This window comes from Cupressus sempervirens, chromosome 3 (genome assembly GCF_028749045.1).
Source record: "Cupressus sempervirens isolate cs-2001-9-10 chromosome 3, ASM2874904v1, whole genome shotgun sequence".
Lineage (NCBI taxonomy): Eukaryota > Viridiplantae > Streptophyta > Pinopsida > Cupressales > Cupressaceae > Cupressus > Cupressus sempervirens.
The window spans coordinates 46567403-46711581 of NC_143120.1; the positions used below are offsets into that span (position 1 = coordinate 46567403).

Sequence of the window (144179 nt, forward strand, 5' to 3'; positions counted from 1 at the left end):
TGTGCAATAGGCTAGGTGGCAACACTAGTCGATAAGCAACAGGACCAATCCTCTCGAGGATCTCAAAAGGTCCGACAAAACATGGCACTAACTTAGAGCCTTTCCCATGATGGATGGGGCTCTTCCTTGGATGCACTCTCAAAAACACCCTGTCACCAACAGAAAAGTGACGATCCAACCTATGGGCATCTACATACTTCTTCTGACTGTCCTAAGCAGTAACCAAATGCTCCCTAATGCGAACAATCTGCTGCTCCATATCTTGAAGCATCTTTGGACCCAAAAGAACTCGATCCTCTAAACGATCTCAACTCAAAGGGGTATGACGTGGTCTACTGTAGAAGACCTGAAAAGGTGACATGCCAAGAGAACTATGATACCCATTGTTGTATGCAAACTCAACAAGATACAAATAGTCCTCCCACTTCACCTGCCTATCCATAACATACATGCAAAGCATTGTTGGAAATATTTAAGATAAGATAGGTTACTGAGAGGGGAGGGGTAAATCGATAACCTTAAAACTTTAGAACATTTCAACACTTTAACCATATATACTATTCACCATTCATTCATCTAATCTACTGCATAAATGAGAGATCAAACATTCATAACACATGTACACAGTGATTTGGTGACCCAGAAACTTTCCAAATTGAAAGTAAAATTGGGGTGGGGATGATACCCACAAAACTTCGTTACTGTAGTATGAAGTTGGCCTGTTAAGGCTTACATTGACCACTTCTAGTGATCTACCCTGTTAGGAGCACAAAGGACTGTTAGGTCCACCTTGTTAGAGGATTTACAAACATACACTGAAGTATGCACTCTGTTAGGATATTTATACAAAAGACTGTTAAGTCTACCCTGTTAAAGGATTTACAAAACTGATTCGCCTATTAGGATGAAATAGTGGATCTACTTACAAACTTGATTTTCTAATTATATCCTTGAAGTATATATCACCTCTTGTGACTGATGAATCATTACTGCTCCTTGTAGACCTTGCTGAATATTTTGCTCTTCTACTGATTCACATTTACACTTCTCAAAACATTACATGTCTCTTTTTATACTCTCCTCCATATTTCATACATCTTGCAAATGATATAATACATTACATATATACCATTCCAATAATTACAATTGCAAGGTTGGCTAAAACACAAGTGAACAAAATATTACTGAGTCAGCCAAACAATAAATAACTTAGGTTCACTGAACTGACTCGGTGACCTTTTGATACTCAACGTCCACTGCATTACTCGACATTGTCATGCACTCGGTAGAAGTAAAGGCTCGGTCCATACTAATCACCTGACGTAGTTCTGAACTCGATAACCATTGGAGACTCGGTGGATATAGTATCACTTGGTAAAAATTGAATCCTTCGTTTACCTTGCTTTCACTCAGTAAACATTATACTTTCATTACTCGGTAAACACTGCGCCTCCATCACTCGATGAACACTGTGCTTCTATCACTCGATCGACACCGTGCTTCTATCACTTAGTAAACACTGTGCTTCCATCACTCGATAAAAACTGTGAAGCTTGGTGAACACTATAAACTCGGTAGACACTGTTGGATTGCACATTCACTCGGTAGCTATACTCAACTCGGTTAACACTAGAATGCTCAATGTGAATTACGAAGCTCGATGTAAACTGCTTAAGTGATGAATGTATAAGATAACCACTGAATGCTCGGTCTACATTGTAGACTGAATGATGAGCTCGGTAGCTATACTGATACAGATAAGTGTTGTCACTAATGGCAATAATAACTTAATGCCAACAAAGAATATCCTCTAGAACTTGATTCACTCTCTCAGTCTGACCATTGGTCTCTGGGTGATAAGCTGAACTAAAATTGAGTTGCGCACCCAAAGCATGCTGGAGAGATGTCCATAGTGCAAAAGTAAACACTAGATCTCTATCCAAAATGATTCAACGAGGAATCCCATGCAAACAAACAATATCTACTAAGAAAACATGCGCTACTGAGGAAGCTGTGTAGGATGCTCTCATGGGTGAAAAATGTGCTACCTTGGACAACTTGTCCACTGTCACCATGATACAATAATGTCTCTGCAATGACATATGCAACCATGTGATAAAATCAATAGATATCATATCCCACTTCCACTTTGGAATGGTATGTGGCTGCAAAAGACCCACCGCATGCTAATGTTATGCCTTCACTCTTTGGCACTCAAGGCATCTAGCAACAAAATCACCAACATCGCGCCTCATCCCTACCCAAAAGTACAACTGTTTGAGATCGACATACATCTTCTTAACACTGGGATGTGTAGAATATAGTGCACGATGTGCTTCAGACAAAACCAAGGTACAAAGATCACCTGACACGAGTACATAGATACACCCCAGGTGTCACAGTAGTCCATCAGACTCTAGAAAATAACCATAAAATCTCCTCTTAGGGGTAAGTCTAGACTCAATCTCCGCCCTCACCTCCTGATACCAAGTGTCACTGGGAAAAGCCTCCAAGATACGGCCTCGCAAATCCACTCCCAATGACAACACTAATACCTCATGTTGCCTTTTGCTCAAAGCATTTGTGACGACATTCTCCTTCCCTTTAATGTAATGAACATCAAAGTCATACTCGCACAAGAACTCCATCCAACAAGTCAACAACCACCTTAGAACCCATGGCTAACTCTACCTGCCACCTATCAACCTGACGCATTGCCACTAGCCCACATCATTGAACAAGAGATGGTGAAATAAAAGAATCTGAAGCACCAGAGTCAAACAAAATTGAAGCCGAAATGCCATGCAACATACCTGTAGCCTCGACTACTGTACCTTGATGCTCAGCTTGACGATTGTCAACCATCACAAATACTCTGTGGTTTTGACCTGCATCTCCTACAATAGGCTCAGATCTCGCCGCGCCCTTACCAGGTCCTGTGGATGGTTTGATCGAACAATGATAAGATTTATGGCTAGGTTGACCACAAGAATAACAATTCCCAGTAAAGTTGGGGCCTTTCCCACGACCACCCTGAGTAGTGCTAGGATATGGTGCACTACCTCTACTAGAATTCTGCTAACTATTCTGAGGAGGACGATCCTGCTGAGATTTTTGTCCTCGGTTCTAATTATCTTCTTTCTTTCCTGAGGTACCAGAAGATTGACCACCTTTGGTCCAATAACCCTTCTATCGATTACAACAAGAACCACCCTGAGAGGGTGTTGACTGAGTCTGTCTCTTCCCTTAGGACTAAGAATACTATGCATCATGCCCTGAATTCTTTGCACCTTGGTTCTGAGAACCAGATCTACTACTGAAACCTCTATCCAGATTCTCCTCAGCAATATGTTTTCATTGTGTTGGGTTAACGACATGTGGTAACATGACTTTCTGTGAACATTGAAACATGTTAAGGTGAACAAGTTTAGGACAAGTTGTGGTTAAGTGGGGTGCACAAATGGGTGTAATAAGATAGGGTTTTGATTATTGCTAGGGACATAGCATTTTAATTAAAATAACCTCTTCACCACTTTTTCTACCTAGTGCAAAGCTTCACATTATAAAGTGAACATTCATTGACACAAAAGTAATTATAAATTGGATATTTTATGCATATTTTTTTGGGTTTAAAGATGACGGTCATTAGGGGGTGTGATTGGATGGTTCCAGGTGAACCTTTTAAAATATAACTTTTAGACCTTCTCGCACTCTACAAGTTCTATAGAGATCTTTGTACATGCAAAAACTTTGAAAGGTTAGCTTTACGATCTTCACTCACCTATGATGGTTCACCAAAAAAAAATTATAAATTCAATGTACGGATTAGGAGTTCTAGGTGTGTGAAGTTACCTTGAACAACTATTGGGTATCTTCCCCTAGTAGTCCCAATAATGTTGCACAAATTGGTCAATCATTAACCAAAGAAGGTAAAAAAATATTGACTATTAGTACATGTGTAATCGACTATGGGAGGTTATCTATATAATCTACTCTAGCTCAATCAATAGACCTCTTAATTGAAGAGAATTTAATCGTGAAAGAAAATACACCATATGAACAATTAATAAAAAAGAGAAAATAGAGATAAACACAATACAATAATTATCGTGTTTCACCACAACTTCTGGCTACTTCCACACTAAGAAGAGTATTTTATTTATAAAATAAATTGATTATAAATGATGTAGGAGCAACATTTATAAAGACTCTAATTACATATAATGTAATGAAGAGTCTAAAAAACCAAGAGAAAAATAATTAGAGGCAAAGAAAATTTGATTGTTGGCCATCACACTTTAACAATATCCAACTTGAAGATCAACTGATGTTGCAACTGATCACCCAATACCCTACTTAATAGTTGCTTCACCTCTTTTATACAAGCTCGCGAGAATTCCTAGAACACTTGAACTTCTCTTTGGCTACAATATTTGTTAAGATATTTGTTGGATTGACCTTCCTAACAATCTTAATAATTTTCAATTTGTCGCATGATGAACAAAGTGAATATGTACGTCAATATGCTCAGAGCAACACTGAGATAAATAATTACGAGCCATTAAAATGGCATTGCGACTATCACAAAACAAACTATAGTTGCTTTACTAAAACTTTAAATTACTAAGCAATTGTGGAAGCCAAATGATTTCCCTTGCACCTTTGGAAAGAGCCAAATACTTAGCCTCAACTAAAGAAAGAGTAATAGAATGTTGCAACCTTGAAGCTCAATTAATAGCAACCCCAACAAACATGAAGGTATAACTAGTGGTAGACCTTCATTTATCTAAATATTTGACAAGATCATAATTAGTGAAGGCTTACAACTGAACATTAATACCTCCAAAACATAACACATAGTCTGAAGTGCCTTTTAGATATCTTAGTATCCAATTAACTGCTTCCTGATGAGCCTTTTTGGGATTTCTCATTATTTCTTCTCACAACTCCCAATGCATGAGCAATGTCAGGGTGAGTAGAAACCCTAGCATACATAATGCCACCAACAATGGATTTATAGGGAATTTTGTCCATAAATTCCTATTCTTCTTGTGTTTTTGGACACAACTCAATACCTAAATGAAAATGACTAGCAAGAGAAATAGAAACAACCTTTGCATCAACAATGCCAAACCTTTAAACAACTTTGTCAATATATGTTTTTTGTGACAATATAATTTATTCGAACGTTGCTTCTATCTTTAGTGATTGTTGTGCCAAGAATCTTCTTGGTTGACCCTAAGTTTTTTATTACAAACTTTCTTGCCAATTTCTCCTTTAATTCATGAATAATTCTTTTATTTGTGCTAGCTATCAACATGTCATTAACATAAAGGAGAAGAATGACAAACTCATTATTAGGAAGTTTCTTGAAGTAAACACATAGATTTTATTCACACCTTGTAAATTTTTGTTCATCCATGAAGTGATCAAATTTTAAGTACCATTGTCTTTGGGCTTGCTTGAGCCCATACAAGCTCCAATTTAGTTTGCAATAAAGATTCTATTGTCCCTTCTTGATGAATCCTTGAGGCTCCTCCATATAGAACTCCTCTTCAACATCTCCATGTAGGAATGCGGTCTTGACATCAAGCTACTCCAATTCAAGGTCCCATACAACTGTTAATCCCAAAATTGTTTGGATAGTTATCATCTTAACAACCGGTGAGAAGATTTCATTAAAGTTAATCCCCTTTTCTTGATCAAACCCCTTTACCATTAACCTGGGCTTGTTAGAGTTTAAAACCTCCTTCCTCTTCTTTCAACTGGTATGCCACTTGTTCTTGAGTGGTCTTTGATTTGATGGAAGAGTGGCCAAATCACAAGTTTGATTCTTGATTAATATTCCATTTCCTCATGCACTACCATTTGCTATTGATCATTGCTTGCATCTTTGAGTGCAACTTTATAGGTTGTGGGTTCTGAGAACTTTGAAACTAAAATTGATGGTTCTACTTCTTTAGCAAAGAGAAGCTCATGATGAGATAATTTTAATGGCATTTGTCTCTGTCTAGAAGACCTTCTTAGTTTGTTGTTTGTTAGCAAAGTTTATTTTACCAATTTCTTTATCATTTTTATACGGAAGACTCACTTCTATACGAATATCTCATGTATACAGTGATGACACATGATCTCTATTTAATAAATAATCATTATTATGTAAGTGACTTTCTTGGGAGAAATCAATTTATTTGTTAAATTAGTTTGGTGTTGCTTCATAAAAAAATTCAGGACTACCATGTGAATTGGGCATGAAAAAATTGGAACATTCTCTTTATACAAAGATATCGTGCCTAGATTGGGGTCAGTTAAACACATTTATAGTTTTGGTCTTCAACATTTTTGTCAAACCAACACGATTAGCCTTGAGGAGAGACCACAACCTAAGGTATACTAGTTTCATAATTGCCTATAGATTTATGAACCACACAAGTTCCAACATATAAGTAATAGTGGCCAATGATATCTTTTGAATGGTCCACGGAAGGGGATGGAATGAGCTCATTCGTTCTCTGTAGATTATTGCTCTTAGCATTTTCCTAGTCTTCAGTTGGATCTGTCAGACAGGGGATGAACCTGCGTGTGTAGATCCCATGGAATTTTCGCCTGACAAGGAAGACCCTTTGTGGATTTTGATTGTGTGGGTAATGAAGACAAGGTAGGTGGGAGTGTATATATGCTATCCTGTGTTGGAGATGAATCATTTTCACAACCACTATAGGCGCTTCTGTGGACTATGTGGTCCAAATCTTGACTGCTATCGTACTTGATGCTTTGTCAAGCACCTCTGCGTTGAGCATCATTAGTAGCAGGAGTAGATTCAGTTAATTTGTAAACACCAAAAATAGGGTCTTCTAGTCTTGAATTACTAAAAGTTGGAGTGACTCACCAAGCATTGGACTAAGTGAAATCTATCTCATCCAAATTAACTTAAATTATTCTATATGTTTGTGGTTATCGTCTAATTCGTTTTGAATTCTTCCTTTACCATGATTACCTGGGCTGGAGATTGAATCTTATGCCTCGATATGCCATGTATCCTATGTGGATGAGGAAGAAATAGGGGCACGGCCTAATACTATAGTAGGTGAAGCATGGTGCACTAGTTAATCACTACTACGATTTCTATGTGAATTTATATTTTCAAAATTTGAAATAGCACATATTATTTTACCGGTTTTTGAGATGGAAATACTTGTTCATTAAATACAACATTCCTATGTGAATAATCTTCTTATCAATTAGGCTCCAAAGTCCCAAATCGATCTTCTCAGTACCCAAGGAAAATGCACTTCAACAATTTTGAATCCATCTTGCTTCTCTTCTCCTTAGGAACATGAACAAAGGTCTAGCAGCCAAAGACCTGAAGATGTGAATATGGAACTCTTTTTCCTTTCCATTCCTCTTTTGAAATTCTAAAATCCAATGATGATGAAGGATTTTGATTAATTAGACATAGCGTTGTGTTACATGCTTCAACCCATAATTCCTTGCTTAGGCCAACATTTGAAAGTATGCATCGAGCTTTGTCAAGAATGGTTCCTTTGAGCCTTTCCACTACCCCATTTTCTTAAGGTGTGAAGCGAACAACTTTCACCCTTTGAATACCATTATCTGCATAATAGTTATCAAACTCCAACGAGAAAAAATCATCTCCATTATCCATTTTCAAGCATTTAATTTTATGGCCTCTTTAGTTTTCAGTTCAAGAGCTTTGAAAACTTTGAATTTATAAAATAGTTCAGATTTCTTAGCCATTGTATATATCCAAGTTTTCGTAGTACAATCATCAATGAAAGTAACAAAATAACTTGCACCTCCTAAATAAGTTACCTCGGTAGAACTAAAGATATCTGAGTGCACTAGTTACAATGGTCTAGTTTTCACGTCATGCCCATCTTTCAAGAACTTGACTCGCCTTTGCTTGCAATGGAGACAATGATTGCAAAATCCAAAGTTTTCTAATTGAAGATCTGATAGTTGATCTCTTTTGAGCATAACCTCAAGCCTTTTCTTACTCATGTGGCCTAGCCTTTGATGCCAAAGTGGCACATTACTGCCACATCGCTGCTTTTGACAATAATCATAGAACCTTTAGTGACTTTCCACGAATCTAGATAAAAAAATATATGATATCCCTGTGCAAAAAGTTGACTAACATTAATCAGATTTCACCTCAACTTGGGAACACGACGAACATATTTTAGCAACCATTGGCCTCCTCCTTTCAATTGAAACATAATATTGTAAGCAATAAAGCTAGTGTTCAAAGGAATATAAAGAATAACCAAAGCATTCAAAACAAGAGAGTTAAACCACATATACAATTAGGCAAAAGATAACTAAAATACCAAATAATACAAGAACATGCAAACCTCTTAAGCCAAGCAATCTTCCCTTTGATGTGTAGATGTGTCTGAAAGATGGAATGTATGCTCAAATGATGGATGCTCAAGATTCAATGAAGTGGAGAGATTTCTACACAATGATGTTGCTTCTCAATGGATTTGGATACAAATTGGGATGTTAACAATAGTCAAATGGTGGATGGCTTGTGAAGGGTAGAGGGCTCTATTTATAGGGTTTTGTCAAGGGTTAGGGTGAGGTTCAAGAGTTACCATGGTTATAAGAGGGTAGGTTTAAGATGAATATTAAATTCATTTGGGAGAATGTGAAGGGGATAAGGGTGTAAGAAATATGTAACAAATGTAAGGGAATAAGTAAGGGGTGTAAGGGAATATGTAAGAGGTGTAAGATAACATGTAAGAGGTGTAAGAGAATAAGTAAGAGATATTTTGATATTTTATTTTTTGAGTGAGAGGGTAAGGTAAGATGTAGGTTTAATTTTGGATTAGGATTTCTTGATCCTCATGCTTAGTGTTGTACAAATGATTAGGGTGAGCTTAGGCTTCGATTAAAGAGGGATTAAGAGGCAAGTGAAAATGTTAAACAAATGCAAGTGGGTCATTTAATTAAATGAGTTTTATTATTTAATTAAATAAACTTAGCATGGGTGAATGAGTTGGGTTGAGTTAGAACCCAAGAGTTAGGATTGGGTTAAGGGTTAGTTTAGGATTGAGGACTTTATTAAAAGGGTTATTTAATAAAAATGGAGATTTAGAATTAAATAAAATAAGTATAGTGCAATTATTTAATTTAATAGAAGAAGTAGGGTTTAATAATAAATTAGACTATTGGTTGTCCTTTATTTATCAATTGGAGTATAGTTGAATAATCTAATTAACTAGGGGGTACCATAATTAATCAAATATAAAATACTTAATTAATATTACTTTAGAAGATGACTAAATGAGATTACTTAATGATGTAACTAGATTTAGGTGTCTACAAATATCACCTTTACCAACTATTGAACAAGACTTATTGTCTCCAAGAAATACTTATCCAAATTGCACTTTGTGATAATTTGCGAAACAATATGTGTAAGAGGTGGCACAAAAAAAGGCTTTTGAATCCAACACCCAAGAAGCAGACGTGCTTTTAGTTGTTGAAAGAATTAAAATACTTTCATCCTTTTCATAGGTTGTATTAGCTTCACTATTTCTCACCTTTTCTTGTGCCTTCTTATAAGATCAACAATTTTCTCTTTGAGATTCGAGGCTTACCACAAAACCAATACTCTCCATTTCTACCTCTTGACCTTGATTAGTTGATTTAGTTCTCCTTCAATTATGATTGTTACTTCTACGATGACTTCTTCCCCTAGCCTCGGTGCTGATCGTGGTAAGAGCATCACCAAAAGAAGTCTCTTGATTTCTTCTTCCATATCTTCCCTCAAAAGAGTGGAAGCTACATTATTAAAAATCAATTTGCTTTTGGCTGGAATTGAAGTGCTAACCAATGTTACAACTCCATCCCATCTGCTAGGAAGTGAACATAATATGATAACAACTTTGTTCTCATCGTCTTGTGTCATGCCCATCAAATTTGCTTGGGTGATAAGAGGATTGAATTCGTTGAGGTGATTGGAAATAATCCCCCCTTCCTTCATCTTGAGTTTATATAACTTTTTCACGATGAAGACTTTGTTTCGAGCTGATGCCATTGCATACATGCCTGCAAGCTTATCCCATACCTCATTTATGGTCTTCTCATGTATGACATTAAAGAGAACGTTATTTGCTAGCACAATAAAATATGACACTTTTTCCTTCTTGTCTAAAGTTTCCCAATATTCATCTTTCATAGACTCTAGTTTCTATGCATTTCCTTCCAATGCGAGAGAAAAATCTTATTTGATTCACAACAACTCCATTTGCACTTTTCAAAGGCTGAAATTTTGCCTTGCAAATTTCTCTACTCTCACATTCTCCATTGCTGTAGAAATTCAACACTGATTTCCAACCAACACAACCTGCCCTTTGATACCATTTGAAGAGGATTTAATTATGAAAGTAAATGCAATTGAAGGACAATTTAATAAACAAGAGAAAATCGTTATAAATGTAACAAAAGATTTACGTGGTTCACCACAACTTGTAGCTATGTCCACACTGAATAGAGTATTGCATTAATAAAATAAATTGTTTACAAATGATGAAGGAGCAACATATATGAAGACTCCAATTACATAATATAACAAAGAATTAAAAATCAAGAAGCACATCATAAGAAAAACAAATAGGATACTTCAAGACTAATGAGTAGTGAGTTCCTTCCCCTACTAGATATCTTCCCATATTTCTAATCCCAAATTGTATAACCTCACATAAATTTTAACAAATTTCTTGTCCAAATTTATGGGAAAGTACTGTCTATTGTATGTACCTGCCCCCCAAAAAGCTGAGTAGACAACTCCTTGTCTCGAGGCGGTCAAATATCGGTATAAGATCAGGTATTGATTCACTGGAGAGAGACTGTCAGGTGCATTCAGACTTTCAAGTACGGATTTTATTGATCGCACATTTCAAACGGCGGAATCCCTGGTGTGTTCTCGTACTGACGTTCGTATAATGACGTTCGCACAGTGACGTTAATTTAATCAATAATCAACAATAACAAAATATTCATGGCCATTATAGTCACAGATGTTTGAACAGCCCATGACTACCGGACAACTTATATGCACGCCATCCAATATTAAATAGTCTAAGCAAGTTATATTTTCATTATAATAATGCAATCTGGTGGCAACGGCGCCATTTGAACAAAAGCATCACACATGTTTGAAAATGTTGCCAAGCATAAACATGTGAGATATGTTTTTTCATGGAAAAGTGCTTTTGTAGAGTAGATATTAGAGCCTGTAATCTCCTCGGGCTCCTCGCTGCCGAACAACTACTTAATTCATGTCCTTCCTGAAGAAAAGCCTTGTGTCGGTGCACTTTTCGTTTTGACCAGTTTCAATATTTGAGGAGAGAAAAGGAAAGGAGAATAATGGCGAGGGGGAGTGTTCAGTTCAAGAAGATAGAAAACCCTGTAAATCGGCTGGTGACATTCTCTAAGCGCAAGTCAGGACTGTTGAAGAAAGCCGCCGAACTCTCGCTTCTCTGCGATGCCGAAGTCGCTCTCATCATTTTCTCGCCCAACGGAAATCTCTTCGACTTTGCGAGCACCAGGTAAGGATTTTTTCTTTTTCTCACAACTGCTTCGTCTTTTTTGTTTGTTTGTTTTGTTTCTGCCGTTCATCCTTTGAGAGTTTTTCAGAGAAAGATTTGCATCCATTTGTGGTAACAGTTAACCCTAACAAAGTTTGCAGTATGCAAATATATAGATACAGTATAGCTCAAATATGGAAAGAAGACGACAACTAATAAATGAAAGAAATAAGTTAAATGTTTTTTTATCATTTTAGAGAAAATTTCGCATCCATTTGTGATAACAGTTAACCCTAGCAAAGTTTTTAGTATGCTCAAGTATAATCTTTTACACGACAGAAGAAAACAAGTAGATACCAAAGAGAAGAAAGATTAAATGTTAGAGAAGAAAACTTGAATCTATTTGTGATAAAATGAGATAACTCTACCAAAGTTTGTACACTCATTCATAGCATTAGAACAAAACCTGGTGCAAGTAGGGGAGACTACCTGGTAGCTAACTAGGTTAATTTCTGATACTTAGAACTCCTAATCTTTATGGCGAAATTTGCAGATTTTTTTGGTGGACTTTAGCAGGCGAGTGAAGAGCTTAAAGCTAACCTTTCAGCTTTTCCACATTTTATGAAACTCTATGTTCACAAATGGACTATTAACAACCAAAAAAGCTAAAAATAATGTCAACTATTAGTACATGTGTGATGAACTAGCTATCAGTACATGTACTATCATTTTTTAGAACTTTTTACGAACGTTGCCCCTACCTCTTAAGACTTCCGAACAAGCAGATTTAGAAATTGGTCTATTTTGAAATGTTCGGTTTGAATAGTTATGTTCACCCGTTAATAGAAGCTCACCCAAAAAAAAGTACTTTTTGCACAAATGAACCAATCAGCAACCAAGAAAGTTAAAAAATATCAACTATTAGTACTATTAGAACATGCACCATCATTTTTTAGAACTTTTAATGAAAGATAATTAAAAAATAGATAACAGTAAAAGTAACTGTCATTCAAACATGGCTAACAAGTAGCTCGACTCCCCCTACCTCTTAAGACTTCAGAACGAGCAGATCTAGAAATTGGGAAGAAAAAGCACAAGTTTTTTTTTCAATGACAGAATTTTTTAACAGAGACGAAGTACCGTTAAATTAAAGGAGTTTGTAATTGTACACAACCGTCCAAACGGCAGTCTGATTTAAAGTTGGAAGTTTATTGAAAAAGGGAAAAATGTCGGAGCTCAATAATGATTGAAATATTGAAACAGCAGTGCAAAGCAACTCATTTTATTGACTACCCTCTTTTATAACTAAAGCAAAGTTGTACTTTATTTTAGTGTAATAGCGTGCAAGAGGTACTGTGAGGAGACAAGTTGATCTAAGTTGGAAGGAAGGACATGATTAATTGTGGTTGTAGCAAAAACGTCTGCGACATGGTGAATGGTGTAACGCAAACTTAGAGTGACTGTGTAACGTACACAAACTTAATTCACTTCATCGATAAGTGAAACCCGCAACTTATCTCGTTAGTTGAATACCATTTCCAAATGGGCGAATCTAGGCCAGATTAGTTCTAAGCATTGATTAATCAAGCTGAAGAGGATTAAGAGTTATTTTTTAAGTGCTTCAAGTTAGGATCGTTTTAATGGTGTTTCAATTATTATTATTCTTTATCTAGCCTTTCATTTCTTAATATGAAAGAAATAAAACTGTGAAATTTAAAAAATCATTAGTAAATATATTATATAATCTTATTTATGCTTGTTTTGAGAAGCTTATTATTAGTGGTTGGAATTTTTAAGAAGGTTATAGTGTGTATTTATTAGAACATCTTTAAATAGATCTTGGCATATACTTAAAACATGACTACATTTTTAATCCTTATTATTAAAACAAATATAATGTTAAGATTTTAAAGATATACAAAAATAATTGTTGAAGTCAATGTTAAGAATTTAAATATATACAAAATTTACTATAATAATTGTCTAGACATTAGGCTAGTATTTGTATAAACTTATAAGATCTTAGAAATTATGTTATTAACTCTAAAATCGATATTGCAGATTCCTTAAATTTAGTCGATCTTCTTTTCATGGATCTATTTGTGTTGATTGATGGAGTAATACCCCATGGATATTGAACAAGATAGATATTTGTGTTGAACAATTATTTTTATTGTCATGTTTTCTACCTGAGTTAATATTTAAGAATTGGTGATTCATTAAACATGACGTACACGAAGAAGACAACACAAGTGTAAAGGATTTAACTGTGTGAAATAAGTCAACCTAGTAGAAATATTAGAGAGCTTCATAGAAATTTCTTGTTAGGTGTTTGGCTACATTAGGACAATCAAGTGTCAACTATAAAAATTGCATATGTAAGTTTGATTGTCTATAGAAATGGTGTAAGGGAAAAATTCTAAATTAAGAAAAAACTCAAGATTTATGTTCCTTAGTGTATATAGGGTGACATGTCTATATGTTTTTAGAGGTGAGGTAATCTCTCAATTGTTCAAAGTAGATAAAAAATTAAATGGAGACATGATCTATATTTAAACAAGGAGTCCCAAGGAAGAATCTTTGAACAAGGAGACTCATCGAAGAAGATAATCCTTTAATAACAAAAATGTAATGATTAATTAGTCAAATGATTTCACTCTAGAGTTAGAAGAAAAAATGACTATAAAAACATTCAATGTGAAATTGAGAGATAAAGATGTTGAACTGCATCTAAGGGATGTGAGAAAGGCAAAATTATAAGGTACGTTATTCCAGATGAATCTTTATTTTATAAACTATGAAAATAAACTTCTATGAATGTATAAGATAAATGTTGTGTATTGAAATGTATTCTATTAGAATATATTTTTTAAGTGAGTATGTTAGTGATACATTTTATTGTAATGGATGAACAAAAAAATTGAGGTTGTGTATGTAAGTTTTCTAGTACAATATGTGTGCAAAGTAGTGAAAATGGTTGTGAATGCTATACATGATGAAGTTGTATAGTCATCATCATACAAATGAAGCTCTTGGATTTTTTCTTTTAAAATTAGATGAAGGATTTCATTTTAAATCTAGTACCTAGATGATTTGAGTTATATATAGATAGTGTTGGTTTATTCATCAAGGTGTTCTTAGATGATTGTCATCTTGGTTATTGTTGGATAGTATGAACTTATCTACCACGATGTTTTCTTTTCCACTTTCCTTGGGCCTGTTTGATTTTGAGTATCAAGATCCTAGTGTATCTTTGCACGCGTGTGTAAGCATATGTTCTAGTTAGGTCCATTGATTATAAGTCCTACAATAAAGTAACTTGCCTATTATTGTAAATGGATTAATTGACTAAAATATTTTATTGTTGGCTAGTGGTAAGAATTTATAATAGTCATTTACTTCACTAATTTCTTTTGAAAAATGAATACATATCATTCTAAGGGAGTTTGGATGGAAAGTAGGCTTGGTACCTAAGTTAAATGCTAGTGAAATCTTGCCTCCATTGTACATATAGGACCTCTAGATGTTTTCTTGCACTTTAATAGATCATTTGGGTTATAGCGAGTATGGTGGACTACTTAAATAAATCCTTGGAGTGGCCTTGTTATTGTATGTCTATATGGATTAAGCATACCTAAGATGTAAGAAAAAACTTCTTTTGTAGGAATGGAGCATGACTACATGTTCTTGGATGAAAGATTGTTGATACTTAGTTTCTTCTTTAGGGACGGGGAGAGTTATTAACAAATCACTTTAAATTGAGTTTGTTAATTTTAGAGAGTTATTAGCTTGTAAAAGTTGAAATATGTGTTTAACCCTTTATCAGAAACTCATGATATACCTTAGAATAATTGAAAATGTCAATCCTTTAAACATAATTAAGTTTCTATAATCTTTTGGTTAAAGTGTTATTATTTTTCATTCACTCAATTTACTTTAAAAAAAAATTCATTACTTTATAGAAACATACTAAATAGAGGAAAAGTTTATTAAATGTATTAATTTAAAATTTATATGTTTGTTGTTTGGATTTGAAGACTAATTAAATGCTCTAGTTTATGGCTAGCTAATAAAAGAATAAGGATTTGGAAAGACCAATTTGTTTGCAAGTAAGTTGTATTAGCATACACAACCTTGTATAATTGCTAGAATAGTAAATCAAGTTCTTAATACGATTGATATCTATTTTTAGTAAGCTATGCAAGCATTACAAATAAATCCTTTTAGAAAATTATTTAACATTTTCAAAGATAAATCTTGATAATTCCAAAATTAAATCATTAATGTTGTGGCACTTCATAGGTCTTAGTTTCTTTTCTTTGACTTTCATAGTCTTCTTAAATCAAGGCGTAATGTCTATTCTCTAGACAAATCTTGATGATGGCTAAAAAAATTTAATTGGAAGAAAATTATTGTAGTGTAATAAATTGCTTGGACCTTTACAATTTAAAATTCACTTTGGATGCACCTTAGTGGTCATACCTAATCTACCTAATTAATCTTTTATTGTGTGCATTTTTGGAATTACTTTTAGAATCTTGGTGCAATCTTCTACTCATGATCTTTGTTCCGGCTCAAATTGTCACGGTCTAGGGTAATTAGTGAACTATCTAAGAAGACCCCATATATTAAATTATGAATGTTACTTTGCAAGTAGTAGGAACTTGTACTTTGATTTCCACCTTTCTAAAAGTTAAACTTTAAAAGGTGCAAGTTGCATATAAAAGCCTCAAACTCTAATTTGGCCTATAAGTAAAAATTGATAAGTATCAATACGAGCATTGAATAATCAAGCATAATTGATTGCAGATCTATAATTAATAATTCAAGAATTCAATTCAATAAGTTTAATTTGATAATCATAATCATTGATTATGTGTTCATCCATGACGACGACATGCATTCACATTATTCAAGAAACATCAAGCCTTATTTAGGACTTCAATCCAGAGATTCGTATAGATACTAAAAATTGATAAGTATCAATACCAGCATTGAATAATCAAGCATAATTGATTGTACATCTATAATTAATAATTCAAGAATTCAAGTCAATATCTTTGATTTGATGATCATGATCAATTATTATGTGTTCATCCATGACGATGACATGCATTCACATTATTCAAGAAACATCAAGCCTTATTTAGGACTTCAATCTAGAGATTCATATCTAAGGCAATACTTGTCAATTCAAGAATTTTTGTTAAGGTTTTAGCCTCTACAGTTTTTGAGGCTAAGTTCTCCCTTTGTTAATTTGTATTGTAGTTGAGGTAGGAACACCAACATGGGGTTTCACTTAGAAAAACCATATACATCATAGCCATTTTAACATAATTTCACGTGTGTACATTTGACAAAAGAGAGGGCTATAGGTGTGCATAATAAACTATGATAAATATAGAGCTAGACTGGATTTATATTCATACATTTTGATAACAAGGTTGAATTGGAGAGAAAGAGAGAGTGTGTGTGTGTGTTAAACTCTACGAGTGCAAGAGGGTTAAAGATGAGTAAGAAGAAGAGAAATAAGACTAATGCTCCACCACTTCAGAAGAATTTTTCAAGAATGATGAAGGATTCTATGACTTTCTTTTATTTTTATTTTATATTTTTAATTAGTTTCATATTTATATTTAATTATTTATAATTTCATAGGCATGGAAACTAGTGTTTTTTCATTTTTCAATCATAGTTCATTTATTATATTGTCATCAAGACTCAACATTGGATTTTAAAAAAAAATGATATTTATTGGTATGGTTGTATAGGAAATCATATTTATATTTCTGAACTTAAGTTTTCTCATTAATATCTTATTAATTATTTTTGGTTATTCGCTCAATTCTTTTTTTTTAACATTTATCAAATTAGGATGGAGTTTTAGTGTATACTCTACTTTTGTGCTACTTGCAACTGGAGTAAGAAAAAGAAGTCTTCTTTGCTAGAATTATGCTGCCTAGAATGTTGAAACTAAATTACTATAAAATTATGAACTTATAAATTTTTGAGTATATATTAGACTATAACAATGAGTACATATGAAATAAATGACGATGAGGTAGAGATTCAAACTAAGGATGGGTGTGGTGACCACAATGGTGCAACCCAAACCTCTCGTTATGTGGCAAGAGAAACTAGAAGTATGAATTATCACTCCATGAAATTGGAAACTTATCTTAGGGTCCCTTTGGTCCTAATTCTCTTTTGAAGTAATTTGCAATAAAAATCCAGAGTAAGCTTAGGACAACTAGAAGAAGAATGATGTGAAAGTGTCACTATTTGTGGCTTCATTTTTAGGACAATATTAGTAAAGTGAGTTAATGCCCACCTCCATAATTAATATCCAAGGATAAAGGTGCTCAAATATGATGAGAGTATTTGGGGAGACTGGCAAACTTGAGAACTAGGGTTTAGGTCTGTATGAATGTACTTCAGTTATTATGACAATGGAGTTACGCCTATATTTTCTTTATCGCATAGGTTGATGGATTGGATGTCATATCTAGCTGTACATAGTTCAACTTTTGTACTTTACAAAGGCAAGTCACATATTTTCTAGCCTCATCAACTATTAGGCTTCATGTAGTAGAGGCTATGTGCAATGCAAGTCGAAAAGTGATGCTCCTATTCCTATACGTGATTAGTCAATATGTAGATGATTCTATTAAAAAAAAATTCTTTGTCTGTGGTGTTCTATTTTATGTGACTCAATCTCCTTATCATAATAAGTAATAGTAATGCTAGTAAGGGTAGTACTGATGCAATGCCATCCCAACTTTGAAATATTATTTGTATAAAATTTCTATTTCCAATTAAAATTAAGTGAGATTGCAGTTAAAATCAGAAAATGAATGTTATGAAAAGCCATTGGAAGTTGAAAAGACATCAAATGTAACTGCCCAAATCAATTACAAAATGGGCTAGAGTGAGTAAATAAAAATAGAGTTCAAATGATGGAATAAAAATGGGAAATCATAAGGTTCTCTGGCTCTCTCTAGCCAACACCTTCTCTAGGGTGGAATGTAAGAACCAATTTTAATTTTAATTTTTCTCTATGTTTTGCTATGTATTGTTTGGATTCTTGCTCGTGACTAGTTTTCCATTGTTCCATTTAATAGTTTTGGGTTTTTTTTATTAAGTCTAAGTTTTGAAAATGGTTATGGGGCACCATGACTTAGGTTAATTATGATATTAATTCTTGTTTGGTCTGGGCCAAATTCTTAAAAATCATATATTAAGGAGAAAATTAAATTTGAAAAAAAAAGTCAACTTTGATTATTTAAACTTTTAGTTTTGGATTGAAGCTTAGTAGGTGATGTTTAAACCATCAATTAGAGTCAAACTCATGCATGTTTAAATATTATATCATTTTGGAGGAAACTATAGTATCAGATGAATTAAGTTGTGCAGAATGTTGACTTTTCTATCTTGAATCCAAAATATGAATCGGTTGAATAACCAATATCAGTTTTTAGTGAGTAGCATCAGTTACTAAACTTGTTTTACCCAATGTTATATAATTTTCTAATTCTTCAACCAAAACTGTACCTTTATAATATGCTGACTTCATACAAATAATATGTTGTCATAAATGAGAACTCCAAAACTCCAAACTATCTATAGCCAAATTGCCAACAATCAGATTGTTATCAGGATTCATATTTTGGTCAAATTAAACAATAACTCATATATTGGAACATAGTACCGGTTCTACTGGCTGTGATTGGAGAAAACACCGATTTGAATTAATTTTTTGGATTTCGGTTTTGGGTTGAATGAAATAATTTTAATTTTTTTTAATTCAATCTTTCACTAGTCACTCGGTGTTCTGATTAGATGTTTGGCCAGATTGTACAAGGGTCACTACTACTATCGGGTTCAAATCTTGTCATTAACTTGTTTATTCTGAATTGCTGCAAGAATGGGTTTCGACCCATGGAATTTGGTTGAGTAGAGTAGATAGTGAAGGTTGAAATTGAAGTATTGCAGATTGGTTTTGTTTTCGCTTTGCTTTCATCAAGTACCATAATATGTATTATTAGGGGAGACATAATTGAGGAATGTAATTTTGGGTAAGAATTATTTCAAAGTGGTCAAAGCATGTTTAGATATTTATTTAATAATTTTTTTTTCTTATAAATAGACATTACAAAAAGCATAAGCAAATCAATAAGTGCTTAAGTGTAAAAATTGATGGTACTAGATTATTATAATAACCTAACACTAAACCTATAATGTGATAATTCTAACATTCTCTCTCTAGTAAATTAATTTGAACAAGAGTGGAAGTTGTAAGGGTTTTAAATCTAACCTTCTAGAGACATTGATGAAGTGTCGCTCAAGAAACACCAAACTTATTGTATCAATGGATCTCCTGTCCGTAAAATCCCAAGCTATCTTCACAATGTGAATGTTTCCACCTTCCATACACAATGAGACACATTTCCTCAAAATTTCCACATCTCCTCCTAGTGTGTCTAATGCCTCCTCCAGTACTACGCATAAGACACCTTCCTTCAAAGGTCCACATCTCTCTGAGTGTGTCTAACACCTCCTTAAGTGATGTGGAAATAATCATCATTGATATGTCTGCACATGAGATGACTTTCCTCTGAAAGTACACATATCCTCTAGATTTGTCTAACGCCTCAAGTGCTCGACAAATCATATTGAAATCCCGCTCCCCTCACTCCTTCAATCGACAATCATGTTTTCCAAGCCCCTCTCCTCTTCAAGGACACAAATAAATCATGCCCCCTCTTCTCTGTAGGGACGAATATACCAAGCCTTGACTTTCAGGGACACAAATAGATTGTTTCTAATGCAATGAATGATTTATGAGAGCCAAGCTATCTCGCGATGATGTCGCCCTCCTACCTTTGCTTCCTCTAACCTCTCGTGTTGTTATGTTACTCTTTATCTATTTAATGACTCATATAACTCCTTCAAAACGTTAGCCCATATGACAAAGATGGCATAAAAAGCAGAAGTAAAGTTTGGCATATGTGCAAAGATGACTTAAAAAATAATTGATCCATCTACAAAAATAATACTATTGTTCATAATTGTGAATCTAAATCGATAAACATAAATACCCTTACAATTATTGTAGAGAAAGATTTATATCTCGAGCGCCATGATACACGATTATGTTAACCTCAACTCTTAAATCATAATCCTCCGTACAATATTCTCTCAAACATTACACATCAAAATTCATTTCAACTAATGAACACCTTTCCTTATCCTAATTTTAGCACCAATCGTTCAAAAAAAGGATAAAAACATAACTGAATAACCAAGCTTTTTATTCTAAACAAATTTACCTTGATGAAAAATCTTCTCTCCAAAAACTTGCAAGATTACCCAAGTTTTACATCTCATGACATAACAATGTAGGCTGCAACACTCTCTTTGTATCGATATTTTTTATGAGAAGTTTTGTTAAATAGTTGTAATCAACACCAAACTAAAAGATGGAAATTAACAAAAGCGTTCTGAATTTAAAATTGGATGAAATAATTTCAATACTTAATGAAGTAATTCGTTTTTTTTAGTTAAACTAAATGTAAAAAATATTACACAATATTCCTTCTGTGCACAACAATATTTGTGTATTATCTATCAGCAAAAACATCAAATAGAATATTCTTCCATTCATAGTCGTCCATGGTAGATTTCTATGTCAAACACTTTTAACATATCTTTTCGGCCTGTCACTCCCTCCTGAATTCAGTGGTGCTGGTGTCTCAAATATCTTTCAACAACATTCAACTGCAATAGTTGTTTCACCAGACCGCCATGCTCATCTATTAAACAATGTCTATCATATAAAACCTTTTCAACACAATGATATTGTACCAATGATGGAGCTGTTGCAGTTGCATTCCATGAAATTTTTTCAAAAACAAGGAAAATAATTTGACTGCCTCCTTTTTTCCAAACTCACATTGGCTCCACCTTTTCATATGCATTGTTCATAGGCAATACACATATAGAGAATTAATAAGGCTTTGAAACCAAATGAATTGGTCAATGCATTTTTCGATTTTTATTCAATCAAACGAAATCATTTATAAATAGGCATTACAAAAACCATAAGCAATTCAATAACTGCATAACCTTAGAAACTGATGGGGGTAGATTACTATAATAAACTAACACTAAAACCCTATAATTTAATAAATTCAGCACTATGTTAATACAAATGTGTTAATGAGGAAGGAATGTGGGTGGCATGTGGATGTAGTATAGTCATGTATGCCTAATTTTTTTTAAGTTAGTTGATTGTTTAGTCAATGGTAATGATGCCAATTTTTAATTATAGGTTCTCAAGAGTGTTATTGGGAGGTTGGTTGATAAAATATAGTCCAACTAGTTGTGAATTTGACCCATTCAAAGTTACAAGGAAATTGCTTGAGGCATCTTATAGCCATATATGGTATGATCCTTGTACGCATGTCACAAATAATATAATAAAGGGCACAAAAATAATTGTTTTCATTGAAGCTGTGGCTTATATTGCTAGGAATATGTATATGTTTATTTGCAACCACTACACTTTATATGCACTCATCAACACCTTTTCGAAGACAAAATTATTTGAACTTTTTGAGACTACATTGAGTAGGGGATGACGATAAAGGATGTAATAAAAAGTGATAATTTTTAGGGTGATACACCATATATATTTTTCATTGTCAACCCATATTTTTAAGTAATTAGATGCAAGAATGACAATATATCAAGCCTCCTAGAGGTGTGTGAGTTTGTCCATTTTGTTCTAGACCAAATCTATGCTTCTTTATGAGACGCTCCCACATTAGCATTCTATAATAGTCATGTTTAGTTAATCATCCATTGGAGGTGGGAGAATATTGAGATTCCTATGTACATGGTCTCTTATGTATTGATCCTCATATGTTACACATGAAGGCCTCATAAAGCTACACATACATAGGATGATGAGATGAACAAAGGGCTCATGAGAACCGTCAAATTGATGTATGATCATGTAGAGGTTTGAAATATTCACATATTAAGAGGAAAAAATGTGTCATTCTTAATGGATATTCTAAGGTGGGCAAGATGGATAGGGTAATTATGATATAGAACCTAAACCAATTGTGTGGTAGAATTTTCAAGGGCCAATTTCTTTGACTACCACTCTGTTCATTTGATTTCTATCTTAGGTTTCTAGTCTTGTATCATTGAAAAGAATGTCTACTTATATTTCATTTACTCTCTTAATAGGAGGGAGAGAGATGGTGAGAATGTGATAGGGAGAGAGGGAAAGAGAAGCAGATAGGAAGAGAGTGAGAGAGACAAGGGTCTAGAGAAAAAGAGAGAATATGATAATGAGAGGGAGAGAGAAGGGGATAGGAAGAGGAGGAGACAAGTGTAACTGACAAACCCAATTATCCCTAATTCAACATTAAGAAAAAGCTTCATGACAAGTGTAATATATTTTCACATTATTGGTAAAGGTTTTGATATAAACCCCCTCTTACGTGCTCTTATGCATTACATAATTTTTCATTTATAACTTCCCCCATGATAAGCTTACCCATACCACAAGATGTTGATACTTGGCCAAACAATGCTACCCTAAAGTGGACTACCTGTGTCCTCATTTGAGACAAAAATACACAATGATATAAGTGTACTGAGCCTTCCAATTGAACAACTCTTTGCAAGTCTTGACAAAATTACCATAATATAAAATAGTAATTTCCTACAAAATATGCTAAAATAAACATTAGAAATGTGGGGTTAGCTATGATACTATAGTTGTTTCTTTTATCTCCTTGACTTGTTTGTCAAAGTCTTTTTTTCTATTTTTGTTGCAAGTGGCCTAATTATTCTCTTTCATACCCTTGAGAATATCTTCCTCTATTTTTTTCTTTGATTTTTCTTATTTCTATTTACTCATTTGAACTTGTAGAATCCTTACAACTCCCTTTCTTATTTCTATTTACTCATTTGATCTTGTAGAATCCTTACAACTCCCTCTAAGTGAGTTGCAATGTATGTGGTAAAATCTAATTGGAATTATGATTCCTCTTACTGTCATCATATCTAACCTTCTTTCAAAGTGATGTTTTATGCATCAACTCTATTGGATCTCAGATTTGTGGGTTTTGTAAACCATTAAGATACATGCAAATCCCAACCTAGGAGGCACCAATTTGAAATTATAGGATAAAATTGGCACCAATTTGAAATTATAGGATAAAATTATCAATCGAGAATGGAATTGAGCCGATGCAATAAGGGAAGGTAGTCTCTTTTCTATCCTTTGAGCTATAGTAAGCCGAGGTGGTTATTCCTTTAGGTACAAAAAATACAATAAACGAAAGGTAATTCCAATTAGTTACAAGTATGACCAAATAAACTTAGCATGGATGCAAGCTGAAAATAACCAAAATTGTCAAATATCCTTACAAGTTTATATTAGAAACTTTTTGTAATATTTAAGAAAATATGGAAATAAAATATACTATTTAATTGCTCCATGGAATAATTTTAGACTATTAGGTTCCCTCCAACATATTTATAAGTGTGAAAATAATGAATGTCCATGGAGTGATACATGAATTTTACACCTTACTAAATTATGATCTTCCAAGAAAAATAAGGTTGTTATATAGTTTCAAAGAAAGCTATTTTAAAACTCTATGAGGGTAATTGCACTATGTTCTTGATAAAAAAAGTGGCCACATGCAAAAAAAACTCAATTTTTTACATAACTCGTGTAGGTTATTTGAATTTCAAAAAATATAAAAAGTTCCTCAGAACTCGCATGGGTTATGAAGAAGTTTAAAAATAATTGTTCCAAATCCTATTTGTTCATAATGTGTGTAAAATTGTAGCACTAACTCATAACAAGAAGGAGAAAGAGAGAGAGGGATAGAGGGAGAGACAAGGTGATAGTGAGAGAGAGAGAGAGAAAAGGAGATAAGGAGAGAGTGATATATGGAGAGACAAGGTGTACAATCTTAAAATTGGATGCACTTCAATTAATGACCTTTTAGCTCCTCTTTAAAGTATTTTTTCCCTACACAATTACACTTGGAACATACACGTTTTTTTTTTCTTTCTCTTTATCCTAGGTGAAATCATAATAGGACCTAATACATCCTCCTTTGTTTCCATTTTTCTCTCATGGGCTGAGGTAGGATCTAATTTCTATGCATCCTCCTCTTTCTAGGCCTCATTTTCCAAATCCAATCTTGGTTTATCAATCCTTGATGCACATTACACCTAGACCCTTAGCAGTCTTGAAAGCCTGGGTTATAAACCCAAGACAGTGACCTCGTGGGGAATAGGTCGACTTGTTTCAGAACACCTTGTGGTCAGGTAGGTTAGGTGCTGGTCCTATTTCAAATTTTAAATAATTCTCACTCATAATAGACGGCTTCCGCGGGGGTAATTTTGGAGATTCACTATAAAAAGACATCAAATGGCTCATTTGCGCATGATGGAAGCAAGATACAAGCTCACGTGGACACCTCAATCTAACATAGAGCAATTTCAATGTGGAAGATAAGGGTTGGATTAATTCTTTCATTGCAAAGTGAGATCTTCATCAATATTTCTTCAAATCAAGTATTCAATCATTACATGACATCATGGAGATTCAAGATGGTCATGAAGATGATTAAAGTATTGTAGCCTTGGGGGCTTGGTATTCTTTCTATGCATTTTTCAGATTTGATCTTTGCTGCTTCATATTTTGCAAATATTTATATTTACAAGCACATTTATATGCTAGGGTTTTGCCCATAGAGTATATTCTTAGTATTTTCTAGCTCTTTTACACTGTAGATCTACAATCAAGGATTCATGAGCACTACATACACGCATAGTTCATTCTTTTTAATAGCTATTCGTGGAGGTAGAAATCACCAAAATAGGGGGTTGACTAAGGCAAACCCCTTCGTAGTCATCCACATGCACCAATTATGTAATAGACTTGTAGGTTATGGGTTTTGTGACCACAAATTTTGAAACTACTCCCCGAGATATTATCGAAGAAGTTGGGTCGAGCATGCCCATCTTGTTGTAAAGTGTTCAAACACTTTACCACCAGGTCGACGTCTTCCTGGAAGCCTAAGAAACACATCATGTTTTTGGGTTTTCTATTGTGATTGTAGATTCACAATTGGATGTTCAGTCACAATCTCAGATCCACGATTTTCAGAGCGAAAAGCTATATTCCATTGCATGTTTCAAGGTAAGTACTTTACCACTTCTTTCATCTTTTAGAGTTGACCTATTTAAATATCTTAATTGGGCTGATTAAATATATTTGGTACCTAGACCTATCTTACATTTCTCACTAAATTAATTAGTTCAATATTGTATTTATATCGAATATCTTAAATCGAATTACATTCAATGAAAGAGGCCTTGCTTGTATACATTCTTGATATAGCTTGGGTTTAGTATTGACATCCCTTTATCATAGTTAAGTTTTTCTAATCAAATATAGGGTATATTGAGAGTTAAGCGTAGAAGTTCCTCTTTCTCTTGTATTGAATGGCTTAGAGAGAAAGTGTTAAACTTATCATATCTAGTTTGCACTTTCAGACTCATTAATGCTATTTTCCTCTTGAACATTTTGGTGAACCCAATGTGAACTGTCCTTGTTTGATCTTGGAAGTTAGTTCTTTCTTTTACATGCATTATATTTATGAATCAATACAACAATATATCCTCCACTATTTTATAATAGCATGCCTTGACGGGGCACATTATTGCTGATTATTACTTTGATTTAAATGCAATTCAAATCAAACATAGTTATCCAAGCTGAGATGTCGTCTCCCCGACAATTCTGCATGTCTACTTTTTGATTGGAAGGAGACGACGCATGCATGATGGGATTGGGCATTTCTACTGTCTTTACCGCACATCCGCGATCAAGAAGGACAAGTAAGACAAGTAGCAGGGTATGTTACCCCACATTATATAGGGAATCTGGAACAAGAACTCCACTCCATAGAAAGCTACCGGTGCCCACCCCCCCCCCCCCCCCCCCCCCCCAATATAGAATTGAGGAAGATTAGTTTAGGGCCGCTAGCATAGAATAATGTGTAGTTAGATTTCATAAACATAAAAGTACGAAAAAATCTTGCTTTGTTAGAATTGCGGTTCATTTTTGCTTCAAGAAAAATACCAAAAAAAAGTCGCATTTCATTTTATTATGAGTAGATTGTTTCACATTCAAGATGTATGATTCTTTCATGAGTACATTGATGATGCATTTGTTAGTAAACCTCATGGGGTGTCTAGAAGTGAAGTGTTGGATGTAAAGAATGAGATCTTAATTGAATCTAGTCCTCCATCATCTTCCTCTATGCCTTTCCAAGCCAACCTTTATGATAGGTTTTTTGTATATCTTTCTTTGTGTGAGATTGTTTATAATGTTAAGACTGTCAAACCGGTTCTATTTTCTAAACCTCTTATAACTCTCAAAAGATGTTCTCAACAACTACTCCTTACTCTTAAGGGTTGTCCTTAAAACATCGAGCCTCTTATAGTTTTTAAAGGAAATCACAATTACACTACAATTATGGTTACCTATCAAACACAAAATAGTCCTCAACCTACTATCCTCGTTGTTCCTACTTCATCACCCCTCTCTCAACTGATACTTCCCCCAGTAGCTCATTTGCTCAACTCCATAAGAAATGAGTATGATCTTGTTGAGTAGTTACGTGCTACTCTTGCCAAGATCTCCTTGTGGTAACTTCTTCAAACTTCTCTCACATATCATGAAGCTCTGCAAAAGGCTCCATCTACCCTTCCTATTCTACCACCTAATCAAGACAACATCAATTCCTCTTTGTAGTGTATGCATGTTGTATCCACTCCATAAATTGTTTTCATGCAAGAAGATTTGCCTTCTACAGAAGTGCAAAACCAATATGATGCTCTTATAGTTGTTCTTATTAATGGAAATCTCATTTGAATGACTTTGATTGATAATGGATTGGGTTTGAATGTATGTAGTTTAGACATGCTGAAGGATATTAAGGTTGATATGTCCACTACTAAACATGATAACATTCATATTCATGGCTTTGATAATATTGCTAAAAAGACTTTGGGAATCATAACTTGATGCATCAACTTCTAGGAGTCATAACTTTTGACTTGGATATAAGTTTTAGCTGAAATTTTATAGGCAGGTGCGTGAGGAGTTATTTGGATTGCCAATGAGTTCAGCTCGATAGGTGGCCATTTTGACATTTTTTCGAGAGCCTGAAATTTTGTCTTGACCTTTGAAATTGAGTTTTTGTATTTTTTTTCCAGTTTTTTAGAAAGTTGTTTTTTTAATAAATCTAAAATCATACTCTTGATTTCGTAGATTAGTTGGCAATTCATCTTTCCTTAGTTGGGGGCTTTTGTTGGGAAAAATCAAGATTCGTAGGGTGGATTTTGGAAATTACAAAAAATGGAAAATTCTGTTTTTCCAAAAATTTGCCAAATATGGTAATTTTCAGAATTGTAATAAGTAGGGGTTTTCTTTTATTGTAAGGTAGAATAGAGTTGGAGAAGTTGAATGAAGAATTTGGTGTTTTGAAAATCTATGTTGTGTTATTATTTTCTGAGTATTATTTTGAAAGGGGTTTGGGCTACATCATTTGGTATTAGAGCGGGAAGATGGTTGGGAGAGGAAGAGGAAGAGGAAGAGGAGGTGTCATTCCAACACAAAGATTTATGTTGGATATGCAGAGCTAGATTGAACGACTGAATGAGAGAATGGATAATTAAGGAATACTAGTAGCACAAGGAGAGGACGAATTAGATGAATAGGGAAATCGACGAGGTGTTAATAAAAATGAAGAAAATGAAGAACCCTTGGAAGAGCCAAGCTATGAAGATAGAGTGATTCGGGCTTTAGAAGGAAAAATGAAGGGACCGAGATTGAAGTCTTAGGCTATGCTGGTAGTCTTAAGCCAGAAGATTTGATAGACTGGCGAAATGAGATGGGTAAATTTTTTGAATGGAAGCCTATGACAGAGGGAAAGAAGATGAAGTTTGCTTGCACAAAATTAAAGGGACATGCAATGATATGGTGGGATCACCTCCAGAAGGAACCAACCAAAAAAAACAAAAGGAAAAGATCAAAATGTGGGGCAAGATGGAGAAAAAGCTTTGGGAAAAGTTTTTACCATTAAACTACTCACAAACCTTGTTTCGTAAGTTCCAGAATTTGAAGCAAAATCTATCTTCTGTACAAGAGTACACAAATGAATTCTATAAGTTATCCATGAGAATAGAGCATCAAGAAGATGATGAGCAGGTGGTTGCTAGATATATGAATGGCCTTAAATTCTCTATCCAAGATGAACTGAGCATGCATCGTGTTAACAGTACGGAGGAAGCCTACCAATTAGCTCTAAAGGTTGAAGAAAAGAAGAATGAACAATACAATCAGAGGAATAGAGGAGGAAGAAGGGGTCCCACGACACTGTTTCAAGGAGGTTCACGACCGAGGAGAATCCTCCAAAGGATTCGAAAGAAATACAAACTCTAGACAAGATCCCGCAAAATAGGAAAGAGGAAGGGGACTTTAGCGAGGATGAGTTTATGGTAGCGGAAGAGGATGGGAAACCCAACGGAGGTCCTTTACCTGTTTCAAATGTGGAGAAGGACATGGAGCCTTTGGATGCTCAAATTCTAACATGCCAGAAATAAATCAAGGAAGACTACCTAGAGTGAACCTGGCTTAGCCAGAAGAGGAGGAGCAAGAATTATCACCAGATGTGGGAGAAACCCTCATGATGAGGAGATCAATGATCATCCCAGAAAAAGATGAAGTTCCTGCAAAGAACTCTAAGGATTTGTGGCTCTGAACTAACATTTTCAGAACTAGATGCACTTCCGGTGGAAAGGTATGTCAAGTTATTGTTGATGGGGGTAGTTGTGAGAATATGGTATCTAGAGAAATGGTGGAGAAATTAAATTTACAATGCGAGAGACACCCTCACCCTTATAGTATTGCATGGTTTAAGAAAGGAAATGAAGTAACAATTGATAAAAGATGTTTAGTTAGATTTACCATAGGAAAATTTTATAAGGATGAGATATGGTGTGATGTTATTCCTATGGATGCTTGACATATGTTGTTGGGAAGACCATGATAGTATGATAGGAAGGTCATGCATGATTGGGAGAAAAATACTTACAGATTTTGGAAGGATTGCTCTAAAGTGGTTTTTTTGCCTCTTAAGGATGAAAAGAAGAATGAAACCATGTTGTTTGCAAGAGAAGTTGTCAAAGAAATGAAAGTAACTGGTGGTTGTTATGCACTAGTACTAAAAAGAGGAGAAGAACAAGAAAACGTGGTGCCACCCGAGGCAATGAAGGTACTGGAGGAGTTTGCTGATGTTGCTCCTGAGGAACTACCTGATGGTCTCCCACCCAAAAGAGATATTCAACATCATCTCAATCTTATTCCTGGAGCAACTTTGCCTAATCAAGTAGCCTATCGGTTAAATCCAACACAACATGCAAAGTTAAATAAACAAGTGACAAAACTAATGAAAAAGGGTCTGGTTAGGGAAAGCATGATTCTGTGTGCAGCACCTGCATTGTTGACTCCAAAGAAGGATGACACATGGAGGATGTGCACTGATAGCAGGGAAATCAATAAGATTACCATTAAGTACTAGTTTCTTATTCCTCAGATAGAGGACATGATTGATGAATTAGTGGGGATGAAGTACTTCAGCAAGATTGATCTTTGAAGTGGCTACCACTAGATCCGCATTCAAGAGGGAGATGAATGGAAGACAACATTTAAGACAAGAGATGGTTTGTACGAATGGATGGTTATGCCTTTTGGGTTTTCGAATGCACCTAGCACATTTATGTGGTTGATGAATACTGTGCTGTGACCTTACATTGAAAGTTTGTTGTAGTTTACTTTGATGATATTCAGATCTATAGTAGAAGCAAGGAAGAACACTACAACATTTGAGGATCATCTTGAGTGTCTTAAGGAAGGAGAAGCTCTTTGCGAACCTTGAAGAAGTGTAGGTTCATGCAAACTAGTTTGACCTTTTTAGGCTTTGTCATTTCTCAAGTTGGTGTTCAAATGGATCCAGAAAAGGTAAGAGCAATCCTAGAATGGCCCAATCCTTCCAGTATAACACGAGTACGAAGTTTTCATGGGTTGACAACTTTCTATTGAGAGTTTATCTGAAATTTTAGTAGTATTGTAGCACCCATAATAGATTGTACCAGAGGAAGGGAGTTCACGTGGACACTAGATGCTGAAGAAAGTTTTTAATTCTTGAAAAAAAGGTAACTGAAGCTCCTATATTGACAATTCCAAATTTTGACAAATTTTTCGAAGTAGAGTGTGATGCTTCACATGTTGGGATAGGTGTTGTTCTTAGCCAAGCAGGTAATCCCGTGGCCTTATTGAGCAAGAAATTGAATGAAGTAAGAAATAACTATTCTACCTATGATCTTGAGTTTTATGCAAAATTTGTTCAAGCATTAAGACATTGGAGGCACTATCTGGTCTCACATGAGTTTATGCTATTTATTGATCATATTGCTCTGAAATATCTCAACACACAAAAGAAGTTGAATACTCGACATGCCAAGTGGGTATCTTTCGTACAAGGATATAATTTTGTCTTCAAGCATAAATTTGGAAAACAAAATTAGGTTGTTGATGCCTTGAGTAGGCGTGCTACACTATTAATCACAATGAAAACTGAGGTCACTGGTTTTGATGCTATTAAGACCTTGTATGAAACTAATGATTATTTTTGAGAAATTGTAGAACAACTAAAGGCTTCATCTTCTGGTAAGTTGGATCATGTGAAAGGTGACTATTTTATGCAGGATGGTTACCTCTTTAAGGGTAAACAACTATGTATACCAGGCGGATCCATGTGGAAAAACATTATCGGGGAATTTCATAGTGGTGGATTGGCTGGACACTTTGGAAAGGACAAAACAATAAACTTGGTTGAAGATAAGTATTATTATCCCAAGATAACGAGAGACATCACTAAATACGTGGCAAGGTGTAGAATCTGTCAAGTAGCTAAAGAACATTCATAGAATACGGGATTATACATGCCTTTACCAATACCCCACCGAACCATGGACTAACATGAGTATGGATTTTGTATTGGGTCTCCCACACACTCAACGATGTAATGATTCTACTTTTGTGGTTGTTAATCGATTTTAAAAAATGGTCTACTTTATTGCTTTTAAAAAGACCAATGGGGCAACTAGAGTAGCAAAACTATTCTTCTCAGAAGTTGTTCGTGTACATGGCTGTCCAAAGACCATTACCTTTGATAGTGACACTAAGTTCTTGAGCCATTTTTGGAGGACTCTCTGGAGGAAATTAGGAACGCAATTATAGTTTAGTAGTGCTTATCATCCTCAAACAGATGGATAAACAAAGGTCGTCAATCGAAGTTTGGGAAATCTGTTGCGTTTTGCATTGTGGGTGAGAGGCCTAAATAGTGGGACTGGGCATTGCCCAAGGCAAAAATTTGCCTATAATAGTTCTGTTAACAAATCCTCAAGAAAATCTCCATTTCAAATTGTCTATGGTCGAAATCCTCAAGGTGTTCTAGATCTTGTGTCACTTCCCTTGGGAGACATAATTAGTGATGATGTAGTTGCCTTTGCTGAACACCTTCACCAGGTCCAACAAGGTATCAGACAAAAGTTAGAAGGATAGTAATGTGAATTACAAGATTGTCGCGGATGCTATTCGGAGACAACAAATATTTGATGTTGGTGACTTGGTGATAATTTACTTGAGGTGTGAACAATTTCCTACAGGCACCTAGCATAAATTGAAACATAAAAAGATTGGGCCTTGCAAAATCATCAAAATGATTTATGATAATGCTTATGAGGTCAACTTACCAACAAATCTTGACATTTCCCTTATTTTTAATGTTTTTGATTTATACACATTCCATGGAGATGTTCCCAATGCAAACGAGGGCCAGGGAGTGGATTGGCAACATCACCTCCCCAATAAGAAGAAGGAAAAGATTGCCAAAATTCTTGACAAGCAGACTACCTCCACAAGGCATGGTCATCATAGTAGATACCTCATACAGTTGAACGAGTTGCTTGAAACAGAGAGTACATGGTTATCTGAGTGGGTAGTAATGCAGTTGGATCCAATAAAATTGCAGCAATTCACAGACAGTCACTTGCAGGGGCTGTGTTTCTTTCAAGAAGGGGAGAATGATGCATCGACTTCTGGGAGTCATAACTTTTGACTCGGATATGGGTTTTGGCTGTAATTTTACAAGCAGTCGCATGAGGAGTTATTCGGATTACTGATGAGCTCAGCTTGAGAGGTGGCCATTTCAACATTTTTCCGAGAGCCTGAATTTTTGTCTTGACCTCAGAAATTGAGTTTTTGTTTTTTTTTTTCTAGTTTTTTAGAATTTTTTTTTAATAAATCTGAAATCACACTCTTGATTTTGTAGATTAGTTGGAAATTCATCTTGTCTTAGTTGGGGGTTTTTCTTGAGAAAAATTGGCATTCGTAGGATGGATTTTGGAAATTACCAAAAATGGAAAATTCTATTTTTTCCAAAAATCTGCCAAGTATGGTAATTTTCAGAATTGTAATTAGTAGGCGTTTTCTTTCATTGTAAGGGAGAATAGAGTTGGAGAAGTTTAATGAAGAATCTGGTGTTTTAAAATTTTGTATTGTGTTATTATTTTGAAAGGGGTTTGGGCTACATCATAGCTCTACTTATTAGAGTAGGTCTAGTTATCCTAAATACTTTGATTCATGTGATGCATAGACCTCTCAATTACAAAATCCTCTTTGCAAGACCTTGGTTGCATAACATGCATGCTATTCAGGTTCACTTGAACCCATTTCCCTTGTGGAGGCTTGATCCATGGTCAAGTACCCAATTAAGATTGTAGTGCTCATTTGAGCCTCCTTATTATCAATACTAGCCATGATTTTATTAACGATTTACCATGCAAGAGTAGTCTTTGAGAGGTGCACGGGTTATACTAGTAGTTTGTAATACTATTAGGGATATTGTTGTACAATAAAACATTTTTAATGGTATTGTTGTATTCTTAATATCAAAAGTTTGACGATAACAAGTTTTAATACAATAAAATATCTTCAATGATATCATTGTATTTTTGATATAAGAAGTTTAGCTATAATATTTTTTTAACAAAGTATAACATCAACTAGAATATTTTCATTTTTACTATTCTATATTGAGAAAATCATTACATTTTATTTGAAGTATGAATGATTTAGGTCAAAAAATACAGTTGAATGACGATATTTCAAGTATGATTTTTTAAATAAAATTGTTAGCAATAGTTTGGATTTTGAGTATCCAGTTTGAATTTTTGGGTATTAAGTGATATTATTTAATAACATCATAGAATATTATGAAGTTAAGAAGAAAAAAATGATGGCAAAGTATATGGCCAAAAATTTAAAACATATAAAAAATAGTACTTATAAAAGATAGAGAAAAATAACAGAATTTTGAATCAAATAAATAAAATGTCTAGACAGAGATATAGTTTTAACCCTAATATAAAAATGTAGGATAAGTTTCAATTCATTACACATCTTAGAGTGCTCTTAAAAAACATTGTCATGTCTTAATAAATCAAAAAAAATTTAAAATTTCTTATTTTATGGAATAAAGTTCCCATCACCATATCAGAACACCATCTCTTCTGAAATGTCCCTCTCCAAAACTAATGTGCTGCAAGACCATTAGATTTTATACACCAAACTCATTCTTGGATCACCGAATTCTTTTCATTCCATATCCTTGAGCATATAATCTAAAATCTTTCTTTTTCTTGTAATGTTGAGTGAAAAGTTCACTATAACCCAACAACAACCTCCCTCCATGCTTCATTCTAAAGTCAAGTTCATTTTTCAAAATGTGATGTACACTCTTCGTGCGGCTGAAAACCTAATAGTTGTTTAAGCATCGAGTTTGCTAAGGCTTAGTGAAGATACACAAGAGACTTTAAAACTGAAAATAGAACTCAATAAAGTAAGGAACCTCTGTTGGGTGATGCGACGCGCTCCCCTGCCCACAGGTGGTTAATTATGTGGTGTTCCATGTTCACTAACAGTCATGGCTTTTGGTGCAACGGTAAATGGGCCCTACAATTGGTATCAGAGCCTAGTTTTGGCCTGGTCATGGGTTCAAATCTCCCCGGTGCCTTCTCGACCCGCGTAAGCACCTGGTATGCGCGTCGAGGGGGAGATTGTTGGGTGATGTGACGCGCTCCCCTGCCCATAGTGGTTAATTATGTGGTGTTCCATGTTCACTAACAGTCATGGCTTTTGGTGCAACGGTAAATGGGCCCTACAACCTCCTTCTTCTATTCTATTTGAAGATGATTGGGGTATTTTAGATTTTACCCCTACCTTTATTGGAGAATACCAAATTTCTGACCTTTCTTTTATGAAACCGTGAGAAGAAACTAAAACAAAAAAAAGTTGTTTCCACTCCTCTTTCAAGAGAGTTGAGTAGTAACTTTGTATTGCTTCATTGAATGAAACTATTGAAACAATTAAACCTATAACATGACATAGTGACCTATGAAATTCCTTTAACTCTTTTTGATATGGCTTCTCGTTATGGTCCTGTTTATCATTTGCACACCAAACATGGTTTTAATGGTCAAGTTTGTAGAAACTTTGAATTGGGAATACATGTTCTCTTAACAAATGATTGTTGTGAACATACTTATGGTTTAGGATTCAATCCTTACAAGAAACCTTCTTTCTTTCCGAATGTTAACCGCAATTGTAGTGGTCCTCTAAATTGACAAACCCACATCTTCTTAGCTTCGGTTAGAAACCATCCTTAGATATCTTCTCCTTGATGATGCTATAATAGACTTTTGAGGGGTATACAAGGATTTCCCTCCCTTTTATCATAATAAAAGAAGACCATATTGTTTGAACGCTAATGGATATTTTGGGGAAGAGAGCAATTCTAAATAATTTCTTGGTCCTCTCCCATGTATAAATGATACTCAGAGAAAGTAGTCTCATAATCACTCATACTGGGATGTTCAAGTTGATTATATTGACCCCAAAATGATCATCAAGATTGGAAAGTGTCTAGACGAGGATAAACACAATCAAATCACCGATCTTCTTCTTGAGTTCTAAGATATTTTTTCATTGATATAGTCAAACATGTTTGGCATTGATCCTAATATTGTAACTCATACCACAGTTCTTGCACTGAATGCTAAGCAAGTTAAGGAAAATATTCATGACGAGTAAAATGAATCATAGCATCTCTCTTCTTGTCAAGGTTGAGTTTATGAGTTAAGGAAAAGATTCATGACGAGTAAAATGAATCATAGCATCTTAATATTATCTATTTAAAAAAAAAAAATTTAGTAGTTTAGAAACTATAATTTGAGTACACTATAAATTTTCTTTCTTTGCACGACTCCTAGTTTTGTGTGCATGACCCACTAATTTCTCTTTGAACATCAGGCTTGATTTTAAAAAAGAAGTTGCCACTTGTACGCCCTTTTGCACACCATCTTGATGCACTTACCCATTATGTGAATATTTGAAGTACTAAGCAATAGTATGATATAAAATTGACATGTTTCTATTCCTATGGGTAAGAAAGTCAAAATATATAAGGTTGAAGGCTTAAATACATACTAATAATTGAAACATAGACATCCTTAAATAATCCATAAATACAGATATATTTATTATGAAATATACAAATATTCCTTAAGTCTCACAAGACTTCTTATAAGTATTAACATGATCAACTGATCTAATTGACTACTTAGGTCAACAAATGTGATAAGAATACAATGACAAATTTTAAATTAATAGAGGAGTCATCCATAGAAAGACTAAAAATATTTCTATATTTTAATCCAACCTTTCTTCAATATCTTCCAGAATACAAGTCCACTTGAATTGTAATTTTTTAAGATAATATAAATGTATACCATAGATTGCATTTAAAATACTTATATCAAACTTGCCAAATAATATATAACCGATGACCATCTTGTAGCACAGGAGACCGGGTCTAGAATACTTTCGTTGGTCAAATTAGCTAAATTGATATTTTGTTTTTGTTTACCATACAACATGCATTGAATATTTAACATGTATAGGCCTAGACAAGTTTAAACATTAACACTAAATGAGAAGAAACACTGGTACACGTTTCTCTTTTTTGCTAAGGACTTAATGCATCTTTTCTATTGATCCTCTTCAATTGTATCTTTTCCCAGCCATACTTAATGCGCAAACAAAAACAAAATTCTCCAAGCATTTTGAAATCTAAGGCTCTTATACTAGTTTGGTTGAGTAAAATGTAAACTAAACACGGAGATTGTTGTTCTAATGCGACCTATTACAAATAAAACCAGACAACATAACATATGGAGACCAAAAGAAAACAAGAATATTCATAAAAGTAAAGAGAATGTGTTTTCTACTTAAAATATAATTTAATAAACCTTTTGTATTCTTATTAAAAAATGTTCATAGAGTTTACTCCTAGTGTGAATTCTTTCTCTTTCTAGAGCTGCTGAGTATGCTTGCTTACTTCGTGGAGCTGTTGTGCATTTGGCAATCCCTCGCTGCTATTACTAATCTTTTGCTCATACTCTTCGCTGCTACAGTTGTCAAATCTCTACTTCTACTAATCAATTAGTTTTCTTTCATTTTGTTTTTCTCTTTGTATTTCAAGAGCTCTTTTAGTCTAACCATATTCTAACCATATACTTCTCTCTGCCATTGTTTTCGTCTTCCCATTTAAAAGTTACACAGCACAAATTTTGATCCTTTGTTCATATTTCTGAGAAACAAAACAAAAGAACTTTGTCGACGGTTGCATGAAGAGTGTGAGTTGTACAAAAGTCTAATTCGGATTATAAATTCCAACGGTACAAAAGTTCAAAACCTTGCATTATGCAGCGGCACAAGTTGAGAAATAGCTGAATGGGCATGGATTCAAATAGGGTTAATTAAACAGAAACGCGTGCCAGTGTTTCTTCTCATTTACTAGCTTATCTAGAAATAAGTAGAACTACTTCATAAACGTAGAATGTTCATTCAGAAATAAACTATATTTTTTACTTGGTGATAAAAATGTTAACTACTTTCAGAAGTTGGTTCAATTTGTGGATCAGGACAAAACTCTTGAGTGCTCTTTGTTTCTTCTGTTGTTCTGTGCTCTTTGGTATTTAATAAATTTTTTATCCTTCTTTTAGTTATAATAACATTCTGTGCATATATTCTTCAATTCTTATGTTCTTATTTTGAAATGATTAAGAAGACTTCGTACATTTCATTGGTATCTATATGTTTTTTTAAAGAGGATGTTGTATATTCATTGGTATCAATATGTTTTTTAAAGAGGATGTTGTATATTCATTGGTATCAATATGTTTTTTTTTGGTATGACATCAACTATGAAAGGAAGAAACTCCTTTAATAAATATATCTCTTGTTCTAGTAGTTTTTGAACCAATAAAATACAATAATTATAACTAGTTATGTACTATACAATTATGGTAAATACTTCCAAATTTTTTTTAATATACATCACATAATTTATGATTTTTACCTATGGTATATTTAAATTTAAATTATATTATCAGATAGACTTTAATGAATAATTTAGCAGTAATCTGTTTTGAGTTTTAATATATTGTTTAATAGAATTTGTTTTTCAATAAAGCATGGACAGAATAATAGGAAAGTATCAAAGTTTTTCTTCATCAATGGGACATCAAATACAATTACCTGAAAATATAGAGGTACAGTTCCTAACTTTTTAAGCAAAATTAATGTATTTAAAAGTAATACATTTTAACTTGTGGAGTATGTAGTGGTTGCATTTTTTTTTCACATTCATTGTATGTGCATATATGAGATTGATATTATTAATATCAAGTATTCACATTGAATTTGAATTGTAGTTTCTCTTTTGTAAATATCATATAAATATTATTAAATCACAATCTTGGCATTGCAAAGCAAGGACCAAGAAAAATTATGTCTTGATGAAAATAGTTTTATTACTGTTTATATATTGGTAAGTGATTTAAGATGACGTGCACAAGAGGTATACGTGACCACTTTTTTCTTCAAATATGGTAAATCTGAATATCAAAGACTAGGAGTTTCACAAAGAATGAGAATTGTAGTACTATGAATCTAGTTTCTGAACTACTATTTTTTTAAAAAAATGGATAAGATTAAGAGGGTCAAACCAGCTGCCCACCAAAACTTGTTAAAATATGACATAATTGTTGCAGTGCGCTTCACAAAAGATAGATTAATTATTTTGTAGAACTCTTTTGGTAAGACAATAGTTAAGAGTGATACCTAGAGGTTGTTTATTTTTGTAATTTCCTATTTAGGAATTTTATTATTATTTTTTGAAGTGACTGCATCCTGAAAATCTAGTACTTGTTTGTGAAGTGAGCATAACTTGTATCAAAATAAAAAACTATGTAAACTTCATTTTTCTAAAAGTGCATAGAGTCTAGTGTAAACTACTAAATTTTTTGAAAAATGGATAAGATTAAAAGGGTCAAACCTATCATCCACCAAAACTTGTACAGAAAAACATGACATAATTGTTTAAGTGCACTTTACAAAAGATAGTTAGATTTATTATTTTGTAGAACTCTTTGGTAAGACGATAGTTAAAAATGATATCTAGAGGTTGTTTATTTTTGTAATTTTCTGTTTAGGATATTTTATTATTATTTTTTGAAGTGATTGCATTTTGGAAATTTGGTACTTGTTTGTGCAGTGAGCATAACTTGTATCAAAATAAAAAAATATGCAAACTTCATTTTTTTAAGTGCATATAATCTAGTGTAATTAATAATATGTAATTTATTTTAAATTTTGTCAAGTATATCAAAATTTATTAAGAAAATGGTAGACATATGTCCATGAGGACTCCCAAGGCACGAGTAAATAAAATTAAAATTTTCTATGCTACTGTTGTCCAAAAGTAGAAAATTTTATAGGGTTAGAAAGTTGAGACGACCTGTGAAATTATGGTGCTAGTTTTAGAGATACCGACTTGATCATTTATAAACCTAATGATGATGAAGTAGATAAATCATGTTAGATGAAAAAATGTGTTAAAATATTAAAATGGACGGAAAATAGACTTGCAATTATTTTTCAATCCTTTTACCAATCCAAAATGTGTACAGGTATTGCCGTGTATTATAACTTGTTCAAAATTTGAAAAGCAAAAGTTATAGTTTCAAATTATTCATGACATGTACATGTTATGTATAGAAGTAAAGGCATAATTTTGAGTTTTACATAACCCATTCGGTAACTCATTTGGGTTACGAAGACATAAAACACATGCTCCTAAATTGAGTATACACTATAGATATGTATAGATTTATGTATATAATGTGTCTATGTACATATATATGCATAGCTATAGTTCTATTTACATATATTTATACATATACTAGGTACTCTTCTCACTTATACTACTGATCCATGTAGTACATACAAAGTAGGTTCTAAAGCACTTGGTTTGCTCTCTAGGTCTACCTATTAGTCTCAGGGTGATAAGTGGTGCTAAAATTCAGACATGCATCCAAAGAAGAATTTAGAGTGGTCTAAAACCTGGATGTAATTTGTATGCCTATGTCAAAGATGATAGTCTCAGTTACACCGCAAAGTTTGAATATTTCATTAATGAACTTCTTGGCTTAGGCCAATAATCCCTCCTCCATACTCTTAGGAGTAAAATGAGGCACTTTGGTTAATTTATCGACTACAATTAAGATAACATCATGCTTGTACCTAGTCATGTGTAATCCTTGGATGAAGTTAATGGTAACAACTTTCTATTTTTGTTGTGGAACCTCATGAGGGTAAAGTAGGCCTGCAAGGTAGATGTCCAAACATTGAGCTACATATGTTATCGTATCCTCCTTAAGTCTTGGCCAAAATTATAGCAGTCTTAAATCAACCATCATCTTATATACCCTAGGATGTGTTGTATATGGAATGCAATACATCTCGTCCAGAACCACCTTCCTCGAATTTTCTCAGTAGGAAACATAATGTTGGTCTTGGTACCTCAGAGTGTTGTCCTCATCAAAGGTATATCCCTCAAGATGAGGATTAAATGGATCATTATGTAAGGCTAATCAACTCTTGTAATTTTAACTTCAAGTCATACATCTCGGTTGTGGTCATGCAGTTGGGAAGCTTGGATTGAGGTTCAATATCTTACATCAAATCAATAGAAAAGTCAAACTCCCTCTTTGGAGGTAACTAAAGTAATTAATCTAGAAAAACATCCTGTAATTATTGTAAGATATGGCAATCCTTCAAGCAAGGAGAGGTGTCATACATATCTTTGGCATGTGCTATGCTGAAATAACAACCAACACCCTCAAACAACGGGCAACAACAAAAAAGCAGCCAATAGACAGAAACAAGAAACAACACCAAAACCCAAACGACAAACTATGCGCCTAAACACAAAAAAGCCAAAAACCAAAGGAAAGACAAGCCAAATGAGCATCATGTTGGCTCCAATGCCATCTCCTCCTTTTCCTTAATCTTCTTGGTAGCCACTTTAGCATCCTCTTTAATCTATTCATCAGTCTTGGCCTTCAACTTCCTAGTAGTAGATCTAGTTCTCTTCTTACCTGATGTCTCTTCCATGCTCTTAGCCTTGTCCAAGTCCACAACCATAATCTTGTCCACCTGCATATCCACATTTCCAATAATTTTGATTATATTTTCCACCGAGGCTTCCAACAATTTTCTGTAATTGTTGACCAGAGTGGAAGTGTTTCTTTCCAAATTCTCAATTTTGTCCCCTAGTCCTTGTATGTTTTACTCCATATTATTACCAACATTACCAATTCCTGGCTCCCAATTAAACTTGTTCTCAATCTCCATTTTTGAATTTAGAGCTTTGTAATTGATATTGAGTTTTTTGATGGAGTTGAAAATCCATTGTTCCATTCTGAAAGTGTACATTAAAAATGTTTTTTTCCTGTTTGGAGCACTCCCAACGAAGGCTGGATGTCAATACCTTTTAGGTCTTCCCCCAGTAATTTGACATGGACCTTTTCCACACTCATAGTATTGGCTATAGTGAACTACCTCTCTCTTTTTTCCTCAATCTTCTCCTCTGACTCTTCAGGGGCTGCATTGAGAAGGGAATTCTTAGTCTCAATGTACACATCATGAGTCACATTATCCTCAAAATATTTATACCATGGGGCCTCTTTATCATAATCATCCTCTTCTTCCCTTGTCTCCACATTTTTAATTTCCTCCTCCTCTTCATCAGTTTCCATATTTTTGCCTCCTCTCTCCTTTTCTGGGAAGCCAACCTTCATTTCCTTGGAATGAATAGAAATAGGGGAAGGATAGGTCCTAGGTGGCCGAAATAGTTTTTCCATCGACCCACCAGAGAAATCACTCTTTGTTTCCTTCGTGTTCAGGCTTTGAGCATTATCATTGTTGGCTTCTTTTGAATCCGACTCCATTTCCTTATAGTTCACACTCTTTTTATTTCTTTTAGTAGACCCCCTTTTCACATATCCCAACTCATCCATCAACCTCTTTCCTTTACCTTCATTGTTGACTGTGGTTTTAGGGCATCATTCTTTTTTAACGGGTAAAGGTGAAGGGAGAATTTCCTTTACATGATCCATCATAAAATCGGAACTTAACCGCATCAACCCTTCATGAAGAATGAGTTTGTTGGGTTTCTCCTTATATTCTTTGATACTATGAGCAAGTGAACACAACAGGTAGAACGGGAAACAAACCCTAATTTGAAGAACGAAGTGATAAAGAAAGACAAAATGATAGTTACGAGCCCTATCATACCTCCCACCACAAGTCACATGCTGAATTACAACTTTAGGAACGTGTTTCCACAATTTTTAATGGAAGAAGCAGCCACAACCCCCCCACCCCTTTGTTTAACCAAAGTCCCATTCTTAACCTTAGCAAATTTACTAATTGCTTCCTCAACAATTTCTTTGTTGTGGTAGAAATTCCTACCTTTTCTATTGAGACCCATTATCATAACCGTCATATCGATATCCAGTTCAAGGTGCCACCCAACAAGAGTCTTCGTGCTAGCATCCCAACTATTGATAAACACTTCAGTGATGCTTGTCCTTGCATTCTTTATTCTGGTCATATAAGGCACCAGATGTTCTTTATCCAAATTCACCTATACTCCAGGTTTTTTGTCCATTGGTCAAAATTACCCGACTCCCATCTTTTCAAAGTTTTGCCAATGGTGAAACCTTTGCAACTTTCTCGAAGACCAAACAAACTCGAAATGGAACTTTCTATAAATAGAGAAATACCAAAATAAAAGATCAAAATGAAAACCACCTAAAAAACGTGAGAAGATTTCCTCTTTCAATGCATAACCTTGATATAAAGTATACTCGTTATTACACTTCATGTCCTAGTACATACTTTTCATTAATAACAAGATTTTTAAAATCTCCAATTTTACAAAACACCTTGCCATGGTCAATCTTAGCTTTGAGATTTCCATATGCTAATAAATACTCATTCCACATTATGGGTTTCGAGCTGGCAACTGCAATGTTGGTAAGAACATCTACCACATTGTTCGCTTCCCTATACATGCGGCATATGACCACTTTGTCAAGAGTATCAACAATAGAAAAACACTCTTAACATTATATTATGTATTAACCACGAAGTTTTAACCTTTTTTTGTAAACAATTTAGAAGATTTATGGAATCTCCTTCTATCCATAACCTCTTGCAGCTACACTTGACTGCAAGCCTCAAACCATGGAGAAGACCCATGTCTTAGTTGTTGTCAATGTTATTGTTAATCTAGTTGTATTATTGTACAATAATAATATAATATTCATATTATCACAATGTTTATGTTATTAATACTTGTTCTGAAAATCATCAGTTTGCATCTTTGTAGCTTGCACATTAGATTGCATATCACTGTGTTAAGAGAGCATACCCATAATTTAATCTCAAAGAACAAATTAAGCAAGGTTATTGGATGCCCTTGTTTTAGCTCATCACAAGTTGTAGTAAGAATTACTTGTATCCATAACCTCTTGCAGCTACACTTGACTGCAAGCCTCAAACCATGGAGAAGATCCATGTCTTAGTTGTTGTTAATGTTATTGTTAATCTAATTGTATTATTGTACAATAATAATATAATATTCATATTATCACAATGTTTATGTTATTAATACTTGTTCTGAAAATCATCAGTTTGCATCTTTGTAGCTTGCACATTAGATTGCATATCACTGTGTTAAGAGAGCATACCCATAATTTAATCTCAAAGAACAAATTAAGCAAGGTTATTGGATGCCCTTGTTTTAGCCCATCACGAGTTGTAGTAAGAATTACTTATTTTATTACATTTTAAAAATCACTAAGATCTAATATAATCTTATTTGGTATTTTAGTGCTTCTACTTACAGAAAATAGATTTATATTTTTACTACATATGACTTATACGACATTAAACTTCGACACCAGCTTCATCATATTGAATCAACTTCGTTAACGCCTCAAACCACATAGATATTCCATTAACCATTACCTCTAGTTCCACACCAGCTTTATGGATTGGATTTCCTTCACGTGGATGCCATTAACGACATTGTTGAACTGATCTAGACCCTTAGCATATTGTTCGAGGATATTTAATCGAAAAAATACTCAATAATAATAAACTTCTTGAATTGATAAAACAAAATAGTGAAAATTTCGAAAAAATACTAGCAACAATAAAATACACGTATAGTCAAAATCTTGAATTGATAAAATAAAATAGTGAGAAATGATATATGTTGAAATTAATGCTGCTTGATCATGAATACTAAAAACATGCTTTGCATTTGAGATGGGCAACCACTTCTTTAAAAATAGTGGGTATTAGTAAGATTTTTTAGGAATATTTAAACAAGAGTATATGTCAGCTCTTAAATTCAAGGAAGCTTGTTGTCTATTATATTTCTTCATAAATATGTTTGGTAGGATTTTTTTTGGTGGGAAAATAAAGAGTAGATTGTTCACATATAGCATAATTCTTCCTAAGCTAGTGGGGCAATTTCTAGTACCACTCCATTTTCATCCTGTTAAGCTAAAAGGTCGGAGCTCATATTTTATAGGAAAAGATTCCATATAAACCTTCAGCCCCCTTAAAAAATTATGGCTCCACAAAAATAGAACCCAAGCCCTACCCATAAAACTCCTGCCTTACCTTGTGTTCCCATACAGCTGCATAAGTGTATTTTATGCTTATATGAAAATAACTTATAATTATTGAGCAGCCAGCTTACCAAAATAAGCTAAGCAATGGCATAGTATAGTTTTTTTGGGTGATAGGACTTTAAACTTATCTTAAGAAAACATGTCAACGCATGCGTATGGCTTTAGATTCCAATTTACCAATATAAGTTCCATTTGAATTCCAACTCCATGCCGCGCTAGGTTGCACAACTAGTAATGTCTAAAGTATAGTTTTTGGGTTGTAGAATTTTGCACCTAGAGCTGCATAATACAGATGGATCTAGGGAAAAGAAAAATGGTGAAACTTGCAGAGGACATGAAAAATAGAGCTGTTTGGAATAGAATTGAATATTTCATATTTTATAATAATTACAACATGTATATATATAAACATGATTTAATACGAAAGTACCATATTTTATAATAATTACAACATGTATTTAAACATGATTTAATACGAAAGTACCATTTACAAGAGAAATAATAGTGAAGGCATGAGCTGGTTACAAGTTCCTTAATTAGGCATATACAGGAGGAATCGACTCAAACCAATAAACTGGATCACCATTTTTATGAAAAGAAGACCAAAGCTAATTGCTCCAGCTCTGCAGATCAGGGAGGGAGCGAATAGAACAAAGAGTCTAAGATCGATCTATGTATTATGGAGGTACCAGAGTGTTCTACGCAAAACTAAATGACAGGAAAGAGGAAAACTGGTATGAAACAAAACCCCACCTCAAAGTAAGTATATGCTAACAAATATTTGCAAATATTTGCATATTTGAAGTGTAGAAGACAATCTTTCGTAACACTGTCAAATAAGAAGTGTCGCAGTATTAAATGAATAATTCCTTTTAGAAGTAAGAAGATGATCAAGATCAGTCTTTATGTGCTTAAGACATTACCTGAACAATAAGCAGATGGAAAAAGGAAAACAATTTGTCAATCATAGATACAGAAGACAATAATCTGCATATAGTCCCCCAAACAAGGAACAAATATGAAGTATAGAGGAAAATCTTTTATAAGAAACAAAGTGTGGATGGCTGTCGAATAATAACCATCACAGTGCTGAATGAAGAACTTTCTATAAAACCAAGATGATGATAAGATCAATCTGCATGCCCCTGCCCACCACAAGACTACTCAAACAATGAGGAGATGGAAAATAAAGACAAAACATAAGAAAACCTGTTAGTTAAGGATGCAGATGACACAGGAGTCTATACAATACCACTCAACCATGCGATAACAAAATGCTTGTTACGAATACAAGTGTCAATTGTCAAAAAAAATAAAAATTGATCAGCTATGGAACTAAAGAAATGTTTGCATGAAGAGTATAAATCCTCATAATATTGACAGAGGAGAAGCATGATAGATCTACTAAAATATGGTGTCCCACTAAAGAAAATAGCACGACCTTAGCCTATTTCTAATGTAGAATTTGGTCTAACATCTATTATCACGATTGATCCTTACAACACTCTACTTTTGAACATAAGCAGGTTTTTTTGACTTCCATTTAAAATAATCATACTATTTAAGAAGGAAAAAGGTCAAAACCCCATTCTTTACAACAGATTTGATCTTTAGTACGTACAAACAAAGATTGTATATTTCTCCTTCCTAGATCCCAGGCTCTCATAACATGTAGAATTTTTTAACCAAAACTTAATATACAGATGGATCCAGCTAAAATACAAATAATAAAACGTGCAGAAAAAGACACGAAAGTCAGTGCTACCATATTTCATAGTCAATAATAATTACAACATTCATATAAGCTTGATTTATATGAATTCATATTAGCCGATCACACGTTTCCTTAGTTAGGCACATACATGTTGAGGAATTAACTCAAATCATAAGCTGGGTTACCATTTTTGACAGAACCAAGACTAAACCTATTAGCTCTAGATATACAAATCACGAAGGAAGCAGATAGAACAAATAGTTGGATGATGGATGATGGATTAAGGAGATAGCAGAATGTTCTATTTTAATAATAAGATGGATTAAACATCATATATTAACGCTTGATTTTTACACTAGAAATATTAAATAATCAAAGTTGATTTATTTTTCTAAGCCTAATTTCTACCTTAGTAAATTATATTTAAAAATGAAATAACAATAATTGTAAAATTACCTAAATAATGAATGGACTGCATATGAATAATTCTTAAGAGGTTGCAGCCTCTATAATTTTTGCCCAATATAATGTTAGAATTTAGAAACAAGACTGCAATATGTAATAAGTTTAGAAGATCAATAAATTATTTATTTGTGTTTGTGTTAAAATTATTGTGTTTGTTTCCCTGTGTTGTGTTCTCATCCCCTGTTTTCAAATTCTATAACTTATATAATGAGCTATTTTCGGTATTAACTTGCAAGAAGAATTAATGTTATTTTCTTATACATCCAAGGTTAAGGATCCCAACAGGCACTGAACCACTAAACCTTGTTTTCATTTATAGGGAAAAGCCATGGCGGATTTAAAAAAACTATGAATTGATTTATAATAAAATGTGGGGAGCTTTTAGATTAATGATTAGGTTGAAACAAGAATGGTGAGAAAACGACACATATAAAGATAAAAACCATGTCAATCCAGAATTATATATATAGCCAAGCAAGAATTTTGCAATATTTTCTTTTAGCATTGTAGATAATGTTTTAAATTGAGAGTTTGAGAGATCTTAAATGATCTGACAACTTAAAGCCTTTATTTGTATTGCATTGAATTTAAAAAGTACAATTGGAGTAGCATATTATGGTAAAATAACATTATACAAATTTTTTTTTATCCCCTAACATTTGTTTTGTTTTTTTTGGTCTGTAGACGTTGCGTTTGGAAGTGGAGAATTTGGGGAAAACGATAGCACATTTGGAAAGAGCAAACAAGTAAGAAATTTGAAAGATGTGATAAAATGATAACTTAGACATTATAGATTGAAAATTTTAAGAGAGCTTTTACTTAGTTTAAATACAGACAAGTATTGCTATGAACGATAGGCATATGATTGGTGAACATTTGGATTCGTTGAGTTTCAAACGTCTGCAATATCTTGAAAAGAAAACCAGTTTGGGTATGCGAAAGATACGTTCAAGAAAGGTAATTTTATAATATCTTGATGTTTGGTTTGCATGATTTTTCTTAGAGTTACCTTTCAATTTAATTTTAAGCATTATGTTATATATTTATTTTAATAAAATGGGATATGTGAATTGCAGGATAAAATTCTATTTGAACGTATGACATATCTAAATATTAAGGTACATATTAATTTCATTTATCATATTTATATCATAGATTTTGAAAATGATTTTTAGAATTTTTTTTAAAATTATATATATACTTATTAGTACTAGTTGGTAGGCTATTTGGATTACTCATATTAAATGAACTCTCTTCTACTAATTAAAATTCATTTTATTTAATATTTTTCTATACTATTATATGCAGATTTGTGAATTCATAAGATATGATTTGTTATAAAATATTTAAATTAATTCCTCATATCCCAAATTTTTAGCCTATAAGATAGGTCATATTATCTCTTTATTATTAAAACTATACATTATAATATTATAACTAATAAAACTTTATAGTAAAATGTACATTTTATCTATAAAGATATTATAAATTATAAATATATATGTATATATAGCTACATAACTTTAGACAGGTAACACTTGTTTGTTATTGCGATTATTTTTTAAGTATACAATAATATTGTATATTTCAATCAAAAGATTGAAACCATCTTCCATCTTCCATATAGGAATACCATAAAATTGAACTATTGATACGAACAAATAACAATTACAATTGTTCACTTTTCCTAATAATAATAATGTAGTCTTTCATAGTCTCCATATTATTGTAATGAATGAAAACCATTTCCCACATGTGCCTACTGTTGGTGATGTTGGCTTCCAATTGTCCGTTTAATCTTCCCTGCCCTTACCTACTCCAAGTACTTCATCTATTGCTTCTTCTCATCGAGAGTTCTAGATCTCTAATTTTAAACTATGCTTCTAGATTGTTAGGTTTAGGTTTAGGGTTTTTTCAAAGAGTCGGCTGTAATATTTTTCCAGAAGTTTGTAGATGTTTCGTCTTCTTGGCTAATAGTAGATTTCTCTAGAATATTGTATGCTTTCTTATAAAAGATTGTATGTACTCATTTGATATGATGTTGGAATGAAATATAACATAGTTTATTGTGCGGTAGCACATCGTATTGTTCTGTGTGTTTATTTTTTGTGCTTTGCCTATCCATCAGATTGGTATCAGAGCTGTAGAAAATTTGGGCATTGTTTTTATGGGCATATGTCATTGTGGGTGAAGGGCAAATGAGAGCAAAAAGATCTAAGGAGGAGATCATAGTTTCTATGTGAGGAAGGAAGAGAAAGGGTTTGTAGTGGTTACAAGTCAAAAAGTTTTACTGTTAAATCATGGCAGGAGCCAGTGGAAGTATTTCACAGCCACAAATTCCTACTTTTAATGGCAAAAATTATGATTATTGGAGCATCAAAATGAAAACACTTTTTCGTTTTCAGGGTGTTTGGGATTTAGTTGAAAGTGGGTTCCCTGAACCAGCAGACCAGCAGGCATATCAAGCTCTTTCACAAGCTGAAAATGATTTATTAAAGGAAAATAGGAAAAAGGATGCTAAGGCACTGTTCTTTATTCAACAGGCAGTGGAGGAAGCAATATTTCCAAAGGTAGCTGCTGCCGCAAGCTCAAAGCAAGCATGGGACAACTTGCAATCAACATACCAAGGCACAGGAAAGGTAAAAGCTTCAAAGTTACAAAATCTTAGAAAAGATTTTGAAAATTTGCAAATGAAAGATTCAGATTCAATAGACTCATTTTTCACTCAAACAATGTGGATAGTAAATCAGATTAGATCATATGGAGAAACCCTTGGGGATCAACAAGTTGTAGAGAAAATACTTAGAAGTCTACCAAATAAGTTTGATTCAAGAGTTGCAACCATTGAAGAAATTAAGGATCTCTCCTTGCTATCAATAGATGAGTTAATGGGTTCTCTCTTATCACATGAACAAAGGTTGAATCGTTCGGGAACTTCATCATTGGAGAATGCTTTCAAGACTCAACTTTCATTTGGAAGAACAAGAGGAAGATCAGATCATAGCAGAGGCAGAGGACGTTTTACACCAAGAGAAGGAAGAGAAAATCAACAGTTTGAGAGTAGAAGGCTAGCATCAAGCTCACAAACCAATTTCACATCAACAAGAGGAAGGGGGAGCAACCATCATCATGGAGAAAGGTATGACAAATCTAACATCCAATGTCATTATTGTAATAAATTTGGGCATTTTGCATCTGAGTGTAGAAAAAGACAATATGACATGAATAGGCAAAAGGCACATTTTACAAATGAAAGTCAGCCCAACACTAGTGAGCAAAACACCATCTTGATAACATGCAATGTTGCACAAGAGAGTTCTAAAGAAGTATGGTTCTTAGATAGTGGTTGTAGTAACCATATGAGTGGGTCTAAGGAGATATTCTCAACAATAGATGAATCAGTAAAATCAGAGGTTAAGTTGGGGAAAGATCATCAAATCTTAGTCATGGGAAAAGGGTCAATTAGCATAAGAACTAAGAAAGGTGAAGAAAAGGAAATTCTTGATGTATATAATGTTCTTGGATTGCAACACAATCTCATAAGCATTGGACAACTAGTACAAAAGGGATATATAATACATTTTGAAAATGGTGAATGTGTGATTCTAGATAAAAGACCAAGCAATAGGTTGATTGCAAAAGTTGAAATGATTCAAAATAGAATGTTCCCACTTAAAATCCAAAGTGAATTATTCTTAGAGCCAAATGAATTGCAAAAAGTAGCTGAATCTGCATTCAAAGCTTTCCACAAAAATGAATCTTGGCTATGGCATTTAACGTTTGGTCATTTAAACTTTAAAGGGTTACAACTCTTATACAAGAAACAAATCGTCTATGGGTTGCCATCAATAGAGCCACTTAAGACAACATGTGAGAGTTGTGTTTTGGCAAAGCCAAATAGAGAAAAATTTTCAGTTGGAAAGTCTTATAGAGAAAAACATCCACTTGAGATAGTCCATTCAGATTTTTGTGGGCCAATGCAAACACCATCCTTAAGTGGAAAACTTTATTTCTTGACATTTATTGATGATTTCAGCAGAAAAGTTTGGGTTTATTTTGTGAAGTATAAATCAGATTTATTTGCAGTCTTTAAAGAATTCAAGGAAAAAGTTGAGAAAGAAAGTGGATACTCTATTAAAACATTAAGAACTGATCAAGGTGGAGAATACATATCAAATGATTTTTTGAATTTTTGCAAAGAAAATGGCATATGGAAACAATTTACAGTAAGGTACACTCCACAACAAAATGGAGTAGCAAAAAGAAAAAATAGAACAATTATGGAGATGACAAGGAGTATGTTAAAGGAAAAACACTTGCCAAATGAGTATTGGGCTGAAGCAGTTGCATGTTCAGCATACATACTAAATAGATGTCCAATAAAAGCAGTAATAAATAAAACACCTGAAGAAGCTTGGAGTAGAAGGAAGCACAATATAGCACATTTGAGAGTGTTTGGTTGTGTGGCATACTCATTGGTACCTCAAGAAGTGAGACAAAAATTAAATGATAGAGGAGAGAAGTGCATATTTGTGGGATATAGTGAACAATCCAAGGCATATAGGCTATACAATCCTATCACAAAGAAGTTAATAATAAGTCGTGATGTTGAGTTTGTAGAAAAAGAAGCATGGGATGGTAGCTTAGATAAGTCAACTACAGTTGCAGCTAGTGTTCCACAAGAAAATGAAACTCAAGATGTGCATTCTACAACACAAACAAATGTTCCTAAAATACCTACAAGGGCACCTACCACTCAAAACACTACTACTCCAGCAAGCACTAATAGCAGTGAATCATCTAATCCAACACTCATTAAGATCAAGAACTATAAATACTTCAAGAAAGACATGAAGTCTTAGAGATGTATATGATGAATTACAAGAGACTGAAAATGATGACTTATGCATTAATTTTGCACTCTTAGCACATGTTGATCCAATTTATTTTGAAGAAGCTATTAAAGATGACAAATGGATTTCAGCCATGGATGAAGAAATTCAGTCAATAGAAAAGAATGATACTTGGGACTTAGTAGATCTTCCTAAAGGCAGGGATGTGATTGAAGTTAAGTGGGTATATAAAACAAAATATAATGCTGATGGAAAAGTAGAGAAACACAAGGCAAGACTAGTAGCCAAAGGCTTCACACAACCACCGAGTATAGACTACAATGAGACATTTGCACCTGTGGCAAGATTAGACACTATTAGAATGATTTTATCCATTACAGCTCAAAATAATTGGAAGGTTTATCAAATGGATGTGAAATCAACATTCTTGAATGGCATTTTAGAAGAAGAAGTGTATATAAAACAACCACCAGGATATGAAATTTTAGGAGAAGAACATAAGGTATACAAGCTGAAGAAGGCACTATATGGCTTGAAGCAAGCTCCTAGAGCTTGGTACAGCAGAATAGACTCTTATTTTGTGAATAATGGTTTTAGTAAGTGTGGCTATGAACCAACTTTGTATGTCAAAGTGAACAATGAAGAAGAAATATTAATAGTTTGATTATATGTAGATGATTTGATATTCATAGGTAATATGTCAATTAACAATTTCAAGGCAGCCATGAAAAATGAATTTGATATGACTGATTTGGGACTCATGAGATATTTTCTTGGGATACAAGTAAATCAAAATGATCAAGGCATTTTCATTTGTCAAAGTAAGTATGCTACTGATTTCTTGAAAAGATTTAAAATGACAAATGTGAATTCAGCCCCTACACCAGTTGCGTTGGGTATAAAACTTAGCAAGAATGATGAAAGTCCTAATGTAGACACAACTTTATTCAAAAGATTAGTTGGTAGCCTTTTATATTTGACAGCTACAAGACCAGATATAATGCATGGAGTTAAGTCTCATTTCAAGATTCATGGATAAACCAAAAGAAACTCATTGGAAAGCTGGAAAGAGGATTCTGAGGTATATAGCTGGAACAAAGAACTTTGGGATCTTATATGCACATTCAGATCATTACAAGCTGATTGGCTATACAGATAGTGACTGGGCAAGTAGCTTTGATGATAAAAGAAGCACTTTAGGACATATCTTTCACCTAGGGTCAGGAGCTATTTCTTGGGCATCAAAGAAGCAGCCAATTGTGACATTATCATCAGCTGAAGTAGAATATGTTGCAGCAACATCAGCAGCCTGTCAAGCAATATGGATGAGAAGAGTACTTTTATATTGTGATAATAATTCTGCAATTGCTTTATCAAAAAATCATGTCTTTCATCAACGTAGTAAACATATAGATATAAGATATCATTATATTCGTGAATTAGTGAACAATGGTGACATATGTCTTAAGTTTTGCAGGTCCAAAGAACAACTGGCATACATTTTCGCAAAGCCTCTTGCAAAGAATGTCTTTGAACATCTTCGAGAAAGTATTGGTATTACAGACATACATGGTAGTGAAGATTAAGGGGGAGTGTTGGTGATGTTGGCTTCTAGCTATCCGTTTAATCTTCCCTGCCCTTATCTACTCCAACTACTTCATTTATTGCTTCTTCTCATCGAGAGTTCTAGATCTCTCATTTTAAACTATGCTTCTAGATTGTTAGGTTTAGGTTTAGGGTTTTTTCAAAGAGTCGGCTGTAATATTTTTCCAGAAGTTTGTAGATGTTTCGTCTTCTCGGCTAATAGTAGATTTCTCTAGAACATTGTATGCTTTCTTATAAAAGATTGTATGTACTCATTTGATATGATGGTGGAATGAAATATAACATAGTTTATTGTGCGGCAACACATCGTATTGTTTTGTGTGTTTATTTTTTGTCCTCTGCCTATCCATCACCTACAAGACTGGTTTGTCGTACATGTTTTCAGTTTTCTGTCCACAGTTCACTTAGCTAGGCTGAAGAATTAGATTTGTATATGGTCTCCTCACGATTTCATTCAAGTTAGAACTTCCATAAACAAGAGGACTGTAATCTACTACTGCGATCAATCAATAATATTTTTTCTGGTATTAATTTGTTGTTTTGAATATGAAGCATCTTATTTTCTTTTGCTTAAAATTGTTTGTGTGCTAAGATTGTGAAAGATCACACAATAGATTTTTTTTCTCTTATGCTTTTTTCCTTTCATTCTGATGATGGATCACGTAGTGTGATCTAAAATGTTGATGAAAAAATCTTTACATAATCGATTCCAGAAACAGCAATTGAAAGTTCCCTTTGTGTCAGCGCTTCACTGTAGATAAGTTCAATGATTAATGTGATTTGGTATAATAAGAAACCCCCCTCCACATAAAATATGTAAAATCTAGCTTCACTGTAGATAAGTTCAATGATTAATGTGATTTGTTAAATATCACAAGCAATAATAACTTTAAGAAACCCCTCCCAAAAAATGTGTGAAAGTTTAGCCAATCAACTTATTCTAGGAGGAAAATATTAATTATTTTGATAGAAAAATTTCAAAGGAAGAAAATTTTATTATTTTGGCATTTTCTTTGTCCCATAGGAAAACTTCATAAAATTCAGGCCATTAATTTATCAAATTTGAGAGAAAATATCTAATGTATAAGGGGAATTTTTTCCTTCGAAGGAAACTATATATAATGTAGTCGGAATTTTTTTCAACTTTTGAAGGAAATATATAGAATGTAAGAGGCTAATGTTTTGCGTGCAAATGGGAAAAAATTGATTGTATTTGCAAATTAACACTTTTAATACTTGTCAGTTCTCTTGTGGGCCAACACCAAATGACAGTTGATCACAGATATCAACGGTTACATTTACCTAACATTCATCTATTATTTGATGATTATATATCAATTGTTTTATTTCACAGGCCAAATGCCTTGATTAAAACCTCTCAAGTGACTTGTCTCCCTTCACCCAGTCTAACTTGTAATGAAAATTAAATAAATGTCTATGTCTTGTCATTGCCAGTGACATTCTCTGTCTTTGATCCACTTTGCACACACCACTTATAATTTTGTACCTACAATATTAACAAACCAATAGATGAATGTGTCACAATCCTTTTATGGGAAGCATTTGCAAAGATTTAATTATTTAAAACAATTGGAACTAAAAGTAAAAATGAATGAATAAGGTTAGGGAAGGAATTGTGAGGGAATAAAGGTTATTTATAAACAATCTAGCTTCTATCTTCCTCATTTCTTAGTTCATATTTTGTAGATGAATTGTGGTAGCTGGCTTTGGTTTTGGTCATTTGTTTGTATCTAACTAGTCTGGCTTAGGTCATTAGTTTGTAGCTAATTTGATTTTCCTATTTCTCTAGATTTAGATGGACACTTCAATTAGACTAAGATGTGTACATATGAGAAGGCCCAAAAGACCTTTTTGGGCTCTTTGGACAAAACTCTCACTCGTTAATTTGTAGGAAGGGTGGGACTTTCATAATTGAGGTTGTCTACGGAATGAAGACAAGCATTGAGTCAACATAGACATTATGTCCGAATTTCTTAGCATCAGTTCTTAGTCTTAGAGGAGAAAAGGTGGAGATGTTGCTACTGCTAAGGAAGGTTTTCAAATAAGCTTACTTGGACGACAATGTTGATGTTGACATGTTTGCAGAAATAGGCATCGGGATCCCTTGAGCAACTGAAATACCCAGTCTTCTCCTCCCGGGAAAGAATGTGGCCATGCAACCTTTTCTATTGGGTCTGAATGTTGGGTATTTGTAGCGCTATAGGAAATGGACGTTGATTGCCTAGGGTTTTCTCGATAATTTATTTTTCGTCAATAAAGTGGAGATGAGTCAGTATGACAAGCTTGAAGAATTCTCTAAGTTAATCCTCTCTCGAGAAATCTACTTAGATGGAGGGAAAAATCAGCAGAGTTTCCCATGGCTCGTTATTCCAAAAACAATTAATGAAAATTTTGCAAGTTCATTTTAATTTGTGTTTTATGGATAAGAAAAGTATTATTAGGCATCTTAGATGTGTTGGCATCAATGTTTTAGAGGGGTTTGAATCATATCTATGGTTCGTATCTGTAAAGTTTCAAATTTATTTAGAAAATTCTGATTTCATTTCTTTGTTTTCCATTTTCCATAATATAATGAACATTGAAAATTTTGCAAGTTCATTTCAATTTTATTTATAAGGATTAATATTTTGATTAGAAAATGAATGAAACCAAAAATAATTATTGTAACCCTAAATCTGATCTAAGAAAGAAACATGAGATAGACATTCATATTTATCATTTAAAATAAACTTTAGTATAATTGTGATTATGTAATGTATCATAATACGATAGTAGTTCAATTAAGTGTAATACATTAATAACCTACCTTATATAAATATGAAAAAGGTACTTTCTGTTGGCAATTTGGTTGGGTAGATAAGTTGTAGTTGTCATTTATGAAAACATATATCTTGTACGAAGAAAAGCATAATGTAAAGTCAAATATACAATAACTATACTTAGAAAATTGTCAAAGTATCAGTTAGTTTATCTCGCAGAACATATATAGTTTTGATATGCGAACAGTTGATAGGGACATTATTTCTTAAAAATAATTATTCAATTGTATATTGTCTTTGATGTTACACAAATGTTGCATTCTAACAGAGAACTGCTAGTAGTAATTGAGCTCAGAAAACTCTAGTATTAGCCAAGCAGAAGTTCAAAGTAAGCCAAGTTCAATGATCCAGTGTAAACCGAGCTAGGTCGGTTATTGAAGTATTAGTTAACTTGCAGTAGAATAGTTTTGTTTACTATTTTGTTTATGCAAGTCGACTTAGTGGATGCTAATTTTTTTTTAAGAGTATTCAAGCCGACTTGACATTGGGTTTCATATATATAAAAGGTCAAGTTGTGGATTGAAATATGAAGATGTCGAAGAGAACAAGATGCGAATAAAGAAGGATATCTGATTAAGGGCAGAACATCCAAGGAGTTGCAAAGAATATTTTGATCAAGAAGGATCCAGGATAAGCTAGAACAGTGATCTGAATCTGAAAATTAGTTGCTTCAATAATCAGATCAATCATTGTTACTCTCTAACAATTGTAGCAGTGAATAAATCTCTTAATAGAGTTGACTTAATTGTTATTTTTGTAAATTCTCTAACAAGGTGGCATTTCTAGATTGAAGTATCTTAAGATCTTAACAAGGCCACTTCTAACAAGGTGATTCAAATCCTTTAACAGGGTCACACCTAATAGTGTGTTTTGTAACCTTTAACAGGGTTCGCTTCTAACAAGGCTCACTTCAGAAGAGTGAAAAGTTATGACTAGTTTGGTGGCCTTCCGAAATTGAGTTTCCACGTTAAATATTGGTGTCTCATGTGTTCATGTTATTTGCCTACTGTTTTATCTTTTTGCAACTAAGTTACTAAAGGTTAATACACATTAATATTTCAAGATTGCATCGTTAACCGAGTTACAATGAATATCTAGTTCTAACCGAGTTGTGCAAGGATTTGAGTTAATAATAAGTTTGTATTGACATCTAAGGGATTTGGAATTGTTGTAGTGGTAATTGATTAACCCCTCCCCTCTTAGTTACTCCTCTTATATTTCCAACGATTATTGACATGTGTGCAATTAGGTACAACAAGGACAAAGTGTCAGAGTGACGTATGCATGAACGCAAGTCAGTATGGAAAGACATATACCAATTTTACCTGTCACAACAGGCAGAATAGAGTACGACAGGAAATAGATAATTATGGATTAAGGAACTATTTTGTTTACAAAATAATTACTTAATTAACTAAGGATGACATCCTAGATGTTAACCTTGAGTTAGCAAGATCTAATTATGTATTTTGTAAAGTGTGTGAAAGCTTGAAGGCCGACTAGACAATATTTTGTAATTTGTAAAGGTATAAGAGAAAATATAGACTGTGAAGTTAACTTTACTTTTGATTAAGACTATGTGAACTATATATGATGTGAATTCTGATATATGATCAGAGGAATGGGTAAAAGCATAAACGTAGGTCACCTATTATAAATAAAAAAGATTGCAATACGCATCTATTCACCTTTAATGACATAAAAAATGGTATTTGTGTTTAGAATTTGAAGGTGTAAATTGATGAAATGTGTGGAATTGGATGAACTTTATGCCTATAATTTTTTTTATTTTTTTGAGTAAGAATTTATTCAATTTTTTAAATTTTGAAGTCCTCTTTTTAACAGTAGAAAATATAGGGTGTAGTTCCCATCGAACACATATATGTAAATTATCTTCTTTTGCTCTGATTTGAAAATATCTTATAGATGTACATATTTTTTTGGTTATAAGTATTCAAAGTTGACCTTATCAGAATCCAACAATTTTTTCCTTTCGTCAAAACTTTCCTATCAAATCTACACCCTTTTGAAAATAAATTACATTTTCTTGAAGGGGACTATCTTCTGTAGGGATAAATATAAAATTTTAATTTTTTTGATATGATTTACTATTTTTTTCCTTTTTTCTGCTCACATCTTCTTAAATGTTAAAATACTAACTTATAATATTTTGAAATTATAACATATTATAACTAATCAAAGCACTATGAAATTTATATAATTATGATATTGAATCCAAGATCTATAAGTGTATTTTGAGTTTTTGAAAAAAATTGAGTTTTGATAGGGAAATGAGATTTAACTAAAATAGGTATTGGTATCCTAAAAGGTGACATAGATCTATATTTTTACCCGAATGTGAATATTGTGATGAGAAACAAAGGAAATATCAGATATTGAAGATAACAACAATAACAAAAGAGGTTTTGTATTTATCTCTTTGTATCAAGAAACTACATTGTATATTGCATGTTTGGGTAGTGAGTTCTTCTTGCATAAATTTTGTATTTGTATATAATAACTCCTAACAGTGTTGAGGCTTCTAACAATGCCAAAGTCCTCTAACAAAGACCGAGACACTATACAAATATAATAGATTCCTAACAGGGTCAATACCTTTAATGAGAAACTTTTGATTAGTGGATCATTTTGTGGGTATCATCCCCGTCGAGGTTTTCCCTTGGCCAGGGTTTCCCTAGTTAACAAAATATGGTTTTATGAGTTCTCTTGTTGCATGGTTATGTTTACTTTTTAGCATAATTTGTTTACTTTCATATGCAAGTTATAAGGTAATTAATAATATCTAATATTGATTCACCCCCTCCCTCAGTATTTCCTATTTCTAACACCATCTGTTGGATAAAAAAATATCAGCGGCTCAAGGTGTTTGGAGTAGTATTTTGGGTTGAATGTGGCAACTATTGAGATTAAACCATGGATAAAAATAGCAATTACATGCAAATATAACCAATATCAGAAAATAATAGATCACATAGGAAAGAAAAGAACACAAGACACCAAAATTTAACGTGGTTCACCCAAACTCAGGGCTACGTCCACCAAATAGCAAGTTCAATATTTTTACGATCCAATGATTACAACCTGATTACAATCTGTAATCCCTTACAGCTCAATATCGCCGCAAGAACCAATTTTGGCATCACCTTATGGAAAAATCTCTAAACCTAAGCCCTTTTATACAAGTATTTTTACCGCATTAGGGTTATAATTAATAATTACATGTCAGGCCAAAATCTTGATAAAATAATATTTTGGGCCGATACCCCGAACTCTAAAGAATTTATGAAGTATGTACAGTACTTTCCTGATGAGTCACCATAAACAAACAATCTCCCACTTTGGGATTGATTAGGCTCCACACTATACAACAATCTCCCACTTGGAGACTGATCTTGTGGCTATGCCACTACTCAATGAGACTCCAACTGGATCAAACCACCGTGGTCTCTACTGTTCCTGTATTTATGTTTACTCTAAAAGACCAAGTAAAGCTGAAGAGGAGTTCAGCGTCTCCCTTGTTACTACCTTTGTACACATATCTGCTGGATTGTCATTTGTGTGTATCTTGTCCAACTTTAATTGTCCATCCTCCAAAACTGATTGAATGAAATGGTACCACAATTGTATGTGTTTGGTCTTTGAATGCAGAGATGAATTCTTTGCAAGATGAATGACACTTTGACTATCTGTAAACAAATAATTATCCTTCTAAGGGTGTCTCGATTCTTCCAAAAAGAATTGAAGCCATATCATCTGCTTAGCTACCTCTGTAACAGCTACATATTCTGCTTTTCTAGTGGATAAAGCATTAACCTTCTATAATCTAGAAACCCAGCTCACGGCTGCCCCACCAACAGTAAAGACGTAACCTGTAGTACTCCGCATAGTGTCAATATCCCCTGCCAAATCTGAGTCAACATAGCCCTGTAAATCAGTAGTAGAGCCCCCAAAGTGTAGACACTTATTGGATGTTCCTCTTAGATATTTGAGAATCCATTTAACTCTTCCAATGCTGAATTCTTGGATGACAAATATACCTGCTTATAACTCCTACTGCATGTGCAATATTTGGCCTGGTACATACCATAGCATACCTCAAGCTTCCTACAGCTGAAGCATAGGGTACCTTGGACATCTTATTCTCCTCTTCTTGTGTCTTAGGACACATCTCCTTAGGCAACTTCAAATGACTAGGTAAAGGTGCGCTGACAGCTTTAGCATTCTCCATAGAGAAACATTGCAATACTTTCTCAACATAATCATCCTGAGATAGCATCAATTTTTTGTTCTTCCCATCTCTGCAAATCTTCATACCAAGGATTTGTTTTGCTGCCTCCAAATCCTTCATAGAAAATGCATGTCCTAATTGGTGTTTCAACCCCTTAATATGATCCATGTTAGAGTCAGCTACAAGCATATCATTAACATATAACCATAAAATAATGTAGCTGTCATCATCCAAACTCTTAAATAAACACAATGATCTGAATGACACCTTTTGTATCCATGCTCATGCATAAAAGTGTCAAATTTCAGATACCATTGCCGAGGTGCTTGCTTCAAGCAATATAAACTTTTCTTCAATCTGCATACTAAGTTTTCCTTACCTTTGACTTCAAATCCCCGTGACTGAGCCATATATGTCTCTTCATCCAAATCACCATGAAGGAAGGCTGTTTTAACATCAAGCTGCTCCAAATGCAAATCTTCAATAGCCACAGGACTTAAAATAGTACGAATAGAAGTCATTTTAACAATAGGAGAAAATATCTCATCAAAATCAATTCTTTTTTTCTGTGCAAATCTTTTTACAACTAACCTAGCTTTAAATCTTTTCTTACCTCCTTCCTCTTCTTTGAACCTGTAAACCCACTTATTTTGTAAAGCTCTTTTTTTTGCAGTCAACTTGCATAAATCCCATGTCTTATTCTTCAACAAAGAGTCCATTTCATCTTTCATTGCAAACTCCCACTGAATCTTAGTATCCACTTGCACAGCTTCATCATAACATTTAAGATCACCAACATTAGTAAGTAAAATAGAATACAAAGAGGGAGAAAATCTTTCTGGAGGTCTAATTTGCCTTGTTGACCATCTAACATTCACTGATGTGTGTGATATTTGTGGTTGTGGTTGTTGCATATCATGAGGGATGACTGGAACATCATCTTTTGGATTATCATCCAGCGCTACATAATAATCTTCTTTTTTCTCATGTTGCTGCAATATATCTTTGTACAACACTTTCTCATTGATAATGACATCCCTGCTTTTTTACAATTTTATTATTTTCAAAATCCCAAAGTCTATAACCAAATTCATTAATGCCATATCCAACAAATACGCATTTCTTTAACTTAGCGTCCAGTTTGGTTCTATTTTCAAAATCTATGTGAAAGCTTCACAACCGAAGATTTTGAAAAAAGAATAACTCACCTTCTTACCACTCTATGCTTCCTCTGAAATACCACAACCCAAAGGAGTAGAGGAACCTCTATTAATCAAATATACAACAGTATTGACAGGTTCCGCCCACATGTGTAAGGGCAACCCAGCATGCAACCTCATGCTCCTTGCATGCTCCATTATAGTCCTGTTCATGCATTCAACCACTTCATTTTCCTGCGGAGTCCTTGGAACAATTTTCTGTCTACAAATGCCATTAGTGGAGCAATAATCTTCAAATTCATGATTGCAATACTCACTGCCATTATCAGATCTGAGACATTTTAATTTTTTACCAGTCTCATTTTCAACCAAGCATTTCTATTTTTTAAAAGTTTGAAATACATCAGATTTCTATCTAAGAAAATAAATCCATACTTTTCTAGTTGTGTCATCAATGAATGTAACATAGTAATGAGATCCACCAAAGGAAGATACCTAAGCCGGTGCCCATATATCTGTATGCACAAGCTCTAATTTCTCCTTTTTATTTTCCTTCCCGGTCTTCACAAAGCTCACTCTTTTGTTTTCCATACACAACTTTCATAGAAATTCATATTAACACATTTTAAACTTGGTAAAACTTTCTTTGAATGAAGTACTTTCATACCTTTCTCACTCATGTACTCAAGTTTGTTGTGCCACAACGTTGTATCAGAATCTACAATAGCTATTTGTTCTCCTTGCCCAACTGCAGCGATTGTTCTTGAACATTCATTTTTCTCTGAAACAATTAAAGTAGAAGGAACAATATGAGCTATACAAAGATATAAGGTGCCTTCTTTCACACCTTTTGCTTCTACAAGGGAACCTTTTGAAACTTTTCAATTTTTATTATTAAGAGTAATTACACAACTCTCATCACCAAGTTGCCTTGCTGAAATTAAATTCCTACTCAATCTTGGAACATGTCTTACCTCATGTAGTAGCCAATGATTTCCATTTTGCAACTTAATCTTAATTTTTCCCTTTCCAACGATTTGACAACGTTCATTATCCTCCAAATAAACAAGTCCAAAATCCCCTTGGACATAAGCAATGAAATAACCTCTATGAGGTGTAGTATGAAATGAAGCACCAGAATCTAAAACCCATGAATCATTAACACTTTCTAAAGACAGAAGCAAAGCATCCTCTTCGAATATGTTACTTACCATTTTTGCCTCCTTGTCTCCATCTGGTTTATCTCCTTCATTTTTCTTTCGAATCCAACAATCTTTCTTTTTATGCCCTAGTTTCCCACAGTACAAGCAATCATTTGGTCCTCTCGATTGAGATCTCCTCCCTTTTGACTTTCCTCTTGATTTTCCACGATTTTCGGAATTAATTCCTCTCTCAGTTGTTCTGCTTCTGTTTTGTGTGTTAAAAACACATCATCATATTTTAGGGTACTAGATCTAGGAACAAAATTACTCACGATCATTACCGAGGCATTCTAGCTTTTAGACAAAGAACACAAAATAAAGAGAGCCATAATTTCTTCATCAAAATTAATTCTTACAAAAGATAACTGATTAGTAACAGTATTAAACTCATTTAAATGATTCGCAACAGATCCACCTTCTGCCATTTTCATATTAAATAAACGCTTCATGAGAAATACCCTATTTGAAGCGGAGGGCTTTTAATACAGTGTTGTTAGGGTTTTCATAAACTCTTTTGTTGTCTTTGCTTTTGTAATATTAAATGCCACCAATGGTGCCAGGCATAATCGAATGCTTCCAAGTGCCTTTCTATCTAAAAGATCTCATTCATCATTTGACATAGATCCTTGATTCTTGGTTTTTCCTTTCAACAGTTTCCATAAATCCTTTTGATACAGATAGTCTTCCGTTTGCATCTTCCATAACTGAAAGTTTTGCCTATTAAACTTGTCAACCCTCAGCTTACCCTTGTCTGCCATCGTTCCCACTCAACCACGAGACTTTCTTGCAGAGGATAACTGAAAAAACAACCTCGCTCTAATGCCACTTGTTAGGATTAAACCACATATAGAAATAACAACAATTACATGCAAATATAACCAATATCAAAAAATAATAGATCACACAGAAAAAAAAAGTACACAAAACACCAAGATTTAACGTGGTTCACCCAAACCCTGGCCTACATGCACCAAATAGTAAGCCCAATATTTTTACGATCCAGTGATTACAATCCGTAATCCCTTACAGCTCAATACCGCCGCAAGAACCAATTTTTGCATCACCTTATGAAAAAATCTCTAACCCTAAGCCCTTTTATACAAGTATTTTTACTGCTTTAGGGTTATAATTAATGCTTACATGTCGGCCCAAAATCTTAATAAAATAGGGCCCAAATTTATTTTTTCGGGCTGATGCCCCGAGCCCCAAAGAATTTATGAAGTATGTACAGTACTTTCATGATCAGTTACCACAAACTAACAGCAACAATAACACTTTTTCCAAACTTCCTTAGGGAATGACACATATCATATTTAATTTAGCCTATTAAGTTTAATTTAGTTTAATTGTAATTGTGGGGTCCATTATCAAATTGACAACTTAATACCATGTCTCGAAAACCATCAGATGCATATAGACCAATGACATATGGTGTATTTTAGGTTGAAGGGGTAATAAAACCCAACTTTTTAAAAATACTTCCAGAATCATAACTCGTGTCCACTCGAGTCAATGTCATTCAATGCGTGTGGCTAATGACAAGGCAAAAGTGAATGTGACACGGAACACCTGACACTGACTACCAACAACTGTTTGATGGGCATAGATAAATGATGTACGTTGTATTTTGGGCTGAAAGCGAAATGAAACACCATTTTTTGTAAAGCTCTACATGTCCATTAAAAGAGTTAGTATCATTCGATGATGACATGTGACTACCAATGACCATTGGATGAGCATAGATCATGCCTCGAGGTGTATTTTAGGCCAATTAAGGGGAGCAATCACACCCTTTTGCAAATATCCTCCAAAAACAAGGCATGTGTAATGATTTAACACTCAAGTAATTATAATTAAGATATAAATTAGAGGTAAACAAAACATTCAATAAATGTAAATACCTACCAAAGTTAATTTTGGTTCTTCGGTAGATCGAGCAAAGTTGTAATGTCAAACAAGAAGTGACACGTGTCATAGTGACATCAGATAGTTAAATATTTGTCTTTTGGGATGAAATTCTAAAAGTTAACAAGAGCCACAAATGTACAAATTTTGCCCTTTAGGCTTTTAATCTATGCTTTTAAGTTCTAAATATTATTGGAGATTCAAAAATGAGTATAGCTTCTATGTTGAGGAATACAATAGAGTCTGTCAGCTCTTTGCCCACTGACAATCTTCTCAAATCAAAATTTTGGGTAAAAGCCTGAACACCTACTTCTTGCCTTTTTAATTATCAGTTCTCACAACATGGTTTATTGTACTTTAGATTGTAGAAATAGAACTATAGTTTGATTTAATTACACCTATAATTGTACTACTCAGTCTCATGCCGTTGCATCCTTATTTGTTTCATCTTAAATTCGAAGTCCACTATTCCAAGCACTCAAATTGAATTAGAATCAAGTGCCATTGCGACTGGTGCGGATAGCATGAGTAGTTCTAGTGGCCTGAAAAAGACATGAGAACAATGAAACTTATAGATCAAGGAAGTGTAAAGAAGCAAAGGTTATCACTTACAATGCCAATAGTGATTCCAATATTTCCCACTACTAATCCAAGTGGGTGCAACAATTGTCACTACTAATCCAATAGTGAGTATAATAATTTCGTTTACTATAATGTCCTGAGGACAAAACTCTCAAAACAGTCTAAAAACTCCACTTGCTAGTGAAAGTGGGTCAAGGTGTTGTTAGTCTTACTAATGCAATTATTAGAACCATACAATAGGCAAGTACATTAGTGTTACTGCGAGCGTTATTTCACCTTTCAAAAATTCAATTGTGTTAGTGAACCCAGGTTTCTTCGTTACAACGATTTTGTAACCAACTTCGTACTGACAAAAATAAGGAATAGAGAAAATTCTAAGAGATTGAAAAGGGATGCAATTGTCGCAGCTCATGATGTAGTATCTGCATCGAATAGGTTATTCCCACATATGACCCAAAGAAAGAAATGCTGGAGTTCATGCTTGTTGTTCCCCCTCCCAGAGATAATAATCTAAAAGAGAGACAGTTAGATCCATCCGAATTTCATGTTAGCACCCTACAAATGGGTTTATCCAAAGTCAAAATATAGACAAAATCAATGTGTCGAAAAAGACCAACCGCGTGATCTATATTTCACTGATGAAATTGGAGAGGGAAGCCGAAGTTTATGGACAAAAATAGAGAACTTACAGGCTGACTTGACATTTGGAATCCTTGCACTTCAGAATATTGTTTTAAAGTCGAAAAAGCAAGCACTCAGAGTTTATCCTGCTAGGATTTAACCTGAGTAAGGCTATCAGAAACAAGAAATGGTTGCAGGGGAATAAATACCACTATTCTAGGTTACGTAAAGAGCTTGTGTGGCTTGATTTTCAACGAGCATATAGCGACTTGGTCATGATGCTGAGGAGAATTTTCGGCATGCCAAAATCTAGTTGATTTGAAGCATAGATCTCGCTTTTCATCGAAAAAGTGGTTAAGAAACACAATAATGCGGTCTAGGCTAGACTAATCAATGACAATCTGAGTGAAAAAATTGGTGAATCTGGAGCAGTCAAGTAAGTTTTTATGAGCTCCCATGTCATCTATATGTTGGCACAAAATACCAGATATGATAGATTGAGATGCAATAGAATAGTTGGAAGTATTATTCAATATTTAAAGAGCACACGAAATTGCATTTAGATAACAAGGATGATTATGTTAGGTAGGGTTAATAATGTATTTTCAGTGTGCACGATTAGGATTGTACATACTATAATTTACATAAGGTTATCAGTTGCGACAATGAAATTGGTGGAATATGGAACATTGTTTATTCATTTTCCTACTTTATCGTGGATGATATCCCATATATGAGATGGTCCTATTAGAGATCACTCGATAATTGACTGTTTATGATAAAATTCAGAAGGGAAAGAAGAAGTTGAGGTAAAATTTCCTAATTTTTATAGGAGAAGAGAAGGCTAAAATGTCTATTTCTTTCCAGGAAAGCCAGATTATAATCCTTACAACAAATTTAGAACAGTGACAGGTGAACGATATCAACAAAAATGTATCTTGGGGTAATGTGACATATTAAAATAAGGTTAGAAAGAGGATATTTTCTAGATTGCTGCTGAACTTGATCAGAGAGTGTACGATATTACCTATGCATGATCAGATGGAAGAGGATTTGAACCTAATCTAAAAAGCATGTAACCCATAGAATGAGAAGATCCTGTATCGTTCAAACTCGTCAGTGAAGGAGATTTTAGACATTGATACGTTATTTGCACCAGTCTTGGATTTCACGATACGGTGGGTTGATCAACTATTTGATAAACTAAGGTGCCTAAGTGTTAAAAAACGAATGAGAAATAGACACACAGAAACAAAATTTAATAAAAGAATATTCAGAAAGAAAGAGAACTGAGATCTCTGTTTTGAAACAGAGTATGATCTGTTTTAAAAAATTCTTTATTGCAGCAGCAGTAATCGATGCAAAGAGAAATTACAGCATTGTTTATTTAATAGACACTCAAAAATGAAAGAAAACTATACTATATGAAACCTACGATGACCATACACTTGTTCACTACTTGTGATAGTCTTGTTACATGCTGAAAGAGGGGAATCACGGTGGAGAATGTCCAGTTAAACTGCTTGTAACAACAGTTCAATTTTTTATTACATACAGTCTAAATAATAATTCATGATCGCAGAGATCAACTCCAAAACTCATGCATCAATAAGAAGCTGAGTGCCATGCATTCTAAACTACTTCCAAATATCAGAGCTGTATGGAAGGATCCAGGGTAGGATATTTTTAGAGCGGATGACAGAGATCTTATGCTGTGAAGAGTGTTCATGAGATTATCTCGGCTGCATTGTTTTTGTAAAAAAAAAAAAATTGAGTACGTGTGATTTGGACAATGATGTTTCTAATTGAGATAAAGAAATGAGAGAAGGCAATTGATGCTTTGTAGATTTGATTGAAGCAAGAGTGTAGGTTGTGTTGAGAAGGTTACAAAGGAAGATTGAAGATTTATAGAGATTCAAGGAGATCTATTTTGTGCAGTTCAAGAGTAATGACCACAACAAAGGTAATCTATTTGTGTAAAGAAAAAATATTTTAATGGGTAAATTTCGAAAGAAGGTTAAAAATGAAAATTTGAGTTTGATAAGTGAAAGGATTGTTTGAATGATGAATTGATAAAATTGGAGAATTTCAATTCAGAATTGGTGGAGAATTTTAAAAATGTTGGAAAGGAGAGATATAGATATTTGTGCAAAATAGAATGTCTTGAGAAAGAATTATAGAAATTTAGAAGAGAAAATGCTGAGTTGCAAGAAAAGTTAATCTTGTTTGATGAAGTTAAAAAGAAGAATGCTGATTTGGGTAAGAAGGTAACGTCTTTCGAAAAAGATATTGAGATCTTAAAATCAAAGCCATTACTTTGTGATGTTGTTTGTAGCATAGAAGATTTGGTTTGTTCTCCTGTTCCGTCAATTGAAGATGAAGGTAAGCAACCATCTGCGAGTATGGATGAAATTTGTAAAGATGATAACAAATATTGTTTTGAGAATAATATTCGCTTGAAGATTATGCAGAAAATGGGTTTTCAAGGAAGTGGATTAGGAAAGAATGGGCAAGGCATGAAGGAGCCCATCAAACCCATTTGGCGGTCAAAATTCGAAGACCTTGAATTTGGTAAAAGAGAGATTTGATGTTTCTAGTGATAGATCTGATGTTGGTAGTAATGCAAGTTCGAACAGATCACGTTTGAGTAAGGAATGTATTTCATGTTCCCATTGTAGCAGAGATTGACATATAGAGGATAAGTGTTGGGATCTTCACCATTGCAGCATTTGTGGGTTGAAGAGTCATAGTGAAAAGTCATGTTGGAATAGAGATTGTAGTTTACAATCTTTGAAAAGTTGTATATAGATTGATTATGGATGGATCAATGGACCCTGTTGGCAGAAGGTGACAAGGATGTTGAAGAGGTTGTACAAACCTCCAAGGTTGCATGTCAAAAGTGATAGTGGTGGATCAAGGTTTCGATGTTTGACTAAAGTGGTTGATGGCTGCTTGTTTTCATTGGCACATAGATGTGTCATGAGTCTTTTCTATATTAGAGAAATGAGGGGAAGGCTGAGCCTTGTGATCTCTCATGAATGAGAGAAATTAACGAAGAGATAGTTGACTACTACTAGAAGTTCTATGAGAGTCTATAAGACTCTAGTGATCAGGAAAGAGTGAAATTAGTAAAGAGATGGTTGACTTCTATCAGAAGTACCATATGAGTCTAAGACTCTAGCGATGGAAAGTTGCATGAGTCAAGTTTGGGTGTTTGGAGATCGAATTGTGAGTCTCGGCATCAAGAGGGAGTATGAAGATATTGATGCCGTCCATGTGGGACTCTGCATGAATCACAAACTCCAACTCCATCGCTTATTAGGCAATTCACAGCAGTTCAAAATGAAGATCATGCATAACTCATCGAATGCATGATTATCGAAAGTTTTGCATAGTTTACTTAAAACAACAATTCTTATCTATTCCATCGTAGGATCTCTTGGTTTGCATGTAATAAAGAAGTAGTTTGTATATTCCAAGCTGCTGTTACAAGCATTTAAGTTAGGCTTTTAGAGATCATAGAGAGGTTCATTAATAGTTAAACTTCATATTCTCCATCATAGGGTTTGAAGAATTAAAGAGTAGATTTGAGATCATAAATGAAATTCTCTTTGTAGTTTTTCTGTTGTAGTAGAATAATTTGTATGTGCTATAATCTGTGTTTTATTATTATGAGATCAATCCTTATGAAATAGGGGTTCCTCTATTTTTTCCATTGTTATAGCTTTCTTATTATGATTGTTGTTGTGCTTCAGTTTCTATACAAAGGACAATTTGACATATAAGTTTGTAGGCCATCAACCATTCAGAGATGAGAGGCTGAAACAATAGTTAGCTATAAGAATAGAAAAAGGATAAATTCCATCCATCAGTGCAAAGAAGACAAAGTGGAAAAGTGTTTCTCAAGAAGTGCAATCAAGGAGTAAGCCAGATATTCAAATTAAGGAACGTCAGCTGAAGAGATAAAGACTAGGGAATGTTCCATCTTTGCCTAGTTAGACCCTTAAGTATGCAATAGATGGGCAGTTTCACTAGGCAAGAAGTAAAAACAAGTGGAAGAATAATAGAGCAAGAACAAATGACTATGCCAATGCAAAATAGACATAGCATCAATATCTATCAGAAATCTGCATAGGAAACAAGAAGAGTACAACATGTTACCATAAAGGAAAGTCTTGGTTTACTTATTGAAAGAGAGTTGATGGATTATAGAAAAAATTTATATAGCAACAGACACATACATTGTTCACTAGAGGTAGTAGGCCTTGAGGTATTGGTAGAAAGTCCAGGAGCATGGGAAGAAACTGATACAAGAAAAGTACAAGGAAAATAACACTTGATACTTTAGAGGGATTAGGTAAACTAACATGTTGGAAACACAAAATTTTGTCATTGATGTGAAATTGTGGAAGAAACCTACAAGACGACACTATCGGAGTATAAATGAATTATAAGAAGAAAAGTCATGTTATTAGAAAGAAGGTAATAGTACAATAATGATGGTTATGTACTCAAAAAATGGAGATCAGCTATTGGAGGACGACAACAATTGGTAATACATTAACAGATCAGAGAATAAAAGTTTATAGAAGTATCAAGAAGCAAGAACCATAGAATGTAAGGTTGAGATTAGATAACTGATGATCAAAAGATTAGATAAAAAGGTTTAAAAAGGACAAGATTTATGGAGAGAATAGAGGGCGAGCATTGAGCAATAAAGTGGACTGAGAAATAGAGAAGGCAAGTGGAGAAATGATTGATGAGCATCAGGGATCTGACTAGCTTAGCTTGATGAGCATTAGAGATCTGATACCGCAAAGGTATGATTGGTAAGGTATTTCTTGGAGATAACAAAGAATGTGGTATTGCCGACAAAGGGTATATTTTATTGTTGCTGAAAAATGGTAGTCAAAGGCTTTCAAAAGATGTTAGGCATTTTCCTACACTCAAGTGTAGTCTGATTTATGTGAGTCAGTTGTATACACAAGGTTGCAATATTATTTTTGATCTTGATTCTTGGAAAGTATCAAAAGGTCAGTTAGTTTTGTCGAAAGGAAAGAAATCAGTAAGTCTTTATATTTTAGACTGTAATAGTGAAGTGGGAGCAGCCAGGGCAGTTGCACATAGTAATACTGAAATTTGGGATGGGAGGCTCGGCCATATGAGTAAAAAGGTTCTTGAAGTAATGCTTCAAAGAGACCAACTTTTGGGTTTTAAATCACTCGATTCGGAGCTATGCAAACATTGTCTGATGTTTTTGGTTCTACAGAGGTAACTTCCATCAATGGTGCTAATTGCTTTGTCATGTTTCTTGACAATTGCACTTGTAAAGTTTAAATTTACATATTGAATAAGAAATCAGAAGTATTTTTAAAATTTAAAAGTTTTTAAGCTCTAGTGGAAAATCAGCTTGGGAAGAAAATTAAATGTTTGCTAATGGATGATGGGTGTGATTTTTCACTCTTCGGAGTTTGATAGTTTTTGTGCATATCATGATATTCGGAGTATTACAATAGTCCCTTATACACCTCAAGAACATGGTGCAGTTGAGAGGTTGAATCGAACTTTTTTGGAGAGAGCTTGTTGTATGTTATCTGATGCTGTTTTAATGAAGGAATTTTGGGTAGAGGCGTGTAATACAATAGTTTATTTAATTAACTGAGCTCCTTCATCTTGTCTTGATTTTGACATACCAGAGGAGCGATGGCTTGTGAAAAGAATTTCATTTAATCATTTATGAGTGTTTGATTGCGATGCATATGTTCACATTCAGAAGGAATACAGAACAAAATTGGGTTTGTTGGGTGGAGATTTTGCAACAACAATTTTGGGTAAAAACCCAATCGCAAAATAGATGACCAGCCACAGCGTGTGAGACAAAGCTCTCCTACCTTAAAGGGAAGGCTACCCTTCTCACCGTTCCTTGGATCAACTCAAAGTAAGCAAGAAGTCAAGAGATTTTATAAAATAGGTGTTACCAATATCCTTTCTTCTTATCTTTCAAGAAAGAATCCACTTACTCGTGGAGTGAGTAATGGGCAGGGGAATCTCTAACTACACTTCTATCAAGCGTTGGAAACAGTGATACTGATAAACTTTCACTAATTCAAAGGCTAGCTGAAAATGTACTAGTTTGGCTCTAAGTCCGGGCTTACTTTTATATGGAAAAGCTTTACAATTAGGGCATAAAGACTCCTAAAAGTAAGAATAATTTAACTATTGCATTAAGAAGAAAATATAAGCTATAGACAAAGCTTCTAGCTATACACTTCCACAATTGCTCCTGATTAGAGCTCTAGCTCCAATTGCTTCTTAACTCTTTATTATTCAATTCACGAGATACAATTACCTAGAACACAAGATAATATGAATCAAAGATCACTTAGATGAATTATAGACAAAGCGTATAACTCATGCAAGTAACAATTTCACTTAATCAAAGTTAAGTCTCAAATGCTCCTTTGTATTCACTTTCTCTCAAAATAGTGCTTATGCAAACAAAGTTCTACTGGGACAATTTCTCCAGAGCTGCATAAAGATAATGATGATTTTACAATGAGGGGGCACTCCTTTATATAGGCATAGGAGTTGGGAAAAAGGTGGAGGAAAAAGTGGGAGCAATTCAACCAACTTTGACCTAGTCTAACTACAAGAGAAAATAAAGGGTTACATGCAACTCGCATTACATCCTTTTACATACATGTAACTCGCATTACATGTAATTACATTTTTTCATGTAATGCATCATTTATACCTACTAACATGAAATAAAAATAAATACAACAATCTTAAAGATTGTTTCTCAGTGCCTTGAATTTGACAATGATGTCATGCACTGTGGGAAGATCGATAATTTCCATGGTCTTCGATATGATTTCTACTCTCACTGCATTGGCATATGCTGTTTGTACAACTTTGGAATTTGCTGCTATAGTATCCAACAAGTGTTTCATCAAGGATTTATACAAGACAAACTTGTTCATTCTGTGTGAACCAAAGTCTTTAAAATCTACATCAGCACTGATCCTGATTGTATATTCTGAGTTTACTCTTTTTACTGCAATGAGATTACAAGATTCATCAATAACATGGCATCCCATCTATTCCAAATCACAAGTACCACTTGTTTCAACTGATTGACAATCTCCAAAGGTCACCTACAACTTGGTGATCAACTTCCTCAATGTTTCCTCTTTGTAACCAATGAGACCTTGATATTTGAAGAACATTTCAGATGACGGAAGAACGTCACATAAGACCAAGGCATACAAATCAAATCTTACCATTTCAATCCAATCATCGAGGATTTCTTTCAAGTTATCCGCTTCTTGAGTCAAAGAAGAAATTAAGTTTCTCTTCATTTCATTCATCTCTTTGATGCACCTAAGGACTGCAAATATCTCCGTGATGTCTTGAACTCCTTCTGAAATGATTTCTTGTACCCAAGACTTGGCAACTTTGATTAGTTTTCTCTCCTTAGATGTTTGAGAGATAACGACAACACTCTGAGAAGATGGTTTCTAAATGACCTCGTTCAGATGAGAGACCCCTTGTTTCAGTTGATTTTTCTTTTCCCATAGCTCATGATTGCTCTTTGATACATTAGCCAATGCATCTTGCAAACAACTCAAACATGATTGTTTTCTGATTTCAACTTTAGTAAACTTGTAATCAGAACGAGTAAGTTCCTCAACAGGTTTGTCCACCAGGGGCTCAACAACTTTAACAAATTTGGTTTTATTTGAATTAACCAAAATCTTGGAAACAATCTTGTCTTTCAAAGATTTGGATTTGGTCTTCTTAACAGGGAGATTTTTCGGAGGAACAACCACTTTCCTTCGCTTCGTTGTTATTTTGCTCAACCATGCAAGTATGCTGAAACCTTCATCCGTAGAAGCAGATACAGTGGAGACCATTGACATTGATCTTGATTGTATTTCCGTTGTAATAGAACAAGATTCAGTCTACACAACTGGAGGCATAAGAACATGCTGAGAAGACTCTGTCATGAAAAGCTCAAACCCTGTCAAAGATGAATCAAGTTGGGAAACTTGACCACTGGTAAGAGTTGGAAAATCGTAAAACACATTTGCTAAATGTTCATATTGTTCATTTGCAGGGATGCGAGGAGCAGCAGAGGAAATAGGAAGAGCCATGGTATTAACTTCTGAGGCTGGAATGGAAGGAGTAAAAACAATGGAGAATGAATCCACATTGTCATCTACTTCATGCAGAAAAGGCTCTTCATGTATAGACTTCATCTCTCGGTAATCAAAGTCAAATCTGACCTTCAACTTCTTTAAGGTGATCAACTGCAACTCTGCTTCCATGTTGTTTGCTTTAGGTATAGAAATGATTGAATAGTTACCAATAGCCAAATGTTTAGGTGAGGTAATGCCAAAACTAAGTCTATGCATAGCATGATGATCACTCTACACGTCCTTGAGCTGTCTAGCTAGCTCCATCAAGATGATTCGATCTATAGCATACCCAAGTAAGGTATATGGCTCACCTTTGAAATATTCAATTTTGAAGTATGTGAAAGTGGGAAATTGAATGAAAATACAACCATATTGATTCACCTTCTCCCAGCCTGCATTATATACTCTTTTGATTGATATCTATTTATGGAACAAGCATTGGGAATTCCCAAAGAAAGCATCTTGAGCTCTTCTATAATGAAATTTACTACTTTGCCAAAGTGATTTGGTCATAGTAATTCCAAATATGAACCTGAAGACGATCTCCCTTGGTTGAAAGACCAGAGAAAGATCCCATGGTAGAAAAAATGTAAACAAGATAGTAATTCATGTAGAAGGGCGTTGATGTTCCCACGTTGCCTATTTGCTCGCAAAGTGCATTTGCGTTGATGTGTTCATTATTCTCCATGATTTCAAACATGAACTTGTACATCCATGGCTTGAAATCAGTAGAATCTTTAAGGCCACAAATTTTGCTGGGAAGGATGATGAGATCCTTATATTCTTGTTTAAAGTTTGACCGATGAACAGTCTTTGACCATCTGGAGAAGTTGCTTCTTTTATTGTCTAACCAGTAAAGGTTGACATATTTCTAATAATCACCCTTTTGTCTATTCCAACAGGCCAATGATGATTCTTTGGTCAAATTTGCACATTTTGCTTTATGTGGAACCTTGAAGATTTGTTCAATGACCTCAAGATCAAGCCTAATGATAACCTTGTTGTTAGCATCTTTGATAGTCTTCGCCTTTGGAGTAAAACATCGTGCGCATCCGAAAATGAAATCATTTCCTATGGCCGCCGTAAGAGACGTAGACATCGGGTGAATGTTCTTCTTTTGATCCACTTCATTTCTTGACCAACTGGAATTTCAACTTTGTAGAAAATCAGCCACATCCACATGACCAATCTGTGTCCATAATGTTATCCAAACTAGATATGATTGATGAAGGAGCTGCATCAGCCAATTCTTTATCATATTGATATTTCATTTTTGCCTTTGGATTTTGATGGTGAGGATATTTCTTGTGTTTCTACTACAACACAAAAATCCCAAAACATAAATACATCATTAGATGAAATTGCCATACAAGTTGATTTGTGATCAACAAAGATTTGGAAACAAATTGGAGACTTGGTAGATCCAACGAAATGATCTCGAAGAAATCATATGCATATGCAATGGATGAAAAATGAAATGAATGGAAAGCGGAATGAAGTGTTATGAAAGTGAAAATATGGAAGATGGAAAGAAATGAGAATGTATGAAGGTGGAATGCATGGAAATGCATGCAAATGAAGATTGTTGATTTCAAAAGTGACTTCGGGTTTTCAAGGCATTATTGTATGAAAAATGAGTACATGGAAAGAAGCGAATGGAGGATGAGATGGAAAGCATGGAAAGAAACGAAAATATGTATTTGGTCATGAAGGTGCAAATGCATATAGAGGGATGGAAATAGAAAATGGAAAAGGGATAATGAACTTTACTGTCATTTTTGATGAAAGGGGAAAGTCGAAGTACATGGGAGATGAAAATGACTTTTTTTGACTTTTCAAAAAGTGACTTTTATTCAAATCAGACCTTTTGAATGCAATTACATGTAGGACATTTCATGTAATTGCATCATGTGAATGGATGTGAAAAGTGAAATGAGTGAAAATGGAAACAAAAAATGAGATTACATGCATGTGCGGATGGTGAATGAGATGGAAAACATGTAATCGCATTTGTTGAGTGAGAGGTGAGGTGTTGTGACATGGAAACAAAATATAGAACGTGATGATGGTTTTGCATGAAGTGAAGCAACAATAAGTTCTTGGGAAAGAACTTGTGACTTCTCCAAAGTGGAGAAAACTGACAAGCAAACACAAAACACAAAAACACATTGAAAAAGTACCTTTGGAAAGTGACTCAAACATGCCAAGATGCATAACACTTCAACACTCAAATTCGAAATTGAGACTTGGGAAAGAACCAAAAACATGAAAATAAACAATTTCTTCATTTTTAAAGGGAAAATGTACTCTCCATGGCATAGATTTAAACAAGTGGCAATCATAAAGAAATTATGTGTATAAAATCAGCAAGATAAGCACAAATTAAATAGAAAGAAAGAAAGGGTCCACTTACATGAAGATTAAGTGCCCAAAATGAAGGAGAAAGATGCTCAAATGTTGAAAAATTATCCAAAAACGTTTGAATCTTTCAACTTTTTACAAATTTGAATGGGACAGGGTAGCAAACAAGGAAAAGTTGTTGAAAGATGCCAAAACGTGCCCTAAGATTGCTCTAAAAATGAACGTTTTCAAGATGCACATGCTTGGGACATTTTTAGCAAAAAATGTTTTTCACCATGGTGCATGAGCAAATCGATTTGGTGTTTAAGCACCAACATGCAATGTAAACAACAAATAAAGCCAAATTGATTTGGAATGAAGCAAAAACATGAATAAAAAATGAAGTTATTTGCTGATTTCTTTAAAAACACGCCCTAGTTTGGAGCTTCCAAAAATGTTTCTTCTAGCTTTTTGAATCTATTTTGAAAGCAAGAAAAATCATTGCCCATCAAAAATGCCCATAATGAAAAAGATTTCATGTAAATCCATCAAGAAAATCTCCACTTATGATCAAAATCGGGTTCTTGGAGGGCAAAAACATGTAGTTCTTCAAAATCACACTTTTTGGAGGAGGATGCATGTTTTAAAATGAGCACACAAGTAAAATCTGATCTTTTGGAGGAGGATGCATGTTTTAAAATGTGCATACAAGCAAAATCGGACCTTTTGGAGTCAATTACATATTTTAAGTTACATCTCACATTTTGGATGCAAGGACATAAAAACTTCACTTTTGATGCAGTGACATAAAAAATGTCCACTTTTGATAGCCTTTTGATGTAATGACGTCAAAAAGGTCCACCAAGCTGAACTTTGTATGCAATGGCATGTAAAATGTCCACTTTTCATGGATTTTACATGTAATTGCATATAAAATGTCCACATTTGATAACTAAAAGTCATTTAATTCACTTAAATTTATAAAAATATTACTAAATGGGTCATAAATAATATTTATATATCATATTTAAAAATATAACATATAAACATCATTTAAAAGGTAACATTTAAATAAGCGTTTGATTTAAAAATCAAAAATTAAATTTGAACTATATAGTTATATGGTCGCTTTAAGTGAAAAATTAAAAAGTAACTCAACTTAAAATTATAACATAAAGTGCACAATATTCACTTCAAGTTAAAAATTTAATGTTAAAGTAACTTAAAAACATAACAAAAAGTGAATATAAGTTATATTTATCAAAAAATGAAAGTGAAATTAAAAATATAACGTCATATTTTTAATTCGTGTTGTTGCACCAAAAATGTCCACTTTTGAGGCACTAAAATAGACATATCTCTTGATTGACAACTCTGATTGAGCTCTAAGTTAGACCGAATTGAAGGGAAAAGTGAAAGGCATGATATGAGCAAAATGAAAAGACTAAAAACCAACAAGCGCACACTCAAAAGCAAAAAAAGGACAATGAAGTCTTCAAAAATCAAACAAAAGCTAGACATAAAACTAAAATGAAAAAGACTTGACGAAGGCCTTCAGTAAAAAGATTTGATATATGAATCGACATTAAGCAATTAAATATCAAATTCAAGCTTTTAAAGAAACAAGAAACTAGCTTGAAAAAGATTCGTGTTGTTACCAACATTTTGTGGTGACAAAATGTAGGACAACAGCTGGCACTATGTGGAGAATGTTACTCATTTGCTCTTGGAAACAAAGAGTGACATAGAATCCAGTTTTCTAAATGTGTTTATTGAGTCCATTGGGAAATAAAGTCAAGTGACAAAAGAAAAGAAAAACTAAACTACGACTCAAAAACCAAAACTATGTACAAGGGGTACTTATTTGATAATTACTGAAAGTAATGTTATAGATGTTGTTCACAGTATGGTAGTGGCATTGGTGTTCCATCACGATATACAAGCCAGAAACTGTTTTTGCCAGCAATCTGATGAATTGTAAAAGGACCTCGCTAAAGAGAATCAATTTTGCAATGCATTCCTTTTCGTTCTCGCCTCTTTTCCAAGACTAGGACAAGATCGCCAATTTGAATTCTTGATACTTGGCCTTCTTGTCAAAATGAACTTTTACTTGTTGTTGATGAGCAACAAGCGTGTCAATGACTTCTTTTCTTCATTCCTCTAGTTGTTGAAGAAACATAATGCTCTTATCTAGTGCATTTGAATAAGTTTCATCTTCAATAAAACGTACGAACATGAGAGGCGGAAGCTCTAAAGTTATTGGAATATCAACATTGATCCCATATAAAATTTGAAAAGGTGACATTCCAATTTCTCGCTTCAGAGTAATCCGATCTACCCACAAAGCATCAAACAAAGCCTTGTGCCAGGTTTGCTGATTTGAATCAATCAACTTGTTCATGATGTTCACCAAATTTTTGTTGCTTGATTCTGCTTGACCATTAGCTTGGGGGTAATAATTTGATGCATGTGCCAAGGTAACCCCATGATTGAAACAAAATTCAATGACTTACTTGGAAGAGAAAACAGCTGCATTAAAACACCAAAATGTGAAATGATGTTTTGCTTAAAAAAGTTACAAATAATCTTAGATCTAGATCTTTTCACCAAAATTGCTTCAACTCATTTGGTGAAGTAATCTGTTGCTGCTAAGATATGAGTATGACCTTCACTCGAAGGTGGATTAATAGTACCAATGAAATCAATTCCCCATTATTGAAATGGCTCATCGATTATAATTGGCTTCAATGGAAGGGCAAGAAGTTTATGCTTACCAACAAATTGCTGGCATAACTCATATTTCTTTACCCACTTATAAGCACTTTGAAAAAGCGTGGGCCAATAATATTGTGCTCTCAAAATCTTGTGTGCAGTGATAGTTGTTGAGAAATGTCTATAACGTACTTGATTATGAAAAGAATCCAAAAGTCAAATTTGCTGACTTTTATCAACACACCTTAAAAATGTTCCATCCAGTGCTTGCTTATAGAGACCATTTTCCCAAAGAACAAAATTTGAAGCTTTCAACTTGAAAGTCCTTCGCTCTTTGTATGTCAAGTGTGGAGGACAATCACCATAGCTCAAATAATAAGCCATGTCAGAAAACCAATCATCTATAGTGCTAACGAAAATACATTGGGAAATTAGGAAGAATTCTCATCTTCTACTTGCAATGGTTCATTTTCAGCCATAAGCTAACATAGTCCCTTACCACGAACTAACTTGACTATATCATATTCTTGAATTTTGGCTATCCAGTTTCCTCTTTTAGTACCAAAATCCTATCGAGTCAGGATAGTCTTGACTGTAGTATCCAAAACTAGAGCAATGATATAAGCATTCAAAATGTAGAACCTGAAATGCTTCACTGCCTTGAGAACAACATACACATGTTTCTCCATTTGACTGTATTTTAATTCACGAGCCTTCAGAGGACAACTCATAAATGAAATAGGTGATTCAACACCTTCATTATTTTTCTGCATCAGAATAGCAGAACGAGTATGCTTTGAAGCATAACTGTACATAATGAAGCTTTTAGTATAATCATGACATACCAACATAGGAGCATGTGCTATAGCATCCTTGATTTCTACAATGCTTTCCTTCCTCTCTGGTTCCAATGGAAAGCAGTCTTGCCTTTCATTATCTCAACAATATGACGAGTCTGTTCAGCGAAATCTGGTACAAACCTTCTGAGAAAATTCACCTTTCCAAAGAAAGAATGAACTATTATTGTACTTGATGGTAGAGATAAGCTTTGAATTGCCAGTATCCTTTCAGGATCAATCTCAGTATCTTCCTTTGATACAATGTGTCCTAGGAGTTTTCCCTCCATCAAATCAAAAACTGACTTCTTAGTATTTAAAGATACACTGTGTTGTCTGCACCTTTATAAAACTTGTTGTAGATGAAAGAAATGATCTTGATGTTTCTTGGAATAAACAAGCAAGTTATCCAAGTACATGACAATACTGTCGTTGATCAAACCATCAAAAGCAAGATCCACTACTGGTTGAAAAGTTGCTTCAACATTGATAACACCAAAAGGCATCCGCCTATATTCAAAAGTTCCCCATGGGGTAGTAAATGTTATCTTATACTGATCATTTCAACGGAACTCAATTTGATTATATTCAGAAAAACCGTCTAACATAGACAACATCTCAGAACCACTGACAACTTGCAAAACTTGTTCCATGATCGACAATGGATAATTATCCTTGAGAGATGCTTGATTGAGATTGTGGAACTCCACACATATGCAAATCTCTCCATTCTTCTTTTTGACAGGAATGATATTGGCTACCCAAGATGAATGATGGATAGGAAAAATGATACTTGCTTTAAGCTTCTTTTGAATTTCAGCCTAAATAGTGCTTGAAATCTTTGGATTATATTGCCTTTACTTTTGGCGGAATGGAGCTGCACCAAATTTTTGAGGAATATCATGCTGCACTTCTTTAGGACGGAAAGACATAAGATCTTCATAAGAATAAGGTAGGACATCTTTGTATTCACGAAGTAGAGTTATAAACTTTTCCTTCTCCTTGTTTGTGCACCGGTTACCAATGTTAACTAGGTTTGGGTCTTCCTCCGTTCCAATATTGTATTTCTCATACTATTCCATAGACCTGGTTCTTATCTTTTGTTGTTCTTTAATATAGCTATCATGTTTATCAAAGAACTTTTCCAAGGAAACCAAACCTTTCAGAATCTTATTCCCTTTGAGTTGAATTATCTAGGACCAGTTTTCGGATCTATTTCAGAGAGAACTTCATTTGAGTCATGTTCACCTTCTTCAAAGTACATTTCATCAAAAACTTCCTTTGTTTCAAGAAAGTTGATAATCTGAGTATCATCATTAAACACTTTCCAATGTTCACAATTATCTTGAATACTTGGTCGATAGACCAACTGTATTTCATATATGTTGTCTTCAAAATCTTGATGTGGAAGTAACAGAGTGGCTGGAACAGCAAGTACATCAGCTCTGTCAATCAATTCTCTAGGGATCATTGAAATATTGAAGGCATCAAATAACTTGATGTAATCCCAAGCTAAATCACGGTAATGTCTAAGTCGGTCATTTTTGACTTGGTATCGACCCTTAACTTGACACACTACCAATTCAGCATCTCTTTTAACATGCAAGTTCTGGATTTCTCTAGCCTACGCCATGTTCAATCCCAATATTAGGGCTTCATATTGAGCCGTGTTATTGGTGTTCGGAAACTGCAACTTGTAAGAGAAAGGGAAGAATTCACCATCAGGAGAAATGAAAACAACTCCAGCACCAAATCCCATTGAAGCACAAGTGCCATCAAATGCCATAACCTAAACAGTACTAGAGCTACTTGTACTTGCACTAAAATCATTCAGAATGATTCTTCCTTCAAGAGAATCAGTAGAATCACCTTCAAAATGCATCTCTTCATCTTTAAAACAATCCATAGAATCATCTTTAAGAATAACTATGACTTTTTCCTTTGGAATCACATCTTCCTCTATGGATTCTACAACATCAACAAATCTCTCAGTGTCTGATAGTAGTGAAAAACTTTCAGAATCAGTCCAATCTTTGGCAAATTTAGACACTTCGTCAGCAAATCTCTCAGTGTCTAATAGTAGTGAACAACTTTTAGAATCTGTCCAGTCTTTGTCAAATTCAGACACTTCGTCAGCAAATCTCTCAGTGTTTGATAGTAGTGAAGAACTTTCAGAATCAGTCCAATCTTTGGCAAATTCGGACACTTCATCAACATGTAGATAGTAATTTCCCATCCCTGCTGATTCAAAAAGAATCTGAGCATGTGGATCGTTGGACTTGACTACCACATGCTTTGTTTCTCTTTGAGGATACAATTTCTGCATAACACCTTTAACATGTATTCTAGCTTCAATCATATCCATATTGAGTTCTCCTCCTATATCTTTGTAGAAATTACGACCGAGTAACATACCATAGGAGGCTGGTACATCAGCAACTAAGATCGTTATTTTGATTATTTTGTTTGGGAAAGACGCAAAGGCAAACTGAGCATCTTTGATTTTCCCTTTCAGAGGCACTTGTTTGTTCTTGATAGAATAACATCTACGAGAAGACTTAGTTAAGGTCAAACCTAAAGCATCTACAACCTTGGCAAGCATGACATTATCAAAGGCACCAGAATCTATAACGCAGTTGCTTAGCTTGAAATCATTGAACAAAAGAGAAAGATAGAAAGGCTCAATCTTTCCTAGAATTGAGGATGGAATGATTACTAAATAATTTGACATATTTTTGACTTCAGGAGTAACCAAATGGGTTTGGGTAGGCTGGGATTCTTTGACAAACTTAGCAAGTCTATTTGGCTGATCCGGATAAGCTTGTAGGTATTTTACCTCGGACATTTGAATTGTAGTCTTCTTAGCATGATCAATGATATCAAAAGCTTGAAAAGAATTTGCTAAGGACAGATTGAAGTTTTCAGCCTGAGTTTTAAGCATACTAGACTTTGAAACATTAGATGCAGGGGTAGTTTGATCAACACTTGATTTTTAATTGGATCAGTAGGTAGACTGGGTAGTGGTGTCCCCCTCTTTGCAATAGTGACAGGCATTTGAGGAACACCCAACTTCTTTTCAACTTCCTTTTGTTGTTGAGCCAACTTAGTTTGTGAACGTGGCATCACCGCATAAGCTTGTGCAAAATCAATTTCATGATCTTCATCATTGTATTGTACATAACCAATAGTAGAGTCACCAATTGCTTGAGGATTATCATGATACAAAGCAACATTATCCTTGGAAGGGTATTCATGTTGATTATCATTCATTTGATCAGCTTCGAAGTAACTAGTAGCTATGTTACTTGATGGTGCTTCGAGTGCAAGCCTCTTCGGAGGAGGAGGAAGCTTATAATGAGTCTTAGCTGCATAATTATTTACAGCATTAAGATAAGGTCACCTTGGAATATCTTTGTATGGTGCTGCATATAAACCTTGAGATATCTACTTCTTGAGAGCAAGAAGTTCATTTGCCAGCTGCTGAACTAGTGAATCAAATGTACCCGATGAAGAGGATTCCAAGAAGGAATTGTTCTTGAATCGGCTAGCATCTTTGCGAACCTTTCCTGCAAGTATCAAATCATCTTCAATCTTAGTTGCGAAAGATTATGCAAGAGCCAATGTTGCAGGGGCAACCCTTCTCAGTAAAAAGCCGACTTCAGGAAGTTGAGTGTTGATGAAGAAACACTTCAAATTTGTGGCAATGGGCTGAGAAGTAGTAGGAATTCTATTAGCTAATTTATTCAACTTACCCATAAACTCTTGCATTCCATCATTTGCCTCCTTCATTTGCGTGAGCTGTGCTAGGAGAGCATGCTCATGTTTTGCAAGCTTGAATCTTTCAAGGAACTTAGTATGCAGAGATGCCCAATCTGTGATGGAATTAGGTTCCAGATTATAGAACAAATCTGTTGCTATATCTTGTAAAGTCTCAATAAAGAGCCTTACAGATTATATCTTCATGTTCAACACCAAAGACCCCCACATCAATGTAGAAGGCTTTAATGTGTTCATCCGAGTGTTGCTTACCGTCTTCGTAGAATTTGGGAAAATTATTACGAGAACCTTGAAGTAATGCATGTAATGGTGCTGCAAGATTTAACGGACCAAAAGCTGCTCCCCATGGACCAGTAGCCATATTGATGATTGGAGGGTTAGAAGTAGCAAGATGTAATTGTGTAGTAGATACAAGGGGTTTGAGGGAAAACTAGGAATCTTCACTGGGCACAGGAGTCTTCCTTTTAGGAGGATAACTTGTAGTATGGGAGAGAGGGAATTCTGGTCAGTAAATCAAAACGAGCCTGTCATGCTCATAATCATCAAATTTCATTGGACGTTCATAATCATCAAATTTTCTTGGATATTTTCTCTCCCTCGTAGACCTCCTTGGCTGGGTATGTTCATCAATTGGACAAGGAATACCGGTCATACGTTTTGTATTTCCATCCAAAAAATTATTGCCAATGCCTTGTAGATTTTCTTGATATTGGATTTGAGCATTAATCAGAACTTTACCAGTCCACTATTCTGATTGTAAATTTTGATCACCAAAAAATTGAGTATTACGTTCGATCGCAAAATTTGTATTGACAATGTGCTGCAAAGATATTTGGGTCTAGGTGAGACCAAACAGAGGATGACATGCTGGAGTGTGAGGTCGGAGAGCATGGTCTTGCATTTGGGCAGACAGAAAGGGTGTCACGGAGTTTATTATGGCTCTCTCTCTTTCGACGGCAACGACAGAGCATTGACTGCTTGGCGGAGTAGACCACTTGTGACTTTGTGATGCTAGTTGTGATGTTTACACAGGAAAGGAGGGCATCAATTGGCCATTTAAATTCATGGCATCCACTAGTTGCTGTAGGGAGAAATCTCCCAACATTGAGGCATCACATGCTTGGGTTGAGCAATGTGTCATGTCAAACATAGTGGGATTTTCTTCAAGCTGCATGGATGTTTAGTCATGTAGTGTTCGAGTGTGGGGACGTTGAAAGAGACTGGGCATTGTAGGTGGAGTGATTATGGTTCATGTTGGCATGGTAGAAGAGGAAGGGTTTGGGTAAAATAATTCATTTTGCTTTATGCTGAACTCACCGCTAAGCAATGGGAATTTGTTGAGTATACAAAGTTGTGAGACTACTGGGGTTGGGGAGAATGTTATAGTGGGAGCAAAAGTAACGGATTTTGTATTAAATTTTTTATTTTGTGAAGTAGAATTGTTGCCATTATAGAATAAATCATATTTAAAATAATTATTAGAACTAGTAACCATTTTGTACAATCGAATCCCACAATCAAAAGTCAAACTGATCTTCACAATACCCCAGAAATACACCTTTTAGATTTAAAACCCAATTTTGTTCTTTGTTCTTTTGGAATGTGAACATATGCATCACAACCAAACAAACACAAATGAGAAAATGAAATTCTTTTCCCAAGCCACCGTTCCTCTAGAATATCAAAATTGAGACGAGATGGAGCTCGGTTAATTAGATAAACAACAATAGAGGATGCTTCTGCCCAAAATTGCTTCCTTAAACCAGCATTAGATAATATACACTGAGCTCTATCCAAAATAGTTCAATTTAACTTCTCTACTGCACCATTTTCTTGAGGTGTATAAGGACCTATTTTAATCTTTCTAATGCCGTGATCTGCACTAAAACTATCATACTCCAAAGAGCGAAACTCACCACCATTATTCGTTAGTAGACATTTAATCTTCTTCCCAATCTGATTTTCAACCATAGCCTTAAAACTTTTGAATTTTAAAAATACATCAGATTTCTTATTCAACAAGTAGATCCAAACTTTCCGAGTACAATCATCAAGAAAAGTTACAAAGTAATTAGCACCACCAATTGATATTACCTCTGTAGGACCGAAAACATCGAAATGCACGAGCTCAAATGGATAAGATTTCTTCTCTTGACCCATCCTTACAAAGCTGGTGCGATTTTGCTTTCCATAAAGACGATGTTCAATTTGCCTCTTCCTTTATTGTTATGCTTGCCTCTCTCTTGACTTCTACCTATATTGCTTGTGCTCACAACTGCTAGAGGATCACCGGAAGAGGGCTCTTGGGGCTTCCTTCACATGTCTTCACTAAGTAGTGTGGCTGTGACTTCATCGAATTTTAACTTGTTCTTGGCTGCTATTTCAGATCACAACCATTACTACACCTTCCTAGCTGTTTGGAAGTGAACATAGCAATAAGATTTCCTTTATCTCATCATCTAATAGAATACCCATTCAGATGATTCGACATCACTCTCCCTTCTTTCATTTTCACATTATATAACTTCTTCGTTATAAAAACTTCAATCAATGCTGAAGGTATCTCATATAGTGAAGATAATTTCACAAGTAGCTCTCTAGTTGTCTTCTCAGCTGAAACGTTAAACAACAAATTAATTGAAAGAGCTAAGAAAATTGTTGCCCTTGCTTTCAAATTCATTTTCTCCCATTCATCGTTTGACATCTTTGCTTGGCTCTTTGTTTTAAAATTTTACCACGCAATGCAAGTTGCAAATCCTGCTTGATGAGTAACGACTTTATCTGCACTTTTCATAGCCCAAAGTTTTGCCATGAAAATGTTTCTATTTTACACTTATCCGCCTCATCCATGGTGCCTGCAAATCTTCATCGATTTTTATAAAATAAAATGAACTTAACTATCTCTTATACAAATTGTTGAGCTAAAGAAAACACAAAAGTAAAATAAAAAACAGAAACTAAGTCAGACAACAAAACACATAAGATTCAACACACAAGTTTATAATGGTTTATCTAGATAATCTGGACTACGTCCACTCTTCAAGCAGAGCAAATCTTTATTCAAATTATAATTCTTAGTACAATAACAATAGCATCAACTAGCTTTACATATTCTTTTCCAGTGACATTCAATAGAAGACGAAAAGGTTGAGAAGAGGAAAAGTCAGCAATGATTGGACTGCACAATTAGAGCCGTTACATATTCCTTGTTCACAACCGTTACAAATACATTTATTTCTTTGAGGAATACAAAATGAATCAATGACATCTCACAACCAAGGAGATCTACCAGAGAACAAAACGTCTTTGCAAATTTGATGATTATGTGTTGTTATTTTTCTTGTGTTTTGATCAAGTAGAACCTCAAAGTTTTAAGCAAGCTCACAATGATGTGAACTTCATGCATTTGATGGATGTAATGAAGGATGAAATTGAAGCTTTAGATACCAATCAAACATGGAAATTCATTCCTCTTCTGCCAAATTTTAAAGCTCTAAAAAATAAATGGGTCTACCCTATAAAAGAGGAAGATGGAAAATAAAAAGTTACAGGGCCAGATTAGTGGTAAAGGGATTTGCTCAACAAAAGGGTGTGAATTTTAATGAGATTTTCTCCCCACTTGTAAAAATGCAGACTATTCGTTTGGTTTTGGGCATAACAACAATTTGGGATGTTGAACTCAAGTAACTTGATGTAAAAACAACGTTTGTACATGTGGACATTATAGAGGAATTATACATGGAGAAGCCGAAAGGATTCATTAAACAAGGGAAAGAACATCTATGTTGTAGGTTAAAGAGGAGTTTATATGAGCTGAGGCAAGCTCCGCGCCAATGACATTTGAGATTTGATAACTTCATGACTCAACGAGGTTTTTATTCGCTGCGAATTAGACCCGTGTGTTTACTAAAAGAGGCTTCCTATTGGCAAGTTTGTTGTTTTACTACTGTATGTTGATGACATGTTGTTTGCTGGGAATAGTAAGTGAGTTGTTCAAGACCTGAAAACGCACTTGGCTCTTCGTTTTGCCATGAAAGATTTAGGGGCAGCAAAGAGGATTCTTGGTATCGACATAATCCCCAATATACATAGAAGAGGAATCAAATTATCTCAAGAAAAATATATTTTAAAAGTTCTTAGAAAAAATCATTATGACAAATGCTAATTTCATTGCCATTCCATTGGCTGATCACTTTTGATTGTCTTCTAAGATGTGTCGTTCCACCCCGAAAGAAAAAGATGAGATGGATGGTGTTCCTCATTCTTTAGAGGTTGGGAGTTTGATGTATGTAATAATTAACATGCGTCCAAATATGTTCTTCTATATTTGAGAAACACTCCCTCTCATGCTTTATGTTTTACTAACAAGACTCCTCATATTTGTGGTTATGGTGATTCCGATATGGCAGAAATTTTTGACAAAAGGAGATCTACTACAGGCTATGTGTTTACTTTTGTCTGGACAACGATTCACTGGATTTCTTGTAAGCAATGAGTTGTTGCTCTTTCCTCTACCCAGGCTGAATATATTACTCTTATTGAGGTGGCTAAAGAGCTGATATGGTTACGTGGTTACAGCGATCGTTTGGGGAGTTGAGATTGAAATAATCAAACTTCACTCTATTTTTTGATAGCATGGGTGCCGTCCCTTTGGCTAAAAATTCAGCTTTCCATTGTCGTACAAAGCGTATAGAGGCCAGATTTAAATTGATACGAGATGCTCTTGAAGAGGGAAGATCATAGTTATAGAAGATTGATACAAAGGTTAATCCGACTGATGTGCTCACAAAGGTTGTAGTCCAAGAGAAGTTCAATTTATATAGAGCTTCTCTCAGCATTGTCATAACATAGCCATAAGTAATCCAAGTAGGGGATATCTCTGTGCAATACTAATTGGACTTAGTGGGAGATTATAATGGTTCTTACAAGGGGAATATGTAATGGTTCCGATTGTGCAGTCCAATCATTGCCAACTTTTCCTCTTCCCTTCCTTTTCATCTTCCACTGGACGTGATTGGAAAGGAATATGTAAAGTCAATTGATGTTGTTGTTCATTGCTTCGTAAAATTAATTGGAATAGAGATTTTCCCCTACTTGAAGAGTGGACGTTCTCTAGACATTCTGGATGAACCACTATAAATCTTTGTGGTGAATCTTTTGCATTTTGTTGTCTGATTTAGTTTCAGATCTTATTTTTCATTTCTATATTTTCTTAAGTTCAACAATCACTTCTCCAATGGCTACATTAGTAATATCTGTTGATGTCAGATTTGTACCACTACATAACATATAGTGATTGAATCCCTAACTCTGAATAACATTCAATCCCTCTCTTGAAAAGTAAATACTCATGAAGAAATGAGAAAAACTCCAATGTTCATTACACTAGTGGATACTAACTCTGTTATATTAATGTGATGAAGAAAACTCAATTAGAAAGTCAATAGGCTTGTGATTATATTCAAGCTGGATAGAAAGATTGGGTCTTTTTCCCTTGAAAGGTTTGAGAAACTGCAATCTGATAGGAGGTAGAGGATACCGAGATCCACACCACACGAGGAAGAGGATTTACTTGTTTTAGAATTTCATAAGAAATCAAGGAACCAACGATGGCGCAACCACCATGGATTCAAAACAATGCCTCACCCATTTTATTCCAACAATACCATGATCTACTGAAGAATACGGCAGTATTTTGTTCCAAGTTCTTTGTTAATGACCCTAACCGCATCACATAAGAGCATATCAAAGTGTTTGAGGATGCATTGTGCAACATAAGAATTCAACATGAAGATTTAGTGTGCATGCTCTTCCCTTATTCATTAGGGGCAGAACCTTATTACTGGTTTATCAATTTGCCAGCATCATCTATAACGGGGTTGGTTCAGCTCACATAAGTCTTTATTGCAAAATTTGGCATGCCCACCACACCACTAGAGTTATATAGAATGTTTGTGGATATTAGGACACATGACGGAGGTAGGTGCTTTGGCAAATCTTGCTCCCACAACGTTGATTGAGGCTTACACTAAAGCAATTGAAATAGGGAAGCAATTGGACCTACAAGGAATGGATTCCTCAAGTGCTAGGTATCCGAACAACTCAGTTCCACAACTTACATACCAAATGCCTACAAGTGAGTTGGTGGTACATCCGGGGTCTCCGTTGTCTTAGGCACCGCCATCTATGCCAGTTTATCTGCAAAGTGCAATTTCATCCACAAGAACTCAAGAAGAAAAGGATGAAATGAAGGAATTGATTGACCAAGTCAAGAAGTTGTCAGCGGAAGTCACCTATTTGAGGAACCAAAAAAATCAACTCCAAAGTTCCCATAGAAATAATCAAGGAGGGTATCAAAGAAATCATCAAGAAGGAGGATACTAGAGGAACTATCAAGACAGAGACTACCAAATAAATAGCCAAAGTGGCGGTTATCAAAGGAACTATCAAAATAATAACTATCAAGGTAACATCCAGTCACAAGACCAAGGATACAACAATCAGTCTAACTAGAAGAGGACTTGGAACACAGGCCCAAACAATGGAAATGTGGTGTTGCCACTTGATAATCAAGGCTCAATAGATAGTAGGCCAGTGGATCGAATATTCTTAGTTGAGTTTGCCATGTCTAAATATTGTAGATTCCATGAGACTGATCAACATTCAAAGTTACGATGTGCCAAATTCAAGAGGGCATCTGACCTGTTTCAGAACATGATAGTTGAGTCGAATAATCAAGAAGATGTTAAGGTTATGGGGTATGAGATTGTCCCATCCCAAGGATATGATCAGTGTTTGATTTTTGAGGAGTTTTCATTTCCGCCAGAATTCGAAGCATATGAAGAACACCAAGGGAGATTTCCTCCCGAATTAGCAAACTGGCCAGTTAATGAGGTGATGGATTAGGAGGGATATAACAATGGGTCGAATTTTTCTTTCCCACCTTTGGGAGACATTGTTCTAGTTCAAGGAACAGGTGGGAACCAAACATTTCAACAACCGGCTAGCTATGCGAGGTTTTATCAGAGGAACAACAAAAGGAATGATGAACCCTTCACATCCTCCCTACCCCCAAATAATTTCAATATGCCTCCACACCGCAACGCGAGTAATGTACCAAATTCTTCAAGGGATGCACCTGAATACAGACATGGGAGTCATAACAATGGAAATGGACCACAGAGTTTTCAACAAAGTACACAATAGAACAATCAAGATACTCAAGGATTGCAAAATGTCCAGTGGACACAAGAAGCAAATAGAGGAAGTATTGGAAACAATGTCGTGAAAAATGATGAGTTCAAAAGATTAGGAGATGAAGAAGTTCACCAGTAGTGGATGAACTACACAACATACACATGCAATTGGCATCTGATCTGAGAATGGAACACATGGTAGATATTTCAGTGGTAGATGTGGCCGATACCTATGGATTGATCCTAGGTAGAGATTGGGCTAGAAGGTTGATGGATACATGGCAACTAACTTCTCTCACATGTGGTTCCCATGGAAAGGGCTTGCCAGCCAAATAAGAATCGACAACACCCCAAGGTTGAGATCGACAGTTATAGAATATGAGGAACCAAATGAAATATTGTTCTTTGAAATGATTATGAACACCTAGAGACCTAAGAAGGCAAAAGTGTTGACCATGAATATCATAAGTAAAGGAAGGGATTCCACCGAGATCTTGGTTGAGTCAGATCTAGATGCTTCATTCGATGAGGGTGAAGGCATGTTCAAGAATTTTAAGAACTTTGTGACTAGAACTATACAACAATGAATATAGTTGGGTAATCGAACATCAGTGAGAGACTTATTATTACCCAACTGGTGCAAAATTCACACTACATTCCATTAAGAGTTATCTTGCTCCTTGTGCACAATTGCCTTAGAACAAGTAGAAAAGATAATCCCAGGGGCTATAAAACGAGATGATCAACATGGCAAATAGAGGGTTGAGACTCTACAAGTTGATGAAACATAAAGTAGCATGATGGGTGAAACAAACAACCAAATTGCAACACCCAACGTGGAAATTAAAGAAAATGATGAAATAGACAAATCCAAGAGTTCCCAAACAAAGGATTATCAAGAAAGTGATGGAATATGGACTATACGGTTCGATGGTTCCAAAACTAAGTAGGGAGTTGGAGCCGAATTTGAGTTATACAGCCCAACAGGGGCAACACATTTGGAGGCACATAGATTGCAATTCCCATGCACCAACAATATAATAGAATATGAAGCTTTAATTTTAGGCTGCTTGTGTGGTATCAAGAAAGGTGTCAAGATACTACATGTACTTGGAGACTCATATTTAGTAATTGAGCAGATAAAGCAGAAGTTCGCCTGCCATGACAAGAGATTAAAGAGATATAGAAATAGAGTTTGGGATTTGATAGAGGACTTCGATGCCTTCAATATCAAGTTTAGCTATAGAGCAAACAATCAAGTGGCAAATGCCCTCGCACAAACTCCAAGCTCGCTAGCACCAATTAAGTTGGATGGCTTGAAGAAATTTAGAGTTGAGTTGGTATCGGTCCCATCAATACTAGATAATGTCAAGAACTTCCAAGTGTTTGAAGAGGAAAGACATATTCTCAAATTCTCGACTAACTCATGTCTTCACTATACAAATCATTGATGGTGAAGTGGATGAAGAAGTAGAGATCGACGTAGAAGGAGTTATAAGCTTGAAGACAAATACTATTCCAAAGGGAATGATTGAATTAGAAACAATATTCGACATGGACCAATTCGACAAAGTGCAATATCAACCGACAGGAGGTGACGAGTGCGAAAAGGTAAATTTGGGAACAGAGGATTGTCCCAAAATAGTTCACATTGGGAAAGTTTGCACACGAAAGGAGAAGAAAGAGATATAGAGTTTGATGAGGGAATTCCTAGATGTAATTGCTTGCAGATATGAAGATTCGAAAACATGCGATCCTTCCATCATTACCCATACAATTCCACTGAAGGAAGGGAGTAAGCCATTCAGGCAGCAACAAAGGCCAGTCAACCCTTTATTAGAACCATTGATATATCAAGAAGTAAAGAAGTTTCTAGATGCCCACATCATCTTCCCAGTAAGGCATTCAACGTGGGTCGCCAATCTTGTCTTAGTCAAGAAGAAAAACAGAGAAATAAGGCTATGTGTTGATTTCAAAAATTTATTCAGAGCATCAGAAAAGGATAATTATCCATTGCCATCTAGACAAGGTCTAACAAATTGTAAATGGAGCTCAAATGATGTCATTTATGGATGGGTACTCAGGGTACAATCAAGTGATTGTTGAAGAAGAAGATAGGTTGAAAACGGCTTTGACTTGCATACAGGAGGATGCCTTTTGGTCCGACCAATGCAGGTGCAACATTTCAAAGGGCCATGGATTATGCTTTCAAGGACTTAAAAGACAAGCGCATTATCATTTACATGGATGACATAATAGTGTTTTCAAAAAACAAAGAGGATCACATTATGGATTTGAGGAAATTTTTCACGAGATGTAGAAGGTTTGGAGTTTCTTTGAATCCGAAGAAAAGTATGGTTGGAGTTATCGAAGGAAAACTTTTGGGACATGTAATTTCAAAAAAGGTTATCATGATAGATCCACAGAGAGTGGAAGCAATTTCCAAACTCGACATACCTTCTAGCAAGAAAGAGCTCAAATCTTTCGTTGGAAAGATTAACTTTGTGAGAAAGTTCATATCTACATTTGCTGAGATTGTAAAGCCAATGAATGACATGTTAAAGAAGGATTAGAAAATGGATTGGACTTTAGCAGCGAAGAGGGCATTTGAAGAGATAAAACATGCTATCATCAATGCACCAATTCTAGTAAGCCCGGATTATGAGAGGTCATTCAATAAATATTCTTTCGAATCTGATCATGCATGTGCGGCCATTTTAACACAAAAGAATAAGGAAGGTGAAGAGCATCCGATTGCATTCATGAGTTCACCTTTCAGGGAGGCCGAATTAAACTACCCAAATGTAGAGAAATAACATTATGCCTTAGTGAAGGTGGTAAAGAAGTTTAGGCATTACATCTTGAGAAGCAAAGTTCATGCAATTGTGCCCAACATAGCAGTGAAGACTCTTTTGATGCAAAATGAACTTGGAGAAAGATGAGGCAAGTGAGTTGCCACTATCTAAGAATTTGACATAGAGATTCAACCGATGAAATTGGTTAGAGGACAACAAATGGCGCAGACCATGGCATCAGAGGGGCTTGGACTTGTGCAACAAGTTTATGAATTGGAGGATATACACCCCGATGAAGGGTATCGGGACATAATCAACTATCTGTTAAATCATCGATGCCCTTCACATTTGAATCGAGTACAAAAGTAAGCATTGAGATTCAAGAGCAGAAGATATATGCTACAAGGAGCAGTGTTATACAAGCAAAATTATGAGGGGATATATTTGAGATGTGTTGGAAAGGAAGAAGCCAGAAATATTTTGGAACATTTTCATGATAAATGGGGAACAGGACATGGATCAGAGTTGGCTACAACACATTGGATACTAAGAACAAGATACTGCTGGCCAACTTTGTTCAAAGACACTCATGAGCATGTAAAGACTTGTCATGTTTTCCAAACTGTGGCAAAGAGAGAAAGGAATCCAACAATGCCTTTGCGGCTAATTATTGAGGTGAGACCTTTTGCAATGTGGGAACTTGACTTCATTGGTCCTATCAATCCACCTTCTTCAGCACAACAGCTGTATATTCTAACTACAACTGACTACTGTACTCGGTGATCAGAAGCTCAAGCCTTCAAGAATTACACTGGTGAGACTGTCATCAAGTTTTGAGAGGAAAGAATCACTACCAGGTTTGGTTGGCCTTTTGCTTTTGTTAGTGATAATGGTTTTGCTTTCATTTCTTTGAAATTTCATACTTGGGCATTTGACCACGGGATCATTTTAAAATTTTCATCAGGTTACTATCCCCAGGGGAATGGCCTAGTAGAATCCACAAATAAGAACCTTATGACTGTAATTGGAAAACTTTTAGATAGGAACCCAAGAGATTGGCACACTCAACTAAGATACGCCTTGTGGGCAGACAAAACAAGAGTTAAAGAGTCCATAGGAATCACTCCTTATCATTTGGTTTATGGACAAGACCTTGTATTCCCAATTCAATTGAAAATTCCAACTTTAAGGTTCATACAGGAATACAATGATGAGAACGGAGACAGAGTCCAAGTAAGGTTGGCTCAACTGATGGAATTAGATGAAAAAAGAGACGAAGCCCTAAAAAAATCTGCAAAACATCAAGGGGTAGTTAAGCATTGGTTTGATCGAAGAGTGCAAAATAAGGCCTTCAGGATATTTGAATTGGTCTTATATTGGGACAAAACCCATGAAAAGAAAGGACAACATGAGAAATTCGATAAACTATGCTAGGGTCGTTTCCAGATATTCGAGGAGATAATGCATTTTTACTTAAGACACTCACTGGTGAGGATGTCCCATTGCTTGTCAATGGCCAATTCCTCAAGCATTATTTCCAAGCCTAGGACTCCGTTTGGAGCCTTTTTGTAGATAGTTAGAATAGGTTTGCTTTCAGTTAGTAATTAGTTTGTTTTCCGTTCTTTAGAATAGAGCTTTTTTTGGACCATTTGGCCCGAGGGTTGGGGTAGTTTCCCTTTCAATTGGTTAGAGTAGTCTTTAGGTTGTGAGGGAGCTCGAGTTGGAAGGCAGTTTTGGTTTTGGGCTTTTGCAAGTGCAAAGGGGGGTCCATGTTACCACTCGTGGGCGAGGTTCTACAAAGTTATCTTTGACATGGTTACGACATTCTACTCACACTTAATTGCTTTGAGATCTTGGTGTTTTGAAGTGAAATCGGACTTGGTAAAATTATACACTTGCTTTAGCACCGCTGTGGTCTTCCAAAGCCTTCACAAGCTTCATTGCCTGCAAACCAAACAAAAGATTGAAAAGAAAAGAAAAGGAGAAAATATCATGAGAAAAGAGAAAAAGCAGTATCAAAGTGAAAATAAAGATAAAATTTGGTTCAAGGGTGTGCAATCATCTCTACCGGTGCTATAAAAATAATCACTAAAGATAGAAGCATGATTGTGGTGCCACAACGATAACTCTGTCGGGGCTATAGACGCCTGGTTGGCAGTGGGGCTCTATCTAGGTTGCTTTTGAAGTAAGGATATTATAATAAGCTAAGTTTAATGAATTTGAGAAATTATCAAGTTCTTGTCAACGAGGGAATAAATCATATGCACACGTGAGTAACTTATAGTCAAGATGCTTAAGTTCAACTTGAGAGTTCTTTCCCTTGTCGAGTACTCGTCCTTAAGTAGATTTTCGAGTACTCAGAGATTTTTTTTTTGAAAATTTGGATATAATTGTGTAAACTTGAGTAATTTTCAAAAAATGAAATTTAAAATTGCATAGGAAAATTGATTTGGATTAAATTGCAAAAATCGACTTTAAATGGATTAAATTTGCCTTGAAGTTTTAAAAATATTTAAAGAAATTAGTGATTGAAAACTGAAAAATCAATTTTGGCTAGCCAAAATCTGATTTTTAATGATATATATTAATTACTAAATCATCATTAAATGGAAACATTTAACGTCAGCAAGGCTTTATTTATTTATTTTTTGCAATCTTGGTTTAACCAGCAATTTAAAAAAGTAAATTTCATCTTGGAAAAATTAATTTTTGGCTAAAAATTTAATTGGGACCAAGTTTGTGCTCTAATTAATGTTTTCTTTCTCCCAGGGTCTCTGTTAGCAGCTAAGGAGGGCAAGCAAATTGGGTATAAGAGGAAGCTCTTCCCCTTTATCTCCTCATTCGTTATTCGTCTTCATCATGGTGTTTGGTGATTTAGACTAAAGAGCAGATTTCTTCTTGCTTGGAAGATTTTTGCAAGGGCAGATTAGTATTTTCCTTGGATGATTTTTTTGCAAGAGCTGAGCTGCACTCTTCTTGCTTGGTGAATTTTGAGTGAGTTGAATTTTGAGGGAGCTGAATTTTGTGGGAGCCGAAATTTGTGGAAGACAAAATTCTAATTTTCAAGAGGGGCTGTGATTTTCTCCTAGATATCGGACAATTTTATTGGTGATCAAAACAAATGATTAAGTCTGATTTTTTGGCAAATGCATGGGCAATTTCAAGTGGATCGAATTTTGATTTCTCCAGCTAAGGCATCAAGATTTGCAAGGGATTTGAAATTCTTAGGTCTGATCCTAAATTCCAAAAGAAGATTTGGCCATTGGTAAAGATAAGTTCAATTCATTTTAGAGTTGAAAGGGGTCCTTAAATAGATTTTGCTCTTTTGCTATTGTCTAGTTTTGTTTTCCTTGGTTCTTTTTGCATTCATCATCTCATTCTAGGTCGAGGATTGGAGATTGATAAGGGTAGAATCCATGATAGGGCATTTGAAGAGACAGAAATAAGTGAGACCACCCCTAGGTTGAAGTTGAGAGATATAAGTGTAGTCCATCCTAAGGTAAAGGCGAGGCAGAAATAAGTGTTAGTCCTACCCTAGGTTGACGATTGGAGATTGATAAGTGTAGTGATAGGACTTGGCGAAGTAGAAATAAGTATAGAATCCATCGATAGAAAGAAAGTTGGAGATCGATAAGGGTAGTCCATATCACTTAGAACGAAGGGGCAGAAATAAGTGTTTAGGATAATAGATGTTAGTGCAAGCAAAAACGCTAAGGGAACAAACACTAAGAAAGACAAAGAGGATATGATGCCCAAAATAACTTTCTTCTCGAAAATGAGGCAAATAACCGATACCAATGTCGGTACAGTAAATATGATACAAGTAAAGGACAAACTAAAGGAAGGACAATCTCCCTTGGCAAAGAAGATATACAGAAGTGGAATTGTACACACAGTAGCTTTTCCTCCCACCTTGCCTTGTCCAGAGTTTGTTATGGAGTGCGCATCCAAGTTTGATCTGATTAGTAAATCCATAATTTTTGATGAAGGGAAGAGGGTGTTGGCCAACATTGGCAGACATGCGATCGAAGAAGCATTTAACATTCTCCAGTACAAAAGCATGATAGTGGTAATGATAGATCAGGTAGCCAAATCATTTCAAGATAACCAGGAGGCTTATTTTATGTATCTAAAATAGGATTGGTTACACCAGGGAAAGAAAGGAGTAAGCAGATCATCGAGGCTCATAGTGGCAGATTTCAAATTAGAATACGACCACCTGATTGTGCTTCTCAGTCAAATCATGAGCCTAGCTCGAGGTATGCAATTCAAAAATTGGATGTACTTTATTGATGAAACTGAAAAATGAAAAAAAAAGATTTGATTGGGCTAGGATCATAAGCGAGAATCTAGAGTTGCAACTTAGAACTATACAAAACAAAAAGCAATTCTACATGGGATCCTATTTGTTTTACCTAATTGCTAGATTGTATAAAAGTCTATGACTTAAGGCCTTAGGAGAAATTGGTAATGGGCCAAGGTAATATTTGGTGCATGAATGCTATCCTCAGCTTCATTTGCACAACAACAATGATTACAAAATATTTTCTGATGCCTTTGTCATCAAGACAGCAAGGGTATTACAAGGGACACCTACATTAGAGTAGCAAGAAGTACAGTTTGTCCCAAGAGGGTTCCAAGATGGGTACCTGACAAGGTAGTTTTGATCGAATTGGCTAGGCAACTTGAGCATTATGATAGAATAATGAAACTTGAGGGTAAGACAGGGATTACCTTCTCATTTGGGATTGGCAATGATAGTTGCCCCAACCGTGTCGCCTTTGCAACTGAGGAGAAGGAATTGGAATGGTATCATCTAGGATGGTACAGAGCAAGACAAGGATTCGATCTTCATGGTCTTATCAAGGTATCTCACGAAAATGCATTTAAACATGTTCCCACTATAGAAGACTTTTGGGCCAATCCCAAGGATGATTTTCATGTGAGAACGCTAGCTTTCTTAAGATTGTCGGTGAACATGATGAGAGATATCAAATGGAGAGGCCTTGATATTCCCGATCAACTGGAAAATGATGGAAATGTGTTGAGAGAAGATTATGATATAGTAGAAGTAACAAAATTGAAATCAGTAGATTGGGATGATCATCAAGATCCTTCCTTGGAGGCAGTTACAAGATCAGTTGATTTGCATATCGAGTCATGGTACAATGAAAGGTTAACGAAGCTACAAAGTAAAAGGATTTCCCTTATGAGAAGATGAAGCTAAAAGGAGGTCCAACGGAATTAGTTGGACAGAAGGGTGAAGGAAGTAGCCGGCAACAAGAAACAGTTAGAAGCAAGAAGAGAGCTTTGGAGATTGAGAAAAGCAAAGAACATCCGAAACCTCCAGCAAAGAGACAACACACAACATTGTCAAGGGAAAGTATAATTGAGGCTAGAGGCCAAGAAGATAACACAAGTGAACAAAGGACCGTGGTAGAAGTGAGCTCTGATTTAGAGTCAAGTGCTTACAGTAATAGCACCTTGTACTCTCTTCTCTCAGAAAATCAATGTGGAGATGACATGGCAGTTACTAGTGAATAAGGAGATGGGCCGATTGATATTGAGGCAATAAGTCAAGCACCCGAGGTCGTTGGTGATACTCTGTTAGTCGAACCGAATCCAGATTTAGGGAGATGCACCACACCACTATGGTTAAGGAAAATGCTTATGCCAAGAGGCAAGGTAGTAACTGCCTGAATAGTTGAAGACATCCAAGGATTAATGGAAAAGGGTTATAGAAAGAACCAAAATCAAATAGCAAAAACAGTGGTAAAGGTAATGAAGAGCGACAATGATGGTCACCAAAAGGTTCAGATTGCTATACAAATAGTCGACAAGGCATTGGATGAGATTGCGATCCAAGAATATGAGATAGTGGAGCATAATTTGGGAAGAAACACAGATGACATGGAATGTGAGGAGATTCAGGAAGGTATAGCTTTAATCAGAGAAAGGTTTTGGAAGGCAAATGAAAGGATCATAAAGTTGGAGGCTGAGAACAAATATTGGAGAGATTGCCAGCTTATCCAATAGTTGCACTAGATAACCCGTGCTCAAGATAGCGGGAGCAACCTAGAAGAGATATCAGCTCAACTACATGAAGTCAGGGATTGGATCCATGATACAATCCAAGATGGGCGGAACTTCTTGCCTTCATCTCGACATTCCGGTCATTAGTGACCGTTAGAAACAAGTTCAAAGTATTTGAAGAGGAATGGAAGGATTTTCTTCCGGTCAAGGATTTAGCTATTCCTAGGCTACAGGCATTCATTGGGCTACCAGAGACATATTTGGAAAGGGCCAAGTTGGTTGATGAAAGAGGATTAAGTGCGGTTGAGTCTTGGTTTGTTGCCTTGACTACCAGATTGAGAACACTCAAGGAGATATAGAATGCAGTTGCACAAAACAACCCAAGCGTCGACACTTCCATTTCAACCATGATGAGCAACATTGGGTTGGCACTTGATTTTGAAGACATCATATAAGAGGACATTGATGAGACAAGACTTGGATCAAGATTGGATGAGTTAGGAAATGATGCTATCAAGAAGAAACATTTAGGCACCCTTTCCTCCCTCAATGTCTTTATCGGATTTGCAAAAGAGTATGAGAAGGACCATGAGAAGACACTACAGGCAGCTAGCAGCATGATGAAATTGGCTGAGCTCAAGATAAAGCATACACCTTGCCCTCCCTTAGAGGAAGTCAACGAAAGGCTAGCTAGGTTCATTGCCTTAGCGAAAAGAATGAAAGAAAAAGGGAGATTTATATTAGATCATTTGATGTAAGCCCAAGTGGCAATTTCTCTTTCTTCCAGGGTAGGACAAGTGTCTAATTCTGATTGTCCACCATTTTGGTGCCTTCTCATTGGTTGCTAGTTTTCCACTTTTTTTCATTGGTCCATTGGCGAGGTGGCATTTTCTCATTGGCCGATGGGGTGGCAACCCTAATTAGGGTATTTGGGGTTCAATTTGGATCGTCGATTTTGCCACTTTATCTCTACCGTCGGTTGTACATTTTGGCCTCTATATAAGGCCATTTGCTCTCATTTGTAATGGTCAGAGAAAATTGTTGCACAGATAATACCAAAAATTACTATTCTTTCTCATTGTTGTGACTTGCATGGTGATTAAAAGATTTTGGTGTTGTTGCGACTTGCATGGTGATTTATAACTAAACCACTAGCATCCTAGCGGCTTGTTGGGAAGTTTGTGTGGTAAACTAGTTCATTTTTCTTTGAATCATTGCATCTATGGAGGTGGAGGTGCCGGTTAACTTTCATTAGATTTGATCTCCGTTCGTTTGCTAATTTTTTCGTTCATAGTAGTAGTAGAGTAGCAAGTAGTTTAGAAGTCAGAATTTTGAAGAGGAAAGTTAGAAAGGTGTAAGTCATAAGAACATCCACCCTCCATCACCATCACCTTCTCCATCAACATCATCTAGCATTCACACCGAATCACCATCACCATCATTCCATCAAAGTCCAAGTCATCCTCAAACAAATAGCGTAAGGACGCCTACGTGATTACCAACAAATCACATTGATATATTGAGTTAGTTTCCACAGGTGTAAGGAACATTGGAGTTATTCTCATGTCCCATGAGTATTAACTTTTCAAGAGAGGAATTGTGTGTTTGATACTTCGTATCAGATGCTCAATTGCTAATATGTTATGTGGTATAAAATTTGACATCAACATGACTCCGTTGGACCTTCTTCCTTCGGTTTCATTTTCTCATAAGTAAGGCGTACCTTTTAACTTTGTAATTGCCTTAACTTCCCATTGTACCATGACTCGGTGTGTAGATCAATTGTCATTCTAACTGCCTCTAAAGAAGGATCATGATGATCATCCCAATCCATTGGATTCAATTCTGTTCCATCCACTGTATCATAATCTTCTCTTAGCACATTTTCATCATCTTCCAGTTGATCGGGAATATCAAGGCCTCTCCATTGGATTGCCCTCATCATGCCCACTAACAATCTTGAGAAAGCTAGCTTGTTCACATGAAAGTCATCTTGTGCATTGGCCCAAAAATCTTCTATAGTAGGAATATGTTTGAATGTGTTTTCATGAGATGCATTATAAGACTATTAGGATTGAATCCTTGTCTTGTTCTATACCATCCTAGACGATATCGCTCTTACTCTTTCTCCGCAGCTGCAAAGGCAATAGGATTTGGGCAAGTATCATTGCCTATTCCAAATGAGAAAGTGATCCTTGTCTCATCCTTAAGTTTCATCATCTTGTCATAATGTTCAAGTTTCCTAGCTAACTCCATCAAAACTATCTTGTCAAGTGGGTACCTCGGAAGTCTCGTGGGACAAATTGTACTTCCTGCTACTCTTATGTGTGTAAATTGCGCAAATTGGATGAACCAATTCCCATAGTTCTTAACTTTTGTTTTCGCTTCCAATGAGAGCCTCTTAGCAAGTGTCCCTTGTAATATCCTTACTGTCTTCATGGCAAAAGCGTCATAAAACATCTTATAATATTTGTTGTTGTGCAAATAAAGCTGTGGATAGCACTCATGCACCAAACATTGCCTCGACCCATTGCCAATCACTCCTAAGGCCTTAAGTCCAGGATTTTCGTATAGTCTCGGAATTAGATAAAAAAGATAGGACCCCATGTAGAATTGCTTTTGACTCTGCACTGTTCTAAGTTGCAACTCTAAATTTTCACTTATAATTCTAGCCCAATCAAATTTTCTCTTTCCATTTTCAATTTCATCCATAAAATAGTACATCTAGTTCTCGAATTGCATACCTTGAGCCATGCCCATGATCCGACTGAGAAGCACAGTAAGATCGCCATACTCCAATTTGAAATCTAAGCTAGTGAGCTTTGATGACTTGGTAACTCCCTTCTTGCCTTTCTGTAACTAATTCTTCTTTAGATGAATGAAGTAGGCCTCTTGGTTACCTTGAAAGAACTTGGTTGTTCGATCTATCGTTACCACTGTCATGCCTTTATGCTGGGGAATATTGAATACTTCTTCAACCACTTGTCCATTGATGTTAGCCAACACTCTCTTCCCTTCATCAAAAATGATGGACTTGGTAACAATATCAAACTGGGATGTACATTCCATTACCAATTCTGGACAAGGCAAGGTAGGAGGAAAAATTGCCGCGTGTACAATTTTGCTGTTTTAGATTTTCTTTGCCATGGGGGATTGTCCTTCCTTCAATCTATCCTTCAACTGTACCATGCTCAGCGTGCTGATATTGGTGTCACTTATTTGCCTCACTTTCGAGAAGAAGGTGGTCTTAGGCATCATGTCTTCCTTGTTTTTTTTGGTATGCATTCCTTTTGGGTTCTTGCTTGCACTAACATCTACCATCCTAAACACTTATTCCTTCCCCTTAGTTCTAAATGATATGGACTATATTTATCAATCTCCAACCTTCTTTCTCTCGATGGAATCTAGCTTATTTCTGCATCTCCAAGTTCTATCGCTACACTTATCAATTTTCAAACTTCTTTCCTAGGGATGGGACTACCACTTATTTATGCCTCTTCGTTACCTTAGGATGGACTACACTTAGCTATTTCCAAACCTCAATCCTAGGGTGCTCTAGCTTATTTTTGCCTCTCCAAGTGTACTCTCATGAAATCTACACTTATATCTTCCATCTTCAGCCTACCAAGCAAGAACAAGGAATAGAATCTGCCTTTAAAACCAAACTTCACCTCTAAAAATGAATATAATTTTACCTTAAATATGCCTTTACCAATAACTGTGCGCTCTTCACATTCAGATCAGATCTCGAAAAATTTAATTCCACTTGCAAATATGATGCCCTAGCAAAAATCAGAGTTTTGACTTCCTTGTAATCGACCACACTTGTCAAAAATCAAGCCTTAAACCACATTGCCCTTTCACCAAATAAAATCGTCAAATTCTGAATGGAGAAATTGCTGCTAAAGATGGAGAAATCAGACTTACAAAAATTAGATTTGCTCCAAAAATTGCCCCAGGGTAGAAATTCGCCCAAGCAAAGAGTAGAAAAAATGCTGCCAAGAAATGTAGAATCTGCCTAAAAATCACTCCAATAGAATCTGCCTAAATGGGAGGAAGGAGGAAAAGGAATGAGGAAATAAGAGGAGGGGAAGCCCCTTTTATACCAAACCTTTTGTCTCTCCAAGTGGGCAGACTTGCTTGGAGGGAAAACAAATTTAAGTTACTCCCTGAAAATGGCCTAGATTTAAATGCAACATTAAAATTACTTAGCCTATAGTGAAATTGGCCCATTTTATTGCTAGTTTTGATTAGAAATTGCAAAATAGAAACAAAGTAAGCCTAGGAGATGTCAAAATTTTCTTTTAATAATATTTTGGCAATTAAAATATCATTAAAATTGAATTTAGAAAAAGAAATAAATTTTCAATTCCAAATTACCAATTTCCTTTAATATTTTTAAAATTCTCTAGGCAAAATTTCAACCAAATTAATGAGATTTTGCAATTCAATCCAATTTCAGTTTTGCAATACATTACAATTTTTAAACAAAATAAATCCTTTTCCTGGCAATCAAAATTCAAACTCCAATTTCAATTTCACTATCAAAAATTTCTTTTTCACCAAAAAATTTCAAGATTTCCAAAATTACTAAATCTAACAAATTCATTTTGAAAATGCTCAAGCTTATACAAATTTTTCGAGTTTTTAAAAATCCATATAAGTCCAAGATTTGCGATTTTATCCTCCCATATATTATTTTAACTATTGAAAAAAATATTGTTGTTGAATTCTCTTTGGCCTAAGAATAAAATTACATGTTCGGGAAAATCAAGTTTGCACCGAGTAAAAACATATCAAACCCCCTCCTGGCCCGAAAGCATCCAAGGTGTAAAATTGTCAATTCAAAAAACTCTGGACGATTACAAAATTTGCAAAGGCAACCAAAAAATTCCCAAAATTTGCAAAAATTGTCAAGGCTTGCCCAAAAAGGGGTCCCAAAAGATAATTAAAAATGAAAAGATGTCCCTAACTCTTTGATTTCTATGTAGATATAGAGTGAGTATCATTTGGATCCAAAGTAGTAGAGAATGTCTTGTCTTTTTTGATAACTATAAGAGGAAATTGGAATTCAATTATATTTAGACATAAATGAATCTTTCAACACTCTAAAATATTATGTAGAGAGTGTAAGGAAGCAAAGGTGCGCGGAATCGCTTCCTACGCTAATCTTTGAGAGGACGATTATGCAAATCAAAGTAACTATTGCAAAGATCTCAAAAAATGCATAATAACATAATCAAAATAACAAATAACACACAACACAATGATTACCATGGGGAAACCCTTCCGGGAGAAAAACCCCACCCTCCAAAACTCGCACAATGTATTATCAAACCAAAATGATTACAATACACTTGCAATGCAAGTTCTTACAGGAGCGCATCACCACAACTCGAACTTAGAGAGACTCTTAGCACCAGTCTTGCAAACTAAATTACAGAAACACCTCCCCAAGCCCTCTTTTTATAGTGATTTTATAACCTAGAAACCACTTATGGTTTTACAAAACCATGGGCAAAACTACCATGCCACATGTTACCCATTTTTGACATTTACATTTCCAATATGGAAAAACAACCAGGTTAAAATAGTAATCCCGTCCACAATTTTGTCTCTTAGTCTAGACCCCCATAAAAGTCACCAAATGAGTCATCAAGGCTCTAAAAAGGACCTAACTATATTCTACTATGGACAAGACTCATTTTAACAACTCACTAACCATTTTCCAATGCATAAACAAGTGGAAAACTTCCACAAACAAATTCTGGAATTTTCCAAGAAAGGATTGCAAGGTTGAGACACATGTTTCTCAACATTCTCCCACTTGTCGAACACCTTGCAAGAGTCAAGGGATCCAAAATATCATGGACTTAATTGCTAGGGGCCGAGAGGCCCATAGACTCTAAACACCATCTGAATTTTTCTGTGCTCACGGGCTTAGTTAATGCATTACAACATTCATCAAAGTCTACCTTTTCTAGCTTCACCTTGCCGTCCTCGATCATATCTCTCACAAAATGATATTGTACATCAATGCGCTTGGTCCTCGCATGAAAAGTCGGGTTCTTCGCTAGGAAGATTGCACTTTGGCTGTCACTATAAATTGTCACTGCACCTTGTTTGAACTCTATATCTGAACACAATCTCTTTAGCCAGATGGCTTCTTTGCAGGCATGAGTAGTTGCCATATACTCTGCCTTAGTAGTGGACAAAACGACTACAGCCTGTCGCTTACTCATCCAACTGATTGCACCACCAAATAATGTAAACACATATGTACTGGTGGATCTTCTTCTATCAACATCACCAGCCCAGTTTGAATCGACATAGCCTCGAATATCCAAGGAATGCTCACTTCCTGTTCCATGAAAACATATTGAGTACTCTGAGGTACCTCGCAAGTATCTGAAAACTCTTTTTACTGCATCCCAATGTGCTCTTCCTAGATTAGACATATAACGGGAAAGTACTCCCACTGCTTGGGCAATGTCTGGTCTTGTACAAACCATAGCATACATCAAACTTCCAACAACACTCTGATATGGTACTCGACTCATCTCTTCCATCTCCAATGGGGATGTAGGACATTGTGAGCTAGAAAGCTTTGTTCCCATAGTAACAGGAGCACTCAATGGTCTTGCATCCTGCATATTGAATCTTTTCAAAATAGTAGAAAACATACTTACTTTGGCCTAGCCAAAGCTTTCTGTTCCGTCTATCTCGTATAATCTCCATTCCCAGAATGTGCCTAGCTGCACCAAGATCTTTCATTTCAAACTTTATTGAGAGTTGAGATTTTAACTCTAAAATCAAACCTTTTCCTTTGCCAATAAACAACATGTCATCGACATACAAGGCAATAACCAGAAAACCATCACCATCAGATTTGAGATATATACAGTGATCAGATTTAGATCTAACAAATCCAAAACTCAACACATATGTATCAAACTTTTGGTACCACATCCTAGGACTCTGTTTTAAACCATACAAGGATTTCTTCAATTTACAGACCAAATGACTTTTACCTTTCACCACATAGTGCTCTGGCTGTGACATGTAAATTTCTTCCTCCAAATCTCCATGAAGGAAAGCAGTTTTCACATCCATTTGCTCGATCTCTAGATCATAAGCTGCTGCAATAGAAAGCAAAAATCTAATGGATGTCATTTTGGCTACTGGAGAAAAAATCTCACCATAATCTACTCCCTCAACTTGAGAGTAACCTTTTGCAATCAAACGTGCTTTATACTTTTCAATGCTTCCATTTGAACCCATCTTCCTTTTGAACGCCCATTTACAACCAACAGGCTTCCATCCTTCAGGCAATGGTACAAGGTCCTATGTTCGATTCCTCTTAAGAGCTACCATTTCTTCATCCATGGCTATTTTCCAAGACTCTGAATCATTCATACCAAGAGCCTCTTCTACAGATCTCGGTTCATCAATGTTAGCATTCAATGCAAATATGCACCTTTAATCATCAGGAGAATACCCATACCTTTCAGGTGGTTTCCTTTGTCTAGTAGATCTTTGAACAAGATCTGGTTCAGGTTCAGGAGGTTCAGGTTCATGATTAGGTTCTCCCTCTTCCTCTGATGATTCAGAACTCGTAGAGCTCTCTTCAACATCTCGTCTTTCTAAGGGCCTTGATTCAACTTTCTCAGGTGTAGCAGGAAGTTGAATCACATCTTTCTTTTCTTTAATTTGTTCTGGCTACACTGTAACAGAAGAAGGCTTAGTTTCTCTAAAAATAACACTTCTGGAATAAAATACTTTTTTTGCAATAGGATCCCAAAGCTTGTATCCTTTCACACCATAACTATATCCGATGAAGATACATTTGACAGCTTTGTTGTCCAATTTTGTTCACTTCTCCTTTGGCACATGAGCATATGCCCCACAACCAAACACTCTCATATGTCTAAGTGAAGGCTTGTGGCCCGACCACGCTTCCATTGGCGTCTTATCAACAAGAGCTGATGTAGGAGACTTATTTATCAGGTAGCAGGCAGTGGCTACAGCTTCAGCCTAGAACTTTTGTTTTAGTGCAGCACCACTCAGCATACTCCTAGCCTTTTCCATCAAGGTCCTATTCATTCTTTCTGCAACTCCATTATGCTATGGAGAATACGGAGTTGTCTTCTCTCTTTTAATACCACAATCTTTACAAAATGTGTCAAAAATATTGGAGCAAAATTCACCACCATTATCAGTTCTCAAGCATTTTATTTTCTTTCCAGTCTGCAATTCAACCATTGCTTTAAATTCTTTGAAATGACTGAAAACTTCAGCTTTACTCCTAAGAAAATAAACCCATGTTCTTCTACTAAAATCATTAATGAAAGAAACATAATAAACTAATCTATCAATAGAAGGAACATCAACTGGACCAAATACATCTGAATGAATTAGATCCAAAATACATGAAGACTTATGAGAACTCGAGTAAAACTAAATGCTGTTTTGTTTACCATAGATACAATGCTCTCAAAAATCAAACTCAAGATTGCAGTCATTCAACCCATCAACAAGGTTCTTATTTTTCAAGGTCCGTAGGCCCTTCTCACCTAGGTGGCCGAGTCTCTGGTGCCATAACATAGTCTTCTCTGCAGACAACTTTGATTCGGTAGACAGAGCACCCTTGGGTACCCAAAAACCACGACCATTTGTTGAAAGAGAAACTCTCTCCTTCTCCAATTGAGTAGTCTTTTTCACAATCTTATCAGAAGTACTATTGCACTCGACTGTGCATGCATCAAGTTGGTACAATGTACCCAATCTACTTCCTCTTGCTATTACCATAGCGCCTCTAACCATTTTTACACCTGCTTCAGAAAACTGTACATGCACACCCGCATCTATTAACTTACTAACAGATAACAAATTCCTTGCTAGTTCAGGGATATGCAAGACACCATCAAATCTTCTGATTCTACCATAAGAAAATTTCACACGAATACTTCCACGACCAACAATATCAAGTACTGAATTATCACCCAAATACACCTTACCACCATCAATATTTTCATACTTACTAAACCAGTTCCTATTAGGAGTCATGTGGAAAGATGCACTTGAATCTATTAACCATGCATTTTCACCTGCATGAGTTGCCAAGGCTGCAATGAAAGCATCTCCATCTTCCTTCTAAGACTCAGAATTAGAATCTTGCTTCTTTTTCTTCTTCTTTTTCTTCTCCTCTTTGCAGTCCTTTCGGAAGTGTCCAGGTTTGCCGCAATTCCAGCAGATTGCCTTGGACTTACTAGAGGATTTCGATCTCCCCTTATTTTTGGACTTAGAATGGCCATACTGCTTTTCGTTCTTGCCTCTTTCTTTTGGTCTTCCGCGAACACTCAAAGCCTCTTTAGCATTCAGAGAGACCTTCCTTCTCATCTCCTCAGAAAGTAGAGAACCAACAACGTCCTCCATCTTCAAGACAACTGAAGTGCTCCCTATAGCCATCACAAGACTATCCCATGAGTCTGGCAACGAACATAACAAGATTTGACACCTTTCTTCTTCATCCATTGGCACCCCTACTGAGGTCAATTGAGTCACCAACATATTAAACCTTTCTAGATGCTTAGAAATTTGTCCACCTTCTTCCATTCTCAAGGAATACAACTTCTTCCTCAAGAAAATCTTATTCACAAGTGATTTCGCTTGATAGATCTCACTAAGCTTTTTCCAAAGCTTCTTCGCGGTAGGTTCTTCATGGACATTAATCAGAATCGAGTCTGCAAGACACAATCTAATTAGACCTTTAGCTTTTCTATCATTCAGATCATATTGTGCGGCTAATGTTGGATCTGTGGGTCTCAGCTTGTTCTCATCAATTGCATCCCATAGATCCCGATCAGACAACAGATCTTCCATCTTCAGCTTCCACATCTGAAAGTTTGTGCCAGAAAACTTTTCAACATCAATTCTCCTTGACATGCTTGCCATCTTTTCAATCCTGCAACATAGAAATGAAATGCTCTGCACAAGCTCCCACTCAAACCTTGATTAGCTAAAAAATCCCTGTACCCAACAAATAGAACCAAAACTGGCCAGGCTCTGATACCACTTGTAAGGAAGCAAAGGTGCGCGGAATCGCTTCCTACGCTAATCTTTGAGAGGACGATTATGCAAATCAAAGTAACTATTGCAAAAATCTCAAGAAATGCATAATAACATAATCAAAATAAAAAAGAACACACAACACAATGATTACCGTGGGGAAACCCTTCCGGGAGAAAAACCCCATCCTCCAAAACTCGCACAATGTATTATCAAACCAAAATGATTACAATACACTTGCAATGCAAGTTCTTACAGGAGCGCATCACCACAACTCGAACTTGGAGAGACTCCTTCTAGCACCAGTCTTGCAAACTAAGCTCAATTACACAAACACCTCCCCAAGACCTCCTTTTATAGTGATTTTACAACTTGGAAACCACTTATGGTTTTACAAAACCATGGGCAAAACTACCATGCCACATGTTACCCATTTTTGACATTTACATTTCCAATATGGAAAAACAACCAGGTTAAAATAGTAATCCCGTCCACAATTTTGTCTCTTAGTCTAGACCCCCATAGAAGTCACAAAATGAGTCATCAAGGCTCTAAAAATGACCTACCTATATTCTACTATGGACGAGACTCATTTTAACAATTCACTAACCATTTTCCAATGCATAAACAAGTGGAAAACTTCCACAAACAAATTCTAAAATTTTCCAAAAAAGGATTGCAAGGTTGAGACACATGTTTCTCAACAGAAAGAAGAAAGAACTGAAAAAGTTGAAAACAAACTGAATTAGAGACAATTATATTGTTTTTAAGATATGTTTTGATAGTATTTTATTAGAAAGCAATTGCTTCTATTAACTAAATTTAATATTTTAGATAACAAATCTTAATATATACTTCATTTCTCTGTGTGACAATTCTTGAAATCCTTCTTGTCGTAGTGACATTTTCTAATCCCAGTATTTTTATTGTACTCCACTATCTGTTACCTAACTGGCGAGGAATCACCACATAAATGTCTCAGTACAAAGAAATTTCCAAGGAATGAGATATAAGAAGGCAAACATTAAGCAATAGGTGAAACTTGTTATTTACTTGATAGAATAACATCACTGGCGTAAGTGTTGATTTTCATGGAGTAATGTAGCATCTATTCACTGCTGTACATAAATAGATTTTATTACTCGAGCTGAAAGACGCTTAACTTTCAGTTAAAAATATTTTTAATATTATGGATTGATTTCTAATAATTATGATACTTTACTTCTACTTTTTTACATCTTTGTAATTTGAATATAAAACATTTTAGTGTTTATTCTAATATTATTTTGATAATCTTTACTACAAAGATATAATAATAATATATAAAATATATGCATTAATATTTATTTAATTTTAAGTTATTTATTTTATTTATCAATTTACATTTACACAATGTTGGTAAATAGATTTGTCACTGTAAAAGCGGCCTAACAGAGTGTATGTGGCAAACCGTTCACAACAGTTGGATAGGCCCTTGGTATGTGGCTTTCTTTTGTGTTTAGAGGGGCAGTTCCGTCGTATGATATAATTTATGAAGTTTTCAAAATAAAAATGAAATCAAACTTTAAAAGATGAGAAAGCTCATGATGACGAATGCACCACACGACTTCACAGCTTTCTTGAATTAACATAAATTGCTAATAACATCAATCAACATATACACTTGAGAACTATTACTAGCACAATGCTGATCCAAAGATTCATAAACATCTGCACCATACCGTGAGAATGTTCATTGCAAAGAGAATCAACATTTCTAACAATTTAGATTCGGAAGAAGAGTACTCAAATTTTACGTTCTTTTATTTTCTTGCACCAAGAACCTAAGAGGAATTTCTAATTACAAAGACAAAATTTGTACATACTTTCCAAATATCATCTTCTAATCAAAATTTTAGTATAGTGCTCCCTTTTTCTAAAGTCCAAAAAGTCCCTTACAAAGCCAAAAATGACTCCTTATATAGACACCGAGGTTAAGAACTACCTCTTCATGGTTAATAACTACTTCCAAAATGCGTAATTTTGAAGAAGTTAATTAACCTCACTAAAATTAACCACAGAATGACACAAGTCACTGATTACAAAAATAGAGAACTAAAGCTATTACAATGCATAAAGGATAAGGTATTGGTGTTATAAAAAATGACATGTACAAGAGGATCCCTCTTCTTTAGTGAGATGAGTCCCCACTATGTAAGACCACAAACTTTCCAGTTCAATTGGGATTATGTCTTCAAATTTGCAAAATAGAGAACATTGTTAGAAAAAATAGTGGGCATTTTCTCAGCACTTGGAACCGAAGAGCGTTGGCACTATCTTCTTTGCACAGGCTGAAAGAATGCTGACAAAGGTTAAAGATTTTGGCGTTACACCTTCTAGTTGCATTTGGTTAAATAGCTTCAATGGTTTTCCGGCAAGCTTATTTTGTGTATATCCTGCTATCATTGAATTCTCTGCGAACACATTTCGTTTACACATTTTGTCAAACAATTTGTGCGCCTTTTGAACCCTTCCACACTTTGTATACATATCTATAAGCGCAGTCACAACCACCACATATGATAAAAATCCACCTCTGATTATTTTGTTGTGCAACTTCATACCTTGATTCAATGCTTCCGTTTTGGCCTATGCTGGGAGAATGCTGGCAAAAATTGATGCGTTCCTCTTCACACCTGCCAACTGCATTTCCTGAAACATTTTGATGCCTTCGTTAACAAACCCATTTTGTGCATATCCAAGGGAACAATATCAAACAATTCGCATGCATTAGAAAGGAAAGCTGGGTACGATCCTTGCACTGAAAATTATGCATTAATATATTACAATTGTAGAGATGTGCAAGAAGCTCTTCATGCTAATACCACCGGTATTCCTTACAGTTGGGCTGATTGCAGTAATATTCTTTTCAACAACTGGAATGATTCACAATTCTCAATGCTTCCCATTTACAAAGAGCTCATGAAAAGAGGCCTCAGAATTTGGGTTTTCAGTGGTGATACCGATGCTGTAGTTCCAGTGACAGCAACCAGATTCTCTTTATCTCATCTCAAACTCCCTGTTAAAACTCCTTGGTATCCATGGTACACAAATAATCAGACTGTTGGTGGGCGGAGTGAAGTATATGAAGGGCTGACATTCGCCACAGTGAGAAATGCTGGGCATGAAGTTCCTCCTCACTGCTCATCAGAAGATGGTCCTTCCGTGTGTGGACAAAATGAAAAGAATTGTATCCACGAATTAATCTGTATATGATCAAATGGTTTTGGATTTTGATTTTACACCTCTGTCAGATGATAGGTAGTGACTATTTGAAAATCCTTTGAGTATCTTGTAATCATCAATTTCACAGAGGGAAATTTTCTCAATGTATTTGCAGTAAGAGAATCAAGAACTTGGCGAACTCGAATGCCCTTTTCTTTGCCTCTGTATTTTACCCATTGTCTCTACTTTTCATTTCCTTCACTTTATCATTTGAAAGGTTAATAACCGTCTTAGAAACACATATTTTGGACTCGAACATTAACTTCTTTTTAAAAAAGGTTAATGGTTAATGATTTGGTTTGGAATACGTGTTTAAACCTTAACTTTTTTAGAAGTAAATGGTTAGTGATCAAGTTGAAAATACGTATTTGGTCCCTTCCATTAACCTGTGAGAACTCGGGAACAAGATTTTAAAAATTCTAAGTGCTGGACGGAGCTGGTGATTGGCCGGAAGATTTGAAATCATGAATTGGATAAGTCTTCGAACACTTTACAGATTGAATTTTTATGTTCTCTTGCACATTTTGATTGAAAATTTTAAAATTTGGATATGATAAATACCAAGACAACACACAATAATAATTTGGGTCTTATAGACACTTTACATCTACCAATTTGCTAGCTTGATCCCTTGTATTCTGTACCCATTGTTGGATTATGATGCTTTCAATAAGATTTAATTAGCTGTTAAGAGTCTTGAGTTTGTTGTCAGACAATTGTAGAATTACAGTTAATCGTCAAACAATTTTATATGAAACTGTTAGATTAAGGCATTCAGGAGACATAAATATTTAATTGTACTTGTGAAAAATGAATGTTATTTTGGTTTGAAAATAGCTGATAATTGTTTTTGTTAACTAGGCACAATCATTGGTGGAAGAAAACGCTAAACTTGGTACATAGGTAAGAGACTCTCTTATCCTTTTCCTTCACTGTCGTCCCAAAGCCTTACTTTTCTCCTTTACACCCAGTGAAGTTGTCAATGTCGGATCAGGAAATATTTATGGACACCAACAGACGAGTCATGTATAATATTTGAAGCAGATACTGTAACTCAACAAGAACTGCCTTACTAACAACCTATCGTAATTTAGATGTTTAAATTCTGCTGCCTTATTTTTTAAAAATCTTGATATAATAAATTATGATAGAGAGAGAATGTGGATGCAGCCTTTTATGGATTGGAAGGACACGTCCAATCGTCATCATGTATATTTTCACTGTGATCTGGTGTACTGCGGAGCTCAACTAAAGTGGATACGGTGCTCTTGAAAGTTATAAATGTCTTACATTTCCTTTAGATTGACTTGTAAACTGTGCCTGATAGAGTTATAATTTTGTAAGCTGCAGATAATATTCAACTGAAACTAATGTGGGGATTTCCTGCAATTTTAATTCTTCGTAGCAATTTTCTATCAGGTCATACATTTCTCTCCAGCAAAAGATAAGCAGAGCTACTTATATTCGAAAGGTTATTGTTGTGGAATTTTATACACCTGTAAACAACTTAGGTTTATGTGATTAGTGGTGGCATAGGCAGTTTTTAGAACTCTTACGTTCACAGCTAGTGGTAATGTTAACGTTGATGTTTGATCTTAAACTCACATTTAAGAACACTAATTCTGATTGATTTAATTGACACAAGACCCATACTTTGAAAGCGGAAGATGACATATTGTCTTAGTGTGTCTTTATGCGTTTATCACTGCTCCTTTAGAATTGTTTATATGTGGTTAACCTGCATTTTGTCTCTTTTAAGATCTGCCTTAAAATAATCCAAACCACTTTAGATCTCAGCAAATCCAAGTGAGGGTCAGTTTATCTCTAGCTATATTCTCATAAAGAAAGTGGATGAGTAGGGGAGATAAGAATTTTGTACGCTGGTAGGACTACATTGGCTGGTTGTCTAACTTATGCCGCCCTAGGTTGGTGAGAATGAATATTAACATTTGTTGAACATTAATTTTGTTTGCAGATTTTCCCTTGTAATCGATAACTTAAATCCCAATTGTAATATACTTGACTCTTTAGATTCACTCATTTGTAATACAATCATTCAAATTATCTTGATTTCAATGTTATTACCTTGTATTTTCTATGAAGTGACTTTTCTTTTTCATTTCATCTGCTATGTGCAATTCAAGATTTTTAATCCTTATTGCAGGGATGGTGTCTCGCATGCTACCCATGGAGTCTATCCATGAGTAGTCTATCCATTTATTCCTACTGTAAATTCCATCAATTCAATCAGTACTAATTATCAATTGCAATACAGATACATGTTTACTATCTAGAGTTTGAACTTTTAGTCCTCGCAACATCCAAAATTTTCTTCACACTGTTTAGTGCAAAAATATTATTTAGTTTGCATGGTAACAAAATATATGTATTATTGTACAATCAATACTAAAATAATGTAGTTGTATTCTTCATCATATTTACTCGTATAATTCAAACTATATATATATAATTCAAATTTTTATATATAATTGTATTAAAACATCAAGTTCACATTACATAGTATTTATTTTCAATTGCAATATAAGAATTTTTACCACTATTATGTTGAAACATCAAGTTCAAATTACATAATACATTTTCTAAATTTGCTATAATTGAGACTTTTAGTTTCGATTATAACAATGAACATATGCATCTTACCCTTGTTTCCAATGTGTTTAAAAAACCAAAATAAGTTCCCAATGTGTTTTAAAAATAAATAAATTGTAAGCATGATCCTTCATGTGTCTTTTTCACATGGTCATTGTCAATCCTTAACACAAACACTTTGAGAATTAATGTATTGAGATGGATTTTGGTTTTCATGACCCTTGCAGTAAATGAAGGATATGATGGATCTTATAGTAATGTACTAAGATGACTTTACCAACTACTTCAACTAAGATGACTTTACAAGTACAAGAACATCATTGCAATTTCTTTAGTGATCTACAACATTCAAGAGATAAAATAAACTAAAATCATGCATTTTGATATGTCCAAATTTATGAAAAGGACTAAGGACATTAATAAGAAAACTCATCTACTATCGACCTTGATGATATTTTTAAACCCAAAATTTACTTTAGCCTAGACTTATAACTTTTATAAGGAGATTTGAACCACCAAGGATAAATATGGTAAGGAAATTATGATGTTGAATTTATAAGCTATTGACAAGATTCCCAAGTTTCTAGTCTTGCCTACATAGGTTGGAGTGACAGTAGAAAAAATCAAGTGCATTATAATGAGAATGGAGAACATTGCGAAAATACTGACAATACTAATTGGCTTTTTCAAATTGAAGACAACATTATCAATGAAATGACATTCAACACTCTACAAGAATGACTTTAGAGAGAGGTTAAATGATCCAATCACTCTCCTTAGCAAGTTGAAAGGGTTAAATTAGTAAAGAAATGTTTTAAACATGTATGCACATATGTATTTCTATAATAAAGAAGATACACAACATATATTCTGAAGTGAATTGGTTAATGATTCTTTTAGTAACTATGACAAGTTTCTACTACTCTCAAATTTTACATAAAGTCCTATCTACTATTGGAATTACAATAGGGAAGGTAAACTTCTACATATCTATCTCACATATTCAATAAGTAAATTGAAATACTATGTAAAGTGTATCTACAGTATGTAAATAAGTAAGAATTCACACATACATGATACAAGATATGATTACCTAGAAACCCTCCAATGAGAAGGTAAAATTGGGGTGAGGATGACACCCACAAAGCTTCACTACTGCAGTAATAAGGTGCACCAGAGGAAGGTTACAATGTTTGATCATGAAACATGATTTATCTTGTGAAAGGTTTGCCCTATTAAAGGCTTACAAAGATTGTTAGGTCTCACCCTGTTAGAGGATTTCAACACCCTATTAGAAGTGAATGATTAAAGAACTTCAACTCACAATTAAGTAAACACCTTGTTAGAGGATTTCAATATAGCTTGTTAGGACTATTCTGTTAAGAGATTTGACTGATTCACATGTTTGAATGTCTCAGCAATGATCTTGTGATTAACACTCTGATGCTTGATGATAGATCACCTCTATTTTATTGTATACTTGATCCTTCTTGATCAGATGTCTCTCTGTTGTTCATTGTTTCCTTCCTCTATTCTCCTTTAACTGATTCTACAATTCAATTCAAATCATAATGCCTTGGTCACCACGAATGTCTTGGTTTGTGCATGCAAAACTCTTTTTGATCATTCATTTATTCCCTTTCACACACATAGAAAGGTTAGAATTTGTCCTCCTCAAGAAGACTTGGGTGACTTGGGGTTAGGTATGAATCAACGGTTGTGATTCATCCATATTGCCACTTAAACCTTCCCTTTACCTAATTAGGTGCATGTAATACATAGAGATTTCCACTTAAGATTCGTTCTTTGATCAAGACAACTTTTATCAACCTTATTAGAACTTAAACATGTGATCAATATAAACAACAACCATAAGAAGATACACATATGCAATAACACTATATATGCTAACTAGGGAAACCTTTGATAAGAGGGAAAACCTTGGTGAGGATTGTACCCACAAAATGATGTACCAATATAAATTTTCCTTGTAAGAGGATGGGCTCTGTTAGTAGCCAATAAAATATATATAATAAATATTAGTCCCTTCTAGGAGACTTCTAACTCCTATTAGAAGATTCCAACACTGTTAGGAGTTGTGCCAACCTTGTTAGGAGTTGTAGAAGGCAGATAGACCCACTTTCCAAACAACTTCAAGAGAAAGACCACCAAACTTATTGATACCTATACTCCAATTTGACTTCTTTCTCTAGAACTTTCTCTTTTAAAACATGATACTTAATAGATATGTGGTTTGTTTTAGGATGTAACACATGATTCTTAGACATACTCATTGTACTTGTGTTATCACAGGGTATGATAATAGGTTTGAAAACTCTATCATAATATCCTTTAGTATCTGTTTCATCTACATGATCTAATTATAATTGTTTGTTGATTCCACATACTATGCTTTTGTTATACTCTATGAAATGTAATATTGTTTCTTGCTTAGCCAAGAAACCAATCTTCTTGCAAGGAAAAATGCTCCACCACTTGTACTATTTTTGTCATCCATACTGCCTGGCCAATCTGTATCAGTATATGCAGATAGAGTATAGTTATTTGATCTATCATACCACAACCCAAAATTAGGTGTACCCTTGAAATATATGAATATCCTCTTTATTGTTGCACAGTCTGATTAATTAGGATCATCTCGAAACCTTGCTACTATACCAACTATATTTGATTTATCATGCACTACTACATTTGGACCCGAATTACAACGACAGGTCGTTGTAATTATGACGGCCAAACATCGCCCACGCGACAAAACACGAAATTGGACCTCGTCAAACTTTTGGCGCCACAACTTGCTACAACAAGCTCCTTTGTCGCAATTTTCACACACAAAGTTGTCGCAAATTAGTAGAAGACAAAGCGAAAAGGTCACCATCGTATTGTTGTACTTGCGACAGTTGACCATCTCATATAAGATATTTAGTATTTTCTCCAAGTTGTTGAAGTTGCAACAATGCACGACAACAATGCTAAGGGTGCGACGGAAATTTGTCAGATTCTGCCATCACAAATGCAATGGTTGTGTGACAGATATGTTGTTTGTCTAACGCCTTGTCGTCACAATTGCGATGACCTGCTGATAAATTTTAAAAAAATTATTATTGTGGACCACAAACCTATAATGCAAATGCCCACACTCAAGGTGAGCCCCACAGGTTTCAGAGTCCTTTTCACTGTGGATCCAACAAACATTAGGTATATCTTCAAGGCTAAAATTGATAACTATTTGAAGGTCATTGTTATGAATTGGACTTATGGACTTATAGTTTTGCTCATGAGAATCAATGTTGATTTCTGGTTGATAGTATTTTTAAAACATACAACCAAGTGTACAGACTTAAAAAATAAATCTACAATTTGCACTTTGATTGGTTCACCAATTTGGCTCATCTTGTAATCAAATTGAGGGGTTTAAATTAAAGAGAAGGTGACAAATGTATATTTGTGCAGACAATCAGTTGAAGTGTGGGAAATGCATTCTTTTTTTTTGGAATTACTCGCAACTAACATAGAATGTAAAAATATCTAATTAAGAAACTCCAATCAAAATTTTTGGGAATGAAATTTTTTACAAAAGTTCAACAACCAACTCAAAGATCACAATAGAAACATATAAGCAGTCATAAAATTTTACAAGTAACATATTCAATATATTTAATCTCATTGTTTGAAACTCACAAAAATTGCCATCTGCAAGTCGCTCTCACTTCATACAAATGTTTATGTGTAATAACTCAAAATTTCTAAAATTGATTCGTTAGTTCTTATAATTTTTGAAGATTACTACTCTTTGTGGCTTTATGTCAAATGGAATGAATGTGTTTCTATCTATGATACCACATTTCTGCTGCACATTTTATCATACAATTGACATGCAAGTTTCAAATCTCCATATCTTTGGACTTTCTACTAAATAGCATGCACATTTTATGTAAAGGTTGCAATCATTTCATTCTATGGGTAGTTGTTACTCCCAGGAATTTAGGATTTGTACGAGAAAAATCTCAAATACCTCATTAGGAGGCCTAATTTTATCATGACTCCTTTAGCCCTTACTGTAGCAAATTGGATTGTGGGATTTTTTGTGGACAAGAACCAAAGTATCTATGGTTAAATGTTGGGTCTAAGTAACATATAAACACATTCATTCTCTATGAAAAATTCTAATTTGATTATATCCTAGTTTGTTTGTTTGGAGAGTTTGTAACTCTACCAAGAATTGTTGGATTGTCTTGTTAGATACCTTAGGAAGGTCACTAAAGAGTAGACTATTGGATGGTCATTAAGACCTTGCTAAGAAAAAATGTGTTTGGTTAGTTAAACCACAATCCCCTCTGCATCATATTGGTATCAAATCCATTATTGTTGTGATCAGTTTGGTATATGTTAGTCACCAAAAAATCATTATCTCTAGAAATATCAGAGGCCAACACAATGACTAAATATGAAAATATAGTACTCTTATTTCAGTACCGATTGCTATCCTTCATTTGTAATAGACCGAGTAATGATATGAGATTCATGCATAGAATCGGTTAAGAAAGGATCAAATACGATAATGTTGATACATGAAAGGGATTAGGTATATTATCCATTCTTCTTCTATGCATATCAACGACCTGAGCTTATAATAATATAGGTTAAAGTTAACTAATATGATCTAGGCCATTGTTATGATTTGATTAGTTAATAGTGAAGCCATGTCATCAATGGACATGGCTCCACATCATGGAGATATGTCCTTTCATGACATGTTTGGTGATTTCAGACTTGATGAATAATTATAACTTTGATCTTAAATGGGATCTTTAATGTGGTATCAGAGCCTTGTTAAGAGAAAGATCATATTTATTCAGAGGGATACCTCTTCTATGATGGCATGTTCTATGGAGTTTGAAATTGTGTCTATTGATGTTTGTTGATACAAGCTCAGCTATCTGAAGAGTTTTTTGCTCTTTCTTAAGACAATGACTATACTCGAAAATCATATAATAGTAGGCAAGATCACAGAGTAACTTAGCTGCATGACAGATAACCATTTTAAACAATAGTTAAATTGGTTTAATTATTTATTAACTGGGTTGATTACTTCATTATTATATGATCCGATGGTAATGTTAGTTATTATTTTGACATACATGAAAATATTATTATTATTCATTATTATATACATACATACATGAAAACAACAATGCACTTTCTAAGAGTTTACAATTGTTCAACAAAATTAATGTTTTATAAGAAAATGCACCTGAATAATTGTTAGCTCAGAAGCAAGAACATGGTGTTGAAATAGTACAACAAGAGATTGACATGAGAGGCCTGCAAGTGAGGGTGTTGACCAATATTGAAAACTTGAATGCTGAAATGAAAGCTATCGATGATCAAAGAGCTATGCTAGAGTTAGAACACAATGTGAAGTTGATTTTAGATAAGGTAGAGGCAGATGTTCAGAAGTTTGATAATCAAAATTTAAGGCACGAGAGCGAAGGAGTGGCTTTAGAAAGAGAAGGAGAAGGAGCGGCTTTAGGAAGAGACTGCACAACATTAACAATAGCTAGACAACATAGAGGATATTATGGGAGGCACTAGATAGAATCCAGGAAAGTGTTGTGGTAGGAATTATGATGTTGGAATCACTTGCAAGTGTCTTTGAGAATTTACAATCCAAATATCAAATTCTTACAAGAGTGTTTCAAGGTTGGAAACCACTTCAACATCCTTTGCATGGTTTGAAGGTAATATAATTGTGGTAGAGGTACATAAGCAAAACTTGTTTCTTCAACTCCTTGCACTCAACTCTTCAGTGAAGTTATTCTTCAATTCCTTGCATATGCAATTTTATCACCTTGGAGAATTGTATTTTATCCTGCTAGCTAGTAACAACTAATTGTTCATTTTATTTTACCTAATCTGATGACAACTCTATAGGAATTTGTAATCAACCCAGCAAATCAATATCTAAAAATATCTGCTATGATATGTTTTTGTAAAATTTCTTTCTAAAAATATCTGCTATGATATGTTTTTGTAAAAAAATTTGCGAACTCTGCCCATTGATTGTGGTCTGCATTATTTTTGTGGAGGATCTTGAGGTAAGTCACTTAGCCTGAGTTGAGTGAGGTTTATTGTTTTATTATTTGAATTTTAGAATATGTATGCAACTAGATCAATTTTTTCTCTTGTGCTAAGATGTAATAAACACCTTTAAAATGATCTCTAAATATACATGGTCATAAGGAGATATAAAGAGGTACCTGTTTCGAAGGAAAAGAAGCCAACATTTACATAACCCTTGAAGATAATCGTAGAGCTAGGGCATGACAACAAAATCATAGAGCAAGGGCACAACACAACAATGAAATCATAGAGCAAGGGCACAACATGGCAACAAAATCGTAGAGTAAGGGCACGACATGCCAAAAAAATCATAGAGCAAGGGCACGACACTAATATCACAGAGCAAGGGCATGTAACTGAAACCGCGGAGCCAGGGCATGGCACCGAAATCAAAGAGCAAAGGCATGTCACTGGAATCAACAGATATCATATATAAACCTAACTAGAGATATAGCCAATGAAGTTTGACTTTTGCATATTGTAATTTGCAACAAGGATTATAAATTGTGAAATTATAAGTGTTACCTGCTTTCTCCATTAAGCATTGCATGTCATATAGAACACATAGTGCGAGTCGATTATGAAGGGACTAGTGTTTCCCACTATCAAAAAAATGAAACATAGGTTCAAGTACAGACGTATTGTGGTGGCCTTGTTTGCTAATTTGGCCATGTTTTGAAGACAAATCTTTGACCAAACTTTAGGATCCTTTGCTTCCTCCTTGTGATATTATTAAACATATCACCACACTCAAAATAAATAATGAGAATAGTTCATGTATCAATGTATACTTTAGAATGATACAATATCATTTGTTTCCACTATTCAAATTCTTCTTTATGTCTCTCAATTTACAACAAAAGTTATCAAATACAATTAAACATGATTGCAGATAAATAGAAACATTAGAATACCTTAGAGATGAATAATTTGAGGCAATCCCATTGTAAGCCATTCTTTCGAATACTTCATATACTACAACTAAATTTCATAAATAAATGAGTTTGACTATGGCGTCCTTCTGCATTTCTTGAACCTAAGAGATTCACATAGTTGTCATGCAATCATAGGCTAATGTTGACGTTCAGTTAGTTTCAAGAATAGTTTAATATTCTCTACTAATTAAAGCCAACCACGTGAAGGTGGAAGCTCATTCCCCGCCCCTCCACATTAGTTAACATCTAAAATTCATTCATTCTATTAATAAAATAAAATGTAATATTCATGAATTATCACATGATAATATTCAATAACACATTAGTTTCATTAGAACATTCACATGAACATTCAATCGAACATAAATAAAACAACATCAATCATTATCCAATAAGTTACATAAATTACATGAATCATTTCTTTTTTCTTTTTTTGTCCTTCCCTATATTGTTGCAGAGGCATATCCATGTTGTCATCGATATTTCTTCTAACCAGTGAACATGGAGTTGCTATCCTTTGCAAAGGAAAGTCCTCTACAATAATAAATAAAAGGGTTTCATTTAAAAAATTGAGACTTTAAAGATTTTAAAGAACATTGTAGCGCTCTTTACGGGTATCATCTTGCCCGTCAGCTTGGACCTCATCATGCTTATCAAGAACAACCTCTGCATCCCCTGCAACTACAATGCAAGATGTTTTCTTTAATCCCAACACATATTATAGTTAGATTTGTATTACTACACCAAATTTAATTTAAAATGTTTACTTGTATTAATAATTCAGAAATAAAAAATCAAATAGAAAATATATACCTTGAGTATTAGGATCCACATTCGGATCGTCTCATCCACGGTGCTCAGTTGATGTATCAGGATTGGTAGGTTGCAATCTAATGTAAACAATTAGTGCATTTATCAATGATGTATATATACAAGACAAATATATAAAAATGTTAATCATTCATTTTCATACGTATAAATATATTCACTTTGAAGTTTTAAACAAATATATAATCATTGTTTCCTTAAAACAAATATAATGAGTTATATTTTTGGAACTTAATATCAAATACAGTCATTGCTAAAGTATTCAATTTGAAATAAAAATCAATTGATTTATTTACCTCATCGATAGATCCAACATACGAACCTTGCACACTCATTGATCGAAGTCATTCAACCAAGGTTGTATAGCCTTGTCTAAAGGCTAATTTCTTGTCCTCTTTAGAGATTTTTTAAAAAAACTTCGTGGCCTACATTTTTATCTTGGTATCATGATTTTTTTTTGTAATCAATTTCATCATGACCAATTTTTTTACAATTTATAAATATTTGCATATAATTTTTCATTTACTTATACTCACGACTCGTGTAGTAAGTTTTGAATATCCACCTAAGTCGAGCTTGTGTTGTCCGTGCTTCTATTTTCTTACTTCAGTTGCCTTTGATGTGTTAGGCAACCTATGTGAAGTTTGAAATATGTTATATCACATAAGTATTAAGAGTAATTATTACATAATTTCATTCTTAATATTATGACATACCTTCTTTCCTCGGGTGGTACTAGTTCTCCACCATCTAATGCTTTTTGAATAGTGGCATCCGTTATGAGATTCTCCCACTCAATAACGGGAATATAGGGGGGCCGCTTATAATAAGAGTTTAAAAAAAAATTTGGGTCCTGTAGTTGAGCCTAATATACTTCAATGTCTGGCCCACTTTCTCAAGGAGCCTAAGTCTTTGAAAGACGTTGGGTCCAAAAAGTGATGTCACAACATCAATGAGTTTTCCCTTTAACTCTTTTGCTTGCAAATTTCACCTTTTAAGAAAAGAAAAAAATAGTTAGATTCATAAATGAACTGACCCTACCTTTTAATTTACTTGAAGAAATTGATCAAATTAAGGAAACATGATCTAGCAATGAAATCAAAATATGATACCCTGTGCATATGGTGGGCCCAAATATACGCAAAAATTCATCATTAAGTTTTTCATAAAAATATTATTCCCTGCAAAATAATAATGTGATTAGTAGTTATTGCAGGGGACCGCACAAGAAGTTAGTGCATTTGATTATGAGTATACAATTGTATAGTAAAAGAAAGGATCAATCTTTATATTACCTGGAAGTTGGGGTACTTTAAGGGGAAGACCATCTTCATTGCTAATGAGAAATTGATCACAATTATTTAATGTTCCCGTACATCTAACATGTGAGCACCCAAGAATGTCCTCATCGCCTCCTGCATAAAATGAATCCAATATTACAAAATGCTCCCTAAGAAATAATAGTTCAAGAGAAATAAGCACATGAAAAATGAGAGTGAAAAAGAGGAATTTTACCAATAGGCGGTGCCACTGCATCTGTCACTGAGCTACGTGTTGCCGAATTTGCATTCGACAGTGCCTCTTGGGTTATGTTTCTTGTACCAGGTGGTGTAATGAACAGAGGATCAATGGTAGGAGCTGAAAAATGAGATTGTTAGAGCACAATAAAACAAGATTGTTAGAGCTATTAAAAAAAAAATTTGTTCGAGCAAAACACAAGTGTAGGATAGAACATGTGATGTACTTGAACCACCTAAAGTATCATCCTCTGGGGGATCGCCCCTTAAAATCCTTACCATCCTCTGAAAACATAACATATGCAATTTATTTAATTACATAAATAAAAGAGTATACTATAAAAGTCGTTATTGAACTTTTGTTATAATTAAAAACTATGTTAATACTTACTAAATATGTGCAAACTAGGGTCAATAGCCTATTGATTGTATCTTTAGTTGCAGGAGTTTGAGGTTAAGTTAATGCCACTTCTAATAATTTTTTTCCTACATCATTAATACATTTTTTCAATGCAACCACAGGATCAATGACTGAATTAAAATCGATAGTAAATTCAACCAGCTCATCATGGCATGACTCCTCTTCCTCATGGACTACTTTTTCCTTTCCCTTGTCCTGATCAACACTCATTTGCGAGAGCAATATTATTAGCTCTATATTTAAAATCAATCCAAAATAATAGTGAAGAATTGTCATGCCCAGACTACGAGGGCAAAACACACATACAACATTTTTTTTTGTAACTAATAATTAAACATGCTCTAAGTTTGAAATGATGGAGATAGAAGTTTTTGTACAGGTTCTTTACATTACAATCCTAAGATTTTAAACATGAGGATGATAACATCGTTAAAATTTTAAAACTTTCGTTATTAGATTAATATCGATAAAATTATGATACTACATTAACTTATAATGATATGCAATAAAACTTACTTAAATAACAATGTACATGAATTCAGATCTAAGATTACTTGCAATATCAAATCAATCAAACCTACATTAAAACTTATTTAAATAGCTAATTAATCGATAAATTTAATCTACTTAATGGTTAAAACAATTAGAGTACATTTAAATTAAAACTAACTAAATTAGTATTTACAAAATTAAACATAACTAAGTAGCTAAAAAAAAATTATTAACAATTACAACAAAAGTCCTTAATCAAAACATAAAATAACCTTAAACTTTATTAAATCAACTAATTATACTTTAACAATTTAAAGTTCTTTTTAAACTAACTATATATAAAAAAAAAATTAATAAAGAAACTAAAATCACATAATTTAATAACTAACTAATCTAAAAATAAACTTAAAGTTTAAAAACTAACTAATTTAACTTACAAGCTAACTAAACACTATATCTTAATCCAACTACTACTTAACTAAACTCTTAACACTCTAACAATATTTAAAACATTAAAAAAAAACTCAAACTAAATTAATTAAATAAACTAACCTACACCTAACACAACTAACTCTATCCTACTAACTCCCTTGCCCTCAACCCTACTAACCCTACCAACCCTCCTCCCCTAGCCGCCACGTAAGCACTTCCCAAGTGTCCCAAAGGAAGGACTGAGCGCAAAACGAGGGAAGGGAAAAAGTGTCATCCCATCCCAATCTGCCATGAAAAGTGGTGATGGGAAAGGGGCAAGGTGATTGCTTAAAACAAATCAAATTATGTGCAAATTCCTTTAAGAACTCAATCGCATCCCAAGGAAGGTAAAGAAATCATGCACAAGGTCAGGGTAGTACGGGTGACGTCATCCTTACTGACATGCAAGAGAAACTTTCAAGTTGACGTGCATGAAGAAAGAGGAGAAGAAAAGCTAAGATGGGATGTTTAAACAAAAGTAGTTATTGCATAAAGTTTTATAGGTGATAACATAGATATTAATTTCTTTAAGGAAATATATATATATATATATATATATATATATATATATATATATATATATATATATATTCAATTTTTATGCACCCATGAGATTAGCATAAGATTTCTTTTATTTATTTATTCTCTTAGGAAGGAATCTATTCAAGAATATGCTCTGTGGTCTTGGAAAAAATAAAATTTTCTCCTCATGTATTTTTCAGAGAGTTTTTTACTCCTGGGAGTGCATATTTTTTTTTTGAAGCAAAAATTTTAACAAGGCATGGTCATGTTATTTTATGCATTTCATTTATGTTACTAAGGATTTAATCAAATCTATTATTAACATTTTTCCTTTATACAAGCATGTCAATGAAAGGGAGTACATTAGGTATAGTTTCTCAGTTTCTTATTTAAACATGTATGTTTTATATTAATTCTTCATGGACATGGTAGGAGTTTAAATTTCTTATTATTATTACTATTTTTGATTTCAAGAATACAACCTCTCAATCCAAATGATCATATTTGAAGAACTTAGGAGGTGAATGATACTATACACATAATTGAAAAGGTGGTAGATTATTCTAATTCAAATTTGATCATAACCAACATGAAAATTATCAAGAAATGAAATATCTTTGATTTCGAAATATAGGGTTTGCTCTTGATTTGATCTCATCATAATACTTATACATCGTATTTGAAAACTCATTATATCAATTCAACTCTTCAATATCATAATTAAAACTTGAACATTCATAATTCAAGACATTATCTACCAATAATTTTCTCACAAACATAAGCCAAAATTTTAAATTCTCAAGGACACATTGCAAGGAAAATTTCATAAATCTTTTTTTTTTCTATTATGCATCCTAGTTCAAGGCTCCTTCAGAAAAGAACTAGTAAGAAAACCCGGTGTCATTGCCATTTACAATAAGGTTTAAAATGCAATTTACAATAGGATCTCAATCCCAAATTTCAACCATTAAATCAAAATTTTCCTCATGATCAAAATCAAGGAATTTGGAATGTTTTCTGAATCTCTTTTCAAGAACCATGGAGGGAACCAATAACTAATCGGGTGACAACCAAGCAGAACCAAAAGAAAATCAAACATGCATAATCATACATGGTTTACACAATAGGATTCACAATGAATCAAGACTAGGGAAAAGTGGATTCTTCCAACTAGAGAAGTCAAACACAACACCAATTCAGATGCCCAATCAGGGCTAATAACCAAGAAACTTTCGTTCTTCCATTTAAACTTGCCATACTCATACCAGGTTTGTGCTGATGGGTAGGGGCCCATAACACCCTACCCTTTATCCCTCTTCTCATCCTGAGAAGAGACTCTACACAGGTTGGAGTCCAACTAAACAGACCTCTCCCAAAATTGGTCACGTCTGCCCTCTCCTAGGGTGAGTAATACCAAAACACCCATGCACGAAAAACTCAAAATTGCAAACATAAACAAGAAAGGAAAACAACCAAAGTGACATGGTTTACAAATCTTCCCAACATACCCACAACCATAGAACAATGAAACAACAACAAGGTAACATGAACATGAAACAAAACATAAAAAACTGAATAAGGGAGATGAGAATTCCCTATCTTCACAAAGAGGTAATGGCAATGAACAAGTTTGAGTAGAGTATCCCTTTCCTTCCTTCAACCTTCAAGAATTCCTCTCTAAATGTAGAGATTGGGTAACAACCAACTAGTCCAAGGAAGGCCTCTAAATAAGCCTCCAACTCAACCACCCAAAAGGAGCAATAACTATTTCCACCTACTAACAAATCTAGAAACTCCTAACTCAACCTATACCATGGTGAAACCCTAAGTGGAGATGAGGTGAGGTAACTCAAGATAACCATGGTCAATTTTCGCACAAAGGCAAAAAGGGACTTTTTGAGTGACCTCAAAAGTCAAAAAAAGGGGCTTAGGGGTTGGAAAAGTCCCCTAACCCATACCCATACCCTTTGGGTATAATTATATCATGTTTTAAGCCTTAGGAAAGAGGTTTAGAGCCAAACAAAATCTAGAAATAAAATAGGTCCAACTCCCTACTCTAACTTGCAATTAAGCACTAATCCGGATTAAGGGATGACTAACTTAGATTAAAAACCTAATAGAAAACTGACACTAACTTAAACCAACTTGGTCCAAAGGTTTAACAATTAACCCTAAACAACCACTGCAGCACATAACCACTTTACGAGTGTCAAGCGACACTGAAAGAACATAATTACGAACATTAACACTCACTGAACAAAGAAGATGCATACATACATCTCACAATACAAATACGTGAATTACGAACAACAATGTTTCCAAAATTTAGCACATGGAGATCAGTTCTGTTCCTCCGTAGGGTTTCTCGGCTAAATATCTGCACACTCATTGCACACATCAGTAGTCCCGTAAAGTCACATGTACATAAATGTATACGTATTCAGAATTCACATAAATTAAAACATACATCAATAAGGGTTTCTTCATCCTACATAATTCTTAACCATTTAAAAATATCTTAAATCAAAATCTCAATCCTACATTTACTGATTTCATCAACATACATATACATGAAACATTAAATGACAATCATCAAATATATTTGAAAATAACATCACACAACATGAAATAATAAAATATGTTCTAAGCATCAGATAATGTCTCGACATCTCGAGTCGTGAATAAAAAAATAAGAGTAATGTATCTCTATGCTACGATGGGTCAGGGCGAGGCCTCACAAGAATAAAACATAATAAAAAATATGCATTAACATATTTATGGTATCTAATAATTTGTACAACAACAATGAGTTTACTTATCGAGAAGAAGAATCATCACCGTCATGTGAATCCTATGGGTGTTGATCCATACCTTACTCTTTCATTTCAAAAAATAATCATTGAGACATGTTAAAATAAATGTGCTATTATTCTAAGTTAGCAAAAATATATACAAATTTAATGGTGTGTTTATCTTCATTGCTTGGATTTGATTTTAAATGTGCATAGTATGTACCACCTCGCCCATGATAGTGATTGTGTTTGTATCTATGTGATTCAAATTATAATCAATAAGTAGCTCTTTGCCTCCACGTATTGATTTTATCGCACATACAAATACACGATTTCCCTCGTGTGCCTCAAATATGCAATTGGGTGGCTTCTTAATTAATGCAAGTCGTGGACTATTTATAAAACCTACAATATTCACTGATGCTTTTGGCCTTTCATCAATTTGTATAGATACTATTTTACTTTGTTCACTAACTTTTTTTTGTATATAATTTTCTGTGAGTGCATACTTACACATACATTTTTTATATCTAACAATCTATATCCAACTACTGTAATCATAGCAAGGTCTGACATACTCCATCAATTCAACAACCTTGTTGTAAGAGACCTTTATGCCATCCATGGAAAATAGGTCCAAGCCATGTAATGAGGATGGTGTTATGCGATATATCCCCTCTCCAACACAAAAATTAGTGTTTATTAGAGGAAGTTCATTCGGAAGCCATTATTTTTGTAAATGTTTGTACCTAAAGGGCACATCAAAGTCACCTTCACTCTCATTATCATAAGAACATGGTCCCCCTTGAGCAAGGAAAAATTTCATGTGCTTATTCAATTTCTTTTTGATATTTTGACCTCAAGTCGATCTCCTTGATTTAGACATACTAAATGTCTCACTTTCTTCTTCCATTCCTACATTTTTTGCACTCAAGAAAGACAAATCTGACAAATACCTATTCACTAGTACCTAGACTCCACAAAATAAGAGAGATAGGTGGCAATGAGAGAGATATTTTAGAAATGGAAAAAGACATTAATTTCTATGGGGTGTACTGACTTATACCTGATGATCCAAGAGCTTGTGTGGGATGCTCGTGAAAGGGCTTCATGTTTTTGCAATAGTAAATCAATTGTCTTATGTTAGCTACAAAATTCATGATACATATACTCAAAATTACATCAAATATTAGCATCACATATGAATTATAAACAATAAAAGGTTATAATCATAATCATCATCCTCCTCCTCATCATCATCGTAATCAGTAGAAGCATCATTTGCTTAATGTTTATATCTGCACATATGGTTTTGAAAGAAAAAATTGGTGTAATTAATGTGTTTATCTGCAAAAATATTGGACATGTTGTACTTAATGTTATATCTGCACATATGGTTTTGAAAGAAAAAAATGGTGTAATTAATGTGTATATTTGCTAAAATATTGGACATGTACTTAATTTTTATATCTGCACATATGGTTTTGAAAGAAAAATTTGGTGTATATATGCCTCTCAATTTTGAGTTTGTTCAAGGGAAGCCCGACAATGGTAATAGAAACAAGAATGCATTTTCAAAAGTTTACAATTGTTCAACAAAATTAATGTTTTACACAAAAATGCACCTAAAGAACTATTAGCTCAGAAGCAAGAACATGGTGTTGATATTAGATCTATCGTGCTAACTCCTAATGGGTTGGGCTATTATTATTTGTCCCCATCACATTCACTTTGATAGCCATGTTAAGAAGGTGATCTCACCTAGTTCATCCTCATGATTTTGAAGTCCTTAATCATAATAATGGGAGCTCAAATTAATGTCTAAGATATTTGTGCCTTAGGGCCATATTTGATCATCATTTCAAAGGGCCTCAATGTCGACCACAAAATATCTCTCAATATGTTTAGAGGTTTAGAGGTAATGTCACTCAACTCTTCACTGAAGTTATTCTTCAACATTGTTGGCTTCCATTGTTGGGCCAATGTATGGAGCCTTTATATCCAACCATTCATTATAAGTTGGGGAATGCACTTCATGCCTGACATGCAAGTGACACATCTCCTAAATCCTTCAACTAACCTAAATCCTTGCTTCTCCCAACTATATTGTTTCTCTATTGTTATATATTGTAGAATAGGTTTTCAATTTCTTTCTTAATATTTTTATGATTCATAGAAAAGCCCATATCATCTTAGGATAACACTAAGGAAAGTGGTTGCACAACAAAATACCTTCTTAAGTACCCTTGCACAATGAAATCCTCTCATCTTGAATCAATTGTTAAATATAGTGAACATGTTGATTTCAATACACTTAATCCTTTGATGCTCCACTAGATTGTACAAAATGTAATAACTATCACATAATTAGTCACACAAGAAGATAGTTATCAAACTAGTATTATTTAATCATCATTTTATGCATAATGAGTCACTACAATGAAAATTAAAGCCTATTACCTCACCTACAATTGGATTTAATATAGCTAATTTAGATGTATGTTTAGTAGCTCCAAAGACAAAAACTACATTAATTTAAAAATTGTTATGACATTATAATATTTTACATAGATGGAAACAAACTTGATCTCTTCATACACATAGATGCAAACAAATAAATTTCCTAGTTTGTATCAACAAATAAAAGTTACATGAAAAATATGTATAATTTACTGATGTTTTAATCCTTGTGTGAGGGAGGCTCATGGTGTAGTGCCTGCCTCTGTTGCGGCCCGGCTCTCGATAGTAAATGTTGTTACGCCTTCCTCTATCAGGGTTTCTAGGCCCCCTCCTGTTGTGGTTTCCGCTGGAGCTGATACTGTTGTTCTTGCTGTGGATGCCTTTCTTGTTGTTTCTTGAGTGGTTGGGGGTCCATTTGCTATCTCTTATGTAGATGTGGTGGCTTTTGAAGCTGTTATTAATGCTTTGGTTCTGATGTAAGGTCCCTCCTCATATGTACTTATTAAATATAAATTTCTCTTTTAAATCTGTTATAGGAGATTAAAATGGATATGAAGTAATATTTTATGGTATAGATGTCCTAATAGTAACTGAGATCTGCTAATACATTGATGTTTTAAAAACTCAATGATTCAAAAACTACTACATTATCTTGACTGCTTAAACATTACATTTCACTAACAATAATATGAGGTGGTTTAACTTATGATGATGATGTTGATTATAGTACCTTAATGATTAGGTTATGTGCATTCAGATATTTCAGTATGCCCTATTGACAATGTTTATGATGTTTAAATATATGCATGCCTTATGATGATTATTCTAGTATTTTGTTTTGAATTAACAAACAAGTTATGTTATACTAATTATGCAACTTTTAATGGTTAAATATATGAGCAGAAATGAGATAAATAATTATTTATATGAAAGATTTATGTGATTATCTAGATAAGTTTTGAATACACGCACGTGAATTTTCTCGAGTTACTAATGTGTGAAATGAGTGTGCAGGATTATTAGCTGGAAAATCTAACAAAGAATCGAAACTGGACCCTATGTACTGTTTGTAAAAACTAGGGTTTAGTCTAATGAAAGATGTAGACCCATTGTTTCGTATTTCTTTTGTATCGTAAATTGAATGTGTGTATCATTCTATAATCATTAAGTATTAATGTTTTGTAATAGTGATTTTATAGTGTCGCTTGACACTCATGATTCGTAAATGTATTTCACCATGATAATTAGGGTTAGTGAGTAACCTAAAAATTTGAGTTAGACTAAGTTAGTGACTTAATACTAATTAGTTATAATCGAGATTAATTACTCTAATTAGGGTTTAGTGATAAATTTGCATTCTTAGGGTTTTTAGACAGTCCAAATATTTAAAGCATTTTAATAGGTGATTAAGTAGTCCTAAAGGCCAAAAATTATGAAAATTAAGTACCTAGGGGGTATATGTATGGGTTGGGGGCATTTTCACCCGTCTAGCCCCTTTTATTGACTTTTGTGACCACCCAAATATCTCATTTTTGCTTTAGTGCAAAAATTAGAGTTTCACCATGAGTTTTATAAGTTAAACTCCACTATAAAGTTTTTCTTAATGACAGGATTGAGTTAGAAGACTCTAGAAGCCCTAGGTTAGGTGGGGAGTTATTGCATTTTGTAAGTGATTGAGTTAGGAACCTATTTAGTGGCAGATTTGAGGGTGGAAGAGTATTCACCCAACCTTATAGAGTAAAGTCATGATTGAAGGAGGAAGAAGGATAATTCTTCTCAAATTTTAGTATGCCATAACCATTTGTGAAAGTAGGAACCCTTCAAACTCGTGTCTTCATGATGTGTTTCATTTCTTAAAAGTAGGTTCTTCATGTGTGTGCATTCGTATGTATGATGAACATGTTGGGGATGAGATTGTGATGGGTTTCCTTTAAAAAAAATTTCTTTGTGTTTTACATTTTGATTTTTGAGGGAAATTGTAAGGGTTGTGTTGGCATTACTCACCCTCAGATAGGGTAGAAGTGGCCATATATGGGAGGAGGGCTTCAATTGGACTTTGATAGTGCAGAGACTCTCTTCATGATGAGGAAAGGGAGAGAGTAGGGTGTTATGGGCCCCTACTCGTCAGTGCAAACCATGTTTCTATTTTGAGAAAATGAGAAGTGAAAGAACAGAAGTTCTTGTGATATTAGCCTCGAAAGGGAATCTATTATGGTGTTGTGACCAACTTCTCTTGCCTAGAAAAATCCACCTTCTCCTAAGTCTGGTTCATTAATGAACCTGTTGTGCACACGTGGGATGGGAATATTTGAGTTGAATGTGTCTTCGTGTTAAATCTATGTGTCTCCTGGTCAGTTTCATTTTCTCCATGGTTACCTTGATGAAATTGCAAATTTTGTAGTGGCTACCTTGTTATGGAGCCAAGCAGGATCTCAGAGTTGTTGTTTTCAATTCAAATGTGTTGGGAGATTTCTCCTCAAGATAATGATCCTATTGAAAAGATGTTATTGTTAAACTTATTTTTGAAACGATTCCAATCTCGGGTTTCTTCCCTGGTTCTTTCCTGAGGGAGTCCTTGAGTCAAATGAATGAATAAAAATGGAGTATTTTCTATTCATATGGTATTCTGTGTGATTAAACTTATATGCATATGTTTTTCAATAAAGGGATGCAATGATGTTTTACATTTCGTATATCATTTTTACAAGTTCAAGTTTGTATTCATATGATTAATGGTAATTAGATGAAGTGATGATACATATTAAGTTATGCAATTTTACTTCAAACTATGTTAAGAAAATTCGATTATATGAATAATAGATTATCTTGTATTTTCATAATTGTTGGAAAGAAAAATATTCCTTTTTGATTGCATCAATACAACATCGAATTTCATTCCATAATTCAACTTAGAAAAAAAAGTGTCCCCTTTGTTAATTAAATAAACTTGAAAATCTACATTTAGAAGAGAAAAACAGACATTGAAAAAAAATCTAACTCTTAGAGCAAAAATGATCTCTGCCCTTTGTATGGGAAAATTCAAATTCCCTTTTACAACAGAGCATATTCTAAAAGATTCCCTAGAATATCCTTTGGACATCATTTTAAATACTAGTTATGAGATTATAAAATGAAATAAGAAATAAATTTAAAAAATTAACTCAAAATAGGAGACTATCCTATCCTAAACCCCAACCACTAAACTTTGAGTAATTACTTTACCCTCCATCTCCCCATCCTAGGCGCAAAGTTTTGGGACCAAAGGAAACCACTTTAGGAGCATGACTTTACCCATCCTTCCTATTGGTTCCTACCTACATGTGCCCCCATGCCGATTTGAGCGTTGAAAGGGGAAGTGATTGCATGCCATTTTTAAAACAAAATCAAATCATATCCTATACTATCCACCAATTGCATTCTAAGGGGAGGCATTGACGTGACGACATGTCCTTGTGCTACCCTCACGTACCTTGGACAGTGCCTGCTTGGGAGCTATGTTGGCAGACCTTGGTCCATGTGAGGAAGGTTGGGAGCCACCCAAGGCCTTGGAAAAGGGAGTAGAGTAGGTGGAGTTAGTTGGGGGGTTATGACATGTGGGTTAGGGTAGTATGGGGTTAATGGTTAGTAAGGATAGTGATTAGGTTAGTTGTTAGAATTGTTTAGTTAGTAGTTTTCCTTTAATTAAATTAAAATGTTAGATGTTGAAGTTAGTTAGTCAAATTAAATTGTAAGTGGATTAGTATGTGTAAGGTTAGTTAGTATGTTTTATTTTGATGGGTTAGTAAGTAATGATGTTAGTTGGTGGTTAGTATGAAGTGTAGTTAGGAGCTAGTGTTAGAGTATGTTAAAGAGAGTATTAAGGGGGTTGTTAAATTAGGATTTGTTATTAGTTAGTGGATGGTTATTTTAATTATGATTCAGTTCTTTTATTTATTACATTATTTAATAAGAGGGTTAGTAGTAATTTTAGTTTTAGTAAAAGGGTGTTTGGGGAACTAGTAAGTAGGGATTAGTAATAATGCGTAGGAGATTCTTAGGTTTGACTAAATAGAAGTTAGAAATTGGTGCTTGAGTTTTATTGAGTAGCTCTTATTTTATTTGGATTGGTATTTTATGATTTTAATTTAAAATTTAGAAGTTTAATAAAGTTTAATAAGAGTCATTGGTCTTTAAATATTTAGTAAGGTGATAGAGTTAAATAGAGTTAGAAAAGTGAAGTAACTTGGGTTTCTATGTTTGAATATATATATATATGGCAGAGATTTATTTTTATTATAGTATTCTTACTAAATATTTGTTTGATTTTAATTTTATTAAAGTGCCAATTAGATGGTATCATTAGGTTGGCAAGTGCTCCTGTAATAATCAAAGGTGTTATAGGTTAGAGCTTGACTAGACAATTGATAGTTATGTTAGGATAAAGTTAGATGATTAAATGTAAGTAGTTGTTAGACTTGTGATTGGTATTTAATGTTTAAATTGGTTCTATTGGGTCATGTCGATAACTAGTATCAAGTGCTAAGGTGAGAGGTCAGCTCATTAGAAAGAGAAAATTTAGTTCCTCTAGTAGATTGAACTAGTATCATGTAATGAGGATAAGGTATTGAATCACAACAATTGTAACTCATGTTAGTGACCCAATCAAATGATATCCAATGCAATATAGTTAAGTAAGGTGATTTAAGCTGTTAATTAGTGCTTAATCCAAATGTAGCAATGTTGTAGTGAAATTTCATTCTCATGACAAGAAGTGAAGCATGCAAACCTAACCTTACCGTATTCTACCCAACTATATTCTATTCAACTTAAAAACTTGGAAACCCTAAAATGTAATTTAAATTTGTAGTCATATCTTTGTAAATTGAACCTAAATGTTGATCGATCATCTCATTCAACCCAAGCTAAGTGTTCCTGTAACACTAGGACTTAGGGTTTTCCAACCTGTGCATTGTGTTGGAATATTAACTCTACATCTTTATGATGTGTATTTGAAACTCACCTTAATCCTTGGTCAAAATTTTCATAAGGTTTTCAGTGTAGCATGCATTATATAGTGAATTAATTATCTTTAAAAAAAAATTGGTGTATTTTTGCCCTATATTTTTGGGCATGACATCTGAGGAAGGGGTCTCACCCGGCTTTGGCTAGCTATGAGGCTGTGTGTGTTCCTATATGTAAGCTACTTTTTCTTAAGCTTCATTAAAACATTGTTGATGAGATCAATACATATGTGGATGATTTCTTTGCTATACTGCTATCTTTCATTTTAGGGGTTTTTGGCCCTCTCTCTCGGATCTGCATGCTTGGATGTCCAAATTTTGGAAAACAATGATTTAAGATTTAGTTCAGATCTACCCTCTGGCAAGGGGATTTTTTATTGTGAAATTTGCTAATGCTGATGATAGGGATTCTGTCATGTGCTGTGGTTTCTCTTGGGAGGAACAATTCCCCCTGATGGCCAAACCTTGGTATCCAACATTTAACCCAACTACTAAGTCCTTTGATAACATTCCTCTTTGGGTTAGATTGTCAAATCTTCCCCTTCACCATTGGCAGGACTCAGTCTTGGAGGTTGTGGGGGAATCCCTTGGGGATTTCTTAATGGTTGATTCAGTTTCCTCCAATGTCTTTAGGAAAATGTATGCTTGCATCCTCGTGGAGATGGATATCTCTAAAGGGCTCCTTGCTATGATAAAGTTGGCTTCTTCAAGTGGTTCTTGGATTCAACTTCTCGATTATGAAGGTATTCCCTTTAGATGTAGGAAGTGTCATAATACTAGCCATCTTGCTGCTCGATACTCCTCTGATAAGGTTAGATCGAAGAAATCACCTTCTTGGTGGTTGGGGGTTTTAGATGATCATTATACAGTTCAAAAAGTTGCTTCGGTTGTGGATAGGTTGGATAGTTCTTCACATACTGATCTCACTTTGGATGAGGATTCTATTGATTGTTCTAATGCTACGCATATTGTCCCTACAATGGTATTGACTCAAAGTGTTGTTGATGATCCATCTCCATCTGACTCTACAGTTCCAGACCCTTTGCCTAGTTTGAGTCCAAATTTTGTTGTTGTCCCTTTTGCTACTGACTTTTTCCAGAACACTATTGCTGGCTTTTTGGTTGCGGAGGTTTTGGGGGTTAGTGGGGACTGACAGCAAGATGTGGGCAAGGTGGAGGATGGTTAGACTTCAATTAAAGGAAAAAAAGGAAAGTCCTCCAAACCTTCATTTGATATGGCTTTACGTTCTCAAAAGAAGGGACCGAAATATAAATCTTGATGGTCTATGTTTTACTTGGGTTGTTTGCCCTCATGGTGGGAAAATCAGTGTATCCCTCTAGTATTTTGGGTGGTTCTCCATAGTTGTCTTAAGATTCTCATTGTTATATCTTTCTTGTCCCTTTGTATAAGGTTTAAGGTCCTTTCAAAACCTCTTTTTACTTAATCAAAACAACTAAAATTTACATGAGTAATATGTATAATTTACTAACCTTTTAATTACAGATGCACTTTGAAATCAACATCAACAATTACATACATTAACCTGGAATTAGCATGCAGTCCACACCTAAAGAGGATTTATTGGTATTACTACAACTTCCACCAATCCATGCAAATTGGAAAAGCAATAAACCCTCACAACATTCACTTCAAATATATCATTAGGGCTTAAAAACAATAATCTCCGGTATGAAACAAGAAGAAAAAACCTCAGGACTTATAATGGCGAATTCGACCCCAAAGTAAAGATTGAACAACAATGCAAGTGATAACCCACATGATGTTTTGCAAGTATCAGGAAAATGAGTGGAAGCTTGAGCACCAATATTAAGGAAAATGAGTGGCACAATTTTCACAGACCCATTTTTTTTTTTTTTTAACAAAGTAAAAAATTGGAATAGGAATATATTTAAGTATTCCAATTCCACCTATTTAGGTGGAATTGAGATACTCATTTTTTTGGGCCTAAATGGAATGCATATTCCTATTGTATGCTTATTCCCAATTACTAACTATTGCACCCAAATCTATAATTCAGAGGTTTCAAGAATAGACATATGCCTATTCCAGCTATATTCCTATTGCCAAACAGGCCCTAAGTAAAATAATGTGGAGGCCAATGTTATGGAATATGTATGTGCCTAGATCATTTTTTGTAAAGCTGATTGTTCATTTTATTGTACCTAATTTGATGACAATTGTTTAGGAATTTGTAATCAACCTAGCTAATCAACAACTAGACCAATTTAACTGGGTTATGGCTTGTTTCTTTCTAAAAATATCTGCTATGATATGTTTTTGTAAAATTTCTTGCAGACTCTACCCATTTTTCATGGTCTACATTAATTTTGTTCAGGATCTTGAGGTAAGTCACTTAGCACGGGTTGAGTGAGTTTTATTGTTTTATTATTTGGATTCTAGAATATGTACCTAATTTGATGACAGTTCTATAGCAATTTGTAATCAACCCAACTAATCAACAACTAGACCAATTTAACTATGTTATGGCTTGATTCTTTCTAAAAATATGTACTATGGTATGATTTTGTAAAATTTCTTACAAACTCTACCCATTTTTCATGGTCTACATTATTTTTGTGCATGATCTTGAGGTAAGTCACTTAGCACGGGTTGAGTGAGTTTTTTCTTCTTTTTTCTTTTTTTCTTTTTTTGATTCTAGAATAATTACCTAATCTGATGATAGTTCTACGAGAATTTGTAATCAACCTAGCTAATCAACAACTAGACCAATTCAACTGTGTTATGGCTTATTTCTTTCTAAAAATATCTGTTATGATATGTTTTTGTAAAATTTCTTGTGAACTCTGCCCATTTTTTGTGGTCTACTTTATTTTTGTGCGAGGTCTTGAGGTAAGTCACTTAGCATGGGTTGAGTGAGTTTTATTGTTTTATTATTTTGATTCTAAAATATGTATGTAGTTGGATCATTTTTTCTATTGTGAGATAATATGTAATAAGCACCTTAAAAGAGATCTATCTGACTATATAAACAAATACATGTTTAGAAGGAAATATAAAGACATACATGTTTACAAGGAAAATAATTTTTTTTTTTACATATGTACCTCTTCTCACCCCTTGAAGAAAATCATAGAGAAAGGGCACACAGATCACAAGAGCACAACATGGCATAGAAATCGCAGAGCAAGGGCACAACAAGACAATGAAATCATAGAGAAAGAGCATGGCATGATAGTGAAATCACAGAGAAAGGACACAACAATGAAATGTAGAGATCAAAAGGGCAAAACAACCAAATGCACCAATCAAAAGGGCACGACAATGTTCACAACTTTCCACCCTTGTTCAAAGCTCTTTGCATCTTTCACGTGCAACTCTCCACAATCAATACAAATAGAAAATGATTTATGTCGTGTTTTTTTTTTAATGCTTCCAGGGGCGTCACAAGTGTGACTCCACTGTCACTGTTGCGACGACGTTGGGTAGAATTGAAAAAAAACATGAAAATCAACATGAATTACACCACCGTCGCAAATTGCCATCACAATTTGATCCCAAATGTTGCTGTGATGGATCTGCACTTCTACTCAATATTAGGTGTCTCATCTATTCTATATAACTTGTAACAAGTTATCACATGTGTACCAACATGCTTAGAACTTTCTATACCAAATCTCTTCAGAAAGTCTTTCAAATACTTAGTATGTGATAGGAAAATATCATCATTGTTCAGTACATTCTGCAAATCCAAGAAATATTTCATTTCTCCAGTCATGCTCATCTCAAATTCACTCTTCATTTTATCAACAAATTTATCACTTTCTTCATTATTTCTTCTAAAGAATATATCGTCCATAACTATTACGATAATCAACAAGTCATTCTCAATTTATTTCAAATATAAGTTACCATGTGTAGTATCTTTAGCAAATCCTAATTTTTATAAATACTTATCCAACCTCACATACCAGATTCTAGGTGTTTTCTTTAATCCATTCAATGATTTCTTCAACTTGCATACCATATCTCCTCCTTCTATCAAAGGAAATTCTCCAAGTTGCTCAATATAGACTTATTCTTCAATTCTTCATTTAGAAAAATGTTTACTTCACATCCATCTGATACACTTTAAATTTCTTTTTTACTACATAAGTCAAGAACATCCTCACTGCTTCAATTATGGCAATAGGTACAAATGTCTCTTCATAGTCTATACCTTCTTGCTATGAACAACCAGTGCATACCAATCTAGCTTTGTTTCTCACAACCTCACCTTATCCATTTATCTTATTTCTAAAACCACACTTTGTTCCTATAACATTTTTTTCCTTTGGTCTAGGGACCAATTCCCATATCTCATTCTTCATAATCTTATGTAGTTCTTTCTTCATTTCTTGAATCCAATGATCTTCCTTGCATGCTTCATCTGTACTCTTTGGTTCAACTTGAGAAATCAAACATAATTCTTTGTGTACTCTATTTTGTCATAACTCCTCTATCTTTTCTTCTAATAATCTGATCAACAAGGTGATTCTTTGTCAAGTTCTTGTTTGGTGTTGGTGCCAGTGTCTCAATTCTTAGTTCTAGTCTAGGTTCAGATCTTGGTTCCTCTTTTTGTTCCACAACTTGAATGTCATTATGAAAATCATTATTAGTCTCATAAAAAGACTAATTGCAAACATATTATTTCTAGATCTATTTGCTATATGTAGCTCAACCAAATTAAATTAATTTAGTTTCACATATCTTAGGTTAGTTAACATTACATGAAAGAGGACATATTTACATACTTAGTATAATTTGGGTTTAGTATTGGCATCCCTTCATTCTATACCATCTTACATTGGAATCACTTCAATTATGACTATTTAATAGCCATTTAATGTAATTTAATGCTAAATATCCATTTAGGATGTATTTGCATATATCCCTTATACTTTTCTTAAATGGGACCTAAGTAGGACCTAATAAGTCCTCCTTGGCATTCCTATCCTATAATGCAAAATGTGAGATAGGATCTATTTACTTGTGTCCTCCTCTTTCTCTTCTTCCAATCATTTTAATTCCTTTTCTACACAAAAATGTAATTTCCTCAAAATATGTACATAAGTTTTGAGTTTTAAGACTTAATTGGGATCATTAGGAAGTCTTTAGGATTGTTTCACTTGATTAGAAGGGATTCAATGTGTCCATTCTTAACCAATTATGGATGCAGTGTGTCCCTTCTTGTGTCCCATTTTGGGTCCCCCCTTTCACACCTTGCATTAGGGGTTGATCCCTAACTTTATTTTTTACTCGATCAGTTGGTAGGGGAAATTTGATTCATTATCCTTTCTAAGCACCCTTAATTACTTCATTTTACACAATATGTGATTGTATGATGATGTGTGAGGACACCCTAAGTAGTCAAACAAGATCAAACAAGCAAGCTCATACTTCATGTGGACAAGCCATTGTGGACATTCCAATTTTTCTTAGTACATTTTCAAGGTGAAAGCAAGGAGGCTTGAAAACATCCTTTGAAACAAGATATTTCTTCATTTCTTCATTTCTCCCTTCCAATCTATTATTCAAGAATTCAACATTTAATCATGGAGTAGAAAATATATTATGAGTATGGCTAGAGTATTTTAGCCTTGGGTGCTTGGTATACTTTCTAGGTTATCCTCAAATCTATATATTATTGCTTCATCATCATTAAAGTCCAAACTTCAAGCTAGGGTTTATATCTAGGTATTTAGATCTTTCCATTACACATTCAAAGCTCATACATAAGTATCACACATAATACTATTGATTCAATGGCTATCCATGGAGGTAGAAACTACCAAAATTAGGGGATTGACTAAGGAAAAGCCTTGAATATCTATCCAAACACCTATTTTAGATATTAATGAATCTCAAAAGGAGGAATAAAGTAGAAATTTGGATACCCTTTTCACAAAACTTTGGAAGTGTGAAATTAGGTTTAAGTTTGAACACTACTTGTCAGGGTCATATTTCTTCCCTGAAAAGTGAACTCTACTAAAAAAACTCGATTCTATCAAAAGGAAACAATATTTTTGGATTTCATAGATTTGATAGTTTCAAGCCCAGATCCAACTCTATTCATCACTAGGAGTAGCAAAATAAGTATAAATTTAGTTTCAATTACTTGACTTCTTCTTCGAGATAAGTTCTTTATTTTCTTTTTGTCAATTCAGTAGTTTGTAGTTTAATTTTCATTCTTATTACATATATTTAGAAGTAATTTACTTGAATCGTAAGGACATAGTGCATTCTTCACCCATCTTCATAATTGTTAAACCTTGGTTTGAGTTAGTGCTTCATTATCATTTGGATTGCATTAACCTATTAAGATTTAACATCCTTAAGGATTGGTTGGAAATAATCATTCTCCTTGATCACATCCTCTTTGGTGAACTTTCTTGCGATAACTCTTTATTTTATGGTGTTAGATTTAATCTTGCATTTCATTTTAGATTAGATATTGCATTCATATTAGACTTCATTTCTTATATATTTTTTCATTCTTTATATACAAATTGAAAAAAAATATTAAAAATAAAAAATAAAAAATAGTGCATTGGTCATTTATTGTACTTTAAAGATGTTTGATTCCTTTTATGAGTACTTTGATGATAGTTTTATTGTGAATAAGGATAGTACTTTAGGTAAAGACTT

The 144179-nt window shown here is 34.5% G+C and overlaps 1 protein-coding gene across 1 annotated transcript; it reads left to right on the forward strand.

The window, feature by feature from the left end:
• Positions 1–10876: 10876 nt before the first annotated feature.
• Positions 10877–114987, forward strand: LOC149564726 (agamous-like MADS-box protein AP1). Its single transcript, XM_089818277.1, has 7 exons — positions 10877–11579; positions 38324–38402; positions 47767–47828; positions 47940–48039; positions 48159–48200; positions 114183–114224; positions 114492–114987. The coding sequence occupies exons 1-6, from the start codon at positions 11398–11400 to the stop codon at positions 114222–114224; spliced, it is 507 nt and encodes a 168-aa protein (XP_089674403.1). The 5' UTR covers positions 10877–11397; the 3' UTR covers positions 114492–114987.
• Positions 114988–144179: the final 29192 nt, after the last annotated feature.

Bases quoted from the DNA above. Each gene is read 5' to 3' on its own strand.
- LOC149564726 (XM_089818277.1), top strand. From the start codon at position 11,398: ATGGCGAGGGGGAGTGTTCAGTTCAAGAAGATAGAAAACCCTGTAAAT. The intron at 11,580-38,323 runs GTAAGGATTTTT...TTTTCAATAAAG, and splicing joins TTCGACTTTGCGAGCACCAG to CATGGACAGAATAATAGGAA. The intron at 47,829-47,939 runs GTAAGAAATTTG...TATGAACGATAG, and splicing joins CATTTGGAAAGAGCAAACAA to GCATATGATTGGTGAACATT.